At 40.2% G+C, this 142966-nt stretch overlaps 8 protein-coding genes and 1 non-coding gene across 18 annotated transcripts; 3 read left to right on the forward strand and 6 right to left on the reverse strand.

The window, feature by feature from the left end:
• Positions 1 to 5957: 5957 nt before the first annotated feature.
• On the forward strand, positions 5958 to 18387 carry PTAFR (platelet activating factor receptor). 3 transcript variants are annotated; one of them, XM_014071634.2, is made up of 2 exons: positions 5958 to 6121; positions 15624 to 18387. In XM_014071634.2, exons 1-2 carry the CDS (start codon positions 6101 to 6103, stop codon positions 16710 to 16712), a joined length of 1110 nt encoding a protein of 369 aa, XP_013927109.2. In that variant the 5' UTR covers positions 5958 to 6100; the 3' UTR covers positions 16713 to 18387. The 3 variants fall into 3 exon arrangements, with proteins under 3 accessions (XP_013927109.2, XP_013927110.2, XP_087583684.1); XM_014071635.2 differs by having other exon boundaries at positions 15627 to 18387; XM_087727558.1 differs by lacking the exon at positions 5958 to 6121 and adding an exon at positions 8970 to 9038.
• A 2356-nt stretch (positions 18388 to 20743) lies between these two features.
• On the forward strand, positions 20744 to 50049 carry EYA3 (EYA transcriptional coactivator and phosphatase 3). Of its 3 annotated transcripts, none has more exons than XM_087727553.1 (18): positions 20744 to 20974; positions 26281 to 26377; positions 30102 to 30145; positions 30682 to 30761; positions 31636 to 31702; positions 32370 to 32512; positions 34211 to 34348; positions 36424 to 36506; positions 36692 to 36875; positions 38989 to 39128; positions 40245 to 40328; positions 41403 to 41492; positions 42040 to 42098; positions 42914 to 43071; positions 44181 to 44295; positions 45549 to 45670; positions 45850 to 45950; positions 47623 to 50049. In XM_087727553.1, the coding sequence occupies exons 2-18, from the start codon at positions 26345 to 26347 to the stop codon at positions 47701 to 47703; spliced, it is 1722 nt and encodes a 573-aa protein (XP_087583679.1). In that variant the 5' UTR covers positions 20744 to 20974; positions 26281 to 26344; the 3' UTR covers positions 47704 to 50049. The 3 variants fall into 3 exon arrangements, with proteins under 3 accessions (XP_087583679.1, XP_087583681.1, XP_087583680.1); XM_087727554.1 differs by lacking the exon at positions 20744 to 20974 and adding an exon at positions 21130 to 21290; XM_087727555.1 differs by lacking the exon at positions 34211 to 34348 and having other exon boundaries at positions 20745 to 20974.
• On the reverse strand, positions 49891 to 57454 carry XKR8 (XK related 8). Of its 2 annotated transcripts, XM_087727557.1 has the most exons (4): positions 56945 to 57454; positions 54790 to 54986; positions 53230 to 54002; positions 49891 to 50014 (listed from the first exon to the last, which is right to left on the reverse strand). In XM_087727557.1, the coding sequence occupies exons 1-3, from the start codon at positions 57259 to 57261 to the stop codon at positions 53254 to 53256; spliced, it is 1263 nt and encodes a 420-aa protein (XP_087583683.1). In that variant the 5' UTR covers positions 57262 to 57454; the 3' UTR covers positions 49891 to 50014; positions 53230 to 53253. The 2 variants fall into 2 exon arrangements, with proteins under 2 accessions (XP_087583683.1, XP_087583682.1); XM_087727556.1 differs by lacking the exon at positions 49891 to 50014 and having other exon boundaries at positions 51833 to 54002.
• Positions 57455 to 59980: 2526 nt separating this feature from the next.
• SMPDL3B (sphingomyelin phosphodiesterase acid like 3B) lies at positions 59981 to 74217 on the reverse strand. Its single transcript, XM_087728354.1, has 8 exons — positions 73703 to 74217; positions 71811 to 72024; positions 71211 to 71308; positions 67297 to 67440; positions 66433 to 66605; positions 64696 to 64876; positions 63847 to 63980; positions 59981 to 62977 (listed from the first exon to the last, which is right to left on the reverse strand). Exons 1-8 carry the CDS (start codon positions 73761 to 73763, stop codon positions 62582 to 62584), a joined length of 1401 nt encoding a protein of 466 aa, XP_087584480.1. The 5' UTR covers positions 73764 to 74217; the 3' UTR covers positions 59981 to 62581.
• A 2056-nt stretch (positions 74218 to 76273) lies between these two features.
• On the forward strand, positions 76274 to 84861 carry RPA2 (replication protein A2). 2 transcript variants are annotated; one of them, XM_014054319.2, is made up of 10 exons: positions 76274 to 76429; positions 77001 to 77092; positions 77176 to 77277; positions 78023 to 78136; positions 78474 to 78548; positions 80107 to 80220; positions 80487 to 80600; positions 81580 to 81674; positions 82690 to 82775; positions 84211 to 84861. In XM_014054319.2, the coding sequence occupies exons 1-9, from the start codon at positions 76414 to 76416 to the stop codon at positions 82772 to 82774; spliced, it is 807 nt and encodes a 268-aa protein (XP_013909794.2). In that variant the 5' UTR covers positions 76274 to 76413; the 3' UTR covers position 82775; positions 84211 to 84861. The 2 variants fall into 2 exon arrangements, with proteins under 2 accessions (XP_013909794.2, XP_013909793.2); XM_014054318.2 differs by lacking the exon at positions 84211 to 84861 and having other exon boundaries at positions 82690 to 84182.
• A 3141-nt stretch (positions 84862 to 88002) lies between these two features.
• Positions 88003 to 96762, reverse strand: PPP1R8 (protein phosphatase 1 regulatory subunit 8). Of its 4 annotated transcripts, none has more exons than XM_014054321.2 (7): positions 96675 to 96762; positions 94701 to 94761; positions 91258 to 91411; positions 90842 to 91062; positions 90061 to 90205; positions 89645 to 89709; positions 88003 to 88476 (listed from the first exon to the last, which is right to left on the reverse strand). In XM_014054321.2, exons 1-7 carry the CDS (start codon positions 96740 to 96742, stop codon positions 88123 to 88125), a joined length of 1068 nt encoding a protein of 355 aa, XP_013909796.2. In that variant the 5' UTR covers positions 96743 to 96762; the 3' UTR covers positions 88003 to 88122. The 4 variants fall into 4 exon arrangements, with proteins under 4 accessions (XP_013909796.2, XP_087583128.1, XP_013909795.2 ...); XM_087727002.1 differs by having other exon boundaries at positions 88003 to 88473; positions 90842 to 91104; XM_014054320.2 differs by having other exon boundaries at positions 90842 to 91104.
• LOC148043066 (small Cajal body-specific RNA 1) lies at positions 93409 to 93576 on the reverse strand. The gene has a single exon (XR_015698430.1).
• Positions 96763 to 99803: 3041 nt separating the features above from the next.
• On the reverse strand, positions 99804 to 112993 carry STX12 (syntaxin 12). The gene is made up of 9 exons (XM_087727069.1): positions 112725 to 112993; positions 108936 to 109005; positions 107802 to 107901; positions 106703 to 106840; positions 104551 to 104594; positions 103939 to 104044; positions 102661 to 102733; positions 102221 to 102303; positions 99804 to 101453 (listed from the first exon to the last, which is right to left on the reverse strand). Exons 1-9 carry the CDS (start codon positions 112831 to 112833, stop codon positions 101361 to 101363), a joined length of 816 nt encoding a protein of 271 aa, XP_087583195.1. The 5' UTR covers positions 112834 to 112993; the 3' UTR covers positions 99804 to 101360.
• Positions 112994 to 126734: 13741 nt separating this feature from the next.
• Positions 126735 to 131737, reverse strand: CITED4 (Cbp/p300 interacting transactivator with ED-rich tail 4). Its single transcript, XM_014054325.2, has 2 exons — positions 131490 to 131737; positions 126735 to 128650 (listed from the first exon to the last, which is right to left on the reverse strand). The coding sequence occupies exon 2, from the start codon at positions 128635 to 128637 to the stop codon at positions 128026 to 128028; it is 612 nt and encodes a 203-aa protein (XP_013909800.2). The 5' UTR covers positions 128638 to 128650; positions 131490 to 131737; the 3' UTR covers positions 126735 to 128025.
• Between the last annotated feature and the right edge of the window lie 11229 nt (positions 131738 to 142966).

Consider the following 142966-nt stretch of genomic DNA (forward strand, 5'->3'; position numbering starts at 1 on the left):
GGTTTCAGAGTTATCCACTTATGCTGTGGCTTGGTTAATTCTGACTGACAAATCACAACTCTCTGTGCACTTTGCCCAACATGCTAAGCCACAATGTACTAAGACTCACCACTGTACTTTTCAAACCACGTGGCTTTTTGAGAAGTTATAACTGATGCTTCCCCTTTTTCCCCTAGTCTTCCTCTCCAACTCCTGATTTTTCTCTCTGCAGCAAATGAAGAAATGATTGTGAATTGCTCACTAAGCATCCTAGTTATATTCAGTTGAATTTTCTCTTTGTCTTTGTCTTTTTAATGTAATGCTATTTATAAAGGGGTTGGTGGAACTTTTCTTTTACATCACTTGACTGCTTAAAAAAAGACACACAAACAAAAGTTTGTTTTTTATAAGTCTGAATAAATTCTGCTGTTACTATGGGGAAATAGAACTCTTTGTTTTTCACCAGCCAGAAGCCTAAGATTTTGGCATCCTGTCCAGTATTTCTCCCCCTCAAGTGATACAGGTGGAATCTTCTCAAGAGGCCCCAAACCTTAACCAGAAACTTATTAAAGTTTATTTGTTTAGAAGCCTGAACTCACAAACTGGAAACTCATTCTTTAATTCAACTGAATATAACTAGGATGCTTAGTGAGCAACTCACAATCATTTCTTCATTTGCAGCATGGGCACAAAGTTGTAATGGGCTGTTCTATTAATGGCGGTGGTCCATTAATCCTTTAATGTGCGTAGTACATTCACAGGCAACTGTGGAGAGGAGGGTGAAGAGGAGCTCAATAATGAAACATGTAATGGTGACATCACTTCAACGCTATTACTTGTAATTGCTATGTTGAGTGATTTCGTTATTTTGCCCTCATCAGAGTTTGCCATGCATATTGCCAGACAATGAAGCTCTGATTCAAAGCCAGATCAAACATGTCACCACATGTAGGCGGCTAAGGCAGACACTCCCTATTAGAAGTCTGCCTCCACTAAATTTTGAGCCTTTCCCCAAAGAGCATTAAAACTGACATCCCTCAGGATCTGCAGCCAGGGAAACTTAAAAATTTATAGATGGGAGAAAGAAAAACTGAAGGAACATGAAATCATATGGCAGTTTTCTGAATGAACTAAGAACCAAAACAGAAGCAAAAGGTAGGAATACAAAGTCAATTTGTTTGATCAGGGTCAAAATAAGACATATAAAATTCTGGAAATTCTTTATGGACTTTTTGTTGATATCTGGACAGAAACGTTAATGATCCATGGATTTGTGAATGAATAAAGAGTAGGCTATATAAAGAAATGATACTGTATCATGGATAAATATTGTACTAGTTATGATGAAGATCAGAAGTCATTCTTTAAATATTGCTTCCGATTTCCTTTTTTCTTTTCCTTTTTCCTTTGCACTGTATACTTCCTTTTTTCTATTCTTTTCCCGCTTTCTGATTTCAGTTTGTGTTATATTTTATTATTGTTAAAATCCTTAATAAAAGTACTTAATAAAACTTTAAAAAAAGGTTTCCTAGAGGATCATGGCTGAGGGAGAACCTAGGAGGGTATATTTTTAACAGGGCAGGATATCTGTCTTTGCCAAGGTGGCGCAGTGGTTAAATGCAGCACTGCAGGCTACTGCTAGATCAGCAGTTCAGCGGTTCAAATCTCACCGGCTCAGGGTTGACTCAGCCTTCCATCCTTCCGAGGTGGGTAAAATGAGGACCCAGATTGTTGGGGGCAATATGCTGACTCTCTGTAAACCGCTTAGAGAGGCCTGAAAGGCCTATGAAGCGGTATATAAGTCTACTGCTATTGCTATTGCCCAACTAGTTTTAGTATGTTAGGTCTCTTTTCTTGCCCAACATTTAGTTGTAGATGAAGTCAGTCACATTACAAACAGACCTGGTATTTGATCAATAGCTTTTCTAGACAATTGAAGATATACTGATAGAATTGTAAGTGGGGTTTTTTGAACATTTTGAGAAATGGCTTCTCATTTTTTAAAGAACCAATTGTTTTGCCCAAAGGCATTGCACAATTCAGTGACCCAGATCACATGTGATAATAACACCAGCAACATAATGAAGTTGCGGCTCTCCCCACTCCCCATGTTAACTTCTGCAATCTACATATGGCGTACTTGGTTATAGAATAAGAATTTCAACAAAATGTTACTAAATATTATAGCTGTTTAGCTAAAATAGGCCATAAGGAATCAGTGTCATTGGAGGATTTTAGAAATAGCATATGAAATGACAGTTTGTGGTTATGTTTTAAATCTTGGTATATTTTATGATGGACGTTTGAACAATTATAGTCAAATGAAAATGGAGGTATGATGATGGTAATATGTATACATGTCTGAGTTAAAATACTTGAGTTAATATGAATTATGGTTGATGACTGTGGAAGAGATGCACGAAAGCCTTTTTGTAACCAACTGATACACTTTCTACAGTATGTAGAGGAGGAGGATTGTTTGTGTTGTGTTTGTTTTAAAAATTAAAAATAAAAAAAATATTTTAAAAAAGAATTTCAACAAAAAGAGGAAATGCTAAAAGCCATGTGCACTAGCACATAATGATTTGAAATGGATATTGTTGATTTCCATGGCTTGCTTTGCTGAAGCAGTAGAACAACATTGGTTCTAGATTTGGAGGTGCTCCTGGTCAGAATAAGCCAGGCTGCTTTTCCGCAGTATTAATGATTCAGATAATTCTGTTTCTCTCCCCAAAACCCAAAGATAGAGATCTTTGGGCCTATCTGGAAGGTCACAGATTCTCCACCCATGCTATTAAAAAAGGCCCTTGAACAGAACTGTAAGGCTGTCAAATCCTAATACTCATATGATCACATTGCTTTATTCCATGGGTCCTGTTAAGACTTCTGCCAAATTGACCAATGTATGAAAACACAGGCAGCTACTCACAAAAACAGCTAATAAATGAATACGGAATGGATCAAAGTGACAGTGTATGGTTGTTGCCAAAAAAGGGAAACAACCAGCCCACACAGAGCAACCAACACTAAAAATATATTATTTCCTCTGAAAAGCTTTCCTACGAAGAGCAATGTTTATGCTAGGGGTTATCTAAACTCTTACTGTGGTTCAGTGAAAAATATCTAAAGCTACTAAGAATTTGTATTATTAGATTAACACAAGGTTCTGCAATCTTAAACACTCAGAGCCATTTGGACTCGTTTTTTACATTAAACATCGGGAGCCACAAAACCCTTTTGACGTTAAAATGAAGATAACACTGCATGTGTCAGGTTTTTTTTAAACCTTTATGCTACGGATTAAAAAAAAATCAAATCAGAGAAAACAAATGTTTACTTCTGCATGCAACAAAAACATTTTGAACTCTGAAATAAAAGATGCTGGATTGAAGGTTACTTTCAAATAAAATACTCAACGTCTATTTGAGTCCTTGTATTTATGAAGCAAAAAGCCGAACTTAAATTATCCACCTGCTGCAAACCTACTGCTTGTGTGTGCTGACATCCAGGTGTCACACATTGGCGGTTGTGACACATAGTTTGAGTGACAGGGAGCTGCAGCAGAGGGATGAAAGAGCCTCATGCGGCTCCAGAGCCACAGTTTGCTGACCCCTGGACTAACAGATCCGGGCAACAAAAACCTAAAAACCCACTGAATAGCTACAAACAGAGTACAGAAACCCCTTTGCTGCTATAACAGTCTTCTAGATCTGTGATGGCGAACCTATGGCACCCGTGCCAGAGGTGGCATGCAGAGCCCTCTCTGCTGGCACGCACCATTGCCCAAGTCAGATCTCCATGGCGTTTCTTTCGTGTGCTTCTGTTCCCCTGCAAATGATGAAACAGGAGCTCACAAAAGAAAAAGATCTCACCTCTTGCTATGCTGCCGGTGTTGGGATGGTTTTCGGATCTCTGCTGAGCATGCGTCCGATCATGTTCTGGCATGTGCACAGGTCTGTGCATGCACGCATTTGCACACGTGTGCACTTTTGAGTTTGGGCATGCGCACACATGCAGTTTGGGCATGGTGTCTAAAAGGTTCACCATCACTGATCTAAATATTTGTAGCCCAAATCTACTGAATATATCTTGTTAGTGTATCTTTTGCCTTTTTTGGGGGGGGGGGGAGACAAAACTTCCTCATTACCTATAGTATCAGTCAGGCTAAGTTGTAAAAAACAACTCATTAGTATGAGTCTGGACAAAAAATGAAATCCAGACAGGCTTAAAAAACACTTATAAACAGGTCCCAAACACGATTTCTGCCTCCAGTCATACCTTCCAGCCTCCGAATATTGAAACTGAACTGCTTTTAACTAAAAAGCTTGGAATGCCCAACCTTCTCTGTGGAGAGGTTTCGCTGCATATAACACGCCCACTTCTGTGAAAAGAGCTAGAAGTACATTTCTTTTGGGCAGAAGGTAGAATTTCCATCCGTCTATCGTGGCAAGAGCCATGCCTAGTAAGAGTTGTTTACATTTGACCGGGTGAGAAGGGGTTTTCATATTGGGCTGCAAAAATCCAGATGGCCAGGTTGTTCAGACACTTCTGATTCTTTGTGGCCCAGCTGACAAACTTTTGGAACGACACTACTGTTAGTCAGCAATTGTTCCTTTGGATCTTTGTAACCTTCCTTTTTAAAAAATCCTTGGGTTTTCCAGACTATCTGAGTCTTTTCCAAATGATCGTTGCCCTGGAATTATATATCCAAAATATTTAAGCTATGGCTTCATCATTAAGTCTTCTAATCTGGTTTTACTTCATCTAGTACTGATCCAGTTTTCCTTCAGGTCCAGAGTTCCTAACAATTTTCTCTAGCAATGGGAAATTATAAAGCCCCATTTATTTGAAAGATCATTTTTTTTCTACCAATAACCTCTTTTATCTCGCCCTATGAACCAATTATGTTATTTCCTGCTTGCTTACCTTCCACCTCTTCCCTCTGTTCTGCCTTTAGGTAACTAAAAAACCCTGGACATCCAGGTTCCTAGTATTCTATTTATTTCCTTGCCATTTCCTACCAGTTGTTTCTCATTTCCTGGATTTTGCGCTATCTGCCCGTCTCCCATTACACTAACACTCACTTGCCCCAGACAGCAAATATTCAGGCTGCCACTCCTCCTGAGAATACATAGGTTGGAGCTCCACATATTGGTTACTAGTTCTTTTAATGTTTGACGAACATTACTACATTCAGAATGACAGGTAAGGTTTTTAAAGGCTGTAAGGCAAATATAAAAAGGACGTGGTGGCTCAGTGGCTGCTGAGCTTGCCGATCAGAAAGATCAGCAGTTCAAATCCCTAGCGTAACAGAGTGAGCTCCCATTACTTGTCCCAGCTTCTGCCAGTCTAGTAGTTCGAAAGCATGTAAAAAATGCAAGTAGAAAAATAGGAACCACCTTTGGTGGGAAGGTAACAGCGTTCCGTGCATTTAGTCATGCTGGCCACATGACCATGGAGACGTCTTCAGACATCCCTGGCTCTTCAGCTTTGAAACGGAGATGAATACCACCCCCTAGAGCCAGGGGCAACTAGCATATTTGTGCAAGGGGAACCTTTACCTTTTAAGGCAAACATATCCATGCCCATACAAATATGAAATAAGAGTCAAGAGAATACAGTGCAAATTTCACAGAATCATTTTCTGCAACCAGGTATTTTCCTCTGTAATTCTCTTACATGCACTTAGGTGGGAGATCAGACTGTTGCCTGGATAAGCCACGAAGCAGAAATTAGGTTAAACTGTTTTATGAATCTGACTCATTTACCTGAGGTACCGACCACACCTTACAATGCTCACTCATGGCATCTGTTTCCTGCTATTGCTCTTGAGAAATAAGTTCAAACAGTTGCAGAATGTATATACTGCACACGCACACACATAGGCCCTTTGGGATTTCCCAGCACTTCTGTTGCATGTGATATTATAATGGGCTCCTCCTTCCGTAGACGTAATACAGTATGATAATCTTAAGTGTTCTCCCGAAACTTTTTTCTCCAGAAGAGTAAAAATAATCACAGTGGACACTTCGGAAGAAGCCACACTGAGATAATCTGGACTTCCAGGATAAAAACATGAGAAGAAAAGCTCCTCATTCCCCATAATCTGCTAGTGGGATTAATGTATAAGCCACGAATGGAGGTAAGTCCCTTTTAGTTTTATTTTGGAACAGAACAGGATCTCTGCATGGACTTCTTTGTACTTGCTCACTGCTTGTTACATTGGCATAGTTTAAATAATATGAGTGAAGAAGCAGGGGTGGGTGGGTGGGGTTGTAATGAAATGACAAGCTTCATGCTGGGATTTTCCACCTCTGACAAGTCATCAAGGCCAATCCAATATACTTTGTTATCTGAAAGTTAGAGGAGATGGTAGCTCTCTGCATATTCCAGACTCAGAATCACGCATTTTGGCAGAGCGATGGCACCTGAATCTCATCAGGGTGTGCCTTTGGAAGGCAGAGCCGAGACGTTTGAGAGAAGCAGCTAAGGGAAGCCTTACTTGTCTATTCCCCAACCAACCTCTGACAAGGGTGGCAGCTGGCCATTTACCCATCTCATAGGAGGGGACCACATTCAACCCCATCCTATACACCTCTCTAGCATAAACCCCTGGGCAGCAAGCTTTTCTTTGATTGGGAGCATTACAAGCCACCCACCTCCTGCACAATTGGAGTTGGCATTCACACATTCCTTCATTGATAACAAGCATTCCTATTGCTAACAGAATAAAAGAAATTACATTCCTGGCTCAATGCATGGGAGAAAAGCCAAATCATGACAGCTATATAATAAAACATCTATGGCACATTTAAAGTATTATAGACATAAACCTTCAGGGGGGGGATCTAATTAAATAAAATTAGATTAATTTTATTTAAAATTTAAAATAAAAATATATATAATTAAAAGGCATGGAGAAATAAAATATAGCAATGAAGCAGCTGACTTCAGTTGCAACTGATCTCATAACATGGGCCCTGACATGCACAAGACCAAATTGGCTATGGATTCCAAGCCTTTCCTTAGTGGGATCTGTGAAATGTGGCATCCTAATGAGCTGAGACTTCAGGGTAGATTACATCAGAGCAGGTGATAAATGGCTTGGAATTGAAATCCTGTTGTTTCAAGGATGCCCTTGGCTTGTTGTCTTCTTGTATAGATTCTACGCTTTTCTAATGGAATCATAACCGAGGTGTTCATAATCTGCTATCAACCTTTGCACACTTATGTTTGATGCTTTGTGACAGCAGAAGCGTGAAAAGTATTCTGTGTAACAAAGTCATCAGTAGTTGCTGTCACAAAACAAGACCTGCCTAGCTGCCTTGTCCTTTTTTTAAGTTGGATCTTTTATGTCTCATTCATGGTTGTCAGGAAGTTGGGGGATTCTTCAACAAGGCAGAGAACCTAACTTTCTTCCAAGCAAGGGAGCCAAATTTTTAAATGGCTGCTTTTAGTCCTGGGATCTTTACCTGTGCAGCCCTAAAAGAAGGGATTGGTTGTTCATGTATAATAGAGAGGAGAAATGGAACCCTAGCCTGTATATATTTTGAAAAGGAAAAAAATCTAACTCAGTTTTTATTTCATAACTAGCTGAATACCCGTGCTCCGCTACAAAACTATGTGATCGGGCCACATCCAAGTAGCAGTTGGAACAGAGTTCTTTTCATGTGGGGAGGGGGAGTAGAACGTCTAACTCCTTAGCTCCAGAGTGTGTTAACAATACTATAAGAAATACTAATGATCTGATGGTCATTTCAAAAAATTCTTTCTTAATGAGCACCTAGAAGCCAAGAGGAACATACTGTACATGCCAAATTTCAAGTTTGTAGGCTTTATGGTTCTGGAGATTTCATGAGGATGCATGAGTGGTATTTTGCTTTTATATATAAAGATGGAAAGGACCTGATAAAGCTGCCTTGAAACAGGGCTGGGTCACACCTCTGTTTCCCGCCGTGACAAATCACTGGTCCCATTCATATGTGCAAAAAGTTCAATGGAAGGACCATGTGATGTGTGTGTGTGTGTAACATTAGTGATAGAACGTGCCAGAAGTCATTAAGATAGCATAGAGTAAGCACAGTCCTTTCCTCTAAGTAAAATGCCATCTGAGGTGACTTCCTTCTTTTTGCCTAAAGATAGGGCCATTCCTGGCTTTCTATCAAGCTGAATCCAGGCAACTGCATTACACCCATTTTGTTATTTTATACATCATGTAGCAGACATCATAGTTTTCTGTGCAAATAATCTTTAGATAAACAAGCATGTGGTTTATTTTTTCCCTCTTCTGTTCAATTGTGAACGATTCTGGGAGACTGCCTGGGAAAGTCCCTGAAGTTTTCCTGGTAAGGTTTTTCAAAGATGGTTTGCCATTGTCTCCTTTCTAGGGCTCAGAGAGAGTGACTGGCCAAAGGTCACCCAGCTGCCTTTGTGCTTCAAGCAGAACTAGAACTCATGGTCTCCGAGTTCTGGCCTGATATTTTAACCACCACACCGAAGTTGCTCTCATGAGGCAATTTACAACTGCCAAAATGCCCAGGGTGAACAAGTCTACTGTGATCCGATTGAGCCTTCGATGATTCAGAATTCAAATTCAGTTTCACATACTACATACATTCTCACAGTATGTAAATAATTTAAAAGCAAATCCAAACTCGGTTCACTTTCGCACGTGTCATACTCATCAGTGCTGATCCCGTAGCTCCTTGGATCGGAAACATCAACTTTTACATTGACACACGTTTAAATATATTTGATCGCCTGTCTCATTCCAGTTAGGGATAAAGTATACAGCATGTACTATCCCATAGCTTTTTGTAGCAAGTTATCTTCCTCTCAGACTTGCTCAATGTTTCATCTGTTTGGCAATGAGGATGACACACACATGTTTCTTCATTTCCAACGACTATGTAGATTTCCTGCGTTGCTTTCAGTTGAGTTCAAGTCGCAGCATGTAAGAGACATTGTTCCCACAGATTGGCCTTCTATGGATGGACATTGCCCATTATTACATTGTGGCCAAACCTTGGACACAACCAAGAATGTCCATCCTTGTTGTAGTGAGTGATGGGTGCCTTTACAGATGAAATTATTTAAGTATGCTAGGACAGCATCCGGCTTTTGTTATCTAGGCTTTTTGAATCCAAAAAACTCAAGAATAACTTTATAGAAATATACTTATTGCCAATGGATTGTTTGTACAGAAATATCCATCATGGGGTTGGGCTCAATAATGAATATTTCAATAGAAATAATTATTCTGATTATGAAATAGTAGATACTAGAAATAAGCTCAGTTCCAAATTTTGGAGATTGTTGGTCGATGTACACTCAGGAGACCCATCCTTCCCTGCCTGCTGCTTCATTGTTTAGATTATACTCTTTCCGCACAATCAGAATAACCATAGAAGAGAATGTGAAGAAGGCAGTTGTTGTTTCTTCTAGCTTCAAATTATGCTAATTCACAAACAAATTGCCAGAAGTCTCCAGGAGCTGGCAGTGATTGTAAGGGTCTATGAGCCTTAGCAGATATCAAATGATTCCTATTTAGATATGTACTTATGTCAGGGGTTCTGATAAAATTCCTTTTGATTGGCTCCTCTGACATTGGTGCTATCTTTCTCCAGAAAAAAATTATCATAAACAGGCAGGTCAGCTATGAGTTGTCCACCACTGTGTCTATCCACAATGTCTCTGATAATCATGATATTGTAGACAATTTTCATTGGGGCTTTTCAGACATATGCCATAACTGTTTGGCAAGATTAGAGCTTGGGCAGGCAGAAATATGAAATAATATTTGCTGCTGTTAGTTGCGAAATTGTGTCAGATCCATCGCAACCCTGTGGATAATGCTCCTCCAGGCCTTCCTGTCCTCTACCATCCTCTTGAGTCTCACATCAACTGCTTTGGTGACTCCATCCAGCCACCTCATTCTCTGTCGTCCCCTTCTTCTTTTGCCCTCAGTCTTTCCCAGCATTAGGCTCTTCTCCAGGGAGTCCTTCCTTCTCATTAGGTGGCCAAAGTATTTGAGTTTCCTCTTCAGAATCTGGCCTTCAAAAGAACAGTCAGCATTGATCTCCTCTAGGACTGACCGGTTGGATCGCCTTGCAGCCCAAGGGACTCACAAGTAAAATACATAAATAATATATAATATTAATAAATAAATAATATTTAACAAAAGGTTAATCAGTATCCACAAGATCCTACCAGGACACTGTTCCCTTAAATGGAAAGTGCTTCTGCAGATATGCGTTCAAAGATGTCAAATCATTAACGTCAACCAGTTTGTGACTATGGGCTTTGGACTTTGGGTTTTTCAGTTTCAATATGACTGTTCTCTAAGGACAGAAGTAGATGGTTGTAGCAAACCATCCAGATTCTATACGGAAACCTCGGGTTCCTGTGCCTTAAGTCCACTTTGCATCAAAAACAAACCACCAAAATGGATTAGGCTTCCTATATTGTATTATAGGTTTGTGCAATGATCCAGTGTATTGTAAAGTTAATCTGAGTTACACAACTTTTGTTGCCATGCCTTCAATCACTGTCTTTCTTTCAATTTGGCAAACAAAAAGTTGTTACCATATTGCATCCTGTTAGCATTCAAAATAACTTGTTTCCAGTACCAGGAAGTTGAAAAGTCTACCAGATCAGGAAAGGGTGTGACTGATTTTTTTTTTACATCACTGGCAAATTGACAGTGGAATTATACTAAAAATAGAGAATCTAATATCAATTAAATTATCCAGAATGCCGAACTACAGTTTTACAGTTAAAAGAATAGTGCTAGATCATGTCCAACGAAGGATATTAGTGTTGTCCCTTAGTTGTTGCAAACTCTGTGCATTTCTTTTTTCTGCTGTAGTTGCATAATAATAGATATTCCACCAATAGAAGAAAAAATAGAACTTGTTTACAAGATAAGGTGTAAAGCTTATAACAGCAACTGTGTAGGACAAAGGGGCAGAAAATTAGCAATGTGCATCCAGGAACACCAACTAAGGGTCAGAAAACATGATGCAGACTCCTTAGTTTCACAACATACAGACAGACTTAACCATAGCTTGGGAAATTGGGAAATTATGAGCATCCTAGACCAAGCCAAGTCCAGAAATACTAGAGGATTCCCTGGAAGCCTGGCATTTAGAGACAAATCAGTCATCAACAGGCATGTAGAGATAAACAACATCTACATGCCATTCCAAAGACACAATCCAAAAGCCAACAAGGAAACAAAAATATTTTTTTTGATATCAAACACCTTTCTATGTTTTGATCGATTTCTCTCCCTCTGGGGCTCTAAGAAGCTATTTAAATGCTCCCATGGATCTTTTTTCTGGATTTATTTTTTGTTTGTTCATGATGATTTGGGGAAAGTGCCAAATTTCTGCTGCCAACAGAAACTTCTCTCATTGGGAAATGAAAGATCAGCACAATACCTGGGGCGTTTTGCTGCAAGTAGTAAAGGATAACTCAGCCAGCATGCCGCCTGTAATATGACTAGCAGTTGAGTTTCATTTCAACACTGCCAATTGACTTACTATAACTGAAAACAGGATTACTACGGAGATGCAGACCGAGTCATTCAAGATAAACAGTTCCTTTCTTTCTGTTAGTTCTTACCAATTATAAAGACAAGAATCAAGTAGCGCCTTTTCTGTCTAACAAACTTTATAAAAAGGTGCAAACTTTCTTGAACTACAGTTTACTTCATCAGGGACATGGTGTGGCTAGACTGACAAAGGATTTAAATTGGGTTTATTTATTTATTACATTTCTGTGCCATTTATCTCACTGATACCACGACTCTGGTGGCTGGCAATACAATAAAAAGTTGCAACTGCTAAAAAATGAATTAAAATTGGAAAAGTTGAATAAGAGAAGTTAAACCAACCTGGAAAGGTAATGAAATGTCTGCAAGAAAACAATCAAACTAAGAGAGCACCAAGACACCCCCCCCCAAAAAAAAAACCATTGTTAGTTGGAAAAGGTGCTACCAGACTCCCTCTGATTTTTGGCTATCACAGATAAACACATCTCACCTCTTGCAATGTTCACTGCAGTCAGTGATGTCTGGAAATAGTTTGCTTGGAATGGCTTAGGTCAGAAGTGGGCCCCTGCTAGGTCCCACACCGTGGCAAATGCCCATCCACGTAATCTTTATGCAATCTTTAACAGTGGTTCTGTATATGTGTTACTAAGGCAGGCTTATTCTCAAGTGCAAAAGTTGGCTTGAAACTCAACATTAAGGAAACTAAGATCATGGCATACAATCCTCTCAATTCCTGGCAAATAGAAGGGGAAGAAATGGAGGTAGTGACAGATTTCATTTTCCTGGACTCCAAGATCACTGCCAATGGGAAGTGCAGCCAAGAAATTAAAAGACGCTTGCTCCTGGGGACGAAAGCTATGGCAAATCTAGACAGCATACTAAAAAGCAGAGACATCACCTTGCCAACAAAACTGCATATAGTCAAGGCTATGGCTTTCCCAGTTGCAATGGATGGCTGTGAAAGCTGGACAATAAGAAAGGCTGAGTGCCAAAGAATTGAGGCCTTTGAACTATGGTGCTGGAGAAGACTCCTGTGAGTCCCTTGGTGGTCAAACCGGTCAGTCCTAGAGATCAACCACGACTGCTCTTTAGAAGGCCAGATCCTGAAGATGAAACTCAAATACTTTGGTCACCTAATGAGAAGGAAGGAGTCACTGGAGAAGAGCCAAATGGTGGGAACGATTGTGGGCAAAAGAAGAAGTGGACAAGAGAGAATGAGATGGCTGGATGGAGTCACTGAAGCAGTAAGGGTGAGCTTAAATGGACTCCAGGGATGGTACAGGACAAGAAGGCCTGGAGGAACGTTGTCCATAGAGTCGCAATGAGTCAGACATGACTTCGCAACTAACAACAATTCTCAAGTATGGGAGAATGATTTCCCTTAGACATAATCAAGATGCCTAATAGTTTTAGAATATTTTTTAAAGCAGGAATCAATCAAAAACTTGAGAAAGGAAGCACAAACAAATCTGTAGTTATGTTCAACCTTGGTTCATGTTGCCCAATTCATTTTGTGGTTTATGTAGAAATTCTTAAGAAGGGCTACACCAGTTTCACTTCCTTCCATATAAAATAATTGCAGATGTACCCAGAAACATACAGCAAAAATATTTAGAAAATATCACTTGAAGCTGTATTATAAGGAATAAGGAAGTTAAAAAGACACTAATTTGATAAAAGTTAAATAATTCTTTCTAATGCACTTATTTGCCTAGAAGGAGGAAGTGAGTAAGAGGAAGGCAGCAGAACATTGTAATTGAAATATTGCCCCCAAGAAAGTTTAAAAAAGATCACCCTATTGCTAAATTTTCAAGAGAAGAAAATATATAGTACAGTTAGTTTGGAGTTCTTTCTACTTAGAAGAAAATCTGAAGTCTTTGCATTTTGATGGTTATAAAATTCAATTGGCAAACAAAAGGAAATGCTATCTATGTATCTATCTAAATTATAACACCTGTGGATGCTGTTCTAGTCCTCATTGTCAAATGTTGCATAACAAAGATCAGCTATCTGGAGATTTTTCTATTTGAAGGGAAATCATTTTATCATTGTAGCTTTCAAAGTCTTCATAGCCAAAGCCATTTCCTATCTCTTTAGGTGTCCCAAGTATTTAATTTAGAAAGCCTGATATCCTTGAAGTTGTCCAATTTAAATTTAAGAGAGCTATTCTTGCAGTTCCAAAATGTATTAACATCTTGCTAGATAGAGGTGGGTTTGGTGTGTATGGTCCCTAAGTCTTGGTACCAGTTTTTAAATCTTTGGTTAATGTTAGCTTTCTGTCTGCTGGGCTTGGACCCAATGGTAATCAGAGGTCACTTGAACTCAACCTAAGAAAATGCTATTGGCAAACTTTATGCCCAAGACTCTTCTTGAAAAGATTTTGTCATTCAGACTGCAAAAATGCCAGAAATATTTTATGCAACATAGAATGAGACATAGATTTTCAAATCAATCTAAGTTTTGCTCCCAGCCATATAACTTGTGGGGTCTTTTCAAATGGATATGAGTCATCTTCTTGGCAGTGGGCTCTTTAATTCAGTCACTGACCAGCAGAAGGTAACATTCAAAGGTAAAATTATAACCATGCCATTGAGGTCACCGTTTCATCTATGTGTTGTAAGAATTGAGCTAAGCTTAGATAATAAGCACAAACAATAAAATCAGGATACCAATTACCATTAGGAATGTGTGTGCGAAGTTTCAAAAAAGAATTTAACTATCACAAATATTTACATAATTTGGGTAAAAGTATACAACAGCTTTTCTTAGTTGTTATACAATTGGTTTGTGTAGGTTAAAAAAAGAAGAAGGGCTACACATTCAAGATGAAGCTTCTGGTTGACACACGTGTCTTAGCCAGCCCTCAATGAAAGGGCCTCTAAAACCCAGTCTTGACCATCTCCCGCACATCACTCGCCTCTATTCTTAAAGGTTTCTAAGAGTATTTCTCTTATTACTAGAGGCTGAAGCTTTCTTTTGCCAAAGACACCATGATTGAAAAGCATTAAGCTGTGCTAAACTTTAACCTTTTTAACCTCAGGTTATTTTTTCAGTAAAAGCTCAGATCCCTTCCTCTTTTATTATATAGTTCCACTTCCTTCCCCTCCACTCATTTCCACCCCTTGCCAGAACTTGCAAGTAACTAATGCAGCCCGAGCTCCAGATTTTCATTATTCTTAGGTAACCACAGAGTCAAGTGAAAAGAAGTTTGAAGAACACTAATACAGAAGTCTGCTGAATGATGAATACCTTAATTTGCCGCAGGTTCCCAGATAAAAAGACAAACAGCAGATTAAGTAGCCGTAATCATATATGAAGATCTGGGGGGGGGGGGGGGGAGTGAGAAACTTTTGAGCACAGATGGCCTTGTATTGTAACCCCTTATGAGCTTTATAAAACTTTACAAGGAGAAGGAAGTCATCTAATTTCCTGGTAATGAACCAGCTCTGTTCCTTTCTTATTCCATCCAGCCCTACCCTGAAAAAAACTGCAGATATACAGATGATAAGAACCAAGCAAATAGTATTTTAGGAAGACCTCCAAAAACTTTAGGCATTTAACTGTAATTATTTTACTTAGTAAGCTAAAAAAAGTGAAACGTTAGTCTGATTTTTAAACTTTATGATGTGTTTACTTGAACTAATGTAAAAAGTGGAGTATTCAGAATGTGTATAATAATGTGATCACGCTTGAGAGAATGCAATGGATGATTAATGTAAATAGTGAATAAATGCAGGGTAACCTCGGTATAGAGGTATTCCGAGAGTTGAAGGCTGACTGTCCAACCCAGTTGCTAAATGTGAATAGCCAAAGGAACAATCTCGAAGTACAACCTCCTGACAGGCGAAAATAGTTAAACATAGGAAGATATTCCCAGGTTAAAGCTTTAGTTGAAAACCCTCACAATTCCTAGAGAATCCATGGAAAGGCGATCCCTAGAGGGTAAGGCAATGGACTGCTCCATAGTAAGTGGTTTGAGTGAGGCAAATGAGGTTGCATTAATGACATAGCCAGCTCCAAGTTAGCTATAAGAAATCCCATCATTTTCTTCTCTCCCATTAACTATCTCCTTTTGTCATTTTATTTCCAGGAGGAGGACACCATGACTACCGCAATGATCAGCAAACTTGATGAAAATGGAACCTACTCTGCACTTCTCAGGCAAACTAAGGAATGCCATGTGGATTCTGAGTTCAGATATCTACTGTTTACCATCTACTACAGCATCATTTTCATTCTGGGCTTTGTAGCGAACACCTATGTGCTGTGGCTTTTCACTCGGCTTTACGCTAAGAAGAAATTAAATGAAATAAAAATATTCATAGTCAACTTAACAACTGCTGACTTGCTTTTCCTGGTTACATTGCCAACATGGATTGTTTACTACAACAACAAAGGGAATTGGATCATGCCCAGTTTTCTGTGTAATATAGCTGGCTACTTATTTTTCGTCAATACGTACTGCTCTGTGGCATTCCTGGGAGTAATAACATACAATCGTTACCAAGCCGTCACAAAGCCCATTTCAACCGTTCAATCCAGCACACGAAGAAGAGGAATTTATGTCACATTGGCTATCTGGGTCCTAATAGGTGTTCCTTCCATCTATTTTTTAGTTGATAATGGCACAACCACTGAGGGGCACCTGACTCGGTGTTTTGAGCGCTATGACACCAGCGGTAATACAACTCCTATTCTTGCCTTCCATGTGGTTATTTGTATTTGTTTCTTCGTTGCTTTCCTGCTTGTCTTGGTATGCAATGCTTTCATTATCCGGACATTGATGTCAAAATCACTGCAAAGTCGGAGGAGCGCCCATGTCAGGCAACGGGCCCTTTGGCTAGTGACCACAGTTCTGACTGTCTTCATTCTCTGTTTTGTGCCTCACCACTTGGTGGATCTACCCTGGACTTTGATGGTTCTGAAGAAGTGGGACATAAGCTGCCAAAAGCAAAAAATATTAAATGATATCCACCAGGTTACCCTTGTTCTTCTGGGTGCCAACTGTGTCTTGGATCCTATCATTTATTGTTTTCTCACAAAAAAATTCAGGAAACATCTTTCTGAAAATTTGAAAAACATAAAAGACAGTCGAAAATGTTCCAGGCAAACAACTGACACTGTAATGGAGGGGATGGTACAATTAGACAATTGTTTGCCTGCATCCCCCAAACCTTAAAAGTATTTTGAATGCAACGTGCAGGAAGGTATTTCTGGAACAGCAAAAAAATGCCAAAGAACATACATTTGGTTATAATTTGCATATGTTAAAGGACAAGCATATACTGCATATAAATTAGGGAATACAATATATTTCCTTACAAAGAGCAAAGATTATAATCGGGAGCTTTGTGTGTCTCTTTGATTTGCTGCCCAGATGTCCAGCTTTTGGAAGTCTACTTTTCATACTTAAGGAAATGGACTGAACATCTACACTGACAGACCTTCTGATTGAAAATTGTAAAGCGGAATGAAATGGTGACTTTCTTACAGAAGAGCAAGATTTACTTATCAGTATCAAGTAAAAGCTAATGACTAGCAAGGCTTCTTGGCAATTTAGGGTTGCAACTCTTGTCTAAAAACAGTAAGAGCTGGAGGCCACGTAACACAAAGGCAAGAACTCTGAAAGGAGACACCATATCTCAAAGGAGACGACTTTGGGTATTTGGGAAATAATGTGTGAATCTCTTATTTGAAAGCTGGATAAGACATTGTTGCAGTTGTGATGCAATATATATTTGATAATCAGTATTTTTTTTCATCCTGAGATACTTCTAAACTCTTGGGCATCATTTGGCACACATCCGATCTTTCTTGGGACCTACTGCCAATACCTAGGACAGGGCTATAGGATTCCTTTCCATCAAACATTCTGTTCTCATGGATATACTCTTTCTTTTGCTCTTTTGCCATTCCTTCCTATCAAGAAAGGCTGAGAGATACAAACCAAAACTTACAGACTACTTAACACTTAGGGGTTAGTCAAGAATCCACCTGTAGATTTAGAAGTTGAGATAGGAAACAAGATGACCTATCTTGAAACAAGCCTGGAGTATAAGAGAGCCGCTGCCTCTAGTCCCTCAAAAATGGATTCGCATTCTTTTCTTTGCAATCATATCTATGTTAAAATAAAAGCTACATTACAAGCTTAGATGAAATTAAGACTTCTGGCATATTATGCCCATTTCAATGTATTTTCCTTCTCCACATCTGTAACCTTTCACATTTTGACAGGCACGCGTCTGAGACAGGAGCCTCTTGTATCCATGAAGGCAGTGGTGAAATTCAGTTTTTCCTCCTACTGGTTCTGTGGCGTGGCTTGGTGGGCGTGGCAGGGGAAGGATACTGCAAAATCTCCATTCCCACCCCACTCTGGGGCCAGCCAGAGATGGCATCTGCCGGTTCTCCGAACTACTCAAAGTTTCTGCTACCGGTTCTGTGAACTACTCAAAATTTCCACTACCGGGTCTCTAGAACCTTTCAGAACCTGCTGGATTTCATCCCTGCATGAAGGTTGTTCTTGATTTAGAATGCTGAATATGATCAGGAATATTTGGCTTCCTTAAGAGACCCAACTGTTGCCTAATATTTCATTTCTACCCTTTGCTTTGTAATAAACTAACCTTAAAATGTTCAAAAATACAAATAGTAATGATTGTTTTATTAAATCTCTGAATTAGTAGACATGTGACTTTTATAATGTTGTGGAATGAAGGAGTATGGATCACTAATGATGAAGAATTAGTTAATAAATACTGTCCATTTTTTTAAAAAGATAAAAATGTTTCAGTATCTCCATTATTGTATCGTAGACTATAAACGACAACCATAGTCTAGTTGGTCTGGGAAGGGAAAAAAGATTGAAATGTATAGCTGGTAACACTTTTATTAGAACCACAGTGTCAGAAAAGATTATCCAAGATTTGAAGCTCACCAGGCTTCCAACTTTACTATAATTTTTGGCCTCTGTCTCTGGGAAAGACAGACACTTTGAGTGAGGATGAATTCTCCAAACTTTGTCCTGTAGAAATGTTACCAATGTTTTGGTTTATGGTTCTATTTTCTTAATGGATACCATTGGGGGGGGGGGGAGAATAAAATGTGTTCAGGACAGAGTTTTCATGCTTTCACTGAGTCAAGAATAAAAGCCTTTTGGATCATACAGCTGGCAGAAAATTGGCTAAATAGGTGACTGAATTATGGGCAGAGGGAGAAGGGTAGCAGAAGGATACGATCAGCAGTTGTAGAAGATGGCCAGGCTAAGCCTGAGGGAGGGTTCAAATGCATCATCAGTCTCTTAGCGCCCATAAGCAATCTAAGCCCAGCCCACCTTGACTTCCTTATTTACTGCCAAATTACTTTAACCGCTAGTTCAAATTCTTGAGCTTGGAATAAATCTTTATACCCTGGATCTAACTGCCTGGATCTACTGATTTTTCTGGTGCTTGACAGCAACTATGGAATGGTTCCCAACATCAATCTTTCTTTCTGTGCTTTTATTGTTTATTTATAATACAGACAACTATCATGTGAGGCTACCTCTGAGTATGTCTGGATTCTGCATTCCACTTGCCAGAAATGGTCTCGACTTAAAATTTTCTCAAATAGTTTAGTTTGGAACTCCTGCATTTTTAATTACTACCAACTTGAGATGTGTTATAAGCACATCAGAAGTTTTATTCTAATTGTGAAGTTCCTGCAGGTATTTTGTGTAATGTTATTTGCTGCTTTAAAATAAGACTGCAACATGGAGAACATTTGTTGGTACTGTATGGCATTAAAATAATTATTCTCCAAATAAAACAAAAGAGAACTGCAACTATTTAACATACCAGAAATGCTTCACTAAATTCAGTGGAACCTATTACTATGGGAACAAGTCAATTTGCCTAAAATTTTAAAAATAACTTGATATGTTAGCCTTTACAAATCTTAGTAGTGACATGGATTCCTATCACACTAAACTAAACCCAATCATACATTATTAAATGTAATTTATGTCTTAGTAGTATGAAACCCAATTAATTATGGCTTATTTAATTTGATAAAATACCATGTGTGAATCTATTCAATATATTTTTGTATCAGAAGTTAACTGTCTTAAAATTAATTTGCTGGGGTTGAGTAAGCAGAGTTAATATCAATGTGTATATATAAATTAAACTATATGCAAAAACTTTTTTTACTTACAAGTTAGAGCTGCCACAAATATGAGGTAAACAGCCACTTGACGGGAATGAAGAAATACAAAAACTTGTATTCTCAATTAATGACCATTCCAATTTTTGAAGCCCGTTAAAAGATGTGGGCTCCACTCCAGTATATTTATGTATATCTACCCCATCTCAGTAGAATTACAAGGGGGGAACTCTGCCCGAAGGCAGCCAATTCTATTAGCTGCTCTATTCCCGCATGCTACCTTTCATCTGGACAGTTCAAAATTAGAATAGAATAACAAAGTTGGAAGGGACCTTGAAGGTCTTCTAGTCCAACCCTCTGCTTAGGCAGGAAGCCCTACACCACTTCAGACAAATGATTGTCCAATCTCTTCTTAAAGACTTCCAGTGTTGGAGCATTCACAACTTCTGGAGGCAAGCTGTTCCACTGACTAATTGTTGTCAGGAAATTTCTCCTCAGTTCTAAGTTGCTTCTCTCCTTGATTAGTTTTCACCCATTGCTTCTTGTCCTGCCCTCAGGTGCCTTGGAGAATAGCTTGACTCCCTCTTCTTTGTGGCAACCCCTGAGATATTGAACACTGATATCATGTCTCCCCCAGTCCTTCTTTTCATTAAACTAGATCTACCCAGTTCCTGCAACCGTTTTTGGCTCCCCAAAGGAGGGAGGTGAGCGACCCCTACCGGCAGAGAAAAGTAATTATGGTGGGGCCGCAATTGTGAAGAGCAAAGACAGCGTGAATGCCCTCAGCCCCATTTTGTTTTTACCTGCCAGTTCAATGGCAATACGAAAAAGGCACGGCCGCTCCTCTTCCAATCTTTCGTGCCTTCCCTCATCCTCTTTCCCAGACATTTTGAATCACGGGTAAGAACCTAAGCCAGGGGTCCCCAAACTTGGCCACTTTAAGACTTGTGGACTTCAACTCCCAGAATTCGCCAGCCAGCCACAAGTCTTAAAGTGGCCAAGTTTGAAGACCTCTGACCTAAACGGTGGCGGTCGCCAACGGTAAACACCCCGGCCAATCCTATCCCGCCTCCCTTTGCCGTCACTTCCGGCAAGGAGCTTCCTCTTCCGGGTCCCAGCCCAGCGGAGGCTTGCCGAAAGGGGTTCCTTTCCGTTCTCTTTCTTTCTTTTCTTGTTATTTTTTTGGTGGGGGAGTTTGTTGTCCTGTTTGGGAACCCAGTCCATCGCCGGAGCCGCGGTGGTCGTCATCCACTCCGCCATGTCACCTGGCGCCAAGGCCGGCTCCGCAAAGGTCTCCTCACGGTAAGAGGGAAAAAAAAAGTTTCCCCTTTTCACTTCTTCTCGCGCGATCGGCGCGCGGGCCGGTGGGCGTGGCCTGGGCAGCGGTTGCCGTGGCCCCGCCCCCAGGGGCTGTTTCCCTCCCCCCCCTCCATCCGTGAATGGGGGGAAGGGAGAAGAGAGAGCAGTTGGGAGGGGCGACGGCGGCGGAGGAGCGCGTCACGGGACGTGCCCGCAACTTGTGGAACTCCCCGCCACGTGATGCGGTGACACTTCTGATTCCCCCTCAACAACCCCCGGTTTTCATGAAAGAGAAGCCGAATGCCTGGAGGAGGCGAAGGTCTGTTTGCGGTGTGAAAACCTGGACTTAACATAGTTACGTTAGCCTGACAGGGTTGCTTAATTTGTGGTTATGTCACATATGTGGGCAGATACATTATTTTGTATATTTATTCATTCAGTCACGTTGATGTAGTGCAGTGTTTCTCAACCTTGGTGACTTTAAGTCCTGGGGACTTCAACTCCCAGAATCCCCCAGCCAGCACAGCTGGCTGGGGAATTCTGGGAGTTGAAGTCCCCAGGACTTAAAGTCGCCAAGGTTGAGAAACACTGATGTAGTGTATATTGGAAAGGGTGACCCTTTGAGAGCTGTGTGTGGGGGTATTTCATTTTAATGTATGCCAATCCAAAGAATAGAATTCTTTATTGGCCAAGTGTGATTAGACACACAAGGGATTTGTCTTTGGTGCATGTGCTCTCAGTGTACATACATAAAGAAAAATGAAATAGAATACATTCATCAAGAATAAGAATAAGGTACAACACTTAATGGTAGTCATAGGGTACAAATAAGCAATCCACTAGGAAACAATATCAATATAAATGGTAAGGATATAAGCAACAAAGTTACAGAACTGCAGTGATAAGTGAGAGGAGATGGGTGATAGGAACGATGATAGGAACGATGAGAAGACTAATAGTAATAGTAATGCAAACTTAGTAAATAGTTTGGCAGCATTGAGGGAATTATTAGTTTAGCAGAGTGATGACTTTCGGGGGGAGGGGAAACTGTTTAGTTGTCTTGGTGGGCAGTGCCCTGGTTTTGAAGGTAGGAGTTGAAACAATTTATGTCCAGGATGCGAGGGGTCTGTAAATATTTTTACGGCCCTTTTTTTGACTTGTGCAGCATACAGGTCCTCGATAGAAGGCAGGTTGGCAGTAATGGTTTTTTCTGCAGTTCTGATGTTAGCCTAAGAGGGTACTTAATTGGTGGTTATGTCACATGTTTGGGTATATACATAATTTTGTATTTATTTTGTCATGTTGATGTGTATATTGGAGATGGTGACCCTTTGAGAGCTGTATGCAGCGATATTTCATTTTAATGTATGGCGATTCAAAGTGACAATAGTTATTATTCTATTCTATTATTTATTATATTATATTACATTAGATTATGTTATATTTATTATATTGCATTTATTATATTGTATTTATTTATTTTATTTATTATATTATCTTTTTATGATACCTTTGCCAAGGGGCAAGCAGAGGTTTTTAGCATCTCGGACTACCCTTTGAGGAGTTCATCCCAATCCCCACCCCCACCCCAAGACCAGTTGGTCAGATTTATCCTTTTATAGATTCTGAGATTGTCAGTCTGTCAGTCTGTTAGAAGATCTGAACTGAAGCATGACTATGGGTTAGCAGGGTTTTCTTAGGCAATAAAATAAGATGCAGGTAATCCTCGACTTACAACAGTTTGCTTAGTGACCATTCCAAGTTACAATGGCACTGAAAAAAGTGACATGAATATTTTAAACACTTGTGACTGTTGCAGTATTCCCATGGTCATGTGATCAAAATGCAGAAGCTTGTCAACTGACTCATATTTATGACGATTGCAGTGTCCCAGGGTCATATGATCACTTTTTGTGACCTTCTGAAAAGCAAAGTCAATGGGGAAGCCAGACTCACTTAACAGCCGGTAATTGGTAATTTAAAAACTGAAGTGATCCACTTAACAAATGTGGCAAGAAAGGTCATAAAATCAGGCAAAATTCACTTAACACATGTCTCCCTTAGCAACAGAGATTTTGGGCTCAATTGCGGTCGTACGTCGAGGACTACTTGTACTCTTCTTTCTATGTACAAATGATACCTTGGCTGTACTGATTTCAGAGTCACAGCAGAAAGAATAAAAAGCACTTAGTGTGTCACAACGTTGTTCCTTCTTAAATCAAAACAATTGAGTAAAAAACATGTTGGACAACAGTGTTGTCATGGCTTTTTAATTTATTTCTTTTATCCTTGGCCACTCAACTTACTGCCAGAGCTTTAAGGAACTGAAATCAGAAAATGTCTGATGTGTGATGAGGACATCCTTGTGTGGTGAGAATAGGTGCAATATAAATTGTTGTTGTTAGTTGCGAAGTCATGTCCAACCCATCACGACCCCATAGACAAACGTTCAGTGACTCCATCCAGCCGTCTCATTCTCTGTCATCCCCTTCTTCTTTTGCCCTCAATCTTTTGTAGCATCAGACTCTTCTCCAGTGAGTCCTTCCTTCTCATCAGGTAACCAAAGTATTTGAGTTTCATCTTCAGAATCTGGCCTTCTAAAGAGCAGTCAGGGTTGATCTCCTCTAGGACTGACTGATTTGATCACCTTGCAATCCAAGGGACTCGCAGGAGTCTTCTCCAGCACTATAAATATCTGAATTGCAAACAAGTCAACCATGGTTTGGCTAAAAAATTACATTGAGAAGAGCATTGTCCTGGTGATCATGGATAGGTGTTGTAAGATATTTTGTATTTACATGATAAAATGAATCCTAGTTTGCTCAATTCATTTCATTTTCTAGTACCCGTTCACTTGTAATTTTATAGAATAATAAAATAGGAGTACACAGTTAGGAGTCTCACTGAATCGAATGGGATTTCCTTTTGTGAAGATGAATAGAATATTACATTGTACACTAGATGGTTTATAAAATGTTTCATTTTACTTTCCTGATGACATTTTTTTCTCTGATTATTTTTGTAGAAAAATATATTTTAATATTTGTGCTGAAATGATAGGACTCATTCAGAGATAAAGATTATGAAACTACATTTTAGCAATAGCAATAGCACTTAGACTTATATACCGCTTCATAGGGCTTTCAGCCCTCTCTAAGCGGTTTACAGAGTCAACATATTGCCCCCAACAACAGTCCAGGTCCTCATTTTACCCACCTCGGAAGGATGGAGACTGAGTCAACCCTGAGCCGGTGAGATTTGAACAGCCGAACTGCAGTCAGTTGAAGTAGCCTGCAGTGCTGCATTTAACCACTGGGCCACCTCAGCTCATTTTCTATATTTATTGCAATCAGTATTCTATTCACACCATATGGTTTTTAAGAGATAATAAAATGTTTTAAAATAGTTTAAATAAAATAAAATTTCAGGAAAATGCTAATTTTCTACATTGAAAGGAAGTATACTCCCTTTTGATCTTTTTGGTACTTTTTGGGTTGTTAATCTCGATTGCTGAATTCCAAATAATATGTCTCCTTCATGTTTGTATGACATTTAAGCCAGAGCAGTAGATTAATGCAATGTACTCAACCTGCTCTGGAAAGAAAAAGAAATAAAAGATAATAAAAGATAAAATTAGATTTAAAATCCATCTACTGTACAATATTTTTGGTTCAGGTTTCATAAAAGTGGCTTCACTATTTCTAAGAATAAAACCATTTGACTTTATTTATACTTACAGCTCTTCCTGTACAAAAATATCTTTAGAAAACTGGAAGTTGGCATGAAGCAGGAAAGTAGATTTTTTAAAGTATTTGCTATTGGTTTTGACTTGGAGCTTTTGGATGAGTGGGTTGCTGTCTTATTAACTTCAGGAATATTTTATGGTGGACAGCATTGATTCGATGAAATTTCTCAGTAATGTTGGAATAAGTAAGAAACACATATTTGGTACAGGCAACTGAAAATTTGAAAATATTACTGGCTTGTTTATGGCAGGCATTAACATATTTTTTTAATGTCTTTGAACTGTTCACATGGGATTATTTCTAATTATAAGACAAACAAATAGGACTGAAAATGTGAATAGCTCTGAACTTACTTTGCAGGCATCACATGGCAGGCAATATCTTAATTTTCAGGTCAAAGAATGGATGACTGAGAATCAAGACATTAATTTTCAGGCATTTGTTTTTAATCTTATTTTAATGAGAACTTTCTCACTAAAAAAAGCGATAACACTGCAGGTAGGTTGTTATCTGGGAATAAATCCCATTAATCTCGGTGATTCATGGTTAAGAATCTTTGAGGTTTGGGTTGGGTTTGTTTTGAATTGTGTTTTTTTGGGGGGGGGGTTAAGAATTCTAGAGGCATAGGATTGCGTCAGCCAAAATGGATGTTATATTGAATATAGTTTTATACAAAATATGATTTAAATTAACTGTTTAAAAAGCATTCCCAAATTAAAATTTAAAAGTAGATTGTTGGTAAAGATCCTAATGCAATGGCATATTGCTGATAAGGAATTTTACAATCCTGGTAGCGGTACGAAAGGATTATTTTAAGTAAATGCATAAATTAATAAGATTTTCAACAAATACATTATTAAGCTGTTTTGGGGGTTTAATTTATTTGTGGTGATTCAGGGCAAGCCAAAATCTTATTTTGATTATGAGTCTTGTCTTCTTGCTTTTATTATGATAAATGTTTGTAGGTCATCATCGGTTTTGTAATTCTTGTTATGGTGTGATTTTGGTCTTTTAATCTGAAGAGGAGAGATTCCCTGTATGCTTGAACATTTGGAGGTGCATATTTTATTTGTTAATCTGTTTTTCAAGTAGAAAAAATACTGATGTTTGTATTTCTCCTTGAGGTCATGTTTGTATTGTAAAACAGGTGTTAAATAAACACGCAAACTTAGGTAAACAGAAGTTTTCCAAACTGTCATTTATTTGTATTTCATCTGTGGCTTATATTTCTTTAACTTTCTGATGCTTTAATTTTTACCTTGATATTTTATTAACAAAATATCAGTAAAAAGAAAGAAAAAAATAGAATATCGGCTTGAAATCCAAGTAACAAAAGAAATACAGTGGAAATGAGGTGCGCCCTTACTTGCATTATCTTACCTGCTGTATAGCTTGAGGCTTAATGGAAAAGCCATGCTTTTTTCCATACGATAGTGTAGTTTCTCTATATATATATTGGTAAAGCCAACATTTATGTACAAAATGACATATTAAATGGCTAAATGGCACAGATAGCAAAAACAATAAGCAATTCCCCCAAAACATGGATATTGTCTGTTACAGGTTTTGAAGGCAGAGGAAGACAACCATTCTTCACGTTGGAGCCCTTTTGAAAAAGCTCGCCTCCATGGAAGAGGTACAAGATTTAGCAGAACAGCCAGTGAGTATACAAAAGAAACAGCAAAAGCGAGGGAAAAAAGGGGCTTTTTTCTCTTTTTAGGGGATTTTCTAGAGAATAGCTTATGCATTTTATTTTGTCTGTGGAGTTAAAAAATAAAGAAATGCAACACAGATAGATGATTGAAATAAAAAGAGTGGCTTGCTAATATTTCAATATATAAAACTAGTTACTTGTGTGATACCATTATTTGAATTTCTCAGAGTTCCAAAATCTCTACCAACCTCAGTAAAAGAAAATGATTTGGATGAAATCAATAAAGCCCTAGCAATGAAATGCAAATTCTAGACTTTTGTGTGTTTGGCTGCTTTTTGAATCATGTCTTTGGCATCATATTTAACTATGAAAAATGGCGAATAAAATTTCTAAATAAGTCCTGTCCACTGGACATAATAAAGGATGATGACGAATGAAGATGCCTTTGGTTAACAAGCAGGCATTTTATCTAAAATGCCAATGAAAAACCATATTCATAATTAATATTTACTTACTAATTGCTAATAGCAATGCAACCGTCCCAGTAAAGAGTCCCTCAGAAGAACAGGAAACCTATAGCAAACGCATTTTGACTTTTTGTATTTCACCTCAAATCCCCCTTATAACAAACACATATTTATCTAATTCTGAAAAGTACAAGAAGAAGCAATGGGCCTGAAATATTTTGGTAGCAAATAGGTGCATAGCTATGCTTCTTTTTAGCAATCACAAAAAAGATCTTTGCAGCATTAATAGATGTTTCTTCAGTTAAAAGCTGGATGGGACTTTTCCTTCTTTTGAGTTGGTCACTACAGAGCAAAATGTTACTTTGCAATAACTCATCACCATGGCCATATCAATGCAAGCACATGGATGTTTTGAGACCATGTTTAGCATATGGTGGAGCATTGCTTTTGTTTGAAAATCAGTTGGAAAGAATAGTCCTTAGCTGTAACCTATCAAAATAGAAGTAGACCTTGGAGGGCGGGGCTTGACGTTGCAACGACACGACATGGAATCTTGGGGCTCCATGATTGCTCTTGATATCTCTGTTCCTGGACGGTTCTGAAGGAACGGTGATAGAGAAGAGCATGTCCTGCTGATCTCAGGGACATCGCAAAGTCCCTGATCGATCCAGGAGAAAGCTCTTTTTGCCAGCTACAAGAGAGGGAGCCAAAATGGCTGCAGAAGGTTGGGACAGTCTCCTGAAACGGAAGCAGAACAGGAGAAACTGTGTGTCAAAATGATGAGAAAAATCCTTATTATTAGAGAAGAGAAAACCCAAAAGACTTAGAGTTAAAATAAAATTGAAGACAGAAGTAAGTAAGTGGCGAATTAACCCTGGTTTAAAACTATCGTGTTATCTTTTTCACTTTAATTTTGTTTGTTTTCTATGGATGGACTTTTTACAAATGCCTCTTACTTTTAAACTGGACTGGTCTTTTTTTTTTCCTTCTTCCTCTATACTTTTTCCATTTTTTATATTTGTGGATTAAAAATTTCTTTCCTTGCAAGGCTCGGCCGGATCGTAATCTTTAAACATTTTTTTTCTTCTCTTCCGGAGTTCGGAGCTTAGAAAGAGAGGAAAAAACAGAGGGAAAGGGTGTAACACTGTCATCTAGAGGCTAGAGGCTTGGCAACATCTGATAATACAAAGTTATTGGCTTTGTTTACTGAAAGGGTCAGTGGAAAACGTCTTGTTTATACAGGTGTTTCTTTGAAGGAAAGAGAAAGCTTTGACATGAAAATGAAAGAGAAAGCTTTGACATTTACTGAATTTGTTTGAAACCTAGCAAAAGCCTTGGATGTTTTAGTGGCAGTGTTTATAACTTGGAAAAATGGCTCAATGTGAAGAAGAAAAGGGACTAACATTGCAAATAATTATGCTAGAAATTCAAAAAGTCTTAATAATCACAGAGAGAATTAAAAAGAGACTTGAAATTATGGATCATAATACAGAAAGTACGGAGGGAAGAGTTGAGAATACATAAAAAACAATGAAATTTGAGGACAGAGTTCAAAAAACCACAGAGACATATGAAAGTGATAGGAAAATTGTTGACACTGATAGCAAATTGAGAGTGGAGGGAAATGATAAGTGCGAAATACGGAAAGGAGAGATCGATGAACTGGAACTCTATCTCAGATGTCAAAATTAGATGAAGAAAGGGGAGAAAATTTGACAGAAACAATGAGAGTAATTTCGGCAGAAGCACCAGCGATAACAAAAGTCAAGCTGATGAAAGGAACAGATAGAGGGTTTCAAATCTTTATAAGATATGCAATGAATAACAAGTTGTCAAGAGAAGTCCACATAAGACTTATCAAGAAAACACTTAGAATACAGATTCTACAAATGGTAAGAAATATTGGACTGCACTATTTCTGGAAGGATACAGGATGATGAAATGAAATGTCACAATAAAATTTAGTTAAATGTAGTTAAATTTTGAGTACTATGTATAAGACAAATTAATAACAGCTATAGTCAAATAAATGATTAATAATGATAAAGCATTTGTATATACTAGATTGATAATATGAAACTTTATACAAACTAAGTGAGGATGATAGAGATGATGATGAAAAACCTTTTTATAAAAGATAAATAATTCTATATAGAATAGAATATAAAAATGTAATATCGTTGGATGATTTGAGGATGATGTAATGAAATGCCATAATATAAATTTACTTCAAATTTAATACATTTCATATAAAAAGGATGTAATAATAGCTATGCTTAATGGATGTTTAACAATTATAACAATTTGTATACATGTATATTAGATTGATGATACTAATAATGGAAAAAAACATGGAATTGAAAATTATTAGAGAATGTTATCAATGCTAAAATAATAGAATGACAGAATAGGATATAAAAAATTCTTTATTATTGGATATATCGAATATGATATAATGAATCATTATAATATAAATGGATACATATTTAGAATACCTTGTTTAAAATGGAGAAACAATAGTGGCAATCAAATAAATGAAGTATAATAATAATGTATACAAAGATATTTGATTGACAATATGTGATTTTTGATAAAGCTCAAGTGATGACTATGGAAAGGACGCAGAAAGACCTTGTAACCAATTGACACACAGTATGCAGTTGAAGAGGTTTTTATGTTATACGTTTTGTGTGTTTGTGTTTCAAAATAAAAAAATTATTTAAAAAAAAATAGTAGTAGTCCACAGGCCAGAATATGAAACCTTCTAAATCTTGATCTTTCTGTCCAGATAGATTCAAAAAACAAAACAACCCAAAGAAATCTTTGAGTTTATTGAACATTGTGAAATTCTGCTTTTCCATTATCACAGTGAGCCATGACAAAACTTGGACAAGTGCATTCTCTTTACTCCCTCTCTTTGGAGGATTTTACACAAGCAGAGTTTTTCATGAAAGTAGGCTTTGTTAATTGTGATTTGTGCAAACTGGTCAGTAAGAACATGCCTAGTTAGACTTTGGCTTATTCTTGCTGATGAGTAGGAACATTACTGGGAATTAAATTTAAAAATTGAAACTGTCCCTTTACATTCAGGAAAAAGGAAGAGTATATGAATGAGAGAAGTGTGGAGACCTAAACATTGCTGTCATAAATCCTCACTCCTGTTATGTCTCACAACTCAGCTCTTGTGACTCATACTGTTGCTCATAGTTAGAGTTTTATTTGCTTTCAAATTGAATAACCTCATATCATACTTATCTCTACAGATAAAAAAGGCCAAGATGCAGGAATCAGAAGAACAACTATTAAGGTGTGCAAGTCTTAATTTAAAAAAGAAACTAAACAAACCTCATCTAATTTTTGTAGTTTTTTTTAAAAATGACAAATTGTGATTTGGAATGTATTTTCTTACCTGTAGCTTTTTCATTTAGTATGGACTGGATGTGACAAGTCCATTAATCTTTATAGTAATCCTCAGCTCTATAAAGTTGGTCACTTCAGTTGATATTCCCTGATGAGGAACTGAGAAAAGATTTGAGCTCTTTCACATTGAATTTCGGAAGTGCCTAAATTTCATTTAGCATCATGATTAAATTATAGATAATGCTGAATAAACCATAATTTGAACTTTCTTGTTCGTTTAAGCAGTTCTGCTAGCAGGAGGAATCAATTAGAAAAATGGAAAAACATGATTATTTCAGAATTTTGGCTAAAATATACTTATACATATAAATGTGGGTATTACATTCAGTTTTAAGACAATTAGCATATGTTTGGGATGATAACAATATTTAATGGATGTGACAACAGTTTATAAGTACTTCATTGTTTGACTTCATTTTTCAGGCAAGTGAGCAGCTCGGACAGTAATGATCAAAAGCCCGAATCTTCAAGTCTTGCTTCAAACCTGTCTATATCTAATCAAAGTAAGTGATTTATTTATCTTCCAAGTTGATTAGGAGAACTGGTGGGTGCTTGGCACCTGAATTATGTCTGTAACATAGTAGCCCTTTTATTTAATTGTTTGATTTGGTATCATCTACCTCCAGAGCAATGCTGGGCGGTTTATAATAAAACTGACATGATAAATAAGCAATGCAACAAAAAGCAAAGCATGCAACAGAAAAATCAGACTAAAAGAGGAGAAATCCTTACAACTGCTATGGAGTTATGATTTTTTAAAATTATATTTATAAGCTAGGTTTTTAAAGTCATCTTCCTGTGATCCTTAATATTAAAAAAGTTACCCTAAATTTCAAAGTGGGAGCATGAGTAAGCATACCCCATATGCACTAGAATGCATATTAAATCTGTGCAATGTATCCTCAATTTCCTGGGGTGATGAGATCCCCACTGCAGAGGCAGCTTCACTTTTTGTTGAAGCAAAGATGCCTCTTCTAGTCTTCTTGCGCTCACTTGCTCAAAGGCAGAAGAAGCTTTTGTGCAAGTTTTGGACATGTCACTTGAGTTCTTGGCATACATATGTTATCTGGAGAAATGCGTTCATCACAACAGATCACAAAAACTTTGGGTGAGCTATGCTGAAAGAGTTGAACAGACATCCGCCACAAAACTTAATAAAACTTTGCACGGCAGACCAGAGAAAAGGAATATGAGAGTTTTGCTCTTAGAAATATTGTGTAAAATTTAAAAAGGTTGTTTTGCTTGAGTCTTCCTTAAATGTTTCTTTTGAACATTTGCACAAACCTAATGCAAGTTACAGTGAAACACAGCCTTACACATTAATATCACAGTTTGTGTTAAATAACTATGATCATTTTTAAATATTGTATTTTGCAGTCATGCCATGCACTGACTACATCTCAAGGTCATCGAATGACTATACCTCACAGATGTATTCTGCAAAGTAAGTTGAACTAAGTTGCTTGTTTCTGCAAAATGTCACAGCAGAAATGTTTGGTTCATGTAGATGTTTAATTGCACAATACATTTTTTCCCGAGTTCTATGGCATCTGTATGCATAGGAACTGTCAGGGGCCAGTGGCTCCATTCTTTGAAGCTTCTCCATTATTCTCTTTTGACTAGGTGGGAACATTTGACCTAACAATTATGCTGCTCCTTCACGACTGCCTTTGCCTTGCATGTACATATACCCAAGACTGAACAAGATTCTAATAAATATTTCTTAGCTGGTATCAATTTGTAATTCGGACTGTATGGAGCTTGGGATGGCACAGAACATAGAAAGCTTCGCCATTCTGTGCACAGCCCAGGAGGAAGGCAGAGCATTCAGCAATAGATCCAGGAGGCGACATGTTGTTAGTTGTTGCCTCTGGGTTGTCTGGCAGAGATGATGTTAACCAAATCTACCACATTTCCCTTCCTTATCAAGAGATGAAGTGTTAACACTGTTTAGAGGAAAAGGAGGTAAGGTGATTGCAACCCCCTCCCCCTTGGTCTTTCCATGGCTGCTGTTTTAATATTATTGAGGTACTGTTGAATTGCAAGATGAAAGTTCTCCCTGTTTCTGTAGCAGCATCCCATATCAACAAGGTGTTTTTCTTTTTATGCAGGCCATATGCACATGTCCTGTCTGTACCTGTTTCTGAGACAATGGCCTCTTATTCTGGGCAGACTCAATATCAAACCCTACCACAGTCCCAGACATACGCTGTTTATCCCCAGACAACTCAAGCCTACGGACTACCTCCTTTTGGTAAGGTTGGCCGGGATCTGTGTAGGGCTTTGCCGTCATCTGAGAAATTTTGCTGTGACATGTAAAGTGTCCTCTCTGAAGTGCTTTATACAACTGTATTACAAATAGGTACATTTCGATTATCTATAAGCTTAGAGCAGGGGTAGTCAACCTTTTTATACCTACCGCCCACTTTTGTATCTCTGTTAGTAGTAAAATTTTCTAACCGCCCACCGGTTCCACAGTAATGGTGATTTATAAAGTAGGGAAGTAACTTTACTTTATAAAATTTATAAAGCAGAGTTACAGCAAAACCCTACCGCCCACCATGAAAGCTGGAACGCACACTAGTGGACAGTAGGGATCAGGTTGACTACCACTGGCTTAGAGCATGCACGTTGCATAACTTGTGGAACAGGTAGCCTTCGACTTAGAATCACAATTGAGTCCTGTTGCTAAGTGAGACATTGGTTAATTGAGTTTTGTTGACCATTTTACGAACTTCCTTGCTACAGTTCTTAAGTGAATCACTGATGTGGCTAAGTTAGTAATGCGGTGGTTTAAGTGAATCTCGCTTCCCCATGGACTTTGCCTGTCAAAAGGTGGCAAACTTTGATCACATCACCCCAGGACATGGCAACGGCCATAAATATGAGTCAGTTGCCAAGCATCTGAATTTTGATCATGTGACTATGGAGATGCTGCAATGGGCATAAGCGTGAAATACACTCATAAGCCAACTTTTTTCAATGCCATTGTAATTAAATGAACTGTTGTAAGTCGGGAACTACTTGTACCTCAGATTTCTTCTATGTAAGCTGCCCAGAGTCCCTCAGGGACACTTGAGATGGCAGCAAATAAATAAATAGATGTTTGAACACAGCCACAATTATCAACAGATGACAGGAATAGAAGGGAATTTACATAGCAATAGCACTTAGGCTTATATATTGCTTCATAGTGCTTTACAGCCCTTTTTAAGCGGTTTACAGAGTCAACATATCGGTCCCTACAATCTGGGTACTCATTTTGCCGATCTCGAGCTGGTCAGGATCGAACTCCTGGCTGTGGGCAGAGTTGGCCTGGAATACTGCATTCTAACCACTGCACCATCACAGCTCTCAGGAAGATTGCAGAAGAGAAATGGGCCCTGTTGCATTTTATGTGACAGCGTAAATTGGCCAAATCAATGTCCCTTGTTTTATTCTGAGGGCTGTACTCTTTGGTGTACTCCTGTAGGCATAAGCATCATGTACTCATCTTTGATATATCATGCAGCAGTGATTATCAACTGAGTGACGTTAGAATCTCTCCCCCCTGTTCTTTGCCCCAGAGCAATTATAGAAAGAGGCAGCTCTCTTGTAAAACTGCCCAACTGAGTCACAATGGCTTGCTGTAGGGAAAACACTATAGTCATCCAGAGGCATTGAGCTTAGGAGGAGCCTGGTCAGCAGCGCCTGCACAATTTTCTTAGGAAAGCTTGGGAATTAACCTTATCGCATCTCTTCTGATTTATTGTCTAGCTTTCTTTTTTTCTTCTTCCTTGACCCTGCTGCTTCACTCCCTTCCCCGCTTCTCCAGGCTTAGATCTCAGACTTGCACATTTAACAGCTCCTCTACCTGTAATTGTGTCACTTGTTCCCATCGGTGAGAAGGATTTGGTGGCCTGGCTGACCACAGCCAGCTTTGTTTATAATGGGTGCAATTTATCTGATTCAGGTGCACTGTGGCCAGGTATGAAACCTGAGAGTGGTTTAATTCAGACTCCATCTCCAAGTCAGCACAGTGTTCTTACCTGCACTACAGGGTTAACCACAAGCCAATCCAGCCCAGCACATTATTCTTACCCTATTCAAGGTAAAAGTCGGCATGGTTTTTTTATTTACCTACCTCTTCCTGTAACCTGGTCAAGAAGCCACAAAAGAGGCCAGCACGTTTTCGTCTCTGTTTTGTGCATGCTTCTCTTTGCTTGGCGAGCTCTGCTTCTGCCACCTCTCTTGCTCACCGTTTGCCTGCTTCTCTGCTCTCTCACCAGGTGAATTTTACCATGCTCTGCTTTCAAAACCCTTATAGAAATGGGGAGAAACCCTCCGGGGATATGGGACACATGTGCATGCGTACAAATGCTAAAAAAACATCAACAGTGGTGATGATAATCTCCTTATTCAGCATGCAGTGTTTTCTGCCCTGTGCTTAGGTTACAAGGAATGCATAAAGGTTAGCATAATCAACCTGCAGGAACTATTGATTTCGCTCAACAATCAGCATCTGCAAGTCCCTTAAAACCCATCAGAAGTTTTCAAAGTTGCGACAGAACTATTCAGATTCTTTACTCAACCTGCCATTGAGTTGCAAGGAATAGAAATGTGCTTTTGGTTTCTAATAAGCAATTGTCATTAAAAAAAAGGGGGGGAACCCTCAGCTCGTTGAAAGGGCTGGATATTATTCAGAAATACGTGATGGTACATTGCATTTAAAAATACAACATAGCAGTAAGTGACTTTAGCTATCACTGAGCAGATCTCTTTGACTAATTGCAAGCAAGGAAAACCTGGAGTGTTTTCCAGACAGATTCAATGACATTGTGGCATTAAAAAAAAACAAAAACCCAAGCAACTCTGAATATTTGATACCCTGCAGAAGTGGGAAGGAAATGCAGTCGGATTGCTGTAGTACATCTTACCTGAAAGGAGCATCCCCAAGTGGATTGAATCAGTTTGCAGAATGACAGGAACAACAATGTGTGTGTGCATGCATGTTTGTTTTTCTTTAATCGATTAAGAACTGTAAGTTTCAAGATATCAGTGGGCTACAGCTTTGATGAAATAAAGTAATTCTATATTGCATTGAAGTAGGTCATCCACTTGAATGATGAAATTGTTTATTTCAAAGTCCTCTTGGGAGTTGCGGGTGGCTGTTGTTTGGGATAAAGATGCAGTTTCCACTAGTATCCAGCTTATAATCACTTCAGCACTGAACTTATGTGCAACCTGGAACAACATGCACCAAAGTGCATCTTTGTACCCTAATGAGAAAAATTGTCCTATTTAAAGGGTTCCCTTCAGACCAGTCTCTCAGCTGCCTTCCAGGTTCAATTTTTCTTTGCCAGCTGATACTTATGTTTATTAAGCACACTTAATAATCATAAGGCCATTTATAATAATCACACAGGCCATTTCTGATTTGGGTGCCCTGTTGATTTATTTTGGGGGATAGTAGTTCTGAAAAGACCTACTCATAAAGTGACATTGTCTGCCTGTTTTCAGTGGCCCTTTTTCAAGTTCCAGCCCTTTTAGAAGCAGGCAGAATGGTAATGAAGTTGATTCAAGCAAAACCAGCCACACTGCAGCCCACTGAAATCAATGGGACAAATTAGTAATGCAACTGATTGCAGTTTCAAGTACTAATGCAGTCCTACACATTACAGTGTCCTAAATTGATCCCCTCTACATATTTTGGACTTAAAGCTCCATCATTTAGCAAATATGTCACCTGACATTTAGCAAGGATTAGAAAATGGTTCCCATTGGTGTCTGTTTGGAGGTAGTTTTCATTGACTTCTACTTCACTGATTCTTAGATTAACCTGTATAAATTTATACACTTAAATGTTAGAATTTAATACAACTAATGGCTTATGCTATGGTTTTTTGGTATGTATTTGTGAGAAGAGCAAATTACATTCAGATAGCGCTTTTTTAAAGTAAACCCAAAAGGCATTTAATTATTTTGAAAAGGAAGAATAGTTGCATGGTGATGTCACTTGGTCATCTTGTCCAATGTTTCTGTGACTTCCTTCGATGAAGGGAAACATACGGTAGTTCGAACTAAAGATCCTGGAAATGTTCCATTTTCCTCCCATTAGGTAGTTTTTAGTTTTCTGCACTTTCATGACATGGATTAATACACAGTCTTCTTCTGAATTTCCTACAGCTTCAAGTACCAATGCCAACTCCATTTCCACTTCCTCACCTGCGGTCAATATTTCAGCAGCCACCGCCAGCATCTCTCAACAGGTACATAATCCTCTAGCATAAGTTACCCTGTTCGTTGTAATGTATTTTATCCCATGTTCCAATATATCTAGTAACTGGATGATTTGAGACAATAATTTGATTTTATGGAATGTGTAAGTATCCAACCCGAGACATGGATCTTACTATCTTTGCCCTCTTTCAGTTCTTAATTTTTTTTCTTAAAGGAGTATCCTACATACACCATCCTTGGCCAAAGTCAGTACCAGCCATATTATCCCAGTTCAAGTTTTGGCGTGATAGCACCAGCAGACAGCAGCACAGAGACCAACACGTTGACATCTACCACCTATCCTTCTGAAAAATCAAATGCCATGGTGCCTACTCAGACGGTGCAGAGACATTCCTCTGGTAAACTCAGGGGGGGAAATCAATTTGTAAATGCTTTTTAGATCGGTATTTAAGATTTGTAGACTTCAACTTCCAGAATTCCCCCAGCCAGTATGCTGAGCTAGAGGGCAGCGGGAGGCTATGGGGTCTCAACTATATATTATACTTGCTGATAACCTGGCATTCCCTGGGTATTTATTTATAGGGGGGAAATGTCTGGACCAAATGTAATTTCTAATGTTGGATTTCCCCCCTTACCAGAGGGAGCCCCCTTGTGGAGCACTGTGAAGCCGTTACCATGGCAACTTCACTGCGCTATACAGTAGAAGCCATTTTACGGCAGTACAGTAGAAGTCATTTGAAGGCATAACAGGCTGTATCATAACAGAGCCCACAATCCTGAGGGGTGTTAGGGGTGTCTTACCTCCACAGTATTTTTCGTGTAGAGAGTTTCCAGAGAGTAAGTCATCGTGTGTACCAAGTTTGTTTGAAATTGCTCGAAGTGTTCCAAAGTTATGCTGGAACACACACACACACACACACACACACACACACACACACACACACACGTCTCTTGTGACGAGCCGATGGACAGAGAATGGAAGCAGTTAGCTTCCTCCCCTAATTGGTGCATACCAGGGGTTGTGACACTATATATATATATATATGTGTGTGTGTGTGTGTGTGTGTTTTATTTGTGCGTTTTATTTGTGCTGATAACACAAATATAACAAAGGCAACAGTAAAAATATTGGGTTTCTGTCGTGATGGACTCTTGTGACAAGCCGATTGACAGATGATGGAAGCAGTTAGCTTCCTCCCATAATTGGGGCTTACCAGGGGTTGTGACACTATATATATATATATATATATATATATATATATATATATATATATATATATATGTGTGTGTGTGTGTGTGTGTGTGTGTGTGTGTGTGTGTGTGTGTGTGTGTGTGTGTGTGTGTGTGTGTGTGTGTGTGTGTGTGTGTGTGTGTGTGTGTGTGTGTGTTTTTTTTTATTGTGCTGATAAATAAATAAAGGGAGACTAGTATAGATCTATTTCAAGCTATTTAGCTCTCATCAGCTAGCCATACCCTTACTGGGATTTGAACCTGTATATATCTGTCATCTATCTATCTATCTATCTATCTATCTATCTATCTATCTATCTATCTATCTATCTATCTATCTATCTATCTATCTATATTGCACTGTAGAAGTGCATTTATGTTGCTCCTAGCAATGCCTATTCCTTTTATTGATGAACTGAAAGTGAACCAGGAAGAAAAGTTCTCCTGTCAGAGGACCCCTCAAATTGAGAGAATAGATTGAGTTTCCCATTAAGTGAACCAGCAAGAATTTAACTCCAGTTCTGATTTGTGCTAATTCAAAATTAGCACGGTTTTCCATCATCTTGTTGCCCAGTTGCCCCATTACGATGGATAATTTTGGTGTTCTTTGCAGCTTTGTTCCACTACCTGGAATAAATGGGTTGTCATCACTGCTCATCCTGAACTCTGGATCATTAAAGCTTGCAAATATAACATTTTGGAAAAGGAGGGGGTGGATGTATTTTTAAGGAAAGGCATTACATTGTTAGAGCAAAAACTGGAAAGTGATGCAGGTGCCTCCTTAGACTACATCTCATTCTAAGAACACTTTTTCTATGGGTAGTCTGGATGCTTTTTCTGGATTTTTCATATGGCGCAGTGCTTAAAATGCAATATTACTAGCTAACTCACTGCTCACTGTCAGGAGTTGAATCCTGACTGACTCAAGGCGGACTCAGCCTTCCATCCTTCCGAGGTTGGTAAAATGAGGACCCAGATTGTTGGGGGCAAGAGTCTGACTCTATAAACTCGCTTAGGGCTGTAAAGCACTGCGAAGCGGTATATAAGTCTTAAGAGCTATTGCTGATATGTCTTTGAAACCTTCATTTTATGCTTTCATTAATTTCAATACCCTTTTTATTCTCTTTTTACAGTTTTACACAGTTGTCTGCTTGCTTGTTTTCTTTCATTTTCTTGGATTAGTTTTTATTTAAAGGTTGTTAATTTGGATTATATAAGGTGCACTGGAATACGGTATTGAAGGCACAAGATGCATAAAAATTGCTGTTCTTTTTCTTCTAGATGATCCATCTACCAGTCCGTCATTGCCAAGAGCGACTGCAAGTAAACTTGTAGATGAGCAATCTAGGAGAAACATGACTCCAAAAAACAGAGGCAAGAGGAAAGCAGACGCTTCTTCACCGCAGGACAATGAGCTTGAAGTTTGTGTTTGCTATTTTTCTCCCTCTTTTTCTTTCTTTCTCTCTCTCCCTCTCTTTTTTTCAAGTCTCAGAAATTTGAATAATGGAAAAATAGTTAAGTTAGGCAATTGTAGTCTGCAAGCTGAATAATCTAATGGGAAAATTGGTCTGTTTAACTTTTTTTTATCACTATAAAACATGAGAAAGTAGCTAAGCTAAGTGGGACTTAAAATTGAAAGATGAGTGTCAGGGTTCCAAGTACCCCCCCCCCCGAAAAAAAAGGAAGTGTGCAGGGCTTGAGGTTCCTCAAAGTTACATTTTATTAGAGATGTCATTGGCACATGTGGGGAAACCCAAATCTGAAAGCTTCCAGGGTTTCCCCACCCAAGTGAAAGTCCAAGTCCCTGCCCAACACCTAGATGTCCATCACATGGTCCAGTTACAGCACCGTCCCAACTGGAGATGCCTCCCAGTTCCAACCTCCCAGGTGCAGTGCAAGATGGCCTTGATCTTCTGAAAAAGGAATGTTATTTTGACTATATATCACCCATGCTCCATACAATCCCCCCCTCCCAATTTCCCACACTAGGAAACGTAGCAGGCCTGAAGTCCCAACGACAGAGATGGCTTCTAGGCCTGACACACAAGATTGCCACTTGAGGAGCATGAATGTCAAATGAAGTATTGTGATACTAAAAGAATTTTAAAGTTCTTGATAAGGATGAGGGCAACATCTATTGAATAAGGAATGGCAGGTACCCAGTTTCTTTCCCTCAAAATATGGACCATCAATCTACAAGTATCACATTTCAGTATAGAGATTAGAGCTGATGCAATACAAATTTGTCTCAATCTCTCTGGAGGTTCATCTTCATTTCTGAAGTTTATAATCTAGTTCCAGAAATGACTCAGTGTCCTCTAACAGTAAAATATAGTTTGGCGGGGCTGTATACCACACACAAATGCCTTCTCCTGTCAAAAGTTAAGACTGTTGTAGTTTTGGAGTGTCTTAAATCACTGAGGTTTTTTTTTTTACACTAGCAAGGATGGGATGGGGTGCTTTTGAGGCTCTTGGGGGGCAGAGAACAACCAACTACCACCAACATTAACTTACTAGCTTTCTGCTTCTTTCCTCAGCGTGTATTTCTGTGGGACTTGGATGAGACCATCATCATATTTCATTCTCTTCTGACAGGCTCATATGCCCAGAAATATGGGAAGGTATTGATTTTTGCTGCTGTTATATTTATTGTAGAATGTATAGATGATTTCATCTATTCTCTTAAGTCAAGCCATGGAAAGGATAAGCCTGGAATTTGAAGTCCAGACATCATAAATTTGTAAAGGTTGGGAAACACGGATCCAGAGGAATGATCGATGCTATATTCTCCCCAAAGAAAAAGTTAGCAACCGGGTGAAAATTGCTGAACTCCTTTGGATCAAGGAAGGGCTCCTTTGGGAGGAGTGATGATACCATTGCCACCTTCAAGACTACCTTGTGGCTGTGCATGGCAGAATGTATAGAATTTGGAGGGTCCCTGGTTTGAGTATATTTCTGATTTTGCCACGTACAGCAACCTATCCTAGAATGCCAGCAAATAGCAGTAGAATTTTTATAATGTATACAAACCTGAAAGGTTCCGTCCAAGAGTATCTGCAGGGGGCAAGGGGGAGGGAAGTCAAGGGTAGGGGGGAGGCAATCAGAGCCCCACCCTTTTTGTGTCACAATAAATGGAAAAAGTGGTGTGCTTTGTTTGGATGATTGTGGATACCATCTTGCCTTCTTTTACTCTGTCCCCTTGGATATTACTGGTTCTGTCCCTAAGAGCAGCCTAAAAGTATTTTTATATACAGGTAGTCCTTTACTTATGATCGTTTTTCAGACTTATGACCATTGCAGCATGCTTGCAATCACATGATCAAAATTCAGAGGCAATTGGCAATTAGCTCATAGTTATGACAATTACCGTGTCCTGGGAACATGTTGTCACTTTTTGCAACCTTCTGACAAGCAAAGTCAAGAGAGAAGCCAGAATCATTTAACAATTGTGTTACTAACTGAACAACTGCAGTGATTCACTTAACAACAAGAAAAATCATTAAATGGAGCAAAATTCACTTAACTTGCTTAGCAGTGGAAATTTTGGGCTCAATTGCTGTTGTAAGTTGAGAACTACCTGTAGATTAATAAAAAATAAAACAAGTAATTCACCTGGATAATATTTGTACTTGCTGCAAGTTTCTATAAATGTGTTTTTTGCATTAGAATTTCTGATGTCTTGTTTTAACTTTTAGGATCCCAGTTTAGTCGTTGGCTTTGGATTAACAATGGAAGAAATGATTTTTGAAGTGGCTGACACACACTTGTTTTTCAATGACTTGGAGGTAGGCAAATTCTGACTTTGCATATCTTGGAATGTCATAATAAAATCTATTAACAAAACACATCCTGAAGCTGTTTATCTCGGTTAGTCATGACTTCAATAGGAAAGGAAACCAAATTGCAAGTCTGAACTTCCAAATTAGTCACTATGAACAGTAGGAGACCTGTGTTGCTCCAATCATAGTTCCCATTTTCCCTTAGCATTGTAATCATTAACTAATATCTTCCTCTTTGTTATTAGAGATGAAAAAAGTATTAAACTCAGATCTGATTTGTCTTGCTTCAGTCCTCTAAATTGCTTTAAAGTATAATTTTGAGGAGTGCCATGGCTTATTGTTTTATCATTGATCGTGTTATCTTTAAATGAACATAGAGATCAGACGGAAGCCTTCCATCACCTAAACAATTTATGTTAATCCCCAGAGACAAAGCTAGCTGGCTAGGAATTCTAATCCATTAAACAGGCATTTGATCGGGAGTGCATGGAATGCTATTGCCAATTAGCAGAGATCATGACTGGGCATCATAGATTTCTTTCTTTCATTGCAGGAATGTGACCAAGTACATGTAGAAGATGTTGTATCAGATGACAATGGCCAGGATTTAAGGTTTGGATCTGAGGGATTAATATGGACAATATTGATATTCATATATAATGCCAAAGAAAAAATATTATCAATGTTGAATATTTACAAATTGAAATACTGTTCTTTGGTATGACTTTTGGATTTTCCTTCTAAAAAGGGAAGGAAGGCTAGCAGAGTAACCATCAGCATTCAGCAACAGCTAATTCTTCCTTGTGAATAAGGGCATTCTAGAGCCTGAAAGCATTTGATCGGCAGACCAAGGCAATGCTTAACATACAAAGAATTCAGCAGGATGCTAAATATAGAAAGTGATTTGTTCAAGCCAGGGTAGATTTGATTTATATCAAGTCGATTTAAATCACGATTTAAATCACCAGTAAAAAGGCTTGATTTAAATCAGCTCAATTTAAATCCTAATTTTTAAAGAGCAACTATCATCTCTGTTCTACAGCGGCTCCTCCTCTGTCCCGCTGTTGACTCACCAACAGTCCCAATATTGCAGAATACACAGCCTCGCGCTATATAACTAAGCTTCATTTCATGCTGAATAAACTAAATTATTAAGGTTCTTAAATAGAAAACTATCTTTAGATAGATTTTCACTCCAAAAGCATTTTATTGAAATACATTTGATAAACATTAAAAAAATCTGATTTAAATTTAAAAAAAATTGATTGTTTTGATTTTTTTAAAAAATCATTGATTTTTATCCACTCTAGTTTAAGCTAAGGATATCCCCTGAAAGTAGGGCAAGCAATCTAGAATATTTGAACAATAACTGTTGAAATCCAGTTTGTGAGATCCATCTAATCCAAAGCCTTCCTTTTCTATTCCAGCAACTACAATTTTTCCACTGATGGCTTCAGCGGTTCAGGAAGTAATGCCAATCATGGTTCAACAGGAGTCCAGGGAGGAGTGGATTGGATGAGGAAGCTGGCATTTCGCTACCGGAAAGTACGCGAGGTCTATGATAAATACAAAAACAATGTTGTTGGTGAGTACCAGTAGGGTTTTTTACACTGTTCCTACCCAGGCAAGATTGACTCTTCTGTTAAAAATTATTAAGCTTTTGGAAAGAACCAGAATCAGCCAGCCAACAATGACTTTATTGTTGATTAGCCAATTGGCCATATCAAAATACAAAATATAAAACACATAAGACAAATGGAATAAAAAAGCAAATTAAATAAAAAGAATAAAATACAAATACAAAGTACGTGTCAGTATATCACCCCTACTACAGTTTATCCCAATCAGACCTGTCTATGTAGATTTCAGCTGAACTGTTTTATTCAAATCAGACCATCCAATTTTGGCAGGACTTCAATAACCTATTGAAAGGTTATTAGCATTGGGGTAACTGCATTGAAATGTTCACACTTGACATACACAGTCATCTGGATTGCAACCAAGAGATATATCACAACCTTGGTGTAACTTCTCCTTGAGGAAGATGGTAGTCTAGAAACATGAAATATAGATAAATAAAATAAAATAAAATCTTTCTCAGCACAGTTCTTGTCGGCTCTTTGATTGAGTATGCTCCCAAAGGACTCCCCGTGGCTTTGCTCTGGCTATAGAATTCTGGGAATCGAAGTTTACACATCACAGATCTGTCCAGGAAATGCAGATTTCCATTTTTTGTGAAGTGCCTTCAGAGGATTTACTTTCACACAGTGCTTTTTAACCACACCAAAACTATCCTCTTTTTTTTATAAATGTTATTTTCTCCCTGTGGTAAAAATATATATCCCCTACTTCTACAACTAGCCCTATTCATATGTCATGCATTTCACAAAAGATTTTTTTAAGAGAAGGATAAGGCTGACTGGAGTAATAGGAGATGTTTTATATGCATCTGTTTATGAATCTGAACGTGATTTTGACTTGCCGCAGAAAGACAGTTTGGAAAAGAAAATATTTTAAAACTTGATGGTCTGATTGATTATGTGAAAATTTACTTTCTGCTGTTTTCATAAAGACATCTCTGAATTGGAAAAATAATCCCAATTTATTGAATGCAGAAATCACAAAGTTGGTCAATGAGACTAATAACATTTCTATTTCCTGATTAACTTCATTTGTTTTTTTTCCCCTCTCTAGCTCTCCTCAGTCCTGAGAAAAAAGAAGCACTACAGCGATTAAGGGAAGATATAGAAGTGTTAACAGATTCTTGGTTGGGAACAGCATTAAAATCCCTCTTGCTCATTCAGTCCAGGTACAAAAATGAGACTCCCCTGTAGCAGAATAGTTCTGGTACAGTGCCTGCTACCACATTGGTGTGTGAGGAACTGTCTCATAAACAGAATAGTGTTAGAAACGTCCAACCTGAATTCTAAAGATGTGGTCAGGTGACCTAGGCTTCTCAAGATCATGAAGAAGACTCCTCGTCCCAATAATACCTCTTTTATTTTGGTTAAAGGGAATTCCTCTCCATCAAAAATCCTGGCAAACAGTCTTTATGAGATTTCACAACTACAGACCTTTATCAAGCTTGGAGAATTGCCAGGCCGACAGCTTCCAAGTGCCACACTGTAACAGCAATTACTTGGCAAGAAGTCAGGAACATATCTTCACCCTAATGAACTGAACTAATTGTCTCCTGCAAACTCCCCTCTCCTTTCACTCCTCTTTATTCCCTATTGGGGGGGGGGGGCATTCACCATCCACCTGTGGCTTTACTCCCGAGTCAACCCTTGTTCCTTAGCTGTTCCTTCTCCTGGCAGCTCTGCGCATGCACACATCAGGAACAGGCTCCAGATGTTCTTCTGCCCCACTGATACCCAACTCCGAAGGCAGCTGATAACTGTTAGATGGCCCTGGCCCTCATCAGAGGCTTCCCCAGACGCCAGGACTGGCCCATGTTCCTCCCCAAATTCCTCACTGTCTGAGTCTGCCACCAGCTCCGCTGGCTGTGGTGGGCCACAACATCATGTCTCAGTGGAGAACCTTGTAACTGGGCACCCAAACCTAAAGGTCACATCTGAGCAAGATTAAGCCAGAATTGTTTAGAATGTTAATATAAACTTGGATGACCCCTGTGGTGATACACTCTCATTTGTTCTTCTTGGAACAATTCTGGAATAGCTATTTAGGACTCTGCTCTAGTGAGCCAGCTCTAGTTTGTTCATAGCTTATTAAAAGTTCAAACCAGAATTCCAGGTTAGCCTATCACATTGTCTAAAATTTTCAAACCTCCAGGCTTTGCAAGGAGAAGCAGTAGGTGTACCTGCTCTTCATTCATGATTAAGAATTCTCAAACACTGGCCTCCGGCCATGACTAATTGTGGCCATTGCTGCATAGGAGATTTAAATTGAGCTTCCCTTTTTGTTATTCTTTTCCCGTTGCGTCTAGACGTCGGTTTGGAGATATATATTTTTTGTCATTTGTGTAAACAGATCTTTTACGAAAGAAGGCAAATATACATGTCCCACAGATATCTTCTTTTCCTCCCTCTTGTTTTTCTCTAGAAAAAATTGTGTGAATGTCCTGATAACCACCACTCAGCTAGTGCCAGCTCTGGCCAAAGTCCTGCTTTATGGACTTGGGGAAGTGTTCCCCATTGAGAATATTTATAGTGCTACAAAAATAGGTAAGTGAATGACATCAAATTCCTCTAGGTGGTGTTAGGAATTCCCATTGGATGCAAATTGAATATGGAAAGAGAGAGGGAGGGAGGGAGAGAGAGAGAGACTGACATCAAAGTGTGAAATCATCAGAATCAAGTATTTCTTTGTTTTAATCACAAAGATACGTGTCCCTTCCTGGCAGGTAAAGAGAGCTGTTTTGAACGAATTATCTCTCGATTTGGAAAGAAGGTCACCTACGTGGTGATTGGAGATGGCCGTGATGAAGAATTGGCAGCCAAGCAGGTGACTGTGGGCTTCATTCTTTTTCTCCTCTTAGCACCCAGGATGGTCTGTTGTCCGTTTCTGCCAGCTCTTTGACTGCAGCTACTGCTTCAGAGCTATCTAAGGCCTCGGCCACCCCTCACCCAGGTACATCCATAGATCTGAAAATACACTATATTGCCAAAAGTATTCGCTCACGACTAAATCTGATTATGTGGATGGGTGAGCAAATACTTTTGGCAGTATAGTGTACCTTCATGACTGATGGGGCTGTTAAACTTTGCTTTCTTGGGTGACTCCAACTCTCAGAAAGTAAGTATTAACATTTGCCCATATTAGTCAGCACCATTCAGATTATGGGCATGTATTCTTGCTGCATGAAGAAAGCTGAATGTGGTGGCTAATCTGTTGCACTTGGTTGGGGAAACCCAAATTCAAGTCCGCGTGGACCAAGCAGCTAAGATTGGGCTAGTCATAATCTAGTCATACATAATTTATTTCACTGGGTTGATATGCACTAAGAATGAGCAGAGAATCTTGAGCTTCCAGAAGGACAATTGGATCTAGTGATGATGATAACAATGTTGATAAATAATAACAGAAGGATAGGTAGCCTGGGATCTGAAAGTTTTGTGTGCCCCCATCCCTCCAAAATGAATTTTTTTTCTCAACATTGGAACTCCTTATTAGGCTCCAAAAACTCTGAAAGACACACTGAGGTTCTTCTAAGCAATCATTAAGTTAATATAACTTTTATTGTCATTTTCTTTCCTGTGGGCGCACTGGCACACATTAAAAATGAAATTCTGTTTTCTGCGCCCAAAAGTGGACACATACGTAACACACATATAGACATGCTGTTATATACATAAATATGTATATACCTACACCGTAACATATAAATACATATAAATACTAACCACTGTCCATCTTGATTACTGATAGAAGAGGATATTTGTAGCTCAGGGTTAAACTGCAGGATCTTTGATGCTCTCTGAGTTTGGTGGTTTTCTTGCAGGTGTTTCATTTCCAGACTAGGTAACATTGTCAGTGTCCTACCCTGTTTCCTCGATAATTAGACCTCCCCGCATAATGCCTAATTGGGCTTTTGAGCGTATGTGCTAATATAAGCCCTTCCCGAAAATACTGCAGCACAGCAGCAGCCATGAGGTGACCACACTCACCACCACCTGCACCTCAAAAATAATAAGACCTCTCAAAAAATAAGCCCAAGCGCTTATTTGGGGGGTCAAAAGAAAATAAGAACCTGTCTTATTTTCGGGGAAACACGGTATTAATTCCCTTATTGTTCCCCACCCATGGACAAACTAAAACAGACAACTTGCACCATTAAATACTGAGACTTGGTAGGGAAGAGTCGCCTTAACTCTTCCTCCCACACTAAACTTTGCTGTCTCTTGCTACTCTGCAATGCATCCCCTCCATCCTGGGAATCCAAAGTACATCACACTCCTCCAGCAACAGTTGCTGTAAATTGTAGCGCAACTTCCCTAAAATTACAAAGTCTCTCCACACAGACCAAAAAAGAAGGGGGGGGAGAACCAGCGTGCAGAATTTCATACCACTCACTGTGCCCCCCTTTGTGCAGAAAAAGCCTTCCTTTGCAGCCCACCCTGTCCCCCTTGCCAGAGAGAGCCCCATTCCTCACCATACAGTTTCTCTTTTTTTACAGCACAACATGCCGTTCTGGAGAATCACAAATCATGCGGATCTGGTGTCCCTTCACCAGGCCCTCGAATTAGACTTTCTGTGAGGACCTGGGCACGAAGCATCTTGGCCCTGCTCCCAACAGTCACCTCGTGGCTTAAACAGGAACCAGTCTGGGGACTTTTTTCTTTCATCCCAGACAAAGAAATGCAGCCAATGGAAGTGTACAGCAGGAGGTTCTTCTCCCCATCGCTGCTTTCCCGGGAGAGCCGACAAAAGCCTTGGCAATGCAGCTCTGGTGCTCGAATGGTTCTCTGTGGGTTTTTAGGGGGGTTTTTTGGCAGAAAAGGGAACTTTGGGAAACTTCCAGGTGCAGAATCTCCAGCAGCAAAGGCCTTTCTCCCTGTGCAGTCCTCTGTGGTATTATACTAAAGAAGAGAAAAGCAGTACAGTTTTGTAGAATACTTTTGCCCCTTGCAGACTTTTTTCAAGCTGTTAAGTTGGAAAGGAAGACAAATGGATTTTTTAAAAAATTTCTTTTACAGAAAGGGGTCCAGGCATGTCTCCTTCCTTGCAAAGCTCAGAAATAGCACTGTTTATATGTGGGGGGTGGGGGTGGAGGGGGAAAATAATAAAATAAGGTGTGTTGGATGAAGGGGAGCTTTATTCTTTCCTAGTAAGCCAGGGACTGAAAATATCCAACCATTCCCTTGAGGCACCATGGCTTTCCCCCGATTCTTTTTCCAGCAAATATACCCACTTGACTAGCATATAATATATATTTTTAAGTGAGGACAACTCTAGAGTCCAAATGTCTCCTCTTTTCAGCACCTGCATAATTGGGTTACAAGAAAGCTCCTGTTCTTAGAGCCGAGATGGCAACCCTGCCAGTCCATGACAGGAGTCCCCTTCAGATGCCCACTTCCCATGCGCCAAGGATAGTGTCCTCTTTGTTGTGATTACTTGCACTGCAATTTTTCTGAGGCAAGGATTTGGGTACAACAAGGTGCCAAGGAGCAGGTGAAGGTGGGCTTACAGCGCTGCAGAACATTTTTATTTCAACCCCAGGGCAAAAGAGATCTCTTCAGCTCCTTTGCAGAAGTTGACGGTGAAGGTAGCAGCCTAATGTTTTAACAGTAGGTGCTTCAGTTTTATTTCCATTTGACAGTGATACCTATTTTTTTCAGTACTTTAATCTCAGCTTTGGCTGGATAGCAACTTTGCACCCCCTGCAACTTCTAGCTGCCCTCCCCTGCCCCTTTCTTTCAATTGTCAACCTGGAAGCTGTTGAAATAGTAAACAGAAATGGAAGTTACCCATATGCTACTAAATGGCAGACCAGAATAGTGGCTCCTTGTTAGGGTCATTCCTTTTGATGTGAAGTGTGTGGTAGACCTTGATGGGGGCAGATGGTGGGCAGCAACGTTGTTAGAAAAAAAAGGAGATGCCAGCCTCCTTGTTGCCTGGCGTCTTTTACAAATCCTTCAAAAGACAGACCTAGCAGTGTTTTATTGGATAAAAATATATTCTCCCTCCCAGATCCCCCCCCTCCACACCTCAGATACAGAGTAGAAAGAGCCCCTGTTCTGTTCAGTCGCTTTTCTGCAGGTTTTTATTTCTCAGCAAAAGCGTGGAAGTCATTTGCCTCGAGGGATCCCTGCTTGACTTTGGAAATAACTCTTGTGCCTTAACTTCTTCCTGGAGTCCTGGAAACGTCAACCGTTCATTGCGTGGAAAAGAGGAGCCTAAAAGCCTCTTCCGTGTTGAAAGTTAATCTTTTAATTCTATTTTTTTAAGCAATCTCAGTCAGCATAGCCAGTGAATGTTGAGCCCCCAGGAAACTGGTTTAGAGGGGTTTTTTTTCCCCCTAGAAAGAAGCCCCTTGCCAGGTTTTGGAAACACCTTTGACCATGTGGGAAGCTTTTGGCATCGGTTCTGATCTTTATTAACGCCTCCTCTCCAATATCCATGGCGTGATTTGTTTCCCTAAACCACTCAGGGCGATGGTACATTTTCTGCATTAACTTTTATAAAGGTTGATTCAGCTCTCGCACCACTGACTTTGCTGGCTGTTTTTTCTCTTGGGGCTTCGTAGAATTTGGAAACCAGTGTGTTGCCACCTTCCTTCCCACTGTTCAGCTTTCAAGCATGCCTGTTTTTATTTCCCTAATGCAAAGATGGATGGACATGCATCATCTGAAGTAGGTGGGAAGCTGTCACCTCCCACCAAGTGTGAGAAATAGGCTGCAGCTGCAATTGCATGCCTTAAGCAAAAGTAAATTACAGTTGCTCCCTCAGGATCCCGTCAACGTCCTGGTGTCAGCTGCGCTTATAATACCGTAGTGATTGGAGGGCATTAAATGGCTATATAGATTCCTTAAACATCATGTTCTATGTAATGGCAACTGTCCTGTGAACTGGAAAAAAAAATAAAGTCTTTTATTTTCTATACAACCCCTCAATTGTTCTTTTCTTTCTTTTCTCCTTTTCCTGGAAATTCTCAGAATTGCTCTCAAGGTTGGATAGCTGTGGGAATTGCGATTTCTCTCAAATAGTGAAGATCAGAAATTCTTGCCGATCTCCTGAAAATCATCAAGCTCTGTCAGCTTCACAGGTCTTTTCCCTACCTTACCTACAAGGCTTATTCAAGGTGTTCTCTAAATCAGAAGATAAATCTAAATCTCTTTAAGTGGTGTTAGTGGGATCTTGGGCTTTTATACTTGGCTCTGCCCTTATTCTCCCCAGCAAAAGTTGCCTCCTCAGGCCAAGATTACTAAGAGACAGTTGCATATGTGAACTTAGTGAAACCAAGTGTGCCCTGTGAAAAGATATTCTGCTTTTATTTCCTTTTACTTTTTTTGCCTCCAAATATGTTGTTTGCAATATAGGTATCACAAGCTAGATGGGTGGGATTTTCTTTTTAGCTGAAAACCACACGAGAATTGGATTCAGATTCTGAAACAAGACTCTAGACACTGCTTCCTTGTTCCCAATTAAACACGTCCAATTTGATCACATTTGTTTAAAAATGACATTAAGGCTTTGATAACACCAGCAATGAGTGACCTATTGCCTTTCAAATTTGTCTCACAGTGGTTCTTGGTTAACCGACAAAAGCGCGCCTGACTAAACCGCAATGACAAAACTGCGAGTTCTGAACCGCGCCGACGAATGAGTGCTGAATCGCACCGACAACGCGCTGAAAGAAGGGCGCTGTAAACCTAACCCTAAACCTAACGCTAACCGTAAACGTAACGCTAACCCTAAACATAATGCTAACCCTAACCCTAAATGTAACACTAACCCTAAACCTAACCCTTACCTTAACTTAAATCGCCCTTCTATCGACGTGCTGTTGTAAATTGCCCTTCTGTTGACGCGCTGTTGTCGGCGCATTGACGTCGCGGTTTTAGCAACGCGCTTTTGTCGGGTCACGGTGGTTCTTGCCAAGGTAGCCAATTCTGCAGGATCTGGGAATTCAATATTGATCCTCCATGCTTCTAGATTAAGCTTCACTTAGAATATATTTAACATACTCAAATCATAAAATCTCATATGATTGAGCTACAGGAACAGGTAAGAATAAGCTTGCTTTTCAGACCTTTTGATGGCCTCATGCATTAGCCTACAAAGAAATGACTGGATTTTGAACATTAAATTCTATCAGGACTCTCAACAGTTACCTGTAGCCATTTGGTTTGGATTTGCATTTTAACTGACAGGTCTTGGTACTGAGAAGACACACTGAGCAGAGTAAGGCAGTTATCTGAGGTATCTTATGACAGTGGTCTCCAACCTTGGCAACTTTAAGACCTGTGGACTTCAACTCCCAGAGTTCCTCAGCCAGGAGTTGAAGTCCACAAGCTTAAAGTTGCCAAGGTTGGAGACCACTGCCTTATGGTAAGGGACATGCTAGTAAACCTATTAGCTGATCCCTTTGGAGAGCCACCTGTGAAACTGCCTTGTTACATTGGAGCAAAATTTACCAGTTCTATGAATATGGTCATAGTATCCTCTTCTTTGCTAATTAATTGTGCTGGCCAGGACTTGCATCCCATTTTGAAGTTGTAAGCTTCCCTAGCTAATTTCTCTTTAAAACTTAATGGCGCTCTTAATGGCCAACCAACATGGTGGACATAAAAATGGACAACATATTTAAATACCATTGTTTTCTGTATAGGATCTAACCCTTTAACTAACAACCCCTTGTAGGCGCTGTGAAAATAGCACAGATGAACAGGAACTGAAATACTTTATTCAGTCTAAACATTTCAGAAGTGGCAATAAATTAACAGTTGCACTGGATTTGGCATTACTATATATAAAAAAATAAACTGGGAGACAGTTTAGTGGAAGGAGGGAGAGAAATTAAGACGAGTGTATCCACTTTCTGAAGTGAAAAACGAGAGGGTTTGAATTTTGTTTAAATGTTTAAGTATGTATACTAAATCCTTTCCTACAGCTCTGCTATTCCCTCCACTCCCAACTTGCATCTTCTATATTGGAGGCTTGAATAAATTGAATATGCACATCACTGCCATACATATTTTTGCTGATTCCAGTCAATCTGAATCATTGTGAAGATTTAAATTAACACTGACTTTTTAAAATTATGGCATAGGAAGAGAGCCAAAGAAGTGTTAGGCATGTTTTCTAAGCTTCCCTTCAAGATAACGTGGAAATTGGAATAAAGACTGTCCTCTCAAAACTCTTGAAATATAAACTATTTGGGCACAGATGGCCAAAATATCAATCAGAACTGAGGGGAAGGGCTGAAGCTACTGTAGGTAATTCAGATGTTGCCTTAAAGCACAGTATAATGTCTTCCAGGTATTTTGGAATTCTATTTCCATCAGTCCCCATATCAAACCATAGATAATTATAGTGAACTACCAGGTTTATGAACTTCCTCATCTCAATGAGATCGGGAAAAGTGTCAGCACCATGAACTATAGCACCAAATTCTAAACTGTAGTTCATCTTCGAAGTGATATGTTAAAGTCAGTTTATAGTTTATGCTTTAAGGATTATGTGGTTTTCCAGATAAACTGGAAACCTTGATGTCATAGTTCAGATACTATGACAAGAACTAGTTAAAAGTAGAAGTGACACTTTGGAACCCTTTCCATGGTCACATCAAAGAAAAGGGGAAGCATGTGACCAAGGGCTATTTCAACTAATTTTTTCTCGCCTAATATCAGAACACAGGCAGGTGGGCAGTCAAGAACAGTGAAGTGAAGGCCTGAATTTAAGATTAAAGGTATAAAGTTTGAAAGTGCACCAGATCTGAGAAGTATTGCAATCCACAACAAGGTGCAAGTAGAATCCAGAATTAGAGACATCTGTGATGTACCTAGGAACCTCTGAATTTGCTAACTACATTTCTAACTAGCATTCTTCAACTTGGGCCCTATTTGGACATATCTGCTGGTGATGTTGCTTCATATCTTCCACCCCCTGCTAAAGATTCTCTTCAAGAAGACAGCTGCAAAAGCTCATCCTTAATAACAACATTTCCTTCCTAGCTTATTTGGTTTAGCTTATGCAGCTAATCCTGGAAGAAACACAGACATGAATTCAGCAGGCAAACTGGTACAAATGTTTTCTGAATCTAATTCAACTATAGTCTTACCTTGGCTGCCGTAAACAACATGTCTCATAGATACATATCACTGACAGTCCCATTCTGTTGGTTCCGAGTCTCCTCTGCCAAAGAACCAGCAAAGAAGTTCTGAGAGAGTCTATATGTCCGACGGTTGATGATGGGGGTTTTTATAACCATTTGCCGGAACCCAACAACATCTTCATTCCCAGGTTCATTGCTGTCTATTTCATCGAATTCTATAATGCGTGCAGTTTTCACAGATGGATGAAACCACTTGTAGTAGACGCATTTCAAGAAAATGCCAAGGGGATTACAGACCAGGGCAGCCAGGAGTACAGGGCAAAGTTGGGAATCCCAGCTCGAGGGAATTCTGTACCACCACCAAGAGACGATCAGGATGCCACTATCCAGAATTAGGAAAGTGTGGTAAATAGCTGAGCGGTGGCGGGTTTTCCCCTCAGCTACATTGAACCAGCAGAAATAGAGGATAACGGCTACTGTAGCTCGATAAAACCACTCAAAGTTGGCATGTTCCATTAAGTCTGTCTCTTGCAAGGAGACCCAGAGAAGCATGACCAACCAGATGACTAGAAAGTGGAGGAAAATGTAGTATGAGAACACTACTGCAAAGAGCGCCAACGAGAGAACGCGAGGACACATCAACAGGAAGTTCCACAGGAAGTAGAGGACCGAAGACGGGAAGGCCAACTTGTGTTTGTCCCGTAGGAAGCTGCGCAGGGCCTGGTGGTAATCCAAGAGGGACCAGGTGATACACACAAAAGATGTGCAAATCCCAAGTACTGCAAGGAAAACAAGGGAGAATTCAATGGAAACAGAGATCAGGTTGAGGAAGAACCTCCCACACATTGCAAATGTCAAAGTACCGGTGATGAATGAGGGCAACAAAATCTATCCCTTGAAGCCTAGGAATCGTTCAATTATTTAAATTATTATAATTTCTAGTGAATTGGCTATTTTTTTTTTGCACTATTATGCAATCCTCTACACCATGGGTGCCAAACTCGCATCATCATGGCATCGTCATGTGATGTATCAACTTTTTTCTCCTTTGCTAAACCAGGCATGGGTGTGGACAGCGTATAACGCATATCACCCCCAGGCCGTGAGTTTGACAACCCTGCTCTACGCATTGACAGTGAAATCAAGGAGGAACCTACATGTAGTCCTCGACTCAGGACTGATTGCTTGATGATAGTTTGAAGATTCAATCTTAAATTAATATCTCCATTGAATTGTTACTTTGTGTGTGGATGGATGGATGGATTTTGATTGATGTGATTTTGAACGACCTTTTCCAATTCACTGAACAAATTTAACAAAGTTGTTATTTTTCCACATTGTTTTTGTATCTCTACATACCCTGAACTCCCAAAAGTCTGAAGATCTGGTTAACAAAAATGCTGACACCCACCGACGGATTTTATTTATTTATCAAATTTCTCCATTGCCCTTCTCACCTACGAGACTCAGTGGTTGACTAATAAAATGGTTACTGAAAACAGCAGGGATTCATGCTGGCAGAAGCTCCCTTTACTCCCAAACTGGCCCCTCCCCACTGGTGCTCACCTTGAAATATCTCAGCTTGGTTGGTCCGTAGGATGATGTAGATCACCAGGATGAGCTGAGGTGCGCTTTCCAGAAAGGCCTCAAAGAGGCGCAAGAGACTGACATCGTGTGACAGGAAAATGGCAGAGGCCTGATCTTTTTCTGTTGCATTTTCCTTGTTGCATACCTGAAAACCAACCTTCAGGACACAGAGACACCTGTGCAAGGCAACGCAGAAGGCAAAATTTGAAATTATGAAAGAACGCAGTGGGAACATTTCTTAGAGACTTATTTATGGTTAGTCCTTGACTTACAACCTTTTGTTGAGTGACTGAAGTTACAATGGCACTGAAAAAAAAGTGATGTATGTCCAGTCCTCACATTTACGACCATCGCAATATCTCCATGGTGTCACGTGATCAAATTTCAGGCACTTGGCAACTGGCATGTATTTACAACTGTTGCAGCATCCCAGGGTTACGTGATCACCATTTCCAGCCAGCTTCCGACAAGGGAAATCACAGGGAAAGCCCGATTTACTTAACAACTGTAATGATTTGCTTAACCGTCATAGCCAAAAAAGGTTATAAAATCATATGGAACTCATTTAACAACCACCTGGCTTAGCCACAGCAAGTCTGATACCCAACTGTGATTGTAAGTCCAGGATTATCTGTCCTGCAATAGTGCCACCATAGTGAGCCAGGCAGGTCAAAAACATCCAGCAACCAAATACTTTCTCTATGATGTTGGACGAGGCATGGCAAAACCTTTTACTAGAAGGCGCTAGTCGTCACTTATAAAGCCCTTCATGGTATTGGACCTGGGTACTTGAGAGACCGCCTGCTGCCAATTACCTCCACTAGACCGATTAGATCCCATAGATTAGGCCTCCTCCGAATTCCATTCACCGGCCAGTGTCGACTGGCGACTACCCGGAGGAGAGCCTTCTCTGTGGCTGCTCCGACCCTCTGAAATGAGCTCCCCGTGGAGATTCGAACCCTCACCACCCTCCAGGCCTTCTGCAAAGCCCTTAAAACCTGGCTGTTCTGACAGGCCTGGGGCTAAAGAACCGTTGCCCCCGTCTCGAATGGTATGACTGTTGTGTGTTTTAAATCATGTATTGTTTTGTGTCGTTTTTAATTTTGTCTGTATCCCCCCTTCCCTGGTTTGAGTTGTGAGCCGCCCTGAGTCCCCCTTCAGGGGAAAAGGGCGGCATATAAATAAAATAAACATTCAACAACATTCAACAGAAGACCCTAAACGATCCCTAAAAAGCAATACCTCCCAACAGTTTTGGTCGTCAGAATATAAAAAAGATGTGGAGACTCTAGAAAGAATGCAGAGAAAAGCAACAAAGATGATTAGAGGACTGGAGGATGAAATATATGATGAATGGTTGCTGGAACTGGATATGTCTAGTCTGATGAAAAGAAGGACTGGGGTGACATGAGAGCAGTGTTCTAATATCTCAGGGGTTGCCACAAAGAAGAGGGAGTCAAACTATTCTCCAAAGCACCTGAGATGGTACAAAAAGCAATGGATGAAAACTAATCAAGGAGAGAAGCAACTTAGAACTAAGGAGAAATTTCTTGACAGTTAGAACCATTAATGAGTGGAACAACTCGCCTCCAGAAGTTGTAAATGCTCCAACACTGGACGTTTTTAAGAAGATGTTGGATATCCAATTGTCTGAAGTGGTGCAGGGTTTCCTGCCTAAGCAGGGGGTTGGACTAGAAGACCTCCAAGGTCCCTTCCAACTCTACTTTTCTAAATTCTAACAGACTTCGCTTTTCTTCTCATTCCAGGACATATGCATGATAAGTGTAATAAACTGGGTAATTAAACTCACACATAATACAGCCTCAAGGGCTTCTAACGTTATTGTTTGTGCAGCCACCTGTCGCTTAACCCACGAGGTTAATTCGTGTTTTGCTTACTTTGGCGAGGTTCTTGGCAGCCCAGGCTATCATTGCAACTTATGACCCATCCTTCTGAAACCCAGCCAAACAAGCGAGTTGGGCAGGTGGATAAAAGGAGCCAGAGTTCAGTCAGGTTGGTGTGATGGAAACTCCTGTTTGTTTAGAGACCTTGTGTAAAGTACTCAAGGGGAAGAAGAGTGTGCTGCCTGCAATTGCCCGAGTCGATGAACAGCAGCATCCCCTGCTGCTCTTACCTGTACAGGTAGCCCAGCTGCAGGACATGGAGCAGCCTCGAAGTCCGGGTGGATGGCTGCGGGAGGCCTTCCTTATCGGGGTCATTCCGGAACCAAGCCCAGCTGAAGAACTGGGTCATCAGGGAGGAGAGGAGGAGCAGCCCCAGCACCAGCCCGCCCCACTGGAAGTGGCCGTCTCGGAGGTAGCCGGCCGCCACCCAGAAGTCGATCCCCAAGTCCACCAGGAAGGCGAGGGTGCCCCCCAGGGCAAAGAACAGGTCCCAGAAGCGAAACGGGGGAGGCTGGGGATGCCTGCAGCCAGGACCGCAGCTAGCCATGGTCCCGTCGGACGGCAGGGGAAAGGGCCTCGGGAGGGCCGGAGGAGGAGGCCCCTCCGGGCGGGGGACGCCCCGCTTTGGCTCCTCCGGGGCAGTTGCAGGACCTCACCTCGCCTCGCCTCGCCTACTGGGAGGAGTGAAGCGCCGCGTAGCGCCGCTGCCCGCTAAAGAAGCGCAAAGTAGGAAACTTCGTCGGGATTCTCCTCCCCTAATTCTCCCCCTCCCCGAAGCAGCCCTTCCTCCGAGCTTGCAAACGCCCCTTCCCCGCCCCGGGACGGACCACTGCCGCCCCTTCTTGCGGGGAGCCGGTCCGCGCGCCTTCCTCGCCGCCTCCTCCTCCTCCTCCGTCCTGGAGGGAGCGAGGAAAGCGGGGCTTCTACTCGACGGCGACAACGGCTGGGGAGGGTTCTCGGAGCGGGACGTCCCGGGCGCTGCATGGCCGCAGTCGGGCCTGCTTTCCCCGGGGGAGAGGCGGGACCCATGGGGAGAAAACGCAGCCTCGTGACCCGCCCGGCTCGGAAGCAGGCCTCCCTTCTCGCCTTGGAAGGAAGGGATCTTGGACCCTGCCCTCCTCCGTCTGTTTACCCTGAGACGGGTGGCCGGGACCGCCCTGAAAAGGGAGCGTCGAGGCTGGGTTTCACTTTTCACACGCCGGCTGCAAATCCCCGGGTTGCCTTGGCACCAGGCGCCAAACTTGGCAGAGGGTTTTTCTTTTGGTTTTGCATTGAGGCAAATGACTTGTCTGAAATGGTATTAGGGTTTCCTGCCTGAGCAGGGGGTTGGACAAGAAGACCTCTGAGGTCCCTTCCAACTCTGTTATTCTGTTAATTTCTGTTAATATCCGACCCCCCCCCTCTTGCATTGAGGCAATTTTTTTTGCACATGGGGCTGTGGTGCAAAAGATGGCGGGAATAGTATCTTTGAATTAGACTTCGGCCTTGTGATTCAGCAGTGTGATATCATGCACCTTTTTTTTTTTTTTTGGCAAGGAGTGACAGAAACACCCAGAGTCCACGCTTTCCTTTTGGATCTGTACAAAGAAGGGTGTGCCAAGTGTGAATACAGGATGTCTATGGGGGTTCTCAGTCATGGTTGTCCCAAAGGTGCTTTTTCAGAGCTGAAGAAGCTTCTTGGATGTGAAGTGAAATGTCTTCAACCAAAAAGCAGAAAGTCCAGTTGCCTCTTGCAAAAGCACCTTTGGGACATGTTAATGTAGGAGTTCCTACCCACTAATGCCCCCCCCCAAAAGTTTGGATTTATTGAGTTAGGCATAGTTAAATTACAGAGATGGTTGGCTCTGTAACACACACACACACACACACACACACACACACACACACCCCACACACGACTTACAGCAGTTCATTTACTGACCATTCAAAGTTAAAAGGCACTGAAAAAAGTGACATGACCATTTTTCACACTTATGACTGTTGCAGCGTCCCCATGGCCACGTGATTTACATTCGGATGCTTGACAGTTGACTCACGTTTATGACGATGGCAGTGTCCTGGAGTTCTGTGATTCCCCTTTTGCCACCTTCTGACAAGCAAAATCAATGGGGAAACCAGATTCACTTAACAGCCATGTTACTAATATTAAGTGTTTCACTTAACAAAGGTGACGAGAGAACTTGTAAAATGGGCCGAAGCTCAACAAATTTCTCACTTAACAACATCCATTTTGGGCTCAATTGTGATCATACGTTGAGGACCATGTGTATATATAGAGATACAGATAGAGATAGGTTCGTGGAACAGTCAGCCATAAACCACAGCTGACAAACCACGAGTTTTTAGCTCTCATTTGAGTTCCCAGCAGGAATAACTGGATGACTCAATTGCAGACTTTCTTGCTAAATGCTTTTTCGTGCATTCTGATGTATTTATTCCTTTTTTTCATAGTTGAGTAATACTTTAAAATGTCTAATTTAGAACGGTTACAAGACCAATGGTTCTCATGACACTTTCATTATTTTCAATTGCTTATTCTGAGTTCTTAAGTCGTTTGAATCATGCAGTTTGACATATGCTGGAATTAAAAGTTAATTCCCTCAACTCTTTTGTTTCCTTTTTATCAGCCCTCAAAAGCCCAAGTTAAACACATTCAAGGCTAAAATCCTTGGAAGACACAGTTGGAGTTAATAAAGTTGTCAGAAAAATATATCTGGAACTGCACTGTAATTCCAGGGTTTTCTATGAAGAACAGGTCATGTTTTAGGCCATATTTATGCAGAAATAATGAAAATTCCAAAGGTTTACAAACCTCAAAGCCCCATTGTAGTTCAATAGCCAAAATTGTTAGTCAAAAATATTTGAAGATTGATTATTTATTTATTTTGGAACATTTCATCTCAGTTTTTATATTACATCTTTTTCTGTAATTGAACAGTCAAGGTGACGAGCCCAAGTCCGAGCATTTTCTTCTGCCCTATATGTAAATATTATCTTCAGGTTCCAGGAAATCTTATGTTTTGTATTGTGTCCATTTAAAACTTGAAAAAACATTAAAACAATCGCTGTGAAATGGCTGATCCTGAATCATTCTTTAAGTTCCTCTATTCCATGTAGGATATTGACGTCTTTATTGTTTACCTTAAGCCATTCAAGTTCTTTTAAGTCAATAAACCTCATATTTGTTTGTGTGTGTGTGTGTGTGTTAAATTGATGAAGTTAAAAGATTGCTCCAGCCACTGTAAAGCAAAATAAGAGACCCAAAATTGAACTCCAAATTGAACCATGAATCCTTTAATAATAGGTTATGGTAAAACAGCAATTAGAACCTAGCACACCAGATAAGAATGGTTTATCAGAATATGAAAATCTGGACCTGATATAATGGTGTAGGCAGAAAGATTAGAAGGCTAGTTTTGAATGTGCAGTTTAAAGTAATACCACTTTATAATGCCTTGGTAAGGCTACACTTGGAGTACTGCATTCAGTTTTGGTGGCCACAATGTAAAAAAAGATGTGGAGACTCTAGAAAGAGTGCAGAGAAGAGCAATGAAGCTTAGGGGGCTGGAGGCTAAAACATGGAGACCGGCTGCTGGAACTCGATATGTCTAGTTTAATGGGGGGAAAAAGGACTAGGGGAGACATGATAACAGTTTTCCAGTATCTCAGAGGCTGCCACAAAGAAGAGGGAGTCAAGCTATTCTCCAAAGCACCTGAGGATAGGACAAGAAGCAATGGGTGGAAACTAATCAAGGAGAGAAGCAACCTCGAACTAAGGATAAATCTCCTGACAGAACAATTAATCAGTGGAACAACTTTTTTACAGAAGTTGTAAATGCTCCAATACTGGAAGTTTTTAAGAAGATGTTGGATAACCATTTGTCTGAAATGGCGTAGGGCTTCCTGCCTAAGCAGGTGGTTGGATTAGAAGACCCCCAAGGTCCCTTCCAACTCTGTTATTCCAATCTAATCTAATTTATTCTATTCTATTCTCTGTACAAGGCCTGCCTTTCTATTGAGGTGAAATTCTGTGTCATAAAACATTGCAAGTCTTCCCTTATTGCTTTTATGGCATCGTAGACAGGATAAAATAGGAAATGAAACAACCAACTGAGGTATTGAAAATAATGAGTCATATTCTGGGACTCACACAGTGCACTTAAAAATACTTTTTTTCATTACAGATTGTTAATATGATGGGTTCACAGAACTGGTGGGTTCTGGATCCCGTTCCAACCGTATCGGTTGGAACAGGCCCAGCAGCATCCACAGGGATGCGCAGTGTGTGTGTGCACATGTTCAGCACATACATGCGTCTTAGCACCTCCGGAAGCCTCCATGACACTTCAGCTGCTCAACAGAGCGTCGTGCAGGCGCTGTATGCACCATGCGCGGAAGCGCCAAAGACTTAAAAGACCAGTAAGGAGCTCAGGCAGGTAGGTGGGCCCTCCGGTATCCGGTGCTCCGGGCAGGCTACGGTATGCCCATATTGGGGCGTACCACCTGCAACTCACACTGGTTCACAGACACAGTGGGTGAGATCACACTCACTGCATTGTACTAAATCAAACCCAGCCCAACTCAATCACATTTATCTATTTGATAATGTGGACTTTTGAATGTTATCTACTGCTTGGATCACAGATGGCTTACAGTTCTAAAACCATAACAGCCTACAACTTAAAACCAACCTCATGGCAGAGCTGCTGTCCATCTAAGTGGCTTCTCAGCAAAAGCTCTCCAGAAAAGCAGGTTTACTCCCTAAAATTTAACAATGTTCCGGATAAAGAAACTTTCTCCTCAATCTCAATTTAGGGGAGTAAAAGCCTGAACAATTAAACAATATTTTGAAAATGTATTGAATCTGTGATTCCAAGGTCCCTTCAGCAGAAGATAAAGCTTTCCAATCAAACAATTGTGTTTATACAAATTCATTTTTCTACACGTCTTATGCAACTGAAAACATTGGAATGATAACTCCACTGAGTTTTCAGTTAAACCTGTTTCACTAAATCCAGTTCTTTGTAGCGTTTAGGTGTCAAATCAAGAATTCCACAATGTCATTTACTCAGCCTGGAGTGGAGATGTAAAATTGGTATCAGCAACGTATTGATACCAGCAATTTTATGTGGGTGTTAAAAAAAGGAATCCAGACCCTGGGACAATCCATGAGAACCACTCCTCTTTCACTAACATCAGTTGGACATACCCTTTTATGCCACTGCAGCCTAACGGCTCGATCCCTAACTCTTGAAGTCTTAGCAATGATACTCTTAGATTAGAAGCTTTGCCACCTAAGTGTTCGTTTTTTCCAAGGGAGACCTTGCACCATCCCAATGCAAGAAAAATAATAATTTTGATCTGATGATGATGAAGTTCTGATGGGTTTGCACTTAAAAAAATCATCAAAAAGGGATGTTCTAAAACAGGGGTGTCAAACTAGATTTCATTGAGGGCCGCATCAGGATTGTGTTTGACCTGGGGGACCAAGGGGGCGTGCCTGGGGTGGGCGTGGCCAGCTTGATGTCACTCATCAAGACTCCATTTTCGGCCACAACGACTTCCTGCCGTCCAGGCTCCATTTTCGCTGGCAGAGGGTGGCAGGAGGCCATCGCAGCCAAAAATGGACCCTGGGCGGGAAGAGCGTGGCCCTCCAAAGCTCCACTTTCATTGGCAGAGGCACCGTGAGCCGCTTCTTCAATGTTTCTAGGGCAGCCCTGTGGGCCAGATCTAAAAACCCCGCGGGCTGGATCCGGCCCCCGGGGCCGTGAGTTTGACACCCCTGGTTTAAATTCTCAGGAGGCTGTGACTTGTGACTGTCACTACATTTTGTCTTTCTTCTTTGCTCCTGTGGAATCCACGTGGTGCTATTGGTTGCCCAGCTTGCTCAAGATGTCCAAGAGGCCGAAAGTAATGAGACCCATGGTGGGGCAAAGTAAGAAAATGTCCAGAATTGGGGTTGTAGCTGCAGCACTTCTGGCTATAACACACTGATTGTATTTTTCAAAGTCAACTTCTCTGATAGCGCAGATGTGATCTGTCTGGCAGCTGTCATTGCAGAACGTTGTATCGTACTGCACAGAATTATACCGGTAGTACTTCTGGAGCTGGCCTTTGTCTCTCATAAGCTTCTCCAGGACCAGATGCATGGAACGAACAGAACCATCCGGGATCTCGTATGCCTCTGTCAGGCTGTATTCTTTCTTCCACTCAGGGTTACCCATGTTAGCATGGGTGAGGTTTAAATAGTAAGTTACAATATCCTAAAAAAAAAGGAACAGAAAACATTTGGAAGAAATACTAAGAAATCTGTTAAAACTGATCAGAGTGAGCTATCAGATTCGGGCTGCAGAAATTCAGACGACTCTGCAATATCAGCAAAAACACAGAGAGAACTCAACTCTTTGGTTCCATCTGCTGGACATTTACATTTTTGCACCTTGATGTAGTAAACCTAATAATGATGAAGACAGTGTAGGAAAAGAACAGGCAGAACTGCAGGCAGAGTTAAACACACCATCAGCTTAGAGTCCTTGCGTTCCCACAAGTGCTCCAAGTCCACTCCTCCTGAATTCTTATCTGGGGCCAATTCATACTGAACTTTAGTGGACCATATTCTTGTGTATAAGGTTGAATAAACCTCTGTGCTGTAACCCAACTGGTGGGTGTTGATTCTTTGCACCTGATAATCTTTGAGCCATTATATTTCCTTTGCCCTCTGTCAAGGCAGCCCAAAAAGGAGCTCCAATTCACTCTCCACTTTTCTTCATTTCACTTTCCTGGCTGTAGCAACCAGGACAACTAACGCAACTGGGTTCTCCATGGCAGGATGCTCAGTCAGTCAAGTAAACTAACACTGTGTTTCAGGATTTTTTGAATCGGGCCGTAATCCTGATGGTCAGCAGGATCTCATGACTATTGCTCGGCTCTCTACAGCTTCTCCCCTGTACCTTCCCAAGGCTGTCAATATGAGCAGGGTTCAAGCAAGTCACAGGGGTCCAGTTCAATTGGGACCATCTAGAAAGCTCTAGTGGGCAAAATAACTTGCCCTCAGTGGCTACACGGATCACCTCTGGAGCCGACAGCCCGATTTCTTGGAGACAAACATAAATAAATGGAATTCTCTTTCTACCTTCACGAGCAGAGTGTTACGGTCGTATTTAAAAACACGAATGCCAGGATTGTTGGCTCCATTCTGCACACCTGGCAAGCTTGTCTTCCAAGGTGTAATTGCTGGAGCTAAAAACATGACACTGATCGGGGAATCTGAAAGAGAAAACAAACTACATTGGGAATTTTATCACATGCACATATACACACACATTTTATTTTGTGGACTGATTGATGTCAGCTCCTTGCCAGACCGTCCATGACGAAGGAAGAAATGATATGCAAACTGGAATAGTGGCACTCAAGTCCCAACAATGTGTTAACTGGCAGGTGTGGCAAGGAACTGCCTTTGGCAATGCAAAACTTGCAATCACTTTTGGGACACCCCCTTAAATTAAATGGGTAGGGATGGGGAAATAATGCCCCAATTCAATTATGGCCTTCCTTTTGTGGAATATACTAATTGCTGGTGGATTCTGGCACAGATCTTATCCCTGGGCAAATATTATTTTATTAGAGGCTTTTGGGGCAGCTAATATAAGGTTACTGGAAATTTGTTGACTAACAGAATAACAGTGTCTTGGAAGCACCTTGGAGGTCTTCTAGTCCAACCCCAGCAGGAGATCTTACGACATTTCATATTGTCCAGTCTCTTTTTAAAGAGACTTTGTTTTAACTATGCTGCTAAATTATATGACATTTTTTCAGTTGTTGGGTTCTGGTAGACACGTGGCATCTTTAGATAACAGTAGTTGCCAAGCTCCCAGCAGAGTTCAGCCCTGTTACTTGCCTTCCTATTAAATGCTTTTGCCCCACAACCCTGTTATTTTACAGACTGGAAGACCTCCAGAGAATTTCAGAGAGGACGTACCTTTGCTATCATAGAACATTCTAAAACTATCCGTATGGTGATGCCCAAAAAATTGTGCTGCAATTACAGCATGATGCTTCTGAATGATTTCTGTATATCTTTGGTTGAAGTCTTTTCGGAACCAGGGTTTGCCTCGTTTCTTTTCAAAGATGCCAGGAGGAACATGCCCAATAATATAGACCTGGGATAGATCAGACAAAGGATAGTCAGGGGGGAAAATAGCATACTAAAGACTGTGAAATACTGTTTCCTAGCCTTCCCCAACCGGATGTGCTCTCATGATCATCAGCTAGCCTGATCAATCCTTTGGGAAGAGGTGGGACCAGAGCCAGCTCCAAATTTCTGCTTTTCCCAATATCCTCTCTCAGGATATGTTCCAGTGGTGGGTTGCAGGCAGTACACCCTGGTACGGGCGTACCGGAGCCTGCCCAGAGCACCGGATACCGTTCCGGTACGGTGCTCCGGAGGTCCCACCAGCCCGCCCGAGCTCCTTACCTGGCTTTTAAGGCTTCTGCGCTTCCGCGCACGGCACATACAGCACTTGTGCAACACTCTGCGGAGCAGCTGGTGGCTCGCGGAGGTGCTAAGATCCATGCGCGCGCTGCGTGCATCCATGTGGATGCCGCTGGACCTGTTCCAACCGTACCAGTTGGAACAGGATCGGACCCCACCACTGATATGTTCTCTCAACCTATATAGACCTGAAACTCCTGTTATAGAAATTAAAAATAATAATAATCTACAGCTTGTTGGCTTCAATCTGAGTAGGTTTGGTACAAACCCTTCTCCTAAACTGCACAAGGAAGTTGGACAATGGTTTCCAAGGCCCTTTGTAGATCTTACAATCCATGATTCCTACTCTCCTTGGCTAGATTCACACATACTACGCTAAGTCGCAATATGGTTTAATTTTATTTATTGAAATGTATTTATAAAATGTTTCTCCCGTTTTTTATTATTAGAAAGGAAAGCATGTTTATGCCTTAGCATGTAATGTAAACCTAACTAATGATGGCTTAAACCATGGATTGTGACTTAATGACGTATCCTTTGATTCCCACTTGAAATCACGACATGACTGAAATGTGCTGACATTCCAGAGGTATACCTTTGACAATCGCTTCATGGTGCTGAATGTATCTTTGCAGCTGAGTTGAGACATTATCCTGATTATAATTATCTTGTTCCCAAGAGACTTAGAAGCAGTGGTGGGATTCAGCCGGTTTGCACCGGTTCAGTAGGACTGGTGGCGAATTTTTTGTAGAGTTTGGCAAATTGGCTGAATAGCGTGCCTCGCCATGCCCGCCACCGCCTCGCCCCACCCCTCCCAGCCAGTCCTCGCCTCACTGCCTGGCCACTCGCCTCCCTGACACTTGCTTACCTGGCCTCCCAGATGCTCGCTTGCCTGATCTCCCGGCCGCTCGCTCACCTAGAGTCCAGGCGGGCGAGTGGCTGGGAGTCCAGGCGAACAGCCAGGCAAAGTGAACTGCTTGGTGAGGAAAGTCTAGGCGAGGCGAGGCTTGGTGGGACAAGGAGTGGCTGGGAAGGGAGGGGTGAGGCATTGCAGGGCGAGGTGAGGCGCACCTCAACATGAGTCCTGTTGAGTTGGTTATGTCCACCCAGCTATGCCTACTCAGCTGGCCATTAGGGCAGAGAACCAGTCGTTAATTTATTTGAGTCCCACCACTGCTTAGAAGTATTGTTTAAAACAAGAAAAACAAGGCAGCTGAAAGAAACCTTTTCTCCTGTTTCGGATGCCTTGGCCAACAGAGTTTCCAGCCACCGGAATTGGTTTCCTGGATCTTCCAGACTCATGGACCGATTATTCCTGTCATAGTACAGATTGGTGTTGAGGACAATTATTCGCCTCTTTGGTCCAACACCAGGCAGCAATTGAGTGTAGAAAGCACCTGCAAAACAGCCAATAGGTCAGTTTGGACCCAAAAATGTCTGATAGGAAGTAGCTAATTTGATTAAGTGGATCATTTGAATGGTTCCACCACAAAATCGCGGAGGACAAAATCGCGCTCGACGAAAGCGCGCATTTGACGTCATCACAGTGCGACGAAAACATCGCGCTGTGATCGAAAAATGTAAAAATAAAGCTAAAACCTTCCCCTAACCCCCCCAAACCTAACCCTAAACCTAACCCTAAACCTAACCCTTAACCTAACCCTAAATCTAACCCTAAACCTAACCGTTAACGTAACGAAAAACCTAACGCTAACCCTTAACCTAACGTTAAACCTAACGCTAATGCTCTAAACCTGACCCTAACCCTTAACCTAACCCTAACCCTAACCCTTAACCTAACCCTTACCTTTATGTGAATCGGCTTGCTTTAATTTTAATTTTATTTCAATTTTTATTTTTTTTCGTCGCGCTGTGATGACATCACATGCGCGCTTTCGTCGAGCGCGATTTTGTCCTCCGCGCTTTTGACGGGTCACGATTTGAATTGGCTACTAGCTCCAGTTCATTTCCTTAAAATCCTTTATGTAGAATCAGAGGAAAGCATTTGTGGGGGCAGACAATTGCATTTCAGTACTGGCTCTCAAGGTTAATTTAAAATGCTACAACACAAATTGTGCCATCACATACCTGTTCTGAATGTCTGTATGGAGGCCTTATCAAGCCAGGCATGCCATAGGCCTGCTGTTACATTGTAGATTTTGTTCTCCACAGCTGGAAACTGATTTTTGGGGTGGAAGTCATGGTTGCCCATTGCTGAATAGACCTGAGTATCTGAAGGAAGCAGGAAAGAATATAGTTTGGTAGAGAATGGTATTAGAAAGAAAGCTTTCCTACAGTGGAGAGAAGCATAGAAGAGCAACAAAGATGATTAGGGGATTGGAGGGTAAAACATATGAAGAACAGTTGCAGGAACTGGGTATGTCTAGTTTCATGAAAAGAAGGACTAGGGGAGACATGATAACAGTCTTCCAATATCACAGGGGTTGCCACAAAGAAGAGGGAATCAAACTATTCTTCAAGGCACCTGAGGGCAGGACAAGAAGCAATGGGTGGAAACTAATCAAGGAAAGAAGCAAATTTCCTGACAGTTAGAAGAATTAATCAGTGGAACAACTTGCCTCCAGAAGTTGTGGATGCTCCAACACTGGAAGTCTTTAAGAAGATGTTGGATAGCCATTTGTCAGAAATGGTATAGGGATTTCCTACCTAGGCAGTGGGTTGGACTAGATGACTTCCAAGGTCCCTTCCAACTCTAATATTGTATTTATTGTATTGCATTGTATTGTATATTATTATATCATACCATATCATACCATACTATAATCACACTAAGTCATGTTTTGTCTTAGCCATCCTAATTTGAGATTGAGAGATTGAGATTTGTTTTATTTTGTTTTATTTATTAATTTGATCTTGTGCTAAACCACAAGCATAAATCTTATGCACAAATCTGAACGGTGGAGATAGTTTAGTTTATTGTTTATTGGTTTTGTATGCCGCCCACTCCCGAAGGACTCCGGGCGGCTTACAATAAAAAGGGAAGGGGATAAATAAGACAATACAAACATTAGATCACAATGAGATCACATTATGGTTTCCTATGATATGTGGACTCAAAATTCTTTTTTCCATCAAAATCTGAAGAGGGGTACCAGAGATGGTATACCACGGCACAGAGTCATTACTATCAGTGTAACTTTTATCTGAACCTACATTAATTTACAAAATGTGGACCTAGACAGGAGAATCACCAAACAAGGAGATCAAGTCATGGATGGAAACTGACCATCAGATGGTAAATTTAAATTTGATTTCATCAGATGGCAAATTTATGTACTTATGAAGCTGAGCATATGGAAAGCCAAAGCAAAAAGGATTCTGAAACACAGTGAACCTATTCTATAAGGTAAAGGTTCCCCTCACACATATGTGCTAGTTGTTCCTGACTCTAGGAGTCGGTGCTCATCTCCGTTTCAAAGCCGAAGAGCCAGCGCTGTCCAAAGACGTCTCCATGGTCATGTGGCCGGCATAACTAAACACCGAAGGCGCACGGTGGTGCCTATTTTACTACTTAACATTTTTGCATGCTTTTGAACTGCTAGTTGGCAGAAGCTGGGACAAGTAACGGGAGTCCACTCTGTTGTGCGGTGCTAGGGATTCGAACCGACAAACTGCCGACCTTTCTGATCAACAAGACAAGCTCAGCGTCTTAGCCACTGAGCCACCGCATCCTTATCTCAAATGAATTTCAACCTTGGCCGCTTTAAGATGTGTGGACTTCAACTCCCAGAATTATTTAACCAGCATGCTGCCTGGAGAATTCTGGGAGTTGAAGCCCATACATTTTAAAAATGGTTAAGTTTGAAAAACACTGCTATATAGATTAGGCCTCCTCCGAGTTCCATCTGCCAGTCAGTGCCGACTGGCAACTACACGGAGGAGAGCCTTTTCAGTAGTAGCTCCGACCCTTTGGAACGATCTCCCCGTGGAGATTCGTACCCTCACCACCGTCCAGGCCTTCCGCACAGCCCTCAAGACCTGGCTAGCCCATCAGGCCTGGGGACAAAGATAATTGCCCCCACCCGAATGATGAATGAATGTTGCTTATTATTTTACTTCTATGTATTGTTTGTGTCTACTGTTTGTATACCCCCTCCCCTCATTTTATGTAAGCTGCCCTGAGTCCCCTCAGGGAAAAGGGCGGCCTATAAGTATTAATAAATACTCAAATACTCAAATATATCTGGAAAATCAAACAACCATGTGAACCCATAGTTAGAATTACATACTCTGTCTGCACCAAGTCATACTATGGAGAATGGGCTACATTTTCCCCCTAAGGAAATATACTGGCATATGTAATTTCTTCCCATTATCCTGAAATAAGTACATATTTGTTGGAGAAACCTGAGAGCAGAATATGTACAATCTTGTCTATACTTGCTGCTGCTTAGGCAACATATTCTGAGGAACCTTCAAAGACTAACATTCTGTTATTGTCTTCCACAATCTGACACCTCTTTGATGGCTGGGAATTCTCACAATTATGCCACCAGGCTCGAAATTTTGGGCTTGGACAACCTGGAACTGTGCTGCCTGCGGTCCAGTGGTGGGTTGCAGGAGGTATGCCCCGGTGCGAGCGTACTCAGCACGGGGTACTGTTCCCGTATGGTGCTCCAGAGGGCCCACCCGCCGTCCTTATCTGTATTTGAGCTCTTTGGCGCTTCCGTGCACAGAGCGTTTGGTGCCTGTGTGATGTTCTGCTGAGCAACTGGAGCATTGCGGAAGCGCCGCGGAGTGTTGCAGGAGGTAAGGATGCATGCACGTGTGCACACATGCTGCGCACGTTCATGTGGTGGGCACTGCGCCCCGTTGCACCGTACCAGTTGCAACGGGATCCGGAACCCACCACTGCTGCGGTCGGACCTACTGTAAGCACAAAATTGTCGGTTACAACATCCTCCCTGTCAACGACTTCTTCAGCTTCAACTGCAATAATACATGGGCAAACAATCAATACAAACTCAAGGTAAACCGCTCCAAACTTGATTGCAGAAAATACGACTTCAGCAACAGAGTGGTCAATGCCTGGAATGCTCTATTCGACCCCGTTGTTACAGCCTCAAACCCTCACAGCTTCAATCTCAAATTGTCTACGGAGGACCTCACCCCATTCTTAAGAGGTCCATAAAGGGGGTATGCATAAGCGCACCGGTGTGCCTATGGTCCTTGTCCTACTGTCCCCATTTATTTGTATTCATTTCCTTTGTTCATGTCCATGTTCATACTTACACATACTATCTTGTACATGTTTGACAAACAAACAAACAAACAAATGTATAAATTGCTGAAATTTGTAGTCTCAAAACATTTGGAATAAAGCAGAATGGGAAGGTTATTCTGCTCTCACTGCTTAATACTAATTTGGACTATGAGTTTTTTCTTTTCAAAAGTGCACTTTATATATGATCCTCATAACATATTTTAGGACAATGAAGACCATATGAAAGTAAAATACATATGATTTAATTTAACCGGGAATATGAAATTGGCTAGTAAGCAATCATGTTTCTGTTGCACATAATAACATTTAAGCCAAATAGGACAAAAACCATCAACTTCATTATTGAATATTTTTTTTTGCAATCTATTTTTTCTATTAAAGAAAAATTTGCAACCATGTGAAAATATTCAAATCCTTCCATTTCCCAAGATCTTGCTGCTATGTGACTGGCTGTGGCCAGCAAAACAAAAAATAATATTTTAATGCTCTAAAACGTCATATTATTTTAATAATAATAACCTAGTCTCAACATCTGGCTGACTGAGCAACTAACCATAATAATGGTGATTTAATAAACATTTTGCACCAAAACAATTGAACAACTTCACAAAACCATCACATGTGCACCCCTTTCTTTGTGTTTTCTCATACATAGATCTTATATCAAATGTATCATGTTAACTTTTATACAAAATGTAAAATTAACCCTTTTACAGGCCTTAACTTGTTATTGCCCACTTATTCTAGCAGATTGTACCTGGGAAGACATCTCTGATCAGGTTAGTTAGCTTTTCTATTATTTCCAACACGATTTTCTCTCCCAGCTTTTCATCAGGCACATGAGGTGTATCATCTCTAGAAAACAGCAAACGCACATTCCAGTGAAGCCCACAGATACTAAGCATAAACCTAGATAAGCTACATATAACAAAGAATAAAATAAGTGTACAAACCAGATCTCAACTCTGATCGAAATTTGCCTAACAGGTGATTAGGCTTAGAGGCAGGGAGATAAAAGAGATCTAAATCTACAAAGACAAAAGATGTAGATATTCCAGTCCATTGTGTCTCTTTTATTCTCAACCCCATTAAAGCTTTTTATTTCCATCATATTACCTATGCTGCAACTATGCGTGGCATATGCAGTTAATAAACGAATAAGCAAACAAGCAAGCAAGCTATTTCTCTTGAACAAACATATTCACATATTGGCAAGGGAGTCCTGCATCGTTATGATAGTTATCAATTAAAAGAATGAATGAACAGTTATTCTTGAATGGTTAGCCAGCTAAGCGATTAAATAAAAGTTTATTCTGTTTACTACAAGGAATAGGGCTCGTGCTTTTTTTTTTTTTACCCAGTCCAAAGAATGAAGTCTGGATCAGGAAGAATCTTCTTCATGGTATAAATAGAAGAGTTGATAAGAATCCAAGGAGAGTCACATAAGTAATCACCCCAGGTTCCTGCATTGATCACTGGCTGAGTACCAGCCGATGGACACACCTTCAATGGATCTGTGGACTTTTGGTACTCTGGGTCAAGATGCAGGTCTGAGATATGCCAGAAGCAACCTGCATCAGCAGACAGAAAATTCACAATGAAATTGCTCAATATTTCTTTCCCTTTTTGTATTCCTCAGAACCAACATTCCATTATTTCAGACAGAAAAATATCTAGGATTTTTCCTGTGCAATTGCAAGCTTTTCCCACGTTTGCCAAGCCCACTCTGCAAAACACTGCATTCATCCTCTTGTCTTAAACTAAACAGAAGCAACTTTTTTTTCTCTTGGATTTTGAGTGGCGTGCTTGAGCCACCCTCCAAAAATTAAATAGCACCACAGTCAAGAAATAGGTGGGGCAAGGACAACCCTAGACTTAACTTGATTTATGTCTGGTTCAAATGAGCCCAATGGACTGAGTTAATTATAAACACAGATCAGCCCCTTAAAATGAAGACACATGTCTATCTTTGGTTACAAAACTTTTGTGCATCCTCTCCATAGTCCTCACTTTCAAATTATATAAACAATTTTTATAAAATGTGGGACTTATCAATGGTTAGACAAAAATATGGAAGTGAAATATGCTAGAGAATTTGATAAAGATGTATTACTACTGGGTGGATTTAGGATGATGTAATGAAATGCCATAATATAAATTTATTCAAAATTTAGAATATCTCACATAAAATGAAGTAATAATAGTTATAGTCAAATAAATGTTTAACAATGATAATAATTTTATACATATATATCAGATTGATAATACGAGATTCTATATATATTGTAAGTGAAGACTATGGTGAGGATGCACAAAAGTTTTGTAACTAATCGACACATTGTACGAAACTGGAAGATGGTTTCATATTTTATGTTTGTCTGTGCTTGTTTGTGTGTGTGTGTGTGTGTGTGTGTGTGTGTGTGTGTGTTGTATTTGTGCTGATAAATAAATAAAGGGAGACTAGTATAGATCTATTTCAAGCTATTTATCTCTCATCAGCTAGCCATACCCTTACCGGGATTTGAACCTGTGCTGTATTACATATTAGGCAGTTGTGTTATGTAATACAGCACAGGTTCTAATCCCAGTAAGGGTATGGCTAGCTGATGAGAGATAAATAGCTTGAAATAGATCTATACTAGTCTCCCTTTATTTATTTATCAGCACAAATACAACACAAATGTGACAAAGGCAACAGTAAAAATATTGGCTTTCTGTCTGGATGGTCTCTTGTGATGAGCCGATAGACAGAGAAAGGAAGCAGTATGCTTCCTCCCATATTTGGGCATACCAGGGTTGTGACACTAAATACATAAATACATACATACATACATACATATAAAATGAAGACACATATATAAAGGGAGCCTCTGCATACCAAATACAAAACATAAAATGAGTAGAAAATATTAATGTTTGGAAATAAATCTTTAAAAGATTCAGTTTTGCCGACTGAATGGCAGTTGCCAACAGCACAGAACTTAGCCGGTTTCTTTGCTTCTGATCTGCCAGAAGAAAGGATATAGCTAAAAGCAAATCGATTAAACAGTGAATATGATTACTTCTGTGTAATGTTCCTCTTCTGTCCTATTAAAACAACAATTTAGTGGCAACTCCTGAAGAAGCTCCTAGGGTGGTGCCCATATCCTGTTCTAGAGACTGAAGTGTTGCCTCATGAAACTTATCACTGAATGCCACCCTTTTAAACAGACAACTTTCCCAATTAAAAAAACAACAACTGGAAAATACCTGAAGTGCCAATTACATTCCTGCAATGCACCAGCAGCAATAGAATCTTCCAAAAGTCCATTTTGGTTCTGTGGCTAACAAGCACCAAAGATTTGCTCTGTCTTCGGTAGGTGCAGCTGTGGCAATCCGTCAGCCTTTTTACTCTCCTCCCCTATATCTTTGACTCATGGCTTACTGGAGGAACTGACTTGGCATCCAAATTTGGCATCTCTTCCAGCTTAGCAGAATACCTGTAAAATATTTCAACAGCGTGTTAACTGAAGAAAATATGTAGCTGAGATTGCTGGGGAGGAAAGTCAAGCTTTATATGGCAGTATCTGTGTGCCTTCAATCTGTTACCAAGGACTTTGTCGTTTGACAAGCTCTTTGCTGACGTAACAAGTTTGTTTTCTAGCAGAGAAGCTTTGGTGGGTGGGGAGAGACAGGTAAATGTTTAGGTTCTCTGCCAGAAACTACATCAAAAGTTTAAAGTGATCTAACCTGTTTAGAAGAAACACTCTCTCTTGGTTGCTGAATCAACACAATATTCTGTTATTCCATCCCAAGCCATTTTAAAATAGAGGGGCTACAAATATGAATAATAAATATTGACTTTGCTTATTATTTAGTAATGTATTTATTTCCCACCTTTACTATATTTGTAAACAACTCAAGGCATTGAACATACCTAATACTCCTTCCTCCTATTTTCCCTACAACAGTTATGTAGATTTGGGATAGAAGCTATTAATATCTGTGCTGCTGCTAATTTAATTCCATGAAATTTTGTTTGTTTATTTATTTATATAGTACTTTCAAAATTGAGTTGGGCAATGAACAGATCAATTCAGGAGTTCATGGATGTCCTGCAGTCTATCACATCTGGAGAAAACTAGGTTGGGAGACGATTTCTAAATCATCTTCAGCAGTTTGCTTGTTTATCCAAAATCTTCCCTAAAGTGCTATTTGCAACCGAAATGTAAAAATTGGCTGCATCTTGTTCTGGCTTTTCCCAGGTGTTGGCTTGCAGCTGTCCATTTATGACACATCTGTATCTTTATTTCAACAGAGATCAGTGCAGAAATGTTTCAGAGGCGTTGCTCACAGGGAAAGATGCAGTTCTAATCCTCACATCTGGAAGAATACCCATGGGGTATGTTTAAAAAAAGCAGATGCTAAAAATAGGTGTTTTGTGCTGTTGAAAGAAATGTCCTTTTGGGTTCAGCTCCAAGTGGGGAAGAAGACACTGGAGACATGGAGGCTGCTTGGAAAGATGGTTTATTGTTGGACAGGGCCACATGGCTTGAGCCCTGTACAGAAAAGGTGATCACGTTTCAATGTAGGTGAAGAAGAAGAGAAGGGCTGAGGAAGGGGCTTGCTAGGCTTTTCATACCCTGTTAGTCCCACCTCTCTGTTTCCTGTTCCTGTGTAAGAAATGTATTCTGATTGGTTGTCAGACTCCCATGGTGCCATGCAGGGGGCTACTCTATAGGCTGTGATGAGTTCTCAGATGCCTTGGGGTCAGTTGATGAATATCCCTTCCCCCTACAGCTGCAGTGGAGGAGTCTTTATGATGTAAAGTGGGCTAACCTGGCCTTCTCAATGGCCTATTGACAAAGTGTGAATGGGCAGGAAGCTACAGACAACTATTCTGTCCTTTAAAGCATGTTTCTTTCTTTTCACATCCAGAGAAATATTCTGCCTTTTCAATATTTCCTAGGATATTTCATTTTTCTGGGAGAGGGCTGGATGATAACTTCCCACAGTGCTGAAACTTTTTCAGATCTTTGCAGCACTGAAGTAAAAAGAAAAGTGTCTAGAAAGTTGGGAAGGACCAGGAGAAATTTCTACAAATTGGTGGGTGTATGTGGCTGGCAGCTCCTCTCTCTTCATAGGTATTAAAAATTGAAGCATTCCCCAATTTTGTATTTAAAAAACAAGTTTCAGCCAGTGAGACTCAATAGTCCTTCATATCCTCATGTAAATAAATAAAGGACTGAAGAATCTTACCCACTTACATGAATCCAAAAAGGGATAAAACCTTCAATTAATGAAGGTTCATTAATAAAACTAAAGTGCTGTGGTTCTGCAGATACTTTCGCTTTTCAAAAATGATATGACCAAATGCCAGAGAAATTGCTAGCCATAACAGATGGGTATGTTTCCCAATTTCCCAAATAAAATCTGAATGCCAATACAGTCTTATAGGAATTTCAGCTTCTTTCCTATTTTAAGGAAATAGCCCATCCGACCTGACCTTGGGAGGGGAGGCATACAAAGAGCTGAAGAAGCTACCCATCTATAAAGATATCGGTTAGCTAAAGCTAAAATCGTTCACTTCATAAATTCCCTAATTTCCCCCAGAAATACAATTCTCAGAATATCAATTCCTCTATGTGACTCCTCAGGATTCTGGGAGTTGTAGTTCCGGAACTACAGTATTTTTGCATGCGCCACTCTAGCGTCTCTCTCTTTCTGCCGGCTTTCCTCTCCAGGCCCGCTCTTCAAAGGGCCCGCCCCTTTCGGTTTCCCCACCCATCGATTGGTTGGGAGAAAGGGAGGAGGTGGGAAAAGGCTGGGGAATGACAAACAAGTGGCCTATCCCTAGCCCCCGTGTTTGCGCGCGTGTCGGAAAAATACGCGCGCGAGCGAAAGCGAGCTGTTCGTGGGCGGGAGAAAGGCGGCGTTGAGTGCGAAGACTTTCCACGCGTGGGTCCCCCTATTTCTGCAGCATGTGGTCTGGTCACGGTGAGGGCGGATGGCGCGTTCTTGTATGCGGGAGTTCCGAAGGCCTTCCCCCTTTTTTTTGGAGGGGGGGGAAATGGGGAGAGCAACTCCCATCACCCACAACCTGCACGGCTGTGCCTCATGGGAGCTGTACTCTTCACGTTTTTCTTCTTTCGTTTGTCGCCAGGAGTACATTAAAACGATGCCATTTATTTATTCGGGATATATTTCTGCCTATCTTATCTATGTGATCCTAGGGAACTTACAGTAAAATAAATGTAAAAAAAAGATGCATAAATTAAAATATAGGATCCGGGCATTATTATTTCATTGTGTAAATAAAGAGATTCAGTAATTGGATCCTATCTGGCAGAAGTATTCAAGATGCCTCATTTTCTTCCCCTCTGTCCTGCAGACGCTCATGAGTCTCGTCATATTTTTAGTTTTGGTTTTATTTTAATATAGAATGAAGAAAAAAAGTAATATAGAGTGTATTTCTATGCACTGGAACTGCTTTGGGAAAAAATTGAGACACTGAAAAATGCAAAGAAAAATGGGTTTTTAAAAATGTTTTTTTCTATCATATTTCCAGGAGGTTTTGACGCCAATTATGGCAATGTTAGCTATACACAGTCTCCTGGAGGATTTACATCACCTTCTGCAACCCAAAGCGAAAAGAAATCAGTATGTGCTTCTTTCTATCCAATCTATTTTCTTAAAAAAGTGACAGTATAAGAGTTAAAAGTGTAAACATTTCATCTTTGCAGAGGTCAAGAGCTCAGAATATCGTTCCCTGTACAGTATCACAACTATTTTCAGCTGAACAAGTGGACGATGTTTTCAGGGTCCGCGAAGTTGAACTTTCACAGGTAATTTTCAAAAATTTTCAGTTTGTATGACTGCCCATCCCAAAAAGTGACTCCGAGTGGCAAATAGTATTAAAATAAATTAAAAAATAATTCCATTCATGAATACAAACATTAAAATGCATAGCAGCTGAGAAGATATCCCAGCAGAGCCGGGAGTACTTGGGGTCCCAGACCTGGGCAGACAAATCAGGTATTTAGGTTCTTATGAAAGGCCAGCAGGGTCTAATCTCAAGAAGAATAATGTTGTGTAGGGTGAGTGCTGTGGCAGAAAAGGCTCACTTCCTGACCCCCACCAATCTGCATTTCTTGGCCAGTGGGATCTGGAACAGACCCAGATCAGATGAGTAGAAACAATTGGAAAGACGGTCCCTTAGGTAACCTGTTCCCAAGACATGAAAGGCTTTAAAGGTGACAAACAGCACCTTCAATTGCATCAGAAGCACAATAGCAACGAAAACAGCTCACAAAATAGTGGTGTTACATGTGATGATCAACTGGCACCATTTACTATCCATGCAGTCACATTCGGTATCCTTTGAAACTTCCGAACACTGTTCCAGTTTTTAGTTCTAACCAAGGCTGCTAGGCAAAGATTTTATTTAAATGTTTCCTCTCTGGTATGACACGTTTTCATTTGATTGTGCCAAATCACGATTCATTTGCGGGGTTAATTAACACAAAGATTAATAGGAGATGCCACTTTAAAAATCTATTTATTGAGATTTGCTTCTATTTTCTCATGCAGGTTATTATTGTGGGCATAATCAGGCATGCTGAAAAAGCTCCAACGAATATTCTCTACAAAGTGGATGACATGACTGCAGCCCCGATGGATGTGAGGCAGTGGGTCGACACGGATGTAAGCATTACATACGTTTCGATATACATGAAAAGAAGTAGTATGATGTGGCAGCTTATAGAAATGAGGAGGTCCATGTTCAAATCCATACTCATTTTGGAATTAATAAGAAAATAAAAGAGAAAGTATAAATGCTGCCTTGAGTTACTTGGAAAGAACATGGATTCTAAATGTAATACATTTGTTACAGAGTTTGCAATTTGCTCTCCCTTAGCTCTGGTTCTCCATTGGGATAAAGTAAGATAATGAAATCCTGCCATTCTAGATTGATCTGCATTACCTTGTGAAACATTGCTGGCAAATGCCAAGTAATCATTGTCTCTTCTTTTTATTCAAGGAGGAAGGTAGTGAAAATGTGGTTGTTCCACCAGGAACCTATGTGAAAGTAGCTGGCCATCTGCGATCTTTCCAGGTAAGAGCCATGCAACAGAAACATTTGAAAACGAGAACTGCCACATAGTGCTAGATAATTCTGTTTTAGCAAAACCGCTGAATTAATTTTGAGCTCCCTCAATAAAAGACATTTAAGCGCTGTCTTCTTGTTTTAGCTGTGGCTCTGTCAGCTGAGAAGATGGCAAGTAGGTTTGTGCGTGTGAAATATGTGTGTTCCTTGACTATTGAGAATCTGTATCATTTAGACATTTTTCTGTGATCTACAGTCCAATAGATACATTGCTTTTCTCTCCCCCCCCCCTCGAAAAATTAGCTACCTCTTAAGCAAAATTATTTACTACTGGTACTTGGTTACTAAACAAGTTTTTTTCTCTCTGTCATATTGCTATTGTTTGCCTGAGAAGGAAACCAGTTTAGTTTAAAGTATTCAGCCAACCTCAGTTAATGCAAACCAAGGTGTGGTATGTTGTATGAGCCAAAGCACAATATAGCTATAAAAAAGTACAATATATTTAAAAACAATTACAAGCAGTATGTGAAGTTTCCAAAAGATGACCCAGTAGTGAATTGGACTCATGATGGTAAATTCCTAAGCATGAGAAAAGAGAAGAACTTCAGTAAGTGTGATTAAAAGTAACAAACTGTTTTTAGAAGCAAATGTCTTACAGAAAAGACATTGCTCACCTCTGAAAAATCCAGTTAGCTTCTAAGATAAGTATTAGGCAGGAATTTATTGTTTAACATTGTGGAAAGTAAAATGATTTTAGTTTCTAAGATTATAATGTCACTAAACTCAATAATCAGGTCTCTTATCCAAAAACTAAAAATCCAATAAACAATCCTGTTGGGGAACTAGGAAATAAGAGCCGAGGTGGCGCAGTGGTTAAATGCAGCACTGCAGGCTTCTTCAGCTGACTGCAGTTCAGCAGTTTGGCTGTTCAAATCCCACCAGGCTCAAGGTTGACTCAGCCTTCCATCCTTCCGAGGTGGGTAAAATGAGGACCCAGATTGTTGTTGGGGGCAATATGCTGACTCTATAAACCGCTTAGAGAGGGCTGAAAGCCCTATGAAGCGGTATATAAGCCTAACTATTGCTAACTATTGCTATTGCTAAATTACTGGTCAAAAAGCCACATTTTGCTCCCAGGTAAGTTAGTCAAAATTGTTAGAATGAGCTGTTAGAAAAACTATCATTGCTTTTCCTGTGGAAATAGAATTTTTAAAGATAAAGTTTGTGAAATTCATTAAAAATATTATTGAAGATGACAAAAATGTATATAATAAAATATTCTTGCAATACTTTATTACTTGGCATCCTTAAAGAACAGAAACTTAAAAGATAAATTAAATTTTTAGAAAAGTCTAAAAGGAGTAAATATTTAATAAGATTATGCACACTATTAGAAAAATACTCTTAGCACTGTTTTTTTAAAAAACAACAACATTGAATTTGCTGCTAAGTTTACATGTAAAGGTTTGTTTTTCCCTGTAATGTGAATATTTGGAATTTATTTTGAAAAGTATATCTCTTGGGAGTCATTGTCCAAAACATGTTTAATGTTCCTTTAAAATTCCAGAACAAGAAGAGCCTGGTTGCATTCAAGATTATACCCCTGGAAGATATGAATGAATTTACTACACATCTGCTTGAAGTTGTCAACGCACACATGATCCTCAGAAAAAGCAACATGGTATGTGGACAAGCAAAATACACATTAATTCAGGCTTTCCTGGCCTAGTCACGTATGCTTAGGCAAACTGGCTTGACATACTAGAAGAAGCCATCTTAATATATTGAGATGGTTCCAGGTTGTGGAAGGGAGCAAACTGATTGAAAATTGTAAAGAGCTTTAACAAATGCCATTGTTAAGGTGGCTAGAGCCCAATTTCTATTTTACACATGCAGAAATATACATAATTACTCTAATTGGCCATTGTTTTTTCCCTTGACTTTTAGCCCCAACCTTCAAAAATGCCTCAGCCCTTTGGTGTATTTGAGACGAGCAGTATTTCAAATGCTGGAGGAAATGATACTTTAACAATGCATGGTCTTACACCACACCAGTGTCAGGTATGTACCAGATCACGAATGAAGGCAAATATACGTGTTCCAGGATAATATTGCAAGATCCAGTTTGGGTCAAGTCTTCTGAACTTTTGGACTCATACTGGAATCCATCTTCAGAGAACGTTTCTCTTCTGGAATATGTGCTTTGGGCTGTTCTGTGAGTTGTATTTATGTGGTGTCTTCCTATTGGTTGATTGGTACATTGATGGCTGGCGATGGGCTGTTGTTTCCTTGTGCTGTCAAGCTCTGGGCTCCTAAGTACCTGATAAGCTGGTGGTAAATCAGCACAGGACAAGGGGCCTGTTTCCCAGGCTTCATTCATTTCCCTGGCTATCTTTGTCTGCTCAACCAACAATTTTAGTAGCTGTGAAATTGAATGTATGTCCTTGCCCATTGCAATGTAAGGCTACCAATGAATTTGGGTCTCCTCATCTGACTGCTCTTTTGTGTTCCTGCAATCTGGTGGTTAGTTTTCTCCAGTTACCAGGTCAATTCTGAGAACAGCAGCATATCTATTCTATAAAGCTTCCTAAACGTCTCCATATGCCCTTACAGGAGTGGTCAGATACTGTTCTCTGCTTCTAACTAGTTTCACTTTTGCACACGAACCTCTCTATTCCTGGGATTTCTCACATGTAACTTCATTGCAATGGTGGACATCTGGGTCACGTTTAAGCACAACTAACTTTCCCAACACTTTTAAAAACAAGAATAAAAATCTGAAGTGAAAGGTATTAAATAAAAATGGCCTGCTGGCACATGTACTTTCATTATAAAACTAAACTCTGTACATCTGAACTGCTGTGACTGTTCATTTTTGTATCACTCCATGTTTCTGGTGTAGGTTGAAAAAAGAAACTTGGATATTGACGTATTACTTTGCTTTTGTATAACTAATAGGGCATTTTTGTTTAAAAAAACTTATATTAGGTCTTTTCTGCATTTGCCTTTGAATAACTGTGTGACCCCTTGCTTTTTGAAGGTTCTGAATTTGATTAAAAGCTCCATGACAACCGAAGGGATAAGTCTCCATGATCTGAAAACTCAGTTGCATAATATTAATCTACAAACACTCAAGTACGTAACAGACTGGGAAGTTAGGTTTTGACATACTGGGCTGTTCGTATTCCTATACATAAAGGAAGTCATATTGATTCCTTTCAAACCTGAAATCTACACCTGTGGTAGAGTATCCAAAACAAAATTAGGATCAGGTTTATTTTTCCTACCGAGGGTTTTTCAGAACGGTATTACTATTTAGCCAGCATAATGCACATTAAGCATTTTTTTTTGTTTCTCACCCTTTTGCATTTTGTGTTTAGTTCTTTCAAAGAACTTTGCAGCAGCATACGCTCTCTCTTTTGGTAATCTATGTTTTGTTAAGCCTGTACACGAAACAAGATGCTAAGTCATCCAAGGCATTTCTGCATATTTTTCTTATTGTCTGACAGGAGCTAAATTTGATGGGAAGATACAGTATATTGCCAAAAGTATTCACTCACCCAACATAATTAGATTCAGTTGTGAGCAAATAATTTTGGCAATATAGTGTATCAAGACTTCCCTCCAAAATGTTACCAATAATTGTTTTCCCCCCTCAGACTTTCTCCCCCTTCTTTCCTAAGCTTCTTTATAATGACTTTTTGGGAATAATTAATCACTTACATGCATGCTTTTTGTTTTTGTCAACAGCTTTTAAATTTTCTTAACTGATATTGTTTTATGTATTGCCTAGTAATTTTATATAGAATAGAATAGAGTAGAATAGAATTCTTTATTGGTCAAGTGTGATTAGATACACAAGTAATTTGTCTTATAATGATTTTATTTTTATCTTGACTTTATCCATTGTATCACTATTCAGGATTAGTTTGCATGCTACATATTGTTATAGCTTTGACTTTATTTTGGTGGGTAGTACCAACTGTGGCAATTTTAATTATACTCTAATTGGTTTTGCATGTTTCACCCTTTTCGTGTGATTTTTTAAATTGTATATAAAATATATTGTTCTATGCTGCTCTTTAGTAACAATAAAGTTTAAATTTCAAATTTTATTGAATAAATTATTTTTTCCCTTCCTTCCATTCAGGAAAGCTGTTGAGTTTCTCAGCAGCGAGGGACATATATACTCCACTATTGATGATGAACATTTCAAGTCTACAGATGCTGATTAAGGTCTGATTGATTTATAATAATCTGGGTCCAAAGTTTTAACAGATCCAAGACTGTTTTGCCTGATTTGAGTCGCAAAGTACTCTTGATGTGACACAAGGCTGAATGGGACATGTGGACATGTTTAGAACAGATGCCTCTGTCCAACTGTTTTGTGGGAAAGAGGTTGCCATGGTTTAAGACTCAGCTTTTGTGCCTTTTTTGTAAATGGAATCATCCTTTAAAAAAGTATTTTTTTACCCATATAGCAGTAGTTTATTCGCAGTAAATATTCAATCTGAGAAACTTTGCATTTCACAAAAACTTTGAAATGTGAAAATGTTTTAAATTTGCACCAACTTGTTTTCTTCTAGCTAAATACTATACTATACAATTTTGTACACCTGAAGCCCCCATAACTTTGTATAATCACATTATGCATCCTTGTACAATGTTGAATTTTGCCTAACTCAGAAATCCTACTTACATACATAATTATGTAATTTGATTTGGGGAAAGATTTTTTTTCTCACTGCAAACAGTAGGTTAAGATTTACTCTTAGTTTAAAAGTTTTATTTTAAATTCAGGAGCAGAATTAACACATAACCTGGAATCTGACTTCATTGTTTGTTCAGTAATTATAGATAACCAGCATGTACAGAGACATTAATGTAGTTTACATACTCAAATTCTGGCTGAAAATGTAAACATTTGTGAGTTAAGAAGAAAATGTTGACATACAATACATGTAGAAAATATAATAAAATCTGAAAATATCCTTGTGTAATTAGTCTGAAAGTATGTTAAAAGAATAATGTAAAAGCTTGGTTAGAATTACAAGGCCAAAATGCCATTTTTTAAACTCCTGGGCAGGATATATTCCAGGGGTTAAATGATAAAGAGTTTTTGATTTTGTATGGTGATTTATTCCTTTCAAAACACATGTTCTGTTTTAAATTTAAATCTTTCTAATTCTAATAAATTGGAAGGATGAGGTTTTTTTTTAAATCAAATATTTTCCAAACCACTATTTGTTCAATTTAAAACCTATCTTACCTCCATTAGTTCAAACAACATATTGACCTTTCTCTCTTATTTTTCCCATCCTCAACAACCATCCTGTGAGGAAAATTGAATAATATAATTCATCCCAAGTCACTCTGAGTTTCCATGAATGACAATGGATCATCTTAACTCAACATTTGAACTTTGTGATGGAATGTACCAAGGAGATAAATTCAGAGAATGGAGCGGTTGCAGTCCAGAGTAGAAAGAGGCAACACAGTTTGGGTGTGGGGTGTGAGAGAGGGAGGTTGAAGACAGCCCCTCCCTAATAGTTCACAGAATATATGGCAGATGCAGGTAAGATTGCTTAGTCTGTCAAGATTATATCTATAGGTGTGAAAACAATAAAATAACTTAGTTGGGAATGTGCCCATGTGCTATTTTTTGTTTTAGACCTGGCAATTACTGATACATGCACCTCAAGTTGTTTGGATGAAGAGCATTTGCAGCTGTCTACAGTTATCTTTGGTTGGCCCAGATTTTAAATAATTTCCTCTATTGATACTTTGGCATTTTGTTTAAGCATGCCGTTTAAGATCTGCCGCCCCCCTCCAAATCCTCTGGTATTGAATTACCTTTACTAGCAGCCTTATCAGCTAAAATTGGTATCCCACTTGGAAAAAGTAGAATGTTTCCTGTCCTTTATGAACTACGTGTTTCCCTGAAAATAAGACGGAGTTATTTTGACTCCTGAAATAAGCACTTGGCCTTATTTTTGGGGAGGTCTTATTATTTTTGAGGTGCAGGAGGGGGTGAGTGTGGTCACCTCATGGCTGATGCTGTGTTGCAATATTTTCAGGGGAGGGCTTATTTTAACGCATGCGCTCAAGAGCCCAATTGGGCTTTTTATCCAGGGAGGTCTTATTTTCAGGGAAACAGTATCATTTTCATTTTGAAGCAAGATGTAACTTCTTCACATCTGGCACTCAAGTACTTCTCCATACATGACATTTGTTCCAAATTCCATATTACCAAAATACTTTTGACGCGTATTACCAAAAGACATCACTTTTACCAGTAAGAGGAAATAAAATATCACCTTGTCTCTCTCTTGGTTTATTCTGGCTGATGGGGCTCCTGCAGGAATAGAACATTCTAGTGGTGTATATCCCAAGAGAAGAGATGCAGATGTTCCCAAGTACGGCCGGAAAAGAATAATCCAAAAAGGGATTTAATCCAAAATAATCCTTTCTAGACTTTCTGGAAAAAATTCTATGAAGGTCCATGTAGCGTTTACATTCTGACACATTGATTCATCAATATTACGGCCCATTTCTTTAATATGAATTTTCAGTACAACCACACTTAGAATACTGCATATAATTCATGTCTCTAAACATGAACCATGATATTGTAGACTTGAGAAAAACTAGCAAATGATTAAAGGAATGTAACAGCTCCCCTCCAACAATAATTGGTACTTTAGTCGAGAAAAAAAGATAAGAATGGACAGGAGAGAGAAGTATAAGTTCATGTTATTAAAAATGTGAGTACTGTACTTTCATAATCTTGAAGCTAATCGTGGAGAGAAGATACTGTTTTTACACAACACAGATGAAACGAATTCAATAGTGTTGTCAATGTAATATAAAGGTGGGATTGAACAATCCATGGAGTTACCAGTCTTGTCTCAATGACTTTAAGTACCGTAATCCCCTGAATTAATAATAAAGGGTAGTCCTCATTTAGCGACCCCAATTGCAACTGGCAACTCAATTGCGATTCGCGAAGAGAAGCAGTCACTAAGTAAAGCCATGACTGCCTATAATCTTATTTCAGCTTTCTCTTTGTTCTACACATCTGTAAATGCAAGGATTGGTTGTAGTTATTCATCATGTAATAATTGAATGATCGTTAAACGAGGACTACCTGTACGCATTCAATATCAGTGACGAAGAACAGCATGGGAATATCACCATTCCATTCCATCTTCAAAGAAGCATTAGCACAATATACTCTCATCTCACAAAAACTTTCGTATTCATTTTATGATTATAAAAACACTGTATACTGAATATTCTCATTAAGAGAGAGAGAACAAAGTTTTTTTTAAAAAAATAAATAGGAAGGAAAGAAAATTAGGCAGGGTATTTTTTACCGTGAAATCTGGGAATACACGTTAAACTCTCCATTTGGCAAAACAATCATTTAATTTACAGTGTAATAAAGGTTACAGATAAAAAGCTCAACAGTGTGAAAAGGCCTATTACACAAATGTACAAATGTCTGTACAGAGCCCCACACACTTAATCCCTCCCCTCCCTGCCCCAATTTCAGCCAAGCTTGGCTTCTAAGAACTGAAAAGACCAGGTTTATACTATCCCAGGGAGGTCAGGACCAATTCAACCACAAAGTAAATTCCCAGGATATGTATTTTGCAAGAACCAACTACTTTTTCTTAACTCTTACTTTAAGATCAAGCAAGGAAAAGTTCAAGAGTTTTAAATTCATTGCATCTTGAACAGGTACCTTCACAAATTAAGGAACCATTCCACAGCCTTGGGGAAATTAATAATCCAAAGAGATAAAATTGCAAATGAAATGAGGGGATTTATAGTACAGGACACACAGTTCATAGTCATTAGCAATTTCTTCCAAGAATTATGTTACCTAACATAATTTTTTTAAATTGCATTTTTAAGAAGGCCTACCATATAAAATGAAACAAAACCAGACAGTTCAGAAGTATCCCATCTACTATAGACTCCAATATGATGTAATCCAATATACCACAGGGAGAGCAGTTGTGGTTGGGCAGAGACCACTACTTACAAGGAACTATTTGGCCTCAATAGTTATTAGTTATAACACTTTTGTGGGGAGATGCAGTTTTGGATAACTGCAAAGTTTCCAAAATGATAACCAGCTCCTTATCTTGGCTCATTCAATTGTAATAAACATCACCACTTTTAATTGGAGAAAGTCATGGATGAAATCTATTGGATCTGCCCATTGTTGTGCTACAAAGGATTGTGAAGTGCCCCTAAATACCCAGAATCAAGAACAGTGATGATCAATAGCTTGCAGTCTTGAGAATCTCTAAAACGGGGGTCTCCAACCATGGCAACTTTGACTTGTGGACTTCAACTCCCAGAATTCCTCAGCCAGCTTTGCTTGTTGACTGAGGATTCTGGGAGTTGAAGTCCACAAGTCTTAAAGTTGCCAAGGTAGGAGACCTCTGCTATGGAACATCATATGGGACAATATACTTCCAATTTAATAGCTATTTGGGGACACACAGTTCATACACTGAAATCAATCGCAAAGTCTTGCTCCAAATATTTGGAACAGGAATGAATATCTTTAAACCTTTTTTTAAGTTAAAAAGAAACTAACTGCAGAATGTTGGAGCTGAGTTTAAGCAATGATTTTAAAATGGGCAGTTTGATGTGAGAGCTGGCTGTCCATTCTTGGGCTCAACAACTTCAGGTTTACCCCATTAAGGAATGCTTGGGGAAATAGCATTAATCTTAATTAACATGCTACCTGAAAATCATACAAGATTATTGCTGAATGTTTTACTCCCTGGTCCATCAACATAGTTAAATGTGGCTATTGGATAATTCTTGTTCTGTTAAGGACTGGTCATCAATTTTTTTTTACTAAATCTAGTTTTACCAAATCTGAAATGGCCATAATCTTCTCTCAGTGGTTCCAATCAAGAAGGTCAAAAAGCAATCAATTCCATGACCATTTCATTTGGTTTGCAGTCATCAAAATGTTGATGGTAGGTTTACCTTGCAAATGCAAAGGAGTCTACCTTAGACTAAAAGCACTTCATAATCCTGAGATACAAAAGCAACACATGGTATTTGACTTAAATTAAAACCATTACTGATGTGCTTGTCAAAATACTATGGAAGTGTCAAGAAATTCTGCTGGGGCCGAGGGTTTCCTTTGAGACCAGTTGACCCAAAAAGAAAAGAAAAAGAACTGGGACACTATCAGTGGCAAACCACCTGCCATTTCTATAGCTGCAACATATACACAAGGACAGTGCCCCTTAAATGCACAAATAATGCCAGAATCAAAGTAACTGGGCCACTGCAATGTCTGGGTAAATGAAAAAACCTGCCAGGCAATGTGGTTCCACAGGCAGTGAGAGATATATTTTTGCATTTCATTTCTTAGACACCTTTTGAACTCTTCTGAAGGTTGGTTGTATAAAGGAGTCACAAACCCCCCTCCCAAAAAAAAATCTGGCTATGACCCCCAAGTCTGAGAGTTGTGGCTGCACTTGTACAGTTCCCCCTTCCCCGCCTGGCTTCTGGCTCCTGCCTCCTGGAACAGACTCAAATTGGCTCTTCAGATCAAGAGAGAAGGGGTCGGCTTCTTGCCCGGCCAAGCTTCTTTTGCGTATTTCTTTTTCTTGGGCTCATTCACAACTTCGGGATTAAAGACAGCAGGGTTGGGAGCTGGGTTCATGGCAACAGTGGAGGGGGCAACCGGAGTCAAGTCCACATCCGGGGCAAGATTAGGATAGGGCATTGGTAACCCCCCAATGAGCGCTGTGCCGTGAATAGTGTGGGTCTGGGCGCCTGCCTCATTGTTGGTGGGAGGCAGGCCTCCATACAGTCCTCCACCGTAGGGAAAGTTCTGCATGCGACGAGTTGCAGCCTCATCCACAGCCAGGGAGCCAGAATTGTCCATTCGCTTCTTCTGTCGAGAAACAAAACACACGGAATTAAAATATGTCTCGCAAAGACATTTAGCAGAATCTTGAGTTTTTGTGAGGAGGTGGATCTCCAGAAGGGAGGGGGCACATGCTACTCAGCCCAGATATCATATATGAGAGTGAAGACAGCCCCCCCTCCCCCCGGCTCCCCAGAGAGTACTATAGATCAAGGATGTCCAAACGTGGCAACTTTAAGACTTGTGGACACCCATGGCAGGCTGAGGAATTCTGGGATTTGAAGCCCAACAAATCTTAATTATTGCCAGGGTTGGACACCCCTGCTGCAGATGCAAATCGGAGTCTTCAGTCTGGCAAGATTTTTTTCTATAGGTGTGAGCAATAAGGAAGAATTAACACACGTTATTCTTGGTTTTGGGCCTGACGAACTTTTCACTTCAAAATACCAACTCCTCATTGTTAGCAGGGTTAAAAACAGAATTAGGTCATGAATTTCAGTCCCCTGCACTTTCCATTTTTATCAAGTCAGATCTAAGCCTATTCTCTAGGCTTGTATCCTGGCAGCTAAAACCTCACAGAAAACTATTTTAATTCAAAGCTGAGAGTTTGGTTCTGTGTGAATCTATAAATTAGCTAACCCTGTGTTCACTGCTGCATGGGTAGAGTTGAATTTCTGACCATTACTGAAGAAATACATCTTAATTTGAATGTCAAAGCAAGCTGTATTCTAGGAAAATGAATCCTGATTAAAACTTCTTCCTGGCTATGCAGAAAAGGAAGGGGAAATGAGGGCAATAATCTGTATTTCTATAGTCTAGTAACCAGGGAAAATGGTTGTTATATAAAATGGAATTCAGAAGCTTTTCATCTGGATGACTTTTATATTATATTTGTTATTTTTCACTTTGTGGAACAAAAGAAGATTGTGGATGAATTCAATTCTTCTTCTGTTTTATTGAAACCTAATCTTATTTCTTTACATATTTCTGTCCTTGGCAAAAAAGAAATATAATCCAATTGGCAACACAGTTCACTGGGAAAAATGTAATTAGGATCCGAATGCAAGTTCTAATACTGACAGTATATTTGTTCTGATTTAGTAGTAATAAGAATCAGACTGTTTAAGATTATTCCCATATTATTTTAATAAACTAAAGAGCCATATTAGCTATATTTTTCAATTTAGTTACATACCTTCACTGGAACTACTGCAGTCTGTACCATGTTTCTGAAACGCCCAACGGAAGGGTCCACATCCTCTGCAGGAGTAAAAGAGATTGAAGTACAGCAGTTAATCATAAGTGGAATCTCAGGAGTATATTTAGCACTGAGAGAATTTAATCCAAGCCTTTCCAAAAGGAAAGGCATTATCATTAATTATCTTCTTTAGGAAAGTATCCTGTATATTGATACATGCTTGCATGCAAGTAACAAGGCAGGCAGCGTTCTTTAGGAACAATCTGGGGGTCCACAGAGATTGGTGTTGGGGTACCCTCCAGATGTTTTGCATTATAACTGCAACTCTTGACCATGATAGCTAGAAGGGATGGGTTGTAATTCCAACCGTCAGAAGGGGACTGGGTTGCTTATTCCTGGCCCACATTACTCACCTGGATTAATGATTTCATCGTCATCGCTGAATGTTACTCTCGAGTTCTTTCGTTTTCTTTTTGGTCTCTGAATATCCAGATTCCCTTCTTCTATTGTCAATGTGGAAATCCTCTTGTTATGGGCCGTGTTGAACTCTGTCAGGTTCTAGGATGTCAAAAAGAAAGAGATTGCTATCGCAGTACAGATTAAAGGATTAACAATTTGGGGGAATGGAAACTGTGCTATAATTTCATACTCTGTAGTGGCAGTAATCTTATGATCTCTCTGGAACAGATAGAACTTTATCCTTCTGTGGGGTTTACTGGGAGGTGGGGGGGGGGAGAAATCTTGGCCAAGTCTTTTGGAAGAATATTAGGGTTTAGGATATGGCAAAGCTTTAGGCGTCCATTCTGTCTCTTAAAATCTGCCACCAAAATGAAAATTTGAAAACGCCATTTTTTGATAGGGACTACACAGTATTTAGACCCTAATCAAGAGGAAACTTCAATAGGGTATCAGACCAAACTTGAGCAGCTCTTGGCTTAGCTCACTAAAGAAGATATCCCCAGGTAAAACAAGCAATAAGAATCTGGTTCAAATAATTTGGTCACTACTACTATTCTCTTGCCTAGGCCCACCAATAGCAAATTTGTCACACAGAACCTTCCCTCCCCATCTTTAAGGATAGCACAGCTCTACTCAGGTACTAGTGCCAAGCCACAGTTCAAGCCAAAAGGTCTATGTTCCCTTCATAAACTAGATATGCAACATGGGTAATGCAGGTAAAAACACTGTGCTCACGTCTAACTCTGTTTCTTCCTCTGGCAGACCAAGTAAGCCCTTGAGTTCGTCGTCTTCACTGGTCATCTTCTCATCTCCTTTCACTGCCGAGGGCAATGTCTGGGGCTTTTCTCTCAAGGTGTAGGCCCGCGTGGAGGCACCAAAGGAAACCGTGGAATCAATGGGAATCTGTTGTGGCTTATGAGGCTCCAAACGAATATGGCCCAAAAACGTGCCATGTGCTAAGCATTTTAGAATAAGGAGGAGAGGAAAAGCAACAAATACTAATCATGTTACTAAAATATTACTTAAAGCACAGTCCCTTTCCTTAATTTTAGTGTATGCCTCCCTCTTAACCAGTGCCTCATACTATCCAGTTACTTTATAAACACTTCCACACCCCATCAGAATGCCCTGGACATTGTTTATCAACTTACTGCTGTTCAGGTCTATAAGAAAAACTCTCTTCAGATGTTTATGGTAAACCAAAGCAGCATGGACCCGAGAGCATGACTGGTGATCTATGGTGAAGTCGCACAGGTCGGGGTTTCTCCCAAAGAGATAGTATTTCTTCTCATCGATGATCAGTTTCTGTGACAAGATATCAAAGACAAATGGGTGAATATTTGGGGGGAGGCCTATACTTTCTTAAAATCATGGGCCTGGGTATAAAAAGGGGAGATCCTCATTGTGCCACGAGACTAAAAAAAAAAAGGTAACCAAAAGACTAGCAATTGAAAAATGTGTCACTCGTGGATAAAATTTTCATGTTTTAATTTTCACATTGGCTTAATCACAGGTAGCAATTTTTCATTGTATTCTAGTTAAAAATTTTAAGGGTTGGGTTATCCACAAATATTTACAGGTTCTTAAAAATAAGTATATATAGTCCTCATTACAATGGCAATTGGGACTAGAATTTTCATTGCTAAGCAAGGTGGTTATAAAATGTGACATCATATGACCTCATTGCTTAATCAAGAAGAGAAGCAACTTAGAACTAAGTAGAAATTTCCTGACAGTTAGAACAATTAATCAGTGGAACAACTTGCCTGCAGAAGTTGTGAATCCTCCAACACTGGAAGTTTTTAAGATGATGTTAAGATAACCATTTGTCTGAAGTGGTGTAGTTTCCTACCTAAGCAGGCGGTTGGACTAAAAGACTTCTAAGGTTCTCCCAACTCTGTTGTTCTGGTTTGTTCGTATAAAATAATTGAATCAAACTAAAATAAACAATGAGGGAAGGATGAATGGATTAAGAGTAAAGGAAAATCTAAGAAGGGTCATAATAGGATTGGATCCTCAAAACTGATATGTCTCCAGAACAAAAGAATACTATGTTGGGTATGGACATGATGGAAATCAGCTTGCTTTGCAAATATAGAGAGGACCAATTTGCAACATCTGCTGGCTTCTCCGCTGATTTCTCTTGTGTCTGTCTGTGAGGGAGTTTCACGAATGGTAATCACATCATAATTTTAAGCTTGTTGTCTGCCAAGTACCTGAATTGTGATTGCATGACTGTGAGGATGTTATGACGGACGGGTTGTAAGGTCCTATCATTCAGCACCCTTGCAGCAAAAGTGAACAGCTGCGGAACGAGTGGACGTAACCCAAGGGCCATGTGCGTGCATGCGTGTAATTCGTTTTTGCTTAGTGATCACAATTGGAACTGGCAACTCCATTGCTGTGCAATGTGGTCGCTAAGTGAAATATCATGTGATCATGATAGATTTATGAAACTTCTCATTTGGTTGTTAAGCAAGTTATTACAAGTTGTCAAGTGAGACATTATGTGACCGTGACTTGAGATTTTACGGCTAACCTCTCCATTGACCTTACTTGCTGGAAGCCAGTTGTAAAACATGTATCGATCACATGACTGTGGGGATGTGCTAAACAGTCATAAATGTAAGAACTGGTCATACAGTTACTTTTTCAGAACTGTTGTACATTGAACAGCTGCTAAACAGAGTAGCCATTAAGCAAGGTCTATCTTTATTTGCAGATAAGACAATCCATAAATAAGTCAAACCCAATTTTTGGGATGTATTTTGAACTTAAAATTCTTGGTTTATCTGCAAGTAGATAGGGTAATTAATCAAGATACAAAATCATTAATACCACATGACACTGCTTTTCAGTATGGGACAATTTATACTTATCTAAATTAGGGGTCCCCAGCCCTGGGCCCCTACCATGGCCTATTCACAATTGGGCCATGGGCCAGCACACAGGAGTGCATGCAGCTCAACTCACGCCAATGGCGGTCTGGTACAGTGGAGTTGTGTGTGCATGCGTGTGCGCACCAACCGGCTGCTCACATGAGTCAAACAGCATGCACGTGTGGCCCAGCCTGCCATTTGTGCAACCCTCTCCCGCCAAGCTGCAACAGTTGGGGACCATTGATCTAAATGACAATGGTACCTGCAGAAAAAATAAATTAACTAACAATTCAGCAACTTTACAAACAAGTATAATAAGTAGGCACACTGCCTCCAGAGTTACTTAAGTTATATAAAAAGAAATGGGAAAGCAGAAAAGCTAATTATTTTGCCATTCTTAAAGGCATCAACAACTGAAAACTCATTTGTGCCTCTGAGTTATAACCCAATGTGATTCTTCACACATAGAGCTTAATCACTTCATGGCTTAACTTTGATGTTGCACTTTTTAGACCCAGCCAATCACTAGTTTCACCTTTGAACTCTAAATGAGAGCGAAGGCACAGATGGCTTGGTTAGTATCAAGTGCTTAAGACGTCTGAAGAAGTGAAATAGCATCATAATTTGCAGTTACACATTGATAATACATTCTTCTTAAGAAGTGTTCCATCCCACTTTTGGGATATTTGGACAAACCAGAGAGAGTTATTAGAAAGTGCATGAGTCACTTGCTTAGTCCTTATACTGCTCCCTTCTTTCTTTCTTGTTACACTGCAATTAAACCAGGAATGATTCAATTAATTGTAGCTTTCAATTACATCTACATACAGATTCTTAAAGTAGAGACAACCAAGGTTTTCTGGTTTGGAAGAGAGACAGTATTGCAATGGAGAACAAACAATGTAAGAATGAAGTACCCAAACACCTTCTAACCAAAGACACAAATGCTGAAAATCTGAAATCTTGCAAAAACGGACTTCTGCACAAAAATAATCATTCTGGATCCAAATAGTAATCCAAATTATAAAAAACAATAAAAGATATGGGTGCACATTGAATTTTTCAGAACTGTTGTACATTGAACAGCTGCTAAACAGAGCAGCCATTAAGCAAGGTCTATCTTTATTTGCAGATAAGACAATCCATAAATAAGTCAAACCCAATTTTTGGGATGTATTTTGAACTTAAAATTCTTGGTTTATCTGCAAGTAGATAGGGTCATTAATCAACATACAAAATTATTAATACCACGTGACACTGCTTTTCAGCATGGGACAATTTATACTTATCTAAATTAGGGGTCCCCAGCCCCTGGGCCACCCCCCCACTACCATGGCCTATTCACAATTGGGCCGCGGGCCAGCACACAGGAGCGCATGCAGCTCAACTCACGGAACTTATTATTGTTTTTAATAATTTGGATTACTATTTGGATCCAGAATGATTATTTTTGTCCAGAAGTCTGTTTTTGCAAGATTTCAGATTTTCAGCATTTTCAATATCTTTGAATATTTGGATGCAAATAGCCACATGCAACTCCAACAGAAAAAAATTCAGATGTCTTGCTAGAAATAGCCAAGACAATCTAAAACTAAAAAAAACCCCAAAAGAATTTAGATATTCAGTCTTTCTTTCTGCCTGTGATAAGCTCTACAGCTATCCAGTACTGTATGTCACCTGGCTTGTATTCAAATTTTCTGCATCTATTTTCATACCTCAATAAGTTTGTCTCCTTTGACTACATCCAAGTGCAACCCTGGTGGAGGCTTTCCTGCCCTAGGAAACAAACACAAGAAAAATATTTTGTTTAAGAATACTTAAAAGTAGCCATTGGAACTTCTGAACTTATCAACAGATGTAAAATGATCACAAGTTGCTCTGATAGGGAGAACCTGAACTTGGGCACAAAAAAAGTCAGTTATGCTCAATGCTGGCCCTAATGTTTAGTTAAACTGAGCATACAATTTAAATATATAACAAATTGTGAATCAATTGCCTTCAGATGGTTGCCTGAAAAGGGGACTGAAAATTCGTTAATTTGGGCCTACAAATCACGAAACCTCCAGTTCATAAGGAATATGACTCCAATTATTTGAAAACAAAAGTGGTGTGTTCTATGTAGGGATTTCCTGGAAGCATCTGGAAGACCAGTGAGAAACAGCATGAATCAGAATTATTACTGTGCCCTTTGGCGACCGCATCTACTTGGAGAGGTTATTTATTTATTGAATTCAGCATATAAGGGAACAAATGTGTCTACAAATACAGTCTTACATATTTCTGTGATGTATAGGTTTATATGCCTGATTTAGAGAGGATGGCATGTGGCTGAGAAATAAAACTACATGACATGACTACATAAATACCTAACATCTCCTGTTCAGATCTTGCCTCTGCTACAAAGTATTTTAACTTTTATGCTCTCTCTCAAATTTGCTACACATAAACAGTTGTGTAGCAGCTAAAACTGTTAATATATGTTAAGCTTTTTGAGCACTCAAGATTTCAAATGCTTATTGCAGTTATTTTTGGATGCACAGTTACCACTACATAAAAAGACACAATCTCCAAGATTGGCTTCAGAGTCCTTGTTGGGTCCTGTCATTAGTTAAGGTCAAAACAATGGATGTGATACAAATGATTGTTTTGGTACAATACAGATGACTTTTTATCTTTGAAATGCCAATCTCTCTCTAAAAAAACCTTGGTGGATCTTGTATTACAAAATCCTTGAGCATATTTGCATTTTTAGGGCACATTTTGACAGCTCTTCAATTGTTGCTTTAATCTCTCTTTCACATTTTTTTCTGTAAAGTCTAACAAACACACAGTGAAGTCTACGATAGATCTTTCTCAATTTATTCCCAAGATAAGCTATTTCAAAAGAATAAGTCTCCAAGTCCTACAATTTAATGATTATTTAAATCACGTGACACAGTTGATGGCCAAGTTGAAACTCAAACAAACTTTCCACTTGGCAACTACTTTGATCCAAGGAATACATATTTGTATATACTGTAGATTTTAGTTACTACACTGTCCATTATTCAGATTCTTACCACTGAGGCAAGATTTGTGTCCAAATATCCCAAATGAATGTCCATGCTGCCTAAGTCAATTTCCCCACCACCTCCTCATTTTGTAGGTTAATATGCAGGACTTCAGTAACATACCTAGGATGAAAGCATATTTTGATTTCTCCCAGGCTCAGAGATTTTAAAGTAAAACTTATGTCATTTGTCCATACTCAGCAGCCTACTCTCTCATTTCACAAAGACCGTTCAGTAGCCACACAGCCTGCCCTAATCCATCATATCGCGTCCTACACTGAACTTCTTCGCCGTCCCTATTCCGAGGCACATCAATAAATAGCAAACCCTCTGCTCAGGACCAGAGGCATCCTTTTGAGGTGGAAAACATGTGTTCCGCCTAAGCTAAAAAACACACTTTCCCTCCCTCACATCCCAATTATTTCACATACGAAGCGCGACACTGCAACGCTCAAAGGACCAATCTTGAGGGGATTCCCTTCAATCGGTCCTCCCTTCCAGGGGCTCCTAACCCCCCCGTCCCCGGACCCGCTCCCCCTCTTTTAGGATGCTGCTCCGCCTCCCAAGGAAAACGCAGTCCCCCTTGCAACGGCCAAGTCGGCTTCCCCGCTCTCCAACGGCCCACACCCCCACCCTCACCAGGTCGGGCAGTCAAAGAGTGGGAGGCTACCGCCGCCGCCACCGGCAGAGTTTGCGTTCGCCGCCATCTTGTGACTGCCCCCATTCAGCTGGGCGCAAGGCACGCCGGGAAGCTGGAAGACCTGGCGGGAGGGTTGCGATCCCGGCATGCATCGCGGCCAGGCGGGCAAGCGTGGGGTGTGTGTGTATGGATAAGCGGGGAAAGAAAGGGGAGGGGGAGAGACAAGCCGCAGAGGATGGAACGTATTCCGTTCGGGGGCGACGTCACAACGACGCTCCTTTCCAAGAGCGGGAACAGGAGAAACCGTCGTGGGAGAGGGAGGCCATTTTATAGTCACGGAATTCAAGGCGGCGAGGTGCGCTTGCCTCTTGTGTGGGCCGGAGTCCGCGCTCTTTTTCTCCTGCAATCTGTGGCGGTGTTTTTTTATTGTTTTTGTTTCCTCCGGGTATTTTTTTTTAATGTGCAACTGTTCATTATTACATGATGCTGATGCCAGAAACGTATACGTCATAAAGGAGCCACGTGCGCGCGCTTCGCCTTTTAAAACCTCCAGCCCGTTTGCGGGGCGACGACAAGTCTCGTTCTGAGGTGTCCGCTGAGCAGAGCGACGGGCGCCTGCAAACCTCCCCTCGTCTCAAAAACGCTATAGAGCACTCACACAGAACAACTAGACATAAGAATAGTTTTTTCCCCCTGAACGCCATCATTCTGCTAAACAAATAATTCCCTCAACACTGTTAAAACTATTCACTAAATCTGCATTACTATTGCTATTCATCTCATCGTCCCTATCACCCATCTCCTCCCACTTACTACTGCACGACTGTAACTTTGTTGCTTGTATCCTTACGATTTATATTGTTTCATGATATGATTTGATTGCTTATTTGTACCCCATGACTATCATTAAGTGTTGCACCTTATGATTCTTGCTGAATGTATTTTATTTTTATTTATGTATACAGAGAGCGTTTGCACCCAATTCCTTGTGTGTCCAATCACACTTGGCCAATAAAGAATTCTAGTCTATTGAGTTGGATGCTTCCGAGTTAATTTTAGAGATGTTGGTCCCTTAGTCCTATAATGGTCTTGTCTGTATGTCTTAGGGCTGAGTTCATGCAATGTCCTTATACTAGTAGTAGCTGCATTTTGTACAAAAACTGTGTTTCAAGTATTACAAAGTCCATCCTGTGTGGTCCTCAGGTTGGTTTTAATACTTGGTTTGTGTATTGTGCCTTAACATTCGTGTGTACTGTGATGCCTGGAAACAACTCTACATTCTCTACACTAGTAATTAAATGTGAGGGCAGCCACTATCGGATACTTGGGTGAATTCTGAAGGTTTTGTCAGTTCACGATTTTCACAAGATAGCTACAATTTTTATTTGTCTGAAGGGTTATTACAAACAATCCAATTTTAACTCAACCCCCCTCCCCAACTGTACTTTGAAAAGGCATAACTGCCATACACTCATGGGTTGATTTGTGTTGTATGTGCATATGTATGTGTATGTCCTGGATATTGATACCACCACCTGGGACAACCCTGGCACAAGATCAATTGACTTGGCACGCGCTGATCCACCAAGGCTGCCAGACATCTGAGGACAGAAGAACAACCATAGCACAAGAGAGGTGAGCACTCTGCAATGGTGCCCACACGTCTGCCCGACATGTGGCAGCACATTTTGTGCCCACATAGGCCTTACGAGCCACTTGCAGACACATCATGGACAGCCCACAACCTGTTTGATGTCAAGGTCTTCTTCAATCATGATGGAAGAACATCATCATGTGCATATAATATGCACATATTTCCACACTGTGTGCTTTGGAATTATTTTTGGCTTCTTGGCAAATGCTGAACATAGGTTTTTCATGTCGTTTTTCAGAAGTGGTTAGTCATTCCTAGGGCTCTGAGTGAATGGCTGGCACCAAGTCAACCAGCTGGTTTCTTACTTAACCAAAGGCCTAGAACCACCATTTAATACTGACACTCATTTGCACACTTGGCAAAAACAAATCCTTTGGTGAATGTACTCTCTTTGATCAGTCTCATTGCCTTCTGACATAGATATATTTACTAATAACAAGATTTTGTAGTTTTCAATTATCAATTAATTTCCTGTAATTCAGGCTGTCTTGAAAGGAAAGTGGACCACCAAGGTTATCAGAGTTGCACTGATATTTAATTCGAAGATTTAAGTTGAACTAGAACTTCAATTGTACCAGGAAAAACCATGGTATCTCCACAAATTGATTTTTCATTTTTTTATAAATACAACCATTTTAGCATCCAGTAGTGTTCTTTTATTATCCTGCTTCTTGCTTCCACCAGTAAAAATATATATATACCGGTAGGTAGTCCTTGAACTATGTCCACATTGAGCCCAAAATTTCTGTTCCTAAGCAAGACAAGTGAGTTTTACCCCATTTACGATCTCTTGCCACAGTTAAGTGAATCAGTGGAGTTGTTAAGTGAATCAGTGCAGTTGTTAATAACACTGTTGTTAAGTGAATCTGGCTTCCCCATTGATTTTGCTTGTCAGAAGGTCACAAAGGTGATCACATGACTTTGGGACATTGCAGCCATCATAAATAGTAACCAGTTGCCAAGCATCTAAAATTTGATCATGTGACCACGGAGATGCAACACTCATTAGTGTGAAAAATGGTTGTAAGTCATCCGTGCTGCTGTAACTTTGAACCATCACTAAACGAATGGATGTAAGTTGAGGACTACCTGTATTTTAGATATCACTCTCTTAGAGAGTTATCACCAGGTAAAATCTGAAATAAAAATTGAGTTGCATTTGATAACAAATAGGGTAGGACGCCTCACTATTACTCCAGACATAACCTTCATTGGCAATGAAAGGAGAGTCTTAGCAGCAGACCCACAAAACGTATGCATTATACATTCTTATTAGAACATAATGAATTTAAGATACTGTTCAGAGGCATGAAACATAAATTTTCAACTGATAACATGAAGCACCATTTGGAATGGAATAACTTTTTCTAACAGTGCAGTCTTGGCCTTCAATTTCGAAGTCAAATATTTTCTCAACAATTTAAAGCCAATTTAAACTGTTCAGGTGATTTCTGCTAAAAAAAGAGACATGTCAAATATTTAAAAATGTTTATTGATATTTAAATGGATGGAATGATAGTGCAAAGAAAGATGTGCAACTGAGGGCATTGTTCTTCACGCAACTTTCACAGTTTAGTCATTTAAACATGTAAAATGTGTGAAGTAATAAATAGATGTCAGGAGAAAAACATTCACTATTTGTATACAGAATGTTACCAAGTCAACATGTTAGGCTTTCCATGCCCATTTCCTTTTAAGAGTATCATTGACCCAAATAAGCTATCCACCATAACACCAAATCAGACATAAAATGAAACCCATGGGTCATAAAGACACAGTATAGTGAATCTTAAACTTGCATGCTTCTAATCCTCCATTGATGCAAAAGGTTTAAAGCTTCCTTTTACTATTCAGAACACTTTTCCTAAACTCCCAATATGGAAAATGTTTTTTTAACCCAAGTAGGGTACTAGTATGTCAGGATTAAACTACTTTATACATTTAAATATAAGAGGAAATCAGAACATTCTCACTATATGCAAAGAAGGACAGAAGTCATATCAGCCTCAAGTATGCTGCTAACTTCTTTCATTAAATTTTGTTTTCCTAGTACATTTGACTGTAATATCCACAGATAGTCTAGGAAGGAAGTTGGTACTCCAAACTAGAAATCTTTTGGACAGACGTATTTACCAAAATCCCCAAAAGAAAGGCATAACCTATTATTTCCATTTCAGACTCTCGATGCCAACTTTTTACGGCTATAATATTTAATGTATGTGCTAGTGGTTCAAAGTTGGGAAGAGACAGTAGGATGGGCCATTTCCAAAGACACCTTCATTAAAAAAGACATCTGGACATATTACTAAGCAATTGATAGTCACCACAAAAATGGAGCAGAGAGAAACAGGACTTTAAATACAAATATTTTCAGACTAATCATTACTAAACGAGTTTCTGAAGAGAACCGGCTTGAATAAGCCTCATATTAGCTTTGCTATGTTTAGGGAAATTGAGATGTTCTCTCTTCACAATTTGAAAAACTTCTTTGTCTGCTACATAAGGTCCTATTTTCCTCCCAGCCCATTGGGCTACACTCAAAGCAGCTTCCGCAAAGTACACACAATTGAAGTCAGGAATTGCTGTTTCAAACAAGTGTGGCAGTTTCCTGTAGGGGGATGCACATCTGGAACAGCTGTGTGGATCACACTGAAAATTGCTTGGGATTTTGTACTTAGGAGTTATTCCTATATGAGTCACTTATAAAACCAGTACACATTAAAAAAGAGTTAGATCTGTAGTGTTTATGGCAATTAACAAACTAATCTAGATCACATCCTTCAATACTTGGGACAGGAACATTCGGGAAAACAAAACGAAGCCCTCCACAAGTTTAGTTACATAAAATAAATTAACATGGACTGTCTTCATGGTTCACTAAATCCAAGAACTAGTTAGCTTCATGTTAGTTTTTATATTATAATTACTAATGGAAAATCAGTTTGTGTTCCATCTCACCTCAATCCCCTCATTCCTTAGGCTTGTCTCAAGGCAGAAATATTAATTGCATATCTAATTCCACAGAAATGCTTCATTTTTGTACTTGCCAAATGATTATTATCAAGATTAAACAGGCTAAAGCCAAGCCAGAAATTAGGATGCAGATCTTCTTGCGTGATTTCTTCTGTTTAAAGCAAATAAAAAATAAAAATAAAATCACAATAGGGTATACTGCAGGGAAAGAGATATACACCCTTTCTGCCAAGAAAAGTGGCAAGAGATGTAACATTCAGCTCCCATTTCAGAATTAAAAGTTACAGTGAAAACCAACATAATTTTAAAAACCTGAGTAACTGGACAGTGGAATGGATCATATAAATCACTTTTTAAAAATGTAAAAAAAAAAACCTCACAAGTTTTTAACTGGTTGATTCAAAACTACTATTCAGAAAAAGAATATTTCTGTTAGTAAGCATTTTATTTTGTGCAATGTTTGGGTATCTTATCAGCACTAGCACTGATGATGTTAGCTAGTTTGGGTAATGAAACGTCTGCAAGAAAACCACCAAGCTCAGAGCAACAAAGACTCCTCATTTCAACCTTGAGCTACATTAAAAAGTATGCCATAACTTGGAGGCTGGGAAGCCAGAGTTAGCTCTCCCAAGACTGATGCATATAGGCTAAACATGCAGTTGGAAAAAGATCAGTTGAGTCAACAGAGAGGTAGAATATAGAAGATTAGCTGCTTGTATGCCTTTCATGCCTCTCAATCTGTCCTAAATCACAAACATTTAAAGGGACTGAATGGAAAGCTATATGTTTCTCATCATTTTGGATCTGAAAACGTTTGAAGTAAGAGACAGAGAAAGACAGCATTCTGAAAGACAGAAATCCCAACTATGCTGCCCCCACTTCTAATTCTGAAAGACTTTGGGGCTGTACAAAGATTACCTGATAATAAGCTCCTCTCTGCAACTGTTCATTGGCATTTTCCACATGGACTTCTGCATTCTCTACATTTGCTTCTATGCTATCTATAAAGAAAAAGAACATCCCCTTTAAAACAACAACCCACAACCATCATATGATGCATTTTTCCTACAGTTAAACCTTTTTATATAGCCTGTATAAAGTTATTTCAGCATGAGATTCGCTGTGTGGCATACCCTTTAGCTGTACTAAGGGGTAATCTGCTGATTAATCATTGTTAGCTTCATTTCAGATAGGGGGCTGTCTGTCAGGCCCAAACCTAGAGATGCAAATGAGTCTAATCCTTTATATGTTTATTCCAAATAGGCAGAATCTTGCCAAATTAAAGCTATAACTTTATAAGCTACTAGATAAATCTAATATAGTAGTTTGCAGCCAAGCAAAAAGCACTATTTACTTACCAATCATGTCTCCCTGATCATGGATCATCATAGCCAAATCTTTAAAAATCTGATTCACATCCAAGATATCTGCCTGAAAGGGAAGTTTGCAAAAAAATTTTTTTTACCCTTTTTGTGCTTATATGTTTCTATTATTATTTCGATTATTAAGACAAATAAATATTCCTGTTGCATTTATTTTTTTTCTAAATAACAACCTAGCATGGCTGATTGTCTCGCTGTCAATTCTACACTTATAGAAAGAGTCTTTTGTTGTCCTGTATTGCCACTATTGCTGAATCTTTGGATTCACCCTCCTCATTTATTCTTTAAAATGAAATTTCATTTATGGTCATATATCATAAGCGCTTTGTCGTCTTCCAGTCTTAGAAGAATACTTGGGTTTTATGTCTGGTTCACCCACCCCTTTCTACTACATCCTCCTCCTGTTTAATAACTGATTGTAAAAGTGCAACCCACGTTTTCCAAAATCCTACACTTCACCTGCTTATCTTTTAAGAAGACACAGGAAAATATCAATGTGCTGCACTTTGCAGCATTCTTCTAATTTCCCAAACACCAATTAGAAACTTTATGAATTTATCAAACACTATCAATGTTGCACATTTTGCTCTTATGTTGAGCTGTTACTAATTTGAGATTGCCTTGAAAGAAAGAAAAGTCATGTTCATATCCCAGGTCCCCAGTGACACATCTATTCACAGATACTATGCCTGGTGTCTATCAGATTCCTTGAACCACCTACTTTTAAGTGTTTTTTTTTAAATGTGAAAAACTGGCGTGCTGCCATATAACGGGCCAGCCTCAGGCTATTTCTTAATTTCCACGAATGCCTTTTTCCCTCTACTTTTTCTAATAAAAACCATAGTGATGGGTAACTCTAGTCTAGATCCTTAGCTTGAATTGTGTTCATTTGCCTAGAAAATACAGTAGCTTAGGTCTATAGACCTAGCTAGAAATGTCCTACAGAAGACAGAACTGAAGGAGATGGCAATTTGCATTAAGGTAAATGAAAGCTTTCTACCTAGGCATGTTTGTCATGGCAACCATTTTACAAATGGACAAGGCTGGCCATGCCAATCATTCTCCAAGATGTTCTCAAAATTCCAACAGTGGTCCTCAGACCAAAAAGGCATGCTGTACACTACAGTATTAGATAAATATCACAGAGTGCAAATGAAGAGCACAGAGTGGCTTTTGGCAAAAAGAGGCTTTTGACCCCTATAATGTGCATTTTTTAAAAAAAATTGCATCTAGTTAAATCTATCAGCTACTTACCTCCAATTGCCTAATGGCAGTTTCTCTCTCCTTGATTAACTCAAAATCTTGCTCTGTTATAGGTACGTCTTCTTCCTGAGCCTGCATCTGATCCCATTCTTCATTGCTGAAGGAAATAAAAATGGACAATTCACTCTTCTTGCTGTCCCCAGGAGATCAGGAAAAGGCTATTCAAACACTTTTTAAATTCACTTATATACCGTTACATTCCTTAGCTGTGGAAAATTCTTAGTTGTATTTAATACCACTATTAGATAGAATTCTTTATTGGCCAAGTGTGATTGGACACACAAGGAATTTGTCTTTGGTGCATACGCTCTCAGTGTACATAAAAGAAAAGATATATTTAGAGCTATATTGTTGACTAATCAGGATGTCAATAAGAAAATCAGGAGTGAGTAAGAGAAAGAGTACAAAGCCTGAGGAACATCCTGCTAAACAATGATTTGGCTCCAGTATCTGAATTCAACCACTATTTCTGAATAAAAGTTTGGCGTCATATGAGCAACCTGTGATGAAGGCACATCAGATTTATTTTCCGAATTGAATGTGGATTAGGAATGTTTTTGCAACTGAAGGAACAAGGTAATAGAGATCAGAAAGCAACATTACCTGTCAAATGAGACCAACTGCTCTTCTCTGCGTTTCTCATCTCCCTGGAATGAAACAATTCTAGATCAGTCAAAAATTTACACTGGGAGGATACGATGCAGCAATTAGATCCTTTCTGGCCTAATTAACAACAGCGTTTTTTTAACAAATGGATCTGGTGGATATATTCAAGGCAAAATTAGTTCTTTCATTTAAGAGAGTACCAATTAACCAAGAGAGGTTGTTAATAAAAATTGAACGACTGAAATGGAATTGAACTAAACAGGAAGGGACAAATATCTTACCAAGTAATTATGTCTGCAACAGTATGATAATTGGTTCCACCACAAAACCGCGTTCGACTAAACCGCGCTCGACGAAACCGTGTAGCTGACGTCATCAACAGCGCGACAACAGCGCGGAGACAGAAGCAGGCTGTAAACGCTAAACCTAAAATTAACCCCTAAACCTAAACCTAACCCCCTAAACCTAATCCTAAACCTAACCCTTAACCTAACCCTAACCCTAACCCTTAACCTAACCCTAAACCTAATCCTAACCCTAAACCTAATCCTAACCCTTAACCTAACCCTAAACCTAACCCTAACCCTTAACCTAACCCTAAACCTAACCCTAACCCTAACCCTAACCCTTAACCTAACCCTAAAGCTAACCCTTACCTTAAGTTGAATCGGCTTGCTTTCAAAGCGCTATTTAAAGCGCCCTTCTTTCTCCGTGCTCGCTGTTGTCGCCCTGTTGATGACGTCAGCGACGCGGTTTAATCGGGCGCGGCTTAGTCGAGCGCGGTTTTGTCGTGCCATGATGATAATTATTCCTGGCCCCCTTTGAATCACTCAGTCTGTCTAATTTAATCTGCTGGGTGCCAGACTGTGTGTGTGTGTGTGTGTGTGTGTGTGTGTGTGTGTAAGTGTAAAAGGAACTATGCCATCCAAGGTCACTGCTCTGAAGACTTGTAGTATTTTTTTCTATTCATCAATATGGTCATCAGTCGGGCATCATTGGTCCCTCGCCTCAAGTAACAACTGAACTTTCATTTTCTCCATCCAAATTACATAAGGTTGGCATAATATTGTATAACAGCTTGGCTGTGAAAGACAGCTACTGTCCTATGTATAGTTCTTGAGTTTGTTTGGAGCTTCTAACAGAGGAGTGCAGCTATTGGTATATCCTTAACCAAAGACTGGAACTCTCCTCCTATCTGGGATGGTCGTCCACTTCCAACGAGTGTCCAGCTTCAGGAGGGATACCCATGGATAGTGAGGGAGGGAGGTGACTGTTAGGAATATAATCTAATGGTTGGGTTGGCAATATATACATCATGTAACAATGTTATACCTGTTTCTTTAAATCATACTGTAAAATGTGATTGGTTGCTGTTTTCCTCAATCGGCCATAAGAGGGAGCCAGAATGACTATTAGCTCTCTGTTTGTTAGATGCTGGGCTGATCTGATCTGAGTGTTATGGAAGCTGGCTGTTAGAAAGTACCGTGAGCTATTGTAAGTTTTGCAACTGCTAGCAAACTTTGAGTACTGAACTGATTATATGATACTGGACTATGTTATTTGGATTATCCCTTAACTGAAAGACATTGATAACTGACTGTCTTATCCGTGTATGACTTGGACTGTTTGATGGACTCTGACACCTCTATTTCCATGAAAGTAAAAGTCTATTTAAACTGCAGTGTCTCTGTATGCTGGTGTGTGTTCTCCAACACAACTCTCACAACGCTTCTCTGAACGTACTCGCTCTCCCAATGGGGAGCTTACCTAACAATGACCACCCACTTAGCCAGCAACTGTAGCAATCAATAGAACGACAAATGTTGCATCCAGATTGCCCTCACTTCCTAGCTACTGTCGTGACAGAGATAAGGACAAGAAGATAATACTGCAGAAAGGAATTCACTTAAAAGTGCAAAGCAACCACCTTCACTTATTTTTTTCCAAGTGGGCATGAGAACATATATAAAGCCAGATTTTTTTCAGAACTTTCCTTGTTAAGAACCACCTATAGTATGACTTTAGAATAAACAGGGTAGATGTGAAGCTGGAAAATAGGGACATAAGAACTACCAGGTTAATAAGACACTTTGCCATCTATTTTTCCTTTTAAACAACTAAATTATTCTTTTGTGGAATAACAACTTACAGGGAAACGAGAGCCAGCTCTTGCCCTGGCAACAGTTTCCTTTTCTTTCTCCGAGACTCTTCTCTGCACTGCTTGAAAATTATTTAAGGCTGCAGAAAAGTCATTCATTAAACGCTCCTTCTGAAGTTTCTGCTGGCGCTAGAAAAGAAAAGAATTGTGTGTGATTATAAAAGCAAACTCACCAGCTTCAAAGAAATATTCATATGTTATTTATTAGCTCTTACTGGATATTTTCACAGCTTTCTACATGACTTTTAAGAAGAGATTGGACAATCATTTGTCCAGAATGGAATAAGGTCTACTGCTCGAGGAAGTGGTTGGACTAGAAGACCTCCAAGGTTCTTTCCAACTCTGTTATTCTGACTGATTTAGACCACATTTATCCACTGTTTTATTTAAAAGATTTTAAGGAGATTGCATGTTCACCCAAGACTGGGAATTTGGAGACCAGAGAATCAGTGTGAAAGGTTAGGGTGTGGGCTCAGATTAACATCCATTCACAACGATGAAAACTTGGGGAATGACTGGTTCAATCCCTCTCAGCCCAACCTCTTATTCCCAAGAGGGTTGCTGGGAATAAAATATTCATATTCTGATGATAAAATGGAAGAATGCTTTGATCAACATAATAATTGCAACAATAAGAAAAGCAGAGGTCCAACACTTCCAGCAAACCAGAGTGTGAAAGAGTGATTTACACCTATTTCATACACTGGCAGGCACTGAAAATTCATTTGTCAACTATATGCACATACTATTTAATGTCCATTATTACAGCAGATGGAATGAGAAATTATTCCGCATCTCCAAAACGCTATTTATACCTTATTCACGCTGAGAACTAGCATATGCAAAATATGTAAATCTATGAATGCCTTCTGCCCCCAGATCCATACCACCATGTTAAACAAGTATTGCCATTCCTGATGATTGAGTATAACATTAAGGCACGGTTCACACATCACCACGTTAATTTATAATGTTTTGCAAACTCAACCATTGTTGTTTTAAACCATGATTAAAAAGCAACGGTGTAATCTGATCAGCAAACCTGTTCAGTTTCACCCAATTCATGAAAACCACAGATAAATCCACAAACCTGTTCTGAAGTAGATAAGGGCAATGGAAGGGAGCCTAACTCCTTCAGGTATTCATTAGTCTCTTTGGCAAGCCGGTTTGCTGTGTTTTGCAACTGTTGTCTAGGAATAAACACACATTTCAGTTACATTTTGGCAAGGTTGTGTCCTAGTTCGATTTCCTTTTAACTTTATACTGCCATCTATTTGAATGGTGATTTGAACTGGATTATTTCTTTATTGACTCAAACTGTTCCCCTTTGCCCAATCCAAGATCGGTCAAACTCTGCTTTTCGAATTAAAACAACTAACTTAGATATCCATCCTGCTTTCAAAACCCAGTCCATTGGATTCAACAGTTTTTGTTTTTGTTCCGAATTGTTTCTTCCTTGAGCATTTCTCCCCTACTTGACAATTTTTTAAAGATTGGATTCACAATGTCTCCATTCAGTCTGATTTAAACAACACTCCATAACAAAACAAAACAAAACAAAACCCCAGAACTCCTTGTTATTCAGTGGTGAAAAAAAATGCTTTGAATGTGGAAGTTATTTAAAGCTTATGTCCAAGCCTATTCTTAGAATTGCTGCAACTCCATTATGAACAGATGGAACAGGAGTTTTGCAGATTCTGCTCATAAAGCAGTGGTTTGAGAAGCTATCCCATGTCACTTTCTTTATTCTCTAGTTTCTTGCTTTCTGGCATTTAATTCTTTTTTTTTTTTTTAATTCAGCTCTTGGAGAACAATTGGGGTATGATTTCCTTCTGGCTCTTGTAACAAGGGGATTTTGTTCATATGATTATTTTTTTGCTTAATTTCTAGAACTTGCGCATTTTAAAATCCACACAGTATTGTGAAAAATCAGTTAGGACTTTCGATATCTTGTAATGCTATCATACAAAATTATCCAGTTCCTGTTCTTATCTATGCACCTGCTCTTTTTCTCTACCTTGTTCATGTTCATAAAACTGAAGCTAAGCTATCCACAAATCACCTTTTTTCTTAACCCATTTGTGTTGGAAATTATTTACAATATTAAATTATTCTAGTCTATGAATTTGTTAGACCACAAAGTTAAGATCTCCAAAATTAACGTGAGTATCTGATTAGCCCTCAAGCCCTGCATACCTTAAAATGCTACTCAGATCATACTTACAAGTTTTCCTGCAGTTTGGTTGAATCCTGCTTGGTTCCCAACTGATTCATCAAATTCTTTATTTGAGAAGCTGTAAAAAAAAAACATATCGTTTGGCATGTACAAGTAATCCTCAACTTACAACCACAAATGAGCCCCAAATTTCTGTTGCTAAGCGACACATTTGTTAAGTGAATTTTACAACCTCCCTTTCCACAGTTTTTAAGTGAATCCCTGCAATTGTTAAAATTAGTAACACAGTTGTTAAGTGAATCTGGCTTCCCCATTGACTTTGTTTGTCAGAAGGTCGCAAAAGGTGATCACATAGCAATAGCAATAGCAGTTAGACTTATATACCGCTTCATAGGGCTTTCAGCCCTCTCTAAGCGGTTTACAGAGTCAGCATATCGCCCCCAACAACAATCCGGGTCCTCATTTTACCCACCTCGGAAGGGTGGGAGGCTGAGTCAACCCTGAGCCGGTGAGATTTGAACAGCCGAACTGCAGAACTGCAGTCAGCTGAAGTAGCCTGCAGTGCTGCATTTAACCACTGTGCCACCTCGGCAGAGAGACATTGCAACCATCATAAATACGAGTTAGTTGCCAACTGTATGGATTTTGATCACATGACTATGGGGATGCGGTAACAGTTTTAAGTGTGAAAAAGATCTTAAGTCCCTTTTTGGAGTGCCCTTGTAACTTTGAATGGTCACTAAACAAACCGTTGTAAATTGAGAACTACCTGTATGTTCCCCACTGAGTTATGAGAAAATGAGAGAGTGTGAATTATTTGGTGCAACACAAAGTCTATGAGTAATTAAAGTGGGTTATTAAACTGAGAGACTACAGTCATAACCCACAACAATGAGGAAAGTAATTTACACTTGACTGCCTTAAACATCAGACTGTTACTTCAAATTCTAGACTCTTATAATCCTCCCCCTGCAAACATTTTTTCAATGACTATGAAGTCATCAGAAACCAAGCTTGACTGAAAAAAAATGATTATTTTTTACTTGCAGGAAACAAAGAATAAACCAATCAGACACAGTGATCTTAAAGACATATAGGAAGGATAGAGGGATTGAACACATAAGTGGAATTGTTGGTTCCAAAGTAATATCCCTCATCTGCACTGACTCTATTTATCTATCTTAGCAGCTGTTCTAGTCCCAAAACAGGTATGCAGCTGTTTTATTCCATCCCTATTGAATAATGGACCCATTCACAACAAATGTGAGCATATAAACCTGGCTTAAAGTCAGAAATGAAGAGTCATCTTCTAAGATAGTTACTGATTACTGATAAATAATGTATAAATCAGGGGTCTCCAAACTTAGCAACATTAAACCTTGTGGGCTTCAACTTCCAGACTTCCTCAGCCAGCCATGCTGGTTAGTGAATTCTGGGAGTTGAAGTCCACAAGCCTTAATATTGCCAAGTTTGGAGAACCCTGGTGTAAAAAATTCCAGTGCTCACAACTTGTCTCAACAAAGTTACAACAATGAGTAGATGGCTTTAGCGCACAAAAAGACTTAAATAAAATCAGACTATCAGGATGCTAATCTGGCACCATTGAATCACATGCTTAGAGGCAGCTATAATTTTCCAATTATAAATTGAGAAACCAAAACAAAAAACAATCCACTAAAACTCCTGACATTCAACAGAAGAGGGATTGTTTAGACCTCATGCTATTCTGGGTCCTTTTGGAGAACAGCAATTCATCTAATTCATGTTACTCTGGGCACTTTTTAGGAACAGCAATTATTAGTAACATCAACATATTTCTCCCTAAGTCATGGGGAAGGCTGCTATCAAAATTATTTCATCTATTTATGACTTATTGTTTAAATACGTTGATGTGAGAAGAGGCTAAATTAAAAAAAAATGCCATCAAGGAAATGCCAGTGAGATTGCTAGTCAGTAATGACATGCACTAATATCTTTTATTACAAAACAAAAACGAAAACAACTCTTCCCTTATTGAAAAATGAAGTTCTGGGATTATTTTTTTTGGCAGATATCAACACGCATTCTGTAAATATGTTTTAAAAGTATTGATTCCAATCCTAGTCCATAATGTGGATTTCAGAAGATCTGTTGGAGATTAGATCCCCATAAAAATGAAGACATTCTCTGATGAAGAAGCCAATTATGCGGCTTATAAACTTAAAATAAAAGCCCCATCCAGCTGCAGGCACTTTATAGCCTAGTTATGTTGCATACAAAGCTTCAGTCCATTGATCTCTAAAGCTGCACAAACAGGACAATTCAAGCCTATGTCGATTCCTCAGCAGGCTGCAGGCTGTGCCAGTAGGAGATCATCTCTCATATTAAATGTGGGTGTGATTTGGTCTCATGGGGAAAATTAAGGACCTATTCCTTGAACATTTTTGTCGTATCAGTTTGCCAGCTACAAGCCCAAAATGAAACCAATAGGAGCTATGACTTAACTTAGATTTGCTCATTTTGCTGACCACTTCCTTGTAATGCTATGCAAAGTTTGGTGTAGTATTGAGTTTGTTGGCAAGAAAATGGCAAAGCCTGAATTCCAGCAGTCCCCTGGGCATGAAAGCCAGCTGGAATGAGTTTATGTCAATCACTCTCAGTCCTGTCTACCTTACAGGACTTGTTGTGGGGAAAATAGGAGGTGGGAACAGACATATCATTACCTAAACTAGATCACATCATCAATGCTGGAAGGGAGTGGAGTCTGCTCTTAATTTATATTCTATTGGCTCGGCCTGTCAGTGCTGATGAGAGTGGTCTTGGAATAGCTGTAGTGTTTTGTTTTTTTTCCTGTTAAAAATATTTGACTTGTTTAAATATTTACATCACCATCTCTATCACACTAAAACTATGGACAGCTTTCTCAAATACCCTGATCTACTGTAGAGAACAACCAGTAGGCAAAAATGGGGATAGATAACACCATTATCATCATCATCATCATCATCATCATCATCATCATCATCATCATCATGTTAGCTATTAGGAAAGAGATAGTACCTAAGTTCCACTTACAACTATAACCATGTTGCTTGTATCTTTAAAATTGTTTCATTTGTTTCCTAGTATAATTTGATTGCTTATTAGAAACCTATGACTATCACTAAGTTTTGCATCTTATGATTCTTGATGAATGTATTCTATTTTATTTTTGTTTATGTACACTGAAAGCATATGCACCAAAGACAAATTCCTTGTGTGTCCAATCATACTTGGCCAATAAAGAATTCTATTCTATTCTATTCTATTCTATTCTATTCTATTCATCTATTCTATCATCATCTCTTTTATTCATTAAACATGAAACTCAATCAACTGAACATTTAACACCAACATCATTGACTGCCGCTGATGGTTGATAATATTTGTGATACATTTTGAGTGTTCACTTTATTAATTATTATTAATTAGTATTATTCGTATTAATGAGGACAGTCTTCTAAAACGTTGCATGCAAATAGGGATCATGCCTAGACTCTTAGGCTTTGGAACTGATTGCTACTATATTTCTGATCCCAATTCGTAAGTTTCAGTATTTAACATTTTAAACACATACACACTTTCTTTAAATGTTAGGCGATCGGGTGGATGTGACCAATGAAGACGCGGTGCAAATGCTTTAAAATAAAAGAGGTTAGCGAGAACTGGGAAGGGGGCGGGGGATATAAGAAACGGCGTCATTTCTAAAGGAAAGATTTTTGTTTTGTTTTGTTTTGGAGGGAGGGAGGGAGGGAGGACGGGATAATCCAGGAGATGATGGGAGTTATGTGGGTCAAAGAGATAGAAAGCATCACTCACTGCATTGTGCCAGGCGCTGGATGTTGGTGCTGCAGGTCTGGATAATGGTGCTGAAATCTCGAACCGGAAGCCCCCCAGGCCGGTAAGTCTCTAACTGTCCGTACGACATAGTTATCTCTAAAGCCTCAGGGAAGGGGAGAGAAAAAAAAATCCAGAAAACACAACAAGAAAACAACCCCAACCGAGAAGGACAAAAACCTCCGATTTATCTGTCAAACCGAGACCCTGCCGACGCCTCCACAACTGCGCACGCGCACCAGGCAGGCCCGACCTTTTCTCTTCCACCCCCCCTCCCCTTTCTCACGCAGGCGCACAGTAGAAGCCTAAACAGGACAGCCCACCTCCCGCCTTTCTCACTCGAGGAAGCGGGAGCTGGTTGGGCGAGGCGAGGGAAAGCCAAAGGGGCTGTACGCATGCGCCCTAGCCGCGAATGTTCGAAGGCTTGGTCCAACCGCCGTTATCTCAAATCGAAGCTCGGTGCCATGGCAACCAGGGGTAGCTTGGTGGCGGCGTCGGCGTTGCTGTTTAAAGGAGGCCGCGGTGGTCGTTGTGATGATGATGAGGATTCCCCAAGAGATAACGGCGTGGCGTCGGTTCCTTCTTGTCCCTGAACCGCTTTCGGTCGTCAGTGTGGAATGCTGGCGACAGTTTAACAGTAACAGAGTTGGAAGGGTTCTTGGAGGTCATCTAGTCAACCCCCTGCTCACGCAGGAGACCTATACTAGGGATTCGAACCGTCGAACCTTTCTGATCGACATGCTCAGCGTCTTAGCCACCTACCAAGGCTACACCCATCGCCAGTTCCGTTGAATTAAATGGGGATTGATTGACTCTTCCGTAAAGGTGACTCGGATGAAAGCGAAATAACCGATATATCAATAACAGCGCTACCGAATTCAATAGGCCTGGCTTGCAGGTACGTGACCCAAGGATTACATCATGGATGTTATTCTGCGAATGCTTACTAGAGGTTAGTTTCCCCCTTCACATATATGTGCTAGTCGTTTCCGACTCTAGGGGGCAGTGCTCATCTCCGTTGCAAAGCCAAAGAGTCAGCATTGTCCGAAGACGTCTCTGTGGTCATCTGGCTGGCATGGCTAAATGCTGAAGGCGCACGGAACACTGTTCCCTTCCCACCAAAGGTGGTTCATATTTTTTTACTTGCATTTTTTACGTGCTTTCGAACTGCTAGGTTGGCAGAATCTGGGACAAATAACGGGAACTCACTCCGTTACACGGCGCTAGGGATTCGAACCACCAAAGTGCCGACCTTTCTGATTGACAAACTCTGAGCCAACACACTAGAGATCAACGCCTTGAGGTCGGTGGCCTTTTTTGCAGGTACTTGGGGATTAAAGACCAAACTGAAAAATTGGGGGCAACTATCAGATGGCAGCAGGATTGTGGGTATCTTGGCTGCCACTTACTAGTCAATGGGATCTTGCAGTCTTGTAAAAATACCCCTTGGAAAAATTATCCTTGGAAATGAGTCAAAAAGTGACAGCCCGCTAATATTGAATGCCATTACCAATAATCTAGTGCAGGGGTCTCCACCCTTGGCAACTTTAAGACTTGTGGACTTCAACTCCCAGAGTTCCTCAGCCAGCTTTGCTATCTGAGGAATTCTGGGAGTTGAAGTCCACAAGTCTTAAAGTTACCAAGGTTGGAGACCATGACTTGTTCATTAACCACATCTGAAGCAAATTCTGACAGAATAATCAATTTAAAATCAATAACACTATTGATATTTTCTGATTTAATCCTGGAGTTTTCTATATTTGAGTCCATCCCAGCTAATCAATTAACCATAAAGAAATAAATCTGTCAACTGGTAAGGTTTAAAAGTTGCAATTTTTTAAAATATGTTTTATTGGTACATCTTTTCATTAAAAACATAAAAAATTCCATGTCTATCTGAACAGCGTGTTGTCTGGGCATAGTTAATTTTGAGCAAAGGTACAACAATAACCATAATCATACTGGTAATCTTAATAAACATATCAATATTAATCATAAAATAATAAAACAATTAGTTTGTCCATCTTGCAATATTTACAATACAAATTGTTATTATCTCTTTGAATTCTTTTTAAACTCTAACCTCTGTTTTTGTTAGTTAATTATTAGTAAAATATATCCCATGTTAAAAAGTATTCTGTTTCTTCCTTTTCTTTTATCTTAAGTGTCAATCTATCTATCTCAGCACATTCTAATATTTTTTTTATTACACTTTCATCTGTCGGTACCTCATCATTTTTCCATTGTTGTGCAAACACTATTATTGCTGCCGTTACTATATACAGAATTAAATACATATTCCCTTTATCATACTGTTCTGGTAGTATCCCCAGCAGAAATATACCTTTTTGTTGCAATTTGAATATCAAAACTCCAATTGGAGGGTATAGAATAGATCTCATAAATCCCTACGGTTCAGGGAAGTGTCTGGAAAGTATCAGACACCAGGGGGCATCAGTGCACAGTAAATGTTTTAAATTGCACAAGGTTTATATAAATATTCTTAGCCAACTATTCTTAAGGCTATGTTGAAACTTCAGGCTTCCTTTGTTTATCTGCCGTTCAAGTTGCAGAACAGCAGGAGTTGGTCGAGTGCATGTGCCAATAACATATTTGCTCTGCAAGCTCTACCCACAAGCCACAAATGAACAAACTCAACTTTCAGTTTTTTTCGAAGAAGTTTATAATGCCTTAGTAGATCCAGCTGCTGCTACCTCCATTACAGTGCTTTGTAATTCAAAAGTTCAGCCTAGAATCTTTCTTGGTTCATATCCGTGTGCTGAGTATATACTTATATGAGAAAAGTATAAATATATTTGAAGGTTTGGACAAAAAATTATATAGCACCAGCACTTTCTATGTGAGTTTTTTTTTCCTATTGTAAAATGCAGAGACAAGGATACAATAGACCTTGTGTCTTATACCTGTTCTTTAAAGGAGCAGATGACCTTTGTCCATAAAACAAAACCCTTTCTTATAGATGTTCATGAAAGCTGACAATTTAGATAGGCTGTTAAGACTCTTGGCTTTGGATGAATGAGGTTAAGCAAACATTGCTTTTTAAAAAAACATGCTGTATGAAGTCAAAGTTTGCTTCAACTAAAATTTGTTGAATAACCATGGGGGGCGGGGATTGTTTTGCACATTATTCAAAAGCCATCCGCTGTGGATTATAAATTACAGTAGATGGATTCACACATAGCCCCAAGCCAAAATCAAATAAATGTTATCTTTGTTGAGCAGGATATGTAAATCTCTTGTTCTTTTCATTTATTAGATTACTTTAGTATTTGAGTAATGACATCTCAGTTTTATGAGGTTGTTTTAGATTATAATTAGCCCAGATCTCTCAAGATGAGGTGAGCTATAAATTGGATTTGAGGGCATATGAGTCAATTCATCAATTGTTAAATCTTCATTTATATGGTTTGATGTAGAAAGGATCCATTGCTTGTCTATTGATGCAACAATGATCTCTTATTTGCTCTTAGCGAGTTAAGTTGCATCATTCTGAAAGAATTGTTTTTAGGTGAGGCAAACTTGGACTGCAGCAATTTTATCTCTACTTCTTTTGTAGCCTTGTTTACTATCTGCAGTTTAAATGTATTAGTGATCAAAACTGTGTACGCTGCTAAACATGTTGCTTCCCAACTAATCTGGCCTGGTAATAGTGCAATTCCTGGTACCTCTACTCAGAAGTCACCCAGTGAATTCAGCGAGTTGGATTGATTCCGAGTGTGTCTAATACCGATTTCAAATGTTAGGGTTTCAAATGTGTTATTCAACCAAGGATGGGGTTCCTGTAGCCTTCTAGATGTTGCTGGAGTCCAGTATCCAATCATAGCCGCTGACCAGAAGTGATAGCAGCTGGACTCTAATAACCTTTGGACGGCTGCAGCTCTATAATCATTGGCTAAGGTCACATGACATACTGAACTGCAAGCTAACTAGAATGCATATTTGTATGAAAGTGCATATATAGCCAACGGTAATTTTAACCCTGCTAAATCGTGAAGTGCTCTGGGTAATGTATTAAATGTAATGCAAACCAATTCCATGCGGACTATTTATGATTTAGTGTGTTATGTGAAATGGGAGTAATCCACAATTATATTATTAAATTCTGAACATTACTATGTGAATGTTACCAGTTTTTATTTAAAACAGTGGCCTGGGAATCTTAGCGCTGAGGTGTGACTTTGTTATCCCCTCTATGTTCTCATTGCCAAAATTGCATTTCATCATCAAGGACATCTGGTTTCGATCCATACATTTATGACTATGGTCTTTGATAAATATTAGTGCCAAAATAAATGTTTGAAGACCTGCTCAGAGCACTGAATGTTTATATGAACATTTGACCTGAGAATTATATCTAATAATCCATAGTACAGTCCTCTATTATGTATTCAGAAATGTTCTTCTGCAGTCGTCCCTACCCTATTTTCAGGTTTCTGTTGGAAGTAGAATTCCAATTCCATGCATAATAGCAGTGATGAATGATGGTAGTCCAATTCATTTGAATGACACCAATCTGCATTCAGCCATATGGTGCTACAGGAACATAATGGATGATTAACAAAGGTTGGTGCTTTTATCGAAAACTAATTGCCCATTCATATTCTGGGGCATCAACAAATGGTGTGCATAAAAAGCAATCTAGAATGTAATAAAATTGTAACAGTAGAATAATGTTTGAAATCTTAGCTACTCTGCTTTAGAATTTTAAATTTTTATTAACAAAATAAAGATGGTTTCTTACATTAACACAATCTCTTGCATGTTTTATTATGTCACTACTCAGTGGAGTTCTATTCTCCACATTTATCTAGGATTGTAGCTTTGACCGAGAAGTAGAGAGGTTTAAAAAGAAAGTATAAATAGCAAGGTATGTTGTATACATTCATCCAGCCCACTTATATGCTTTTTTCTGATGATTCACAAGGCAGTTTGCATAAGTATAATGGATCCAGTTGTTTAAACAGTAATGCAATGATACAATTAGAAAGGTGGGTGATAGTTAAAAGAATCTAAAAGTAGAAATAACAACGCAGGGCAACATCTGTTAGCTGTCAAGGGCTATGCCAGGAAGAGAATAACATTTGCATTAATTCACATTATGGTTTAATGTAAACTAAATCACATTTGCACATCCTGTAAATTAATGATCAGCAGTCACAGCAATTGCCTTGTCCAACTGCAGCAAAAGTACCTTTTGCATCAGCTACGTAGGAACCAAGTGGCTAGGGTTCCAGCTCTTCCTTGTTCAGAAATAAGGCCTCGTCTGAACACCTATCTTGTGCCTGATTGCAAATAACCATTCCCTTGGAAATTCAAATAAGAGGTTAAGGCTATTTTTCAGGAGATTTGGGAACTCACAAAGTATCTGGCATATGAAAGGAAGACAGCGAATGGAGGCCCCCAACATCTGTTAAAGCACACAAATACAAGGCTTTTGAACTTAAAGGCTATGGCAGACTGTCTCCTTTTTTGTTGTTTTGTTATTCAACTCAAAACACTCTTGATTCACAATGTTCAGAGAGCTAAGCGGAAAGTGCCTTTTCCTGAACCTGGTTATTTATATACCAGAACTGACTGCTGCTGCTGCTGCTGCTAATGCAGGGGACAAGAATATTGCTTGCAAAAAACCCCCCAAACCAGTAAAACCTTCCCCTCCCCACTTCCAACCTGGCACCAGGTTGTGATCTTTCACACCAAGAGAAGAAAAAAACTGGCTGCTTATAATTTGCCACAAGCAGTCAGATAACAAAAGGCATTCATGTTTTTAGGGAATTTGACCAACTGCAATGACTATCTAATTTGTCTTCTAAATTCCTCTGGCCTTGCAGTCGATGTGGCTTCTAAAACCACAAATATGGACTCCATTTTTAGGGTTCTTTTGGGTTTTTTTTTTTTTTGCTGGTGTGATTTAACAGTGGTTAAACTGTGCCTTAGTGCAGAGTGGGAGCCCAGCCTGTTAAATGCACAGCCAGTTCTGATGAATGCTAAGTGCAAGAATTGGTTGTTACAAAATTCTTCCTGCCGATATCTCCTGAGCTATGTTGCAAGGATTACAGTTATTCAGCAGTTGGAGCAAATGTTCGCAGGTTTCCTGCAATTTTTAAAAAAATGGTTGAATCTCAGCTTTGTGGCCTTAAATGCAGGTGAATTTCAAACAGAGGTTAAGAGTGGAGCTTAGAGCATCTATTATTTACTATTCGTTATTGCATGGCGACCTCTGAAACCAAAGTCTGTTTAACTGTCTAGAGGAGTTACAGTTCAGCTGCACTTGATGTCGCAAGAGAAATGTCGGAGTAGAAAGATGAGGAGGTCAGGGCTGGTAAGTGGAAAGAGACAATGGCAAAACAGGAATCATTTATTTCCAGTTACTCCCACCACCTTTACTCCGCTCCCCCATGCATGACAGAATTGAGCTGTTCCATTTTTGTCCATGTCTATTATATCTTATCATGGACTGAAAGCCTTTTGGGGAAGACACTGTGACATTTCCATATTCTGTCCAGCTCAGAGCAACTTGTTAGCACTCCTAAGAATATTAAGCAGCAGGTGCTGGTTATGGAGGTGGGAGCTGCACTCCCGATGTCCTCCCCAGCTTTACAGATAAGATTTGCCTCCAAAGGCTCGTATGAGAAAGGGAGTGTGATCTAGAGATCAAGGTGTTAGATTAGGATTTAGAAAATCCAGGTCCGCTGTCAGCCATGGAAACTCACTCCGTGACTTTGAGCCAGTTGCTCACTGTCAGCCCAGCCTACTTCAGAAGAGGTTTGCTGCAGTAGAGATAAAATGGAAAATTCTACCAAGCCACCTTGAGCTTCTGAAGAGAAAGTGGAACAAAAATCTAAAAGTACAATACAAATGTACCAGTAATGTATTTATATTTCCATCCACCCAGGATATTTTGATGCTACCAGATTGTTAATGGCAATTTGAGATTAGCCTTTTAACTCATCCCTAAGTACTTGTAGGTATTAGCCAAAGGCAAACATTCATTGGTTCCATAAATCACAGGTTTATCCATGGTTTATTTTGTAAACTGTAATTGGCTTGGTTCACACTCATTTGCTAAACCATAAGCCCAAAGATTATGGCTTAGTACATTACATCTACATAACTGGAGTCAACATAGAACAGTTAAGGAAATGACTGTACAGTGTAGTTAAAGGCAAAGAGGACACTTTTGACACATCATACAGTCATATATATATATAAGCCTCCTAGCTTAATTAATGCTGATCAGAGGAAAAGCCATAGGGTTCTTATTTACTTTGACTAGAGGGAAAGTTTATTGGTTTGAAATAAGGTATTTCAATGGCTAAACCAGAATATCCTGAATAAGTTTATTTACCAAATGGCTTAGACTGGCTAAACCTAAATCATACTGTGACTTTGTGCCATGTAGGAATACACTTTCACAAAAATGGTTGTACAGATTAGAAGGGGGGGGGGAAATATCCACTTCTGATTAGAGGAACAAATTCTTCCTATCAGTTGCACCATCCTATTGAATGGAATTACTTGCATCCCATTCTGCTCTTTATAAATACATGGTGTTCCTTAATCTTCCAAATGTGGGCAATTAAACTCCCCACTTGACTGCTAGGCAGCCTGTTCATTGTGGTGGTTGTGGGCCTCCTGGCTGTCAATGTTCTGATGAAAGCTTGATTTAACGATGCGAAAGTTCCTTTAGCCTTTAACATGAAAACAGGAAGAGAACACTTGTCTTGTTGTTTTTTTCTTGCTGGATTGTCACTGATGCAATACAACAGAATTGCTGGCTGTGTTTCTATATTTGGAACCACATCTTCCTCTGTGTTATAAGAGTCATCAACATGCAGGACTTTGGATTCCTCAGTGAAACCTGTTTTTTTATTCATTCGGCAGACTTCACCATTAGAAGAAAATGCTGTACACAAGACTTTTCCAGCCCTACTAGTATACCTTTTTCTTATCCTTTGGCAGCCTAATGTGTAAAGGTTTTCATATTGATGTTCAAATCCTAAAATATCTAGAGTAGAAAAAATATATCCCTGGAAGTCTGCAGTTGTGTTTAACATAATAGGCTAAACTCTTGATTTCTTGAACAACTCACTCTCCAACATTAACATTCTGGGGGAGATGCAAGATAAATGGCAAAATGTGCATTGTGAGGTGGTGACAGATGCCTTTTTTCATTGTTGCAGTGACTACCAAATAGCTGTGTTCTTATAACATTGTATTGACAGAATTGGGTTAGAGAGGCCACTGGCTTAAATTCAGGATAAGGGAAGTTCTTCTGTTCCTTTTTTTTTCCATCTCCCAGTTTGTTCCCTTTTGAAGTTAGAAAAACAAATTATACATGGAAAAAATAGAACAAAAATAAACTTAGTAACTGAATTGACTCATCCTATTGACCTGTGGTTAACTTAATTATGTTTGGTTGACCTGCATTTGACTGAGCAGTAAAGTAAAACCCAAACTTCATCATGATGAAGCATAATGTGTGAAGTTACATGCTACTGATCTATTCACGAGACATACTAATCCTTCTTGTTTAGGTAAGAGGGTCACATGCCTTTCCTTCTTAATCACCTATACAGCCTTTCAACCATGATTATGACTTACATGTGGCTAAGCGTGTTACTTTTATGTAGAACTGTCACCATTTTTTCATGAATTGACCTCTAAATTATTGGCTTATCCTTTCACATCATAGAAGCATCTTCCCCCGCATGAAATAAAGGTGGTGGGCTAGAAGAAAGTTTTCTCAGTGGTGGACCCTACATTTGTAGAATACTGTATCCTGCCCCTGAAGGTAGCTTGGTTCCTTTGCTCTGTCTTTTAGGATGCTCATTTAAGGATTTGATAATCTTAATGCCAAGGGGGAAGGGAGATGGCCACTTTATTTTTGAAATTGCTTAGCTGAAGTTATTTGTATACTGGCCAGAGAGTTTACATTACATTGTTTCAGACATTTGGAAATAAATAAATAGACAAATCTTCTAGTGGATAGGAACTAGAATTTGAAATTCTTGGCAAGTCTTGATTTTAAATTCTGATAACTTTATTATCCACTGTTTAACTATATGGCTGCTGCCATCTTAATCTTTTGAAATTATTTCAGTTTACCGGTATATCTGAGAATCTTCTATAAGCAGAAATCCATGTACAGTCTGTGTCCAAAGAGAATGTTATAGCAAATAGTTCAATTTGAGCATGCTGTATATGACAAAGTAATCTTTTAAAATACATGGGCAATTCTTAACATCAGTGTGATTACCTAATGTGTTATTGATATATAATAGAAAGCCATTTATTCTTTGCCTTAAGAACATTTGTCTTCTTTTTCATGCTGTGACATTTCATGTAGTAACAGTGGAATATGGAAGTAGCTGAATTTTAAAATAGCATTTGCTAGTACTTCTTATAAAGCGGAAAATCTGTTTGCATTTTCTCCATTATTGCTGTCTGATTTGTAATTCACCCGAATGGGCCAAGTTAACCAACTACACTACTGTTAAATTATATGTAATAATGTTGAGCTATATAGATGGTATTGTATACTTTATAGTATTATTTACTTGCTAATCTATCAGAATTCTGTTCCAAAGTAGCCACCTCATTTTGATATAGGAAATGTTGGTCCATGAATACTATCACCTATATATGGCAGTAAATATTCTCCTCTTTTCTGTTTATTCCTTGCTATTATTCTAACGTGCTTTCCACCTAGCACTTTTGAAAGAGTTCTGTTCATTACAATTCGGGAAGGCTAACAAAGTTGTGTGCGTATACAGTCAGTCAGCCAGCACAAACTATTAAGCTATGGTTTCCATACCTTATCCTTTTTCGGAGAACACATATAGATCAAGTTTTGTATCTTTGTGTCACCAATAGTATACCAGCACACATCTCTTGATTTGAAAATTAAGTATTACAGTCCAATGAGCATTTGATAGACATAAAAGCAATAAGGGTCCTATTTATGGGAGGCTGTTGTGGACCTGGAGAGAAATGCACACACACAAATGTCATGGACTGAACTCTTGAAAAGTTGTAAGTGGAAACGCTCATTAGAATAACGAGGGTTCATTCCATCATAAATGACAATCTGAAGCCATACTGAATTTTGTACCGTATTCCTTAGGGCTGTCTAGACTTGTTCTTCCCAGTTTTTCTGCTGGGACCTAGAGGAGTTTGCCCAAGCTGAGCCAGCAGGATTGAACCCTAGCAACAACTGAAAATAAAATGCCTTCCAACATAGCAACTCATTTGGAAAAGCTGCGTCGATTACAAATCATGCAACTTGCACAACCTTGTGTGCTTTCTAAGACAGATGGGATTATTTCCTGATTGTCCAGTTATCCTGGAATAACTTGAGTTCCATCTAGGTAGATCTCACTTGCAAGTGTGTGTATATGACAGAGAAAACAATATGTGAGATAAGAGCTGACGGTGCAACTATGCCATAAGCAGTACATTTCACAATGTTTCACTGTGAAATAAAACTATAGCCAGTTTGGTTTGGAAATAATACAGTAATCCCACTGTCCTAAAAAGGGTAATTTTAAGACAACTGTGGAGACATTTGATTTCATTTGTGCTTGAGGAGATGGAATTAAAACCAGACTGAAGTTAAGAACGTATTAGCAACCTGAACCAGAGCAATGCCCTGTTTCTATAGTGACCTCTCAGATGCCTCATGGAAGTAAGACGACAGGATACACTAAATGCATAGAGCCAGGGGGCAGAATTTCTGCCTAGTAAACTGCTAGATATGTTCTTTGACCATCAATAATCTAATCCTGAGGTCCTTGTTCTTCAGGATCTCCTCTATCTTTGACTGCCTGATTCTTTAACTGAAGATAATAGAAATCTCTGTGGCTTTCTGCATACAAAGCAGGCGGGCTCGGCTATGATCTCATCTCCCGTAGATAAATAGGGCAACTCCCCCCCCCCCAACAAGAAGACCATAATTTCTGCAATTCAGAGACAAACTGCCAAGTTACCCAGAAGAAATAGCGAGCAAGAGGTGCCTATCAAGATAAATCACCTTGGCTAAAAAAAGGATACTTAGCACAAGCATCTGCCCAGTTTAGGATTATAGTTTCTGTTATACAGCAAGGGGAGGGAAAGGGGGATGGGTTTAAAGTACTATAATTTAACTGTTGCGCAGACAATTGTGATCTATTCAATAAAAAAGCCCAGTTCAGTAAACTCCGGCTTAATCCTTTGAACCTGCGCTTTGCAATATGACTTGGATCCAGAAAAGAAATTGATGGATCTTCTTCCTCCTGCACGCCACCCGCACTAACGCTGAAGAGTATTAGTAGTAAACTTTTGCCATGTCAACAATTTTTCATCTCTCCAGAGATTTGAAGGGATGACTGTGAAAACAGACAGAGATGGAGCCTGGGAAATCAATCTGGGAGCAAGCCGTTTGGCCGGGAGGAGAGCTCCAGTTCGCATACCTGACAGTAACTAAAGCAACTCGGGACTCTGTTCATGTGAAAGAGGAGCAGAGATAATCCTGTCAATGAGCAATTGTTCCAGGCCAAGGAGCACATGAAGTGGCCTTTTGTCATTAGTGTTTCCTGTTGTTATGCAGCAGGCAGGAGTCTGTGTATCTTGACTGGTCGCCAACAACAAAGAGAAGATGCCAAGCACAAAACAGTGTGGCGTTGCTTGCCATTATTTTTAAGGCAGAAAGGAGATTGCAAAGTCACACACTAACAAAAACATTCTGTGTCCTGGAGAAACCAGGATCTGGTTCTGTCTGCTTTTTTTTATCTCATGGCTTACTCCTAAAATTAATCAATGAACAATGGCTTGTTTCATATACCATGGGGTAAGATGGACTTTAGAGTTTTATCAAATTAAGTCAAAATTGGGTTAATTTACCCAGCAAATTCAAGTCTAAACTCTGCTTGACAAACAAAAAAATTGGCACAAGCAAAGTAAATACTCATCTTAAGCCTGGCCATTTTTCTGTGTGATTTGAGCAACAGAGCAACTGGAGAGAAATCCAGGTTTAGACTTCAGTGGTGTTAGCCATTGTAAGCCAGGCTGGTTGATTTCAGACATCACACTAAGCCATAAATCCTAACCTCAGAATCAGAATAGCTAGATGTGTACAATATATAAAGCAAACAAGCAAAACATATAGTACTGTATTGTATGAACCAGGTTAGAGTTTTAAAAAGCTGGACTGCATTCATATTACACATAACGTAGTTTGCTTGGTTTTGACTTAATCTCATGTATAAATTCAACAGGAATCAGATCTAGTCTTTGGTAAGTTTTCTTTTTCTGAGCCCAGGTAAGCACAATTAAAAAAAAAAAAACCCACACCAACATCCCAAGCTCATTCCCCCTGATATTAACTACAAGTTTCCTTAAAGTTATATTAATATTCTTCCTTTGCAATCAACTCCTTCTCAGGTGCCATTAAGTTTTCAATGATTAATAGTTTCAACTGTTTGTTACCAAAAGAGACTATAGCCAGCAATAAAGCACTACCATCTGTGTTCACACTCACAAAAAAGTTGAGTTTTTGCTGAGTAAATCTCCATTGGTTGGGAAGTTTTAAGGGGCTAAATTAAGATGGGGAAGAGGTTTTTTTTTTTAAATAGAATCTTCTAAAAATTTAAAGCAGGCATTTAACCTTTATAAACACCAATCCACCACCCCAAACATGGAATCCAGTATTTTCAGGTCTACCCTTACTCCAGGGGAGAAACCACAAAGGGAGTGTTGCAAGGAATTTTAGTAAGCAACAACTGACTGGTTTTGCACATCATATTAAACCATAAATTGCAACCACAGTGGCTGAATTTACATTGCCTTTTGGTGACCTTTCATTAAAGTTTTTGGCAACAGAATGGAAGTAATTTGCCACTACCTTTTCCCCAGGATTCCCCCCCCCCCATTTCCCAGTTGAGTCCTGTGATTTTGGTGATTTCTCATCCAACGATTAACTAGATTTGACCTTTTCAAGATTAGCTATGGTGCCAAAGCTGTTTACTCTAAGCATAAATGCCACAATGCCTCCAAAAATCTGATCAGATACTTAATAGCAATATTTCCATCCCGAAAGATGAAGGCTCTTCGTCATTATCAGAAGACGCCAGAAACTAGATTTTTAAGAAAGTCACAAAGACTGTGGTAGCAATCATGGAAAGCATCACTAACATGAACTATTATGATCAAACACACAGGTGAATAGGTTTCCTAAGCTGCTTTTCAACAGGTATGTTCAACTGCAACTTTCAGAACTTCCAGGCAGATCTCAACACATTAGGGGAAAGTAAGGCTGATCTTGGTATATACAGATTGCTTCAGTTTCCTATTCTCATTTAAAATAGCAGTAACATTTGTAATTTACATGCACAACCAACTAAGTCAGGTTTAATTGCCACAAATTCTTCTTTATGAGGTGCGCAAAGTCAGAACATACATGGGGCACCTATCCCAAAGTTTCCTATACTTGTCTTTTCCACTTTGGTGCTCTCCAAATATTATGGATTTTACCCCCACCACACTGTCAGTCAGACTAATGGGAAATGTAGTCCCACCTGGAAGATTGACTAGCTTCTCTGTAAATATCTTCCAGGGTGTCAAAAGTTTATTCTATACCTTTTGCACCTATGAAGTATTTGAGCTTGTATCTTGTTTAGTCTATTGAATCCAAAAATAGTGCTTTATGCTACCATTTTGCACAAACCACCCTATGGCTTGTTAAATTAGGGTTAAACATGGTTTAATGCCACCTGCAAAATCAGGCTTATCTCAAGAGGCAGTTGAAAAGGCGGCTACAAAAGGCTTCTTAAGGATTTGAGGATGTCATGTACTTACAGAAATAGCAGACATCTGGAAGATCAAAGCAGAACAATAAAAAATAGGACGTTAGATCTTTTGTCCACACTTAATTGTAAGTCCAGGAACATTTTCTTACACATGGATATTTCAATTAAGACACAGACCCAAGCAAGGATCTTAAATTTGAGGGTTTAGCTTTTATTTGGAGAAAAACAAAATCACCTGTACATTTCCACTTCATTAATCAACAGTGATGTGTGCCTGCAAACAGAAGGGGCCTTAGCAAATCTCCACTCTACTAAACTTTCTGAATTTGAAAATAAAAATAAAATTGTAATCCACACCATTTTTTGAAACAAAAACAAAACTTAAAAACAAAATCAAGCTAATTTTTTTTATTCAAGCTAATTTTTTTTTCATTCAAACAAAATATTCTTGCTCTTTAGAGATAAAAAATATGGAGGGACACGCACTTCACTGTCTTTAGCCCTTCTCAGTAATTTCAGAAGGCAACATAGTTTGAGCCCTTCCAAATAAATAGAAAACAAAACAAAGGTTTTTTTCCCCTTTGAAAAATTAAAAAAATATACACAATTACAGTTATTTTATTTGGTTTCAGAGGCAGAAAAAGCTAGAGAGCAGCTTACAGCTCATGTTCGTAGCAGCCTAACAAGAAATGCTAATCAGTTGGTCTTCCCCATCACAAGTGACCTTACCTTGAAGATTTGTCATTTGGACACATGTGCCAGCTATCCCCCCAGAAACTCCTGCTAGCTCAATACAAAACAAAGGAATGCAATTACAGGGGGAGGGGTGGGAAGAGAGAGAGAACACCAGATCCAAAAACCCCAACCTGAGGCCAGTGATATTTTCAAGTAAAAAAAAAAAAGATGGTTGCAAAATTCATAGTACTGAAGGGCAACAAGGCAGGAGAAACAGTGAAGTATCTCCCAGCCATTTACGTTTCAGGAAAAAGGTTAAAAATCCATCACCGCTACCCTCTAAAGGAGAGGGGTTTATGGAAACAGCTTGTTCTGCCATTAGAGAACGATACAGCAGAGCAGATCCCAGCCTGTTTGAAACCCACCCATCTTTATTGTGTTTATAGTCCAAATGCAGAATAGGTTTTGAAGGGGCAGGCTTTCCTTTTTTCCTGAATGGCTGAAGTTCTATAACTGCTATTCATTTCCCATCTGCAGAAGCTGTTCAACCTCCCTCCCTCCCTCTCTCTCTCTTTCTCTGTGAACAGCCCAAGAAAAAGCCACTCTCCCTTGTGAGAAAGCAAGGCAGTGCAAGGGGTGGGGTGGGGGTTAAAAAAAAGCCTCTGGTGATTGTCTATTTTTTTTCAAGCAACAAGCAAAGGATGATCTGGGAAACGTATCTACAGGAGAAAACGAGAATGCTGGAGGCAGGCGTGTATCAGTCAGGCCACAAGAAAAACAGGCCTGCTTCCCGAAGGCAGAGCTGCTCAGCAGCTGATTGCACTGGGCTGCTGTTTGTTAACAAAGTCCGAGAAGAAGTCAAACTCATTTTGTCCCAGAAAGAGTTCGGGCAGCTCCTGAATGCGGTCCAAGCCCAGCTCCAGAACCAAACCCGTCAAGACCTCCTCGTCAATAAGATCCGTGTCCATAACATTCAAGGTCAAAGCAGGGGAAGGCAGATGCTGCATGCCTGCATGCTGTCCTGGGCCCATCCTGTATTGCTGCACACCTGGTCCAACTGGGCCAGCTGTCATGCCTAGGAGAGGATGGCCCTGGTACTGAGTGTTGAGTTTCTGCAAGTGCATACTTGCCATAAGTTGCTGGGTGCCCACAGGCCCCATGTACTGTTGCTGTTGATTTGGGTTGTTGAACATCACTGTGTTTGGCATCTGGTGGTGACCCATCTGTCCATTAATGCCCGGCCTCTGCCTCATTCCTCCATCCATAGCAGGGCCTCCATACTGTATCATCTGGTGGTTGGGAGGAAGCGTCCTTAGCTGTCCGTGTTGTGGCGGCGCTTGCATCCCATTCATGCTTATCCGATAGTTCTGCATCCCATTCATGCCATGGCTCATTGGCATCATCATGTGATCGGCCATCACAAACAGGGCACTGCAAGACAAAGAGTTCAGGTGAGAAGGCTGGCATAACAACTCGCTTGCTATGAATTCTAAAGGCTCTGCTGGCAGCACTTGATGCTTGGAAGTCAAAGAAAGGAGGCGTGTTTCAGCTACCTTGCTGACGTTCTTAACTAGTTGATCAGGTTATTTTTTTTTTCAGATGGGAGAAAACAACAAAGTCATGCCTGCCAGCTGTCCTCAATTCCAATATATCAAAGGCCACATCAGTGCAATGTGAGGAATGTCACAATGTCAGCCTCATCATAGGAGTCAAACCAGAAACTCCCCAGGAAGATCAGAGCTACACTTTAGTGTGAAAATTTTTATTGAGAGAGATATCAGAATCTTGAAAGTCTGTGCGGTACCCTTAACCCTAGCAATTTCTTAACGTTTCCCAGCACTCAAAGAATGCTCCAGCCCCCCTTTTCTGTCAAGGTCAACTCTCTTCTTCTAGACAAGCTGTGTCCTGCATCATCCATTTATTTGATATTGCCTACTATCCCTGTTTAACTTGACATCACTAAATTCTATCACATTTGATAACTCCTACATTGTAAGTGCAGACTGAGAGACAATTCCCAGGTGCTTTAGAGTGAATCCCCGCTAACTCTATTCAGAGAATTGATCTAAGAGGTCTTTTAAGGTAAAAATAGCTATGCCACTACCAAGCTAAAGACTCCTAGAAATATTTTTTTTGCTACCTTTCCTGGAAATTTCAAAGGGGCCTTGAGTGTCTGCCCAACTTTACAGCTGAGATGGATTTAACTTTTGCTGATGGATCGACATATTAAGATTAGGATTGAATGGGGGGGGGACTGAAAGCTTGAAGAGTAACTGCAGCTCTGGACAGCTGCAGATGTTTCTCCAAGCAATGGGCCAGAGCTAATTCAATGAAGCAAAGAGAGGCACGCATACATATAATTCCAGCCTTTCTTGTCCACAGTGGCAGCAGATGGTAGGGACTCCTCCCTGCCCCCTCAGTCCATGTGGCAGCGAGAAAACTGGAGTAGGAAATCACAATGAGACTCTTGGTCCAGTGTTTTAGCTCAAAGAAGACATTCAGAGCTCAACATCCCACTTCCCACAGGGGCATGAATGGTTTTGAGAAGCTCTTAGAATCACTTGCATCCTATTACTAGCCCCCTTTCAGACATTTGATCTGGAGAGAGACTGCTTTTGAAGAGAGGCATGACACAATCTGAACAGCAAATCACATTTTGGTCTACAGTGGTGCTAGCGGAACTCAGAAAAATGGTGAGCAACTATGATTCAGTTAACTGGGAACAAATGCATCAGGCAAAAGCACTATAGAAATGTCCATGGAGTGTGTCCTTCACTTAATATGTCACTCCAGTCTTCACAATGTTACTATTAGGTGTGTTCTCACACAGGTTCTTATACTAATCAACATTAAAAGCTGGCAAAAGATGCTACAGCTCCCCCCCCCCAAACCAAGGTTAAAATTAAGCATAGTAGTGCACTGCTGCATTTAATTCCAAATTGTTTTTAATTCATCTGTATCAGCATGCTGCTGATTAAGTCTAAAGCTGTAAACTAAGTAACAAGATTGCTTTTTCCTTTCCCAAAATGGGTACAATTCTCAAGCTGGCTAAGAGCAAGGATAACCTACTGGGAGATGTGGGGTCAGGGTGGGAGGAGACAAGGCACCTTCCAACTTCTTAGGTCTGCTCTGTTAAGAGTATAATATTTACACAATGCACTTAAAACTGCAAAGGGATTTGCTCAGACTCAGCAAATTGTGTGAACCGAATCGTTTATGGCAGGGGTCTCCAACCTTGGCAACTTTAAGGCTTGTGGACTTCAACTCCCAGAATTCCTCAGCCAGTTGCCAAGGTTGGAGACCCCTGGTTTTTATAGCACGCTGAGCAGATTGGAAACTTAAGGTCTGCTCAAGTGAACCACGCAGGCTGTGTGAACACACCTGCCCAATTTCCGCCCCCCCCATCTCCTATAGAACTCACTGCACCGATTCCCCCTTTCACGGAGTAATTCAGCTGCAAAGGAAGCACCAACAACTTGTCCGCCGACCCCTCTCTTGAGCTTAGGCCGGGCCAAGGTATTCCCAAAGGCGTGTTTCCTCCAACCCAACGCTTCGATAAAAGTTTGGCATTTCCATTTTCTCGGGTGATTTTGTGACGCCCCCTAGAGGCAGGGCAGGGCGGCGATTGCCGTTCGCAGCGGGCTGCAATAAAAATTCAGCCCGGCACGCAAGGCTGGAATTTGGGGGCTCCCCTTTTTAAGCTTCCTCCACCGTCCTTTATCTTGGCGAGTCCCTTCCCCGCTTTTCTGAGCCCGCAACCTCAATTCGCACGTGCAATAGATACGTGCAAGCAGCTCCTTTAAATACCAACGAAACTGCAAGTCAAGGACGTGTTTCGCATTCACGCCTCTCCCGGCCAAGCTCTTCCCCGCCTTAAGAGACCCAGCTTTTCCGAACGGGGTGTCGGGGCGCCTTCGGAGCCCCGATCGCCCTTCTCCTGGTTCGACCCCTTCGGGTAACCGCCACCCCTCTTTTTTTCTCCCCCCCCCCTTCCCTCCGCCCCGGCTAGGTAGCTCCCGCTCCGGCACATTCCGCCCAGCACAAAGATCAGCACTTCACGAATACCCGTTTAACCCTTCCCTCCCGGCGCCCGACTCAGACAATGCAGCCTCTTCCTTGCCTGCAGAGCGCCCGGGTGCAAATCGGGGAAGAAGGCCGGCAAGGGCGAGAGAAACCGTCCGGCCACCCTGGCTGATTCTACGGGAAAAGAGCTCTCCGGCGCGGGTCAGTTCTTGAAGCCCAGAGACGCTCCCACCCCTCAGGCACGTACCCCAAAGGCGGCGATCCGAAGGGGCGGCTGCACAAACGCGGGAGTCCGCTCGACGGAACAAAAGCAGCCCCGGCTGCGACGGCCGCTCCGCTCCGTGCTTTCTCCCGCTCGCTTGTCGGCCGGCCTTGCCCGCTATTTGCAAAGGCGTCCCCAACTCCGGACGCATCAATCCCGGCAGGCAGCTCCCCCCCTTTTCTCTCTTTTTTCTATTCCTCCCACCCACCGCCGCACTCAACTCCTCGGTGTATGTGGCCAGCAGGGTAAACTTCAACCCCTTTATATAGTCGGGCGAGGAGGGCGGAGACTTTAGCCGCGCCCCTCCGTTTCTGATTGGTGCGAGGTCTTTCCAAGGCGTTCTATTCTCCCCCGCCCTCCCCGCGGAACGAGGGAATTCGGGCCTGATGTGAAGTCTCGGGGTCCCGCCCACCTGTTTTTCTTTCTCATTCAAAGAGGGAGACTTGGAACGCGATGGCTGGCCGGGTCTGCCTCTGGTTGACCCCAACGGGGAGAGGGAAGGTCGACTTAAGCGCTCCCTTCTTCTCCAACCGGCCTTCCTGAGATTCCTTCCTTCCTTCCTTTCCCTGCCTTCTCTCCTTCCTTTCTTTTCCTTCCTTCCCTCCTTCCTTTCTTTTCTTCCTTCCTTCCCTCCCTCCCTCCCTTCCTTTTCTTTCCTTCCTTCGTCTGTATGCAAACAAACGAGGGCAAGATTTCTCCCCCTTTTTTCCTCTGCTGCTGCCGATTGGTGGAAGGAGAGGCGTTCTCCTGAGGAGGCGCACCCATTGATGTTCTTAACTCTATGGGAGGTTCCTTGGGGTTCAGCTGATGGAGAGGGAAGCTGAACCCCCTTTTTTCCCCCCACTCGGGAATCCCCGCTTACATGGTTGGCTATCATCCTGCAACTGGCGAGAAGATAGGTGCCCCTAATACCCACGCCCTGTTTTCCTTGTTCTCCAAATAAAGATAATGGAAGTTTGTTTAGGGAACCTGTTTGAGTTGAGCATCTCAGGCGCATGCCTACATAAAAATGGGTTTTCCCCCATTCTTGCATGTAAGAATCTGCTGTTCTATTCTCCCTCTTTTATTTTAAGAGAAAGGTCACACATCTAAGCCTTTTTACTCTTCTTAATTCTAGATTAAGAATCTCGCTGGATCAAAACAACATCCAGGCTATAGTCTTGGGTTTTGAATACTGGGCAACCATATATTTCTGACATGAAGCCAGCAAAAGAAGACAACAAGTTCATCATGTTGCTAGACCTCAGCATCTGCTCTTCGCTGGTAGATTGCCCTTGGACGTGGAGGCTTTGTTGTTAATCATTGATAGAACTGCCTATATTATTTCAAATAAGCACACCAGCGTGCCTACCGTCCCTGTTGTATTGTCCCCATTTATTTGTACCCATTTCCTGTGTTTATGTCCATGTTTATACTTATACCGATTATCTCGTACATATTTGACAAATGAAATAAAATTAAATAAATAAATAAATAAATAAATAAATAAATAAATAAATAAATAAATAAATACATTTGGTTCTATAGTTGCTTTCTTTTTTTTAAAAAAAAGAAATTTCTTATACTACCATTTTCTTTGTCCTATCCCGGATGCTGCTATAATAGAGGAATCAACGTAAAAGTTGGACTTTTACAAAAAACATATTTTAAAGTTCTTTTTTTTTTAAAAAGCCTTCTAGATTAGACCACCCAGAATCCCACTTTGAGAGAGACGGGTGTTTCAAAAATGTGAAAAATAAATACATAAGAAAAATCTGTCTCACTTGGAGGATGAAGACTTTGCTGCTTGAAGCTGTTCCTGCAGCCCCTTCTAGTCGGAGCCACCGTCACCACAGAGGTTGAAGGGTCTCTCGGACACCCAAAGGCAGGATGAGAAGCTCATAACTTTCCCCTGTTGTTGATTTCACCCTCCAGAGCTCCAGAGAAGTTTTCACAACCTTGTCCCAGGGGCAGAAAAACATGTTTTGCTGTGCAACTGAGGTCTCCGAAGAGAAGAGGAGGACAGCTTTTATCAGGAAAATGAAATAGCGGAGTACATTAGAAGGAGCAAAAGTTTTTTTGTGTTTTTTTAAACAAGTGTTTTGAGGTAATTGGAAGCTTAGCCCATTTGACACAAGCAGGCTGTGGAATGCAAATTGCAGCATTTTATCAGATCATCAAGTGTTATCTTCAGCAACAGAGAGGCTTTAGAAGGGAGAGACTGAGGCCAAAGGCAAATGAAAGGAAAGATCACACAAATGTTAGACCTGTGTTTTTCAGACTTGGCAACTTTAAGATAACGGAGACTTCAATTCCCAGAATTCCTCCACCAGTAAAATTCTGCGAGTTGGAGTCCACATATCTTTAAAGTGGTCAAGTTTGAAAAAATACTGAATTAGACCTGAAAAAAATTCAGTGTTAACTCTCACACTTGTCATTAATAACAACATTCAATTGAGCAATACTGATTTAATTGTCATAGACAATCATCACTATTGAGGGCCCCATATGAATGGAAATTCTTGAGGAAACTTATGTATTCACCTGTAGAAGAATCCACTGATCTCCCATCCTTAAAGGGATGCGGCATATGAATTAAGGGTAGATCCTGTGTGAGTGCAGATGCTAATTAACTCAGTATTGTTGAACTAATTGTGTGATGGGCTACTAAGGATTGGGGTGCTTATTTTAGATACATTTAAGGTTTAATTAGGGGGGTGATGGCTCAATGGCTAAGACACCGAGCTTGTCGATCAGAAAGGTCGGCAGCTCGGTGGTTCAAATCCCTAACGCTGCGTAAGGGAGTGAGCTCCCATTACTTGTCACAGCTTCTGCCAACATAGCAGTTTGAAAGCACATAAAAAATACAAGTAGAAAAATAGGGACCACCTTTGGTGGGAAGGTAACAGCGTTCCATGCACCTTTGCTGTTTAGTCATGCTGGCCACATGACCACGGAGACGTCTTCAGACAGTGCTGGCTCTTCAGCTTTGAAACAAAGATGAGTACCGCCCCCTAGCGTCTGGAACGACTAGCACATATATGTGAGGGGAACCTTTACCTTTAACGTCTAATTGAATTCTCAGTTTGCAATTCTTATCTGTCCTGTTACTTGTCAGCTATCCACCATGCTACCCAGGATACAAATTATAACACACTCCATCCAAGGGATTTTACACCCACACCCACCATACACAACCAAATTGCACGTCCACTTTCTCTAATCCCCATTGCTCATGCCAGCTAGGAAACCATCGATGTCATATATGGGAAGAATAAGTTATATCTTTGGTTAGTTTCTTTTTTGCTTAAAGTACTATACAAGAAGGCCCCTTGGTTTTGTTACAACTTGGGCCATCCTTGTCTAATTTGCTGACCCCTGGAAATTTTGGATTGTCCAGGGATCCTAACATCCTTGACTCTTAGTCATGTTGGCTAGTAGGGCTCAGGAGAGTTGTAACTGAAAACATTTGGAAGGTAGCCAAAGAGGAAAGGCTGATTTAAATACCCCAACCACTCTCTGGACATTTTGGATTGCAGAAGAATGACCTTTCAGAGTAGCTCAAAGGGCTGATAACCTTTGAGGGTGTTTCCCTCCTTTTGAGGCACAGTCAACAAGTTACATCTAGAATAAATGTTCCTTTTAAAGAATGAGAATCCAATCAAGAATACTTAAAACAGATTAACAGAGTTGGAAGGGACCTTGAAGGACATCTAATCCAAAGTCCTGCCCAAGCAGGAGACCCTGTACCATTTCTGACAAATGGCAGTCCAATCTCTTCTTGAAAGCCTCCAGTGATGAGGCTGCCACAACTTCCGATGGCAACCTCTGTTCTGATTGTTCTCATTGTCAGAAAATTCCTCCTTATTTCCAGGTTGAATCTCTCCTTGTTCAGTTTCCGTACATTATTCCTTGTCTGGCCCTCGGGTACCTTGGAAAATAGCTTGACCCCCCCCTCCTCTCTGTGGCAGCCCCCTCAAGTATTGGAATATCTCCAGTCATTCATTCTAGGGAAGGATGCAAGGGGTGAGTCCTATGCCAATATTCTAAGAAATTCTCCATCCTTCTTAGATTGGAGGAGGAAAAAGGGAAACTGTTTTGTCAAAGGGAGGAAAAACTGTTAAGAGACCACTCCCAGGTTAATGCAACCGATAAAAAAGCCCCCCCCCTTCCCTGCTGAGCAAAGATAACCCTTTTGTTCCTCTTTCCTATGTTAACTCTTAAGCCAAAAAAGGACATGACAGAGAGAGTCTTCCCTGGAACAAACCACTGCTGTCAGCTTGCCATGTATCCTTGAACTCTCTGCATTACAGGTAGACTTTGACTTATAAACAATGGTTCAAAGTTATGATGGTTTTGGGAAAAGTGACTTATGACTACCACCCCACCCTTGTGGTCACCTGATTTGCAATGGGGACACTTGGGAAACCTGTTCTCATTTACGACGATGCCTGTGATCATGACTTGTGACCTTTTTCTCCCACAATTTCCAGCAAAAAAACACCACTAGGGATGCTTACTTTAATGCCTGTGTGATTCACTTAATGCAGGGGTGTCCAAATTTGGGAACTTTAAGACTTGTGGACTTCAACTCCCAGAATTCCCCAGCCAGCCATGCATGTTGAGTTGAAGTCCACAAGTCTTAAAGTTCCCAAGTTTGGACACCCCTGACTTAATGATTGCTGTAACAACTGATATAAAGTTGAGTCCAACTTGACTTACAACCACAAGGACGCACGGTGGAAATTCCAGACCCAATTGTGTTTGGGAGCACTATAGTTAATCTGGGGCTACCCCGATGCCATCCTTGGGCAATTCACAAAAGTCTGCTTGAACATGTTGGACTTCCTGATTGGCATCTTGATGCCGTCGCGTGAAACTCCAAAGGATCTCCTTTCGTCAACTGCCTTCAGCTGAGCGATGCTCTTTGTGCCTTGCTAAATTTTGCTTTGGATGGTCGTGTGAAACAAAATTTGACCCGAACTCTTTGGACTTCAAATGAGGAAAAATAACGAAATGACGGGGGGGGGGGGGATTTGTGCAGTGCCCCTTCTAAATTTTAAATGCAATGCAATTTAAAATTGCAGGCTCAATGATAATGAAACGGAGCACATTGGGTACAAAAACATACCATATAGTGAGCCTAGATCATTAGGCTGTGATGGCTGCTAGTACTTGGGGAATACTCTCTTATGGAAACTCACCAGAAAACAAGCATCACTATGCCATGTAAACAGAAGGAGGCTTTGCTCACAACATTGCTGTTTGTTGACTCTCAGACGGAGGGCTATTGATACATAATGAATGCATGAAGTATCAGAGGGAAGTTTTTGATCAAGATTGCATGAAGGTTTTTAATAAGAATACCAATAGCACTTAGACTTATATACTTCTTCATAGTGCTTTTACAGCCCTCTCTAAGCAGTTTACAGAGTCAGCCTATTTCCCCCCAACAATCTGGGCCCTCATTTTACCCACCTCGGAAGGATGGAAGTCTGAGTCAACCTTGAACCTGGTGAGATTCGAACCGCCGAACTGCAGTGAGCAGTCAGCAGAAGTAGCCTGCAGTACTGCACTCTAATCACTGCGCCACCACGGCTCATTTAGTGGCGTACTGGCTAGAAGAAGAAATTGGACAGCTATTTGTCCAGAATGGTGTAGTAAGGGCCTCCTGCTGGAGCAGAGGGTTGGTCTAGAAGACCTCCCAAGTATCTTCCAACTCTGTATTCTGTATAGATCGCAGCAACCAATGGGGGTTTGGTTTGTAAGATCCAGGCAATCTCATTGGCTTATCACGAAATGAAACCAAATCTCAATTAAGCCAAAGTGTTCTTCACTTAGGTGAAGAACAAGTGTTCTTCACTTGAGTGGGACATGGAGGGGAGGGGGAGAATTTCTCTGCTGCCTCTTAGTAGGAACACTTGTGGAGATCAAATTGGTCTTCTCTCTCTCTCTCTTTTGTCTCCTCTCTCTCTCTCTCTCATCTCTTTTTCCCTCTCTTTCTCGATATTTATCAATCTCTCTCTTGATACCTATCACACTCTCTCCATATCTATCTATCTATCTATCTATCTATCTATCTATCTATCTATCTATCTATCTATCTATCTATCTATCTATCATCTATCTATATCTATCTATCTATCTATCTATCTATCTATCTATCTATCTATCTATCTATCTATCTATCTATCTATCTATCTATCTATCTATCTATCTATCTATCACAATAACTATATATATCGATCCATCCACCCATCCATATCTATTTGATATAGATATAGATTTTTTAAAAATGGGGCTTCAATCATATGACATGATCATCATTTGCTTTTTCACCCACCCCAAGGATCCCCCTACCCATTATTGGCTTTCCAAAAGCACTGAAACCTGGAATTGTATCAGAAAACTTATGAAAGATGATGATGCCCCAGGTTATTTTATTATTTATGTTATATATATTATGGATGTTTCAGTGTACTTTTATGGTGTTCTTTAAAAAAAATAGTGTTGATTGCTTGTATGGCTGTTGATAACAGCTCACCCTCAGGTATCATTCTAAAAGAAAAATAATTAAATTTACACCAGAAGTAGATGACACAGCCTGGTCTCTGCACTGAATGCAAACAAAGGCAAAACATACTAGAAGTGAGGATGGGGTTGGAAAATGTGTGGGGAGGTAACCACATGGGCCAGAAAATAATCTATAAATATAAATCCCGGGGAGATGGGAAATTGTGACCTCATGCTGTTGTCATGCAACCAGGTTCCCTGAGGGTGCTGTTTGTAAAAGAGCATTGAAACTGGTCTATAGAGAGAGCTGAATATATTGTGCACCACGAACACAAAGGAAATAAAGGGTGAAGTACAGTGCTAAGTTGGAAGTTTTGAAGGGATCCTTCCTCAAAATCCCCCAATTAAAATCACAACTGCTGTTTTAGAAAAGTTGCAAGGGTTGAGTTCCACTCACTGGACTGGTCTGCCCCCTTGCCCCCCCACCCCCAATTTTATTGTTGTGAAGCTAAATGTGCTTTCCCTTTTTTATCTCTGCAAATAAAAGCACACATGATTTTTTTATTATTATTATTTTCATTCCCAGAAGAAATAAGCTCTCTCCCAGCCTTCTGGCCAGTGAGAACAAAATGTACTGGGAAACAGGCACCTGCCATTTATTTACCCCTCATCAGTTTATTAAAATTTAACTTAGCTGATAGTCATGTAGTGCACTGAAATATAAACACATCAGGCTCCTGTTTCAGTTCTGATTGCTTTGCATCGTCTTACCAGGGCCTTGGCTGCTGAATTGTGCAGCCCAGTTCTAAGCATGCTCATTCAGAAGTAACCTGGCCTGTATTTAACACAATTGCTCCTCTTAAATATATTTAAAGGTAAAGGTAAAGGTTCCCCTTGCACGTATGTGCTAGTCGTTCCCAACTCTAGGGGGCGATGCTCATCTCTGTTTCAAAAGCCGAAAAGCCAGCACTGTCCGAAGATGTCTCTGTGGTCATGTGACCAGCATGACTAAACGCCAAAGGCGCACGGAACGCTGTTACCTTCCCACCAAAGATGGTCCCTATTTTTCTACTTGCATTTTTACATGTTTTCGAAGTGCTAGGTTGGCAGAAGCTGGGACAAGTAACGCAGTGGTGGGTTGCTCCCGGTTCAGCCCAGATCGGGCAAACCGGTACCCATCCAGATGCTTCTGCGGATGTGCAGAAGTGTTGCACATGAGCCCGTGCACGAGCAAAACGGTAGTAAACAAAATTGAAGCCCACCACTGAAGTAACGGGAGCTCACTCCATTATGGGGCACTAGGGATTCAAATTGCCAAACTGCCGATGTTCTGATTGACAAGCTCAGCCACTGAGCCACTGCATCCCTATTAAATATATTTAGGAGGCCAAAATGTGTTGAGCCAAAGCCTGAAGATGATGGGGTGGGGGAGGGGGGAGCCAACTCCTGGGAGCAAAGTGCATTTATGCTATTCAAAATCTGTCTCGTAAAGATTGCCCATTTCATCTGCATGGAGAGGGATTCCTTCCTAGTTTCTGCACCCAGAGGCTTAAGGATTGGGAGAGATGCAGAGTCTTTCCCCTGCCCCCCCCCCACCCCCTCAACCTGTACAGGATTGGCAGAAGGCGCTTTCAGTTCATGTCCTGGCCAAATCTGGGTTGCTATTTAACATAAGCTGTAAACCTTGCAGATTTTTGACTTTCAAACGTTCTCAGGAGGGTGGAGATATTTCCCCCCCCCCCCAAATGACAAGCAGGCCTTGATTTACATTCATTTAGTGACCATTCAAAGATACAATAACACTGAAAACAGTGGTTTTTTTCTGAGGTTTTTGCGGGTGTTAGTATCTGGTCTTTGGTTATTCGGGTTTTCTCCCGCGTAAAATTGGAAGTGTCTTGGCAACGTTTCGACAAAGTCTCATTCGTCATCAAGCCTGAAGATGACAAATGAGACTTCATCGAAACGTTGCCAAGACACTTCCAATTTTACGCGGGAAAAAACCCGAATAACCAAAGACTTACATGTATGTATGTATGTATGTATGTATGTATGTATGCATGTATGTATGTATCAGGGGTGGGTTTCAACCGGTTCGCGGCGGTCCCTGCGAACCGGTTGGTCGGCGAACCTGGAAGTAAATAACTTCCGGGAACGGCGAAGGGCGCACTCGCCCGCCCGCCCGCGCTCCTTACTGTTTTTGATGAGTTCTGTGCTTCCACGCATGCGCAGGATGCATACAGCGCCTGCGCGATCCTCCAGGAGCAGCTGGAGCATCGCACAGAGGCTAGTACGCATGTGTGCGCCGTGCGCGTGCACGCGCGCGTCTCACGTGTGCATGAGGATGTCGCCGGCCCCGTTCCAACCGAACCGGTTGGAACGGGGCAAGAAACCCACCCCTGGTATGTATGTATGTATTGTGTCACACAACTCCTGGTATGCCCAAATATGGGAGGAAGCATACTGCTTCATTTCTCTGTCTATCGGCTCATCACAAGAGACCATCCAGACAGAAAGCCATTATTTTTACTGTTACATTTGTTACATTTGTATTTATCAGCACAAATGCAACACACACACACACACACACACACACACACACACACACACACACACACACAATCACATTCTATAGAAAATGCAGGATAATTTTTATAAATAGCTCTTTGGGCTACCTCACCATCGGCCACCATAGAACAGTGTTTTGTAACCTTGGCAAGTTTAAGAGGTGTGAACTTCAGCTCCCAGAATTCCCCAGCCAGCACGCAGGGAAAACACTTCCATAGAAGGATGGGATCTTTCAGGAATGTCTCCATTCCATTCCTCTTCTCCCTCTGTGCTCCAGAAATGTTTGCCCTGGACCTCTGACTCCATTTTTGGCGTATTCCTCTGTTTACATTGGGCCCGTCTTGGCAGGTGGATGGGATGGGTGATCTTAGAAGTGCAATTTAGGTTTTCCAAAAAGAGGATGACTAAGACAATTAATTGTTCAAATGGTATAATGATTGTTTTTGTGCTTGGAATGTCAGTGACTGCTTGCTGGTATCGACCGGAACAGGGCTGATATGTACATAAGGGATCATGGAATGCATAGATGTGTGATGACACCCATTGACTGCCTATCCCTTAGTTGGACCACATGGTGGAAAGTTCCTGTCTGTCTTTTCACGGCAGCTTGGAATCACACCAGGGAAGAGTTAATTGACAAATATCATGGTTCAAGTTGCTGGATTTGCTTAACGACTACAGGATTCACTTAACCACCGTTGCAAAAAAAAGGTCACGATTCACTTAACAATTACCTTGCATGGCAATGGAAATTCTGGTCTCAGTCTTGGTCATAAGATGAGGACTATCTGTAGGGTCTCCAAAAAAATCTGCCAAAAATCAACGGTAAAAGTTTCATTTTGAGACTCCCCTTCCAAGCACGATGCAAATATGATACAAAGAGCCAGCTTAGTCTAGTGCTTAAGGCAGCAGGCTAGAAAGCGGGGTGGGTGGGTAGGTGGGTTGTGAGTTCAAGTCCCAACTTAGCCATGAAAGCTAATTCCGTGACTTTGGGCCAGTCCCTGTCTCTCGGCCCAACCCATTTCACAGGGTTGTTGTGAAGAAAATAGGAAGAGGAAGGTGTGTTGGATGTATTCCAGAGGTGGGCTTCTGTCGGTTTTTCCTGGATTGGGCGAACTGGTAGTGGCGGTGATGGGAGGCTCCACCCACCCGCCCGCCCGGATGGTTCTGCGCAGAAGTGTCACAGGAGCGCGCTTGCATACGAACGAACCGGTAGTAAAATAAATTGAAACCCACCACTGATGTATTTATTACCTTGAGTTATTTATAAAAATAATAAAGGCAGGATACAAGTAGGTAAATAAATATTGTGCCCATTTCTGCCTTTGCCCTTTCCAAAGGAGCAAAGAGTAGCCATCAAAAAGATGTTTATTCTTGCAAAACTGGAGAGCTGATCAGGAGTGTCCTGGCATGGCTGGAACATCCTGGGAGGTAAACATTCTCTGGGCTAAACTCCACGCTTACATAATGGGGCAGCTTGCCAAGGAGCAGGTAGAAGGTCTTTTTTCTGCCCGGGTGGTTAGATAAGGTCACCTCTTTTGACTCACGGGAGAATTATGCGACTTGCCCAGGAGCCACACGTGAGAAAATCAGGAAGAGGGAACAGCTGGCTTTTCAAGTCACTTGTGCCGCCCTTGGACTTCAACGCTTGCCATAACCCAACCCTTGTGGCCTGGTGTGGCTCAAGGATTATGAGGCTTCAGAGCCCGCCCTTTTCAAAAGTTGCCCATCTGGGGAGGCTCATTGGTGGCTTCCCATTATCCAAATGGACCACCTGAATTAAAAAAAAAGGAAAACAATATATAAAAGTTTTTTTAATTTAATTGGTTTTGGGTTGGAGAGAGAGAGAGAGGGAGGGAGAAAGAGAAAGAGAGAGAGAGGGAGAGAGAGAGAGAGAGAGGTGGGGAGAGAGAGAGAACACATTGGTACTGAAAGTGATTGATAAGGTTGGTTGTGTAGGCTTTCAGAAAACCCACACACAAAGGACAAAAACAACTCTTCTGTTATCAGTGCCAGTCCTTTGGTAGGGCTGATGCTTGTTTGAAGCTTGGCCTCCCCCACTCTGTTGTTGGCCCACAAGGGATCCAAGTACAGTACAGTAGCTGAAGAAAATTGCAAACTTCCTGAATTTTTTTTGCTTGTATTTACTTTCCACTTGGCCTTTTTCTTTCTTTTTCTTTTTTAATTTTTGTGGTCTGCTGTACTGACTAGGTTTCCTGTTAGGCTTCCTGCTCAATGTTTGCTTTTAATTAAAAGGGAAAATAAGCTGTTGATGGGAGTCCCGATGCCTTGACTGGATAGAGCAGCCATTTTGGATCCCATCTGGGCTTCCTCCTGCCTCATTTGTCTGCAGAAGGGCTTGTAATTAGTTGGCTTTTGCTGATAGTTGCTATTTGCTGGATGCA

Source organism: Thamnophis sirtalis, unplaced genomic scaffold (assembly GCF_051295495.1).
Source record: "Thamnophis sirtalis isolate CommonGarterSnake01/CBP01778 unplaced genomic scaffold, rThaSir2_p1.2 scaffold_13, whole genome shotgun sequence".
NCBI classification, from domain to species: domain Eukaryota; kingdom Metazoa; phylum Chordata; class Lepidosauria; order Squamata; family Natricidae; genus Thamnophis; species Thamnophis sirtalis.

Coding starts and splice junctions, on each gene's coding strand:
- PTAFR (XM_087727558.1), top strand. CDS start 8,970: ATGGACATTGCCCATTATTACATTGTGGCCAAACCTTGGACACAACCA. Junction 9,039..15,623: donor GAATGTCCATCCTTGTTGTA/GTGAGTGATGGG, acceptor TTTTATTTCCAG/GAGGAGGACACCATGACTAC.
- EYA3 (XM_087727553.1), top strand. CDS start 26,345: ATGGAAGAGGTACAAGATTTAGCAGAACAGCCA. Junction 30,146..30,681: donor TCAGAAGAACAACTATTAAG/GTGTGCAAGTCT, acceptor TTCATTTTTCAG/GCAAGTGAGCAGCTCGGACA. Junction 45,951..47,622: donor AAGAATTGGCAGCCAAGCAG/GTGACTGTGGGC, acceptor CTTTTTTTACAG/CACAACATGCCGTTCTGGAG.
- XKR8 (XM_087727557.1), bottom strand. CDS start 57,261: ATGGCTAGCTGCGGTCCTGGCTGCAGGCATCCCCAGCCTCCCCCGTTT. Junction 54,987..56,944: donor CAGCTGGGCTACCTGTACAG/GTAAGAGCAGCA, acceptor TGCCTTGCACAG/GTGTCTCTGTGTCCTGAAGG. Junction 54,003..54,789: donor CCAAGCTGAGATATTTCAAG/GTGAGCACCAGT, acceptor TTTTCCTTGCAG/TACTTGGGATTTGCACATCT.
- SMPDL3B (XM_087728354.1), bottom strand. CDS start 73,763: ATGGACTTTTGGAAGATTCTATTGCTGCTGGTGCATTGCAGGAATGTA. Junction 67,441..71,210: donor GATCAGAGATGTCTTCCCAG/GTACAATCTGCT, acceptor TGCTTCCTTCAG/ATACTCAGGTCTATTCAGCA. Junction 64,877..66,432: donor CATCCGAAACAGGAGAAAAG/GTTTCTTTCAGC, acceptor GATCTATCCCAG/GTCTATATTATTGGGCATGT.
- RPA2 (XM_014054319.2), top strand. Junction 77,278..78,022: donor GCGAAGTTGAACTTTCACAG/GTAATTTTCAAA, acceptor TTTCTCATGCAG/GTTATTATTGTGGGCATAAT. Junction 78,137..78,473: donor GGCAGTGGGTCGACACGGAT/GTAAGCATTACA, acceptor TTTTTATTCAAG/GAGGAAGGTAGTGAAAATGT.
- PPP1R8 (XM_014054320.2), bottom strand. CDS start 96,742: ATGGCGGCGAACGCAAACTCTGCCGGTGGCGGCGGCGGTAGCCTCCCA. Junction 94,762..96,674: donor CTCTTTGACTGCCCGACCTG/GTGAGGGTGGGG, acceptor TTTGTTTCCTAG/GGCAGGAAAGCCTCCACCAG. Junction 91,105..91,257: donor TCTTATAGACCTGAACAGCA/GTAAGTTGATAA, acceptor TAACATGATTAG/TATTTGTTGCTTTTCCTCTC.
- STX12 (XM_087727069.1), bottom strand. CDS start 112,833: ATGTCGTACGGACAGTTAGAGACTTACCGGCCTGGGGGGCTTCCGGTT. Junction 107,902..108,935: donor ACCAAACTGCAGGAAAACTT/GTAAGTATGATC, acceptor GTTTATTCCTAG/ACAACAGTTGCAAAACACAG. Junction 106,841..107,801: donor CCTTATCTACTTCAGAACAG/GTTTGTGGATTT, acceptor TTTCTTTTCTAG/CGCCAGCAGAAACTTCAGAA.
- CITED4 (XM_014054325.2), bottom strand. CDS start 128,637: ATGGCCGATCACATGATGATGCCAATGAGCCATGGCATGAATGGGATG.